A 124,384-nucleotide genomic window follows, 5' to 3' on the forward strand; every position below is an offset into this window, starting at 1 on the left:
GGACTGTTGGGATGTTGTACTTTGTGCTGCTTGTGCAGAGCAGTCTGACAGCTGGTGCATGCAGGAATATTATCTGTGATTGCCTTGATCATGAGAAATTATTGCATGGGAATTATCTGAGGAGAGGGTAATCATGTCCTGGAGACGTCTTGTCTCCTGTGTTTTCTTAGCAGGGAGAGAGGGCTTTGAAGAGATGCAGCTTTCTCAGAGGCAGCCAAAGAGTGGAAGTGTGGAGATTAGGAGAAAGGACTCCTGGTGAAGTAAAGCTCTGGGGTTTTGGTGGGAGAAGCTTTTCCTTTGATAACAGGCCAGACAGGGTCAAAAAGAGGTGGCTGGAGGAGGGAAAAACAGTCTTTGCTTTCCAAAGGAGAAGCTGTGTCTGGAGCAGGCGGGTTTGGAGTCTCTGACAAAGCTCTGTGTTCCAGCTGTGGGGTCTCCAGAAAGAGAAACTTGGGCTGTGAGACCCAACAGGGAAGGATGTCCTGGAGGGCAGCGGGAGATGCTCACATCCCAGGGCTTTCTGAGGGATGTCAGCACCTGCCCCACAGCCCAGGAGGGGCCCAGACTGGTCCTTGCCAATCCCCTTGAGGGGTCAGCAAGCCCAGGCTTGGGAAGTGTGAAAGAAACTGTGTTAGACTCTTCTCAAAATTATGTGTTCTTCTTCAAGACAGCCCTAAATCGCAGCTGCCAGAGGGTACAGAAAAGGGAAGTGTACCCAGTGGTTCAGTTCCAGCTAAGCTTATTTGACACTGGAAATGGGAGCCTTAACTCTTCCTGACACACACCCATTTGGGGCCTGCAGTGAGAGGGTGACTTCTCCAGGCAAAGCTCCCTGGTTTGCATTTGCACAGACGCTGCCCGCGACGGAGCTTGGCGCGAGATGAGAATTGCCTGCGTGCTCACAGAGCGAACGCTTCCGAGGCACATTGACCCTTTTTTCCTTAAAATAACAAACCCAGAGCAAAGTATTTGGGGTTTAGGCCTTTGGTTTTTTTCCAAATAACGAATGGCGCAGATTTGCAGTGCTAACAGTATGTGATTTAGGACTCAAAGTGATGGCATTTTAGATGTAAACATGTGCAAGATTATCTCTGTGCACTTATTTATCCCATTACTTTGCTAGAGAGTTACTTGATTGCCTGCTTTAACTAATTAACTTGTATTATCATTTAGCCTTATGCTTTCTGTGGTGATACTTTCTCTGTGGTAGTTACTCAAGAGACTCTTTAGACTCTTCTGAAATAAATACTTCATAATCCTGTAAAACATCACTTGTTTAAAGGAAGCTGTTTATGTAAACAATAGGCTAATGCATGAAACTCTTGACATGTTAGCATCGAAACCAACTGTCTCTCCTTTCCTCTTTCTCTGAGGAAAGCTGAAGCTTGACATCTGCTCTTCTGTGGGCGAGAGAGCTTTTTACAACTTATGGGGCCGCTTGTTCAAATGAAGTTAAAGAATATTTCCTACAGAGAAGGTGATAGAAAAAAAATTACCAAAATAGCTTCTTAAAGAAGCTCATGTTTTGGAGAGTCAGCATTCCCTGTCTTTGTGCCATGTGGGGAATAAGCTGGTCATTTTAATCTGTGCATTTGGTATAGAAGATCTCTCTCAAAACATGGGAATTTAGTAAAGACATGTAGTGAGAGGATATGAGGTAAAGGTTTTAAACTGAAAGAGGGTGGGTTTAGTTTCCACATGCAGAAGAGATTCTTCTCTGTGAGGGTGGGGAGGCCCTGGCACAGGGTGCCCAGAGAAGCTGTGGCTGCCCCATCCCTGGGAGCATCCATGGCCAGATCAGGGCTTGGAGCAACCTGGTCTAGTCAAAGGTGTCCCCGCCCATGGCAGGGGGTGGAACAAAATAGTCTTTAAGGTCCCTGTCAATCCAAACCATTCTGGGGTTCTGTGGTTCTATGAAAAACCACTTGTCTGGAAACTGCTGCAGAGAGGAGCCAGATGAGTGACAGTGATGTGTGAGAACAGGAGTGAGCAAAGCCACTGCTGCAGTCAAATGCATTTATTTGTGTCAGCTGTCACCACACATTGCTATTGATGCTGTCTATAGGTTTGAGACTTAAGGGATCAGAATTATATGTTTTTTGAGGTTTGAATTCTGGTTCCTGAGATTTGTTAATCATGCAATGATCTCTGATTCTTTTAGCCCTTTCTTGCCAAAGACAAATCCCTCTTTCTAAAAGGTGCAAGAAAGTACTCTGTCAAGTCCAATGGCAAGTTGTAAGCAGACCTTTTATGTCTGACTTCAGCTGCTTTTGCATGTTTTACATATATAAATAAAACTTTAAAAACTATAAAACTTTCTTTCCTGGGAGCTTTCCTTACTGCTCCCAAATAAAATCTTCTGAGACTATCAGATATTTCTGTGATGATAATATGGTCAGAGTTTTAGCTTCACCTCACTCATCCTAAGATGAGTTGCTGTCGATTTTCTTCTACTTACACTTATGAACTTACAACCCATTTTCATAGAAAAAACAGTAGCCCTTTTGATGTAGATACTCTTAAAAGCAATTTTCCTCTAACAGTCATTTAGTGACACGGATGCTTTGGCAGGCAGGTTTGGCAGGTTTTGACACAGTACTACAAAAAAATCTGCCAACCTCTTGCAGTGTGTCTCCATCTACCTTCTCTCTCCTATTAGTTCTGGCTGCACTTGTACACAAGAAGAGGCTTTGTTGGCAGCACAGATCCAGGCAGTGGCCCTGAGAGAACTGCCTGTGAAGGGAAGAAGGTGAACACACAGATCCAAACAGCTCCCAGTTGCCTTCAGTTATCTCCACTCACGCAGGGCTTTTTTTAACATTTCTGATGGGCTATTTTGGCTGTGTCCTGTATAAATAGCCTCTCTCAGTAACCACTTCCTCTGCCAGCTTTGTGAAGCAGTGGATCCTTGCATGCCTGATGTACTGTGGTGCTGCTTGTGCAGGCTGGGCTGGCTGAGCACGTGGTGCTCAGCAAGGGGGGGATTCTGGCTGCACTGTGGTTTATTTGTAGGTTTCCTGTCAGCCCTCCTGTAGCTGATAAAACGTGTGGTTCAAGCCACTGATGTCTTGTATGATAGCCTGTTCCTTTATTGACATAGTACTTAAATGATACTGAGACTTACAGAAATTGGGATAAAGTTTTGAAAAGGAGGGGGGAAAGAAGGGATAAGTGTTTCATCTTTTGTGGCAGAGTCAAATTGTCTTGATGTTGGTTTTCATTATCTCCAACTGTGACTCCCATCCCACTTGCATATGCAACTGTCATGTGGTAATTTGGCTCTTCTTTATGGTAAAACAGTGTTAGGGCTGATCTGTGTTGGTAAAAGCCTTTCAGTCCAGAAGAGCTGGTTGAAAGAACAGGGCATCTAGGAGAGTGTTGAGTACCCTGGCAGGTGAGACCCTTGTGCCTTTGTGGGGTTGGGCATCAAGAGGTTTGTATATCTTTTATATATCTTTTTTCTATCTTTTATTGTTACTACATAATCTCAAGAAAACGTCCGGGGCAGTCACCCTGGTACTTCAGCACAATCAGTCTATGTTGTTAATACTAAGGAAAGAGCAAACCAACACATGTCAGGAAAAGGTGGTGCAACATTTTCTGCATCTTGGCAGTGCAGAGACAAATCCTGAAAAATCCAAAATCAGGCTGGTGCCCTCCTACACGCAAGTGCTGCTGAGCACAGGCCAGGGCTGGGGAGCTGGGGCTGCTGTGGGGTCTGTCCATACCCAACACAGCTCTGCTAATGCTGTTGTCCCCCTCCTCACACAGACCCTGCTGTGGCTGCTGTGTTCACTGCTTTAGCTGTGCTAACAAGGTATTTTCAGCTGCTGGACCCACAGCAGCAGGGAGGAGGCTGCCACCAAACCTGCCTAAGGAGCTCATTATAATGGCAGTTCCTTAGCTCCTGCTTGGATATATTCTAAAAGGGAAAGACTTCTTTCCAGAAAATCTATTTTCCCTTCTTCATTGTGGAGTTTCTTTTGAGTTTTCTGTGAATGCCTCATGCCTATAAAGAGAAGTGAATGTCCTTAAGTATAATTGTAAAATGCATTGTTATTTTTTCTGGGGGGAATGATATGTGTAGGACAGGAGTTTTGAGTTACTTTGACAAAAGACATGAATGGCTCAAACGTACTAATTGAAAAATTTCTGTTTGCACAGGAACCAAAGCAATTTATTGGGTGCATATGTAGCATCTTGTAGAGCCAGCAGCCACCAAATGCAGGAGCTTGGCTGTGCTGTGCAGCATATGTACCCAGACTTCTGACACCTTCCTACTGTTACTGTGGAAACTATCATTTCCAACACAGCCCTGAAACAGGGGGGCTTTATCTGCAAAAGGGGACAAGGTCTGCAGTTGAGAAAGAAATACTCCTGTGCCGTGTGAAGCCAGCTGGGGCACTAACAGTGCTGGATTTGCATGGTTGTGCTTGATGTGGAATTGCATGTTCAAATGGATGCTGATGTGCTCATTGTAATTTTAATGGTAAAAATCCAGGTGGGTGTGTTGTAAATGCAGTGAGACATATGGACCTAAGGAGACCTATCCTGAGAAGTGGAAATTAGGGAATGCAAGGGAAAGAAAAAACATCCTTGGAGAGTCAGACATTTCTGAATTATCAGGTATGCAGAAGGGAGAAAGTGACAGCAGAGAGGCTCATCAGACTCCCTCCCTGCCCCCAACAGGCCCAGCCTGAATTAAAAACACATACAGCAATCTCACTCTGAATAACTTCTGCATGGCTATATAATTTCAAAGAGAAATGCTTTCAGGGTGATGATAGGTTTTGTCTACATCTGTAATGTCTCATTTGTCTTTGGATACCCAACAGCCTTCGCTTTGTTTATTCAGAGCTAAGCAAACATGAAGCTGAATGTGCTTTCCAATGATCAATGTAAATCAACGTGAAAAATGGAAATCATTATAAAACATACACACACACATATATATATTTAGTGAGGTTTGCTAGATTGATTGCTCCTAAACCTAGAGCTTGGCTGTTCTTACGTGCAGAGAATTCACAAAGAGACAGCCATAGCCCAGGGATAGTGAAGTGTGGTCACTGATGGATAAAATAAAATTCATGTCTGTTTGCATTTTAATGGATTTTAATCACATGAGAGTTTGGGGGGAAAAAAATAGATTTTTTTCTTTTCTTTTCATCATCATGTCTGATTGCTTCAGGGCTAACAAAAATGGTCCCAGGTACTGAGGTACCGTTTTCAGTTCTTGTGCTATTGTTAAAAAAGGCTTTTGCAAAGACAAGGGATGTGCACAATCATCATTAGTCACTGAGAGCAGGACAAATATACCAGACTGTCGATGTGGCAAGGAAAGCAGAGCTGGAAGTTTTTGGCAAAGTAGTGAGGGGGAAATGAGCAAGAAGCCATGGATGGTTTCTATCACCAGAGATTTACAAAAATAAGCTTGACATCCATCAAGGGTTGGGGGGTAGGGTACCATCCAGCTCTAACCATGTGGAAGCAGCACCATCTGTCTCTGGCAAACTAAAACTCTTGAAGAAAGGGAGTTGCTCCTTAGTCTTTCACTCTTTGGGGCTGCCTCTCATCTGTTTGCCATTCCTGCTCTCTGTGACATGATCTTCATACGTATTTTCAACGTTCTTGCTTTGTGCTGCTGGCAGGGACCAGCTCTGCCCAGTTCACCACTCCTTCCTGCTGGCCCTGCTGCTGCCGCCTCATTCCTGCTCTTCAGCTGCTTGTTTCCTCTGGAACTCCATCCCTCCAATTCCATATTGGGTGAGATCCATCCCTCAAGCCCCAGAAATAATTTTTTGTTCAGGAGCACCATTACTTAGGCAGCTAAGCCAGTAATGTGCTAATACTGTCAGTAAAAAAAATAAGCAAAAAAGGGAAGAAAAAAAAAGAGGAGCAGAATTTGTCAAAAATGCCAAGCTGTTTTATGAAGGACACAAAATAGAGAAGCTGAAGCTTTTTGCCCCGGATTTTCTTTTGTTATGTCACTAAGTGGGATGTTTGTGTTTGTTTATAGTCTGATTTCTTGTGTGTTTTGAAATCTCATTGTACTCAGTGGTGGAAAGTTGGCTGCTTAAGTAAAGGCATGTTAAGGACAGCTCTCTACAGTAGCTGGAAGGAAATGCTTCTCAAATGCATTGTCCAAGTTGGTTCTAGTTAATAGTCTCCTGGGTATCTGAACTTTCCTTGGCTCCTCCACCCATCTTTTGGCAGCAAACAGAATTCTTAGCATTTCAATTTAAAAATAAAATAATTAATAAAAATCTGTGCTGCCCTTCTAAATTGTTTCCCCATAGGAGTGAAATGTAATTCAGTTATAACTCATTAAATCACTTGTGTGGGTTGATTATTCCTCCTGGGGAGGGGATCCCCACAAAACAGCAACATAAAGCAAATCTCTTCAAAATATTGTAATTATTGTGTTTCTATAAAAATTCCCTTCTCCCTTTCCTCCAGTCTGGTTGGGTTTACTGTTATGAGATGCAATTGCTCAGTAGGACTGCTAATTAGATGTTACCAGGCCTGTTTCTGCAAGGTTGTGACCTATAAATTTCTCTTTAGCATTGCTGTAGGACAGATATTTTCTCTCCACTGGTTATTATTTATTCTTGTTGAGTTGGTGTTCTCCTTCTAGGATTTTGGAGAGGAGTACCTTTCAGATAAAAGGGGGCTTGGATTTGCCCTGGGAGCTTTGTGCTGTCAGTTTGCAAAACATTCAGAAGGGAGGACAGTTGGGGAGAAGTGTGTGTTTGTGCTTAGGCATTAGATGTAAACATAAATTAAAATATAATTTAAAATATAAATTTTTAGGTATAAAAATCCGTCTTGAAAATACAAATCAGCTAAAAAGCAGTGTAATGAAGAACAAAAAGTTTGGCCTTCATGAGCTTTATATTTTACAAGTTTTGAGGAACAGAGCAGGAGTAAGGAGGAAGAAAGTGAGAAGGTGAGGGCTCAAGGGTAATGAGTGTTTGGGGTGAGGATGTAGCCTTTGTTCATCACAGCCTGAGCTACTGGAAGGAGAAGGGAACATTAAGTAGAGGGAAAACCCAGCTGAAGAATACCTGAAATACTGCACCCTACCTCCAGATCCTTTTAATTAGCCAGCCCATGCTCAAAGGATACATTAATCATGCTGCTTGGGGTTTGCCAAAAGCGTGGGGAGCCTGCTCCTCCTGTTCAGGTGCTACCTCAGGAGCCTGGAGCTCAGCATGGCAAAAATGTCCCAACCAGGCTGGTCTGCAGGAAACATCCTTCCCCTGGCACAGGGTTAGCTGAGCACTTGCAGTTCTCTGCCTGGCACTGTTACTTCTTCCTGTGTTGCCTCTTACTTTCCCAGCTGGCTTCCCATAGCACAGAATCCCAAAGGGGTTTGGGTTGGATGGGATCTTAAAGATCCTCCACTTCCAACCCTCTGCCCTGGGCAAGGACATCTTCCTCTAGACTGGATTGCTCCAAGCCCTGCGCAGCCTGGTTTTTGAAACTTCCACACAGCTTCTCTGGGCAATATCATGCAGAGTAAGCAAGAAGAAAGAAATCACCCACTGTATTCTGAAATTTTGGAACAAAATGAAGCTTGGTTTGCCAATCCTGACGCTGTGTGGTAATGAGGAGAGCAAAGCACTCTGAGTCAGGATGTTCCTAAGCCCTGATGCCAGCCTACAGCTCAGTGTCCTGCTTTGACCATCTTGGTGGTGACCTCCTTATGCCGAACCAAAAGGGATTTTTCTCCCCAAGCCAGTTTCCCTCCCTAAAGCAGGTGCAGTAGCTGGGTTAAATTACACAGGGAAACCAACCTCACATAACCTCTAACTGAAGGTTAAAGGGTAGAGCTGATGAAAGAGGTACTACAGGTCATTGTCATACTGCATTAAATGTGGTGTTCAGGTTATTTGCCACAAGACATCTCTTTGCATAAATGTAAATGTGGCTCAGGATCCCCATTGCACTTTTATAAGATCCAGTCTCCTTCCTCTATAAAGTTTTGTGCCATTCTCAGTAATGATGAAAAAAGTCCCATCTTTTGAGTATTAATGTTGATTTACTGAGATACAGGAAGGCTTTTCAGATGTTAATGAGGAAAATGGAATGAGGAGCATTCTGGTGCTTTTGCTTCTAAGTAGGTCAAATCAACAAATTCGTGTGTAATAACCTGGTGGTTCCAGGTCCTTCTGAAAACATTTTGAAGATGCCAGAAGGAAGCAGAGTGGGTCTGTCTAAATAGCAAGGGGAGTACTGCAGGGCTTCTTGTACATGATATTTGAATCCCTTGAGGGGGTCCCTTAGTCATTTGTTTTAAGTGGTTAAAATACAAAAACTAACTTTAGCCTATATGCCTGAATGACCTGCAAAATATGCAAAACATGCACATTATTGCAGCAGATTTTAGTGTCCTATGAACTCCTCCTTTGACAAGGGAAATAAACTTCCTTCTATGAGACAGCAGCAGTGCTCACAGTCCTCTTTTCCCCATAATCTGTTGAGGCAAGAAAAAGCCCAAGCCCAAAAAAAGGCACCTAATAGCTTGTGTGTCTACCCAGAAACAGTCAAGAAACATTCAGACTGAAAATAGCTAAAATTGTACCTCAGCAACTGACTGTGTGCAGTGGTGGCAGTGTGAGCAAGTGCTTAAAGCATCATGTGAGACCTTCATGGGTTTTTTGTAATATGTTGTTCTTTATTTCTCCCTTATTCTTTCTTGTCATGAACACCACCACACACAGGGAGGGTTGGTTTGAGATAACATAGGGTGTGTTTCTCTAGAGGTGAGTTTCAGAGCTGAGGAGTTCAGCCATCCTGCCATTGCTCTGAGAAATGAAGTTTATAGGGTGACATCAGTGGCAATGAAAATATCTGCTTTCTGGAAATAAAGCCAAAGGTGAAAGCTTCTAAAAGAGACAGCCTGCATGGTGCAGTTCAGGCTGCAAGGAAAGACAGCCTGCTTGGTTTTCAGTTGTTCATCTGGAGCTTGTTGTGGGCACTGTCTCATCACTGCTCCCTTCCTGTGGCTCTTTCTTGTCTCTGCAGAAATGCTTCCCTACCTTTGCCCTTCCCATACCTCCCTCCTTGACAGGAAAAAGCAGAAGGGTCCTGCTCTTTTGAAAGTGGTCTGTGACAGATGAATGCCATCTGGCTGATGCCTTCTTGGCAAGGGTGGGGGGTAAAGCAGTCTGTGAACTTTGGTGGTTTTGTGATTTGGTGCTTTTGCCAGGCTCTGTGCACTGCTTTTGCCACGCATCTTTAATTGTGACCCCTGGTACACTGGTACATTTTTGTGTGTGTGCACCAAAAATGTGTGCAGGAACTGAGCAGCTTTTGCTTTTAAATTGTTTGTTGGGGTTTTTTTTTGCACAGCTGCCTTGGACCAAGGTCCTTTAAAAGTTCAGGACATTTTTTCTTTTGTCTTCTTCCTGCACTGCTGCAAAAAATAAAGAATGAAGAGGGAACAGCCCACTCTGGATGCCTGGTGCTGAAGAGGCTGTGAGATGGAGATTAGGGGTTGGTGAGAGCAAGCACTGCAGAGGACAGAGCAAGGTGAAGGGCATAGAGCTGGATAAGAAAAGGACCATGCATAAATTAGGAGGAAAAACTGCAGATTTTTTTTTCCTCCCACGAATAATTAACTTTTCTGCTATTCGCCATTTTCTGCTTTCTAAACCTCTCATGAAAGCCTCTCCTTGCTTTAGGGAGAAGTGTCACTTGAGAACCTTCTCAGAACTTGGCAGCTATGTAATAGGGGCATGTAATCTTTTATAATCCTCTCTACAGGTTTGTAATAACCATTTCTGTTTTGAGATTCCAAAGTGTTTTGTAGGCCAAGTGGGAATTTAACTGTGAGAGAAAAATGTACTTAATATTCAGGAGCAAAGATGAGTGGTCCTGGGCAGGGAATGAGACCTGAATAAGAAGGAAAGGAAAGGTCACAGCCATGGCTGCAAGCAACTGCAGGTTATTTGAAATCTTAGTTATCCTGGGAACCAAATTGGTTTTTTACAGGGACAGCAGCTTCTGTTGCGGTGATGTCATGAGATTGACGAGGCCGCACAAAGAGCCCCTTGTTCGCGGGCGCGCGGGGAGGCCGGGCCGAGCGCAGGGCGCACCTGCGTGGTTTGTAAGGTCCCCACCTTGGCTGGGCTGTCATTTCTGGTTCCACTTGTTGAGCCACCAACTGCTCACCGATTGCCTGATTGGAAGCTGCTGGCACTGATCCATCTGAGAAGGTGCTGATGTCTCCTGACAGGCACATCTTGCGCGCTGTGTCCCCTGAGCCGGGCTGGGCACAGCCCAGGAGGACAGGGACAGAGAGCAAGGCGAGGATCAGTTGCCCTCTGTAAGTTTAACACTTAGCAATCGGCTATGCAGCAAGTAAGAAGCTTAGAGGAGCTCAGTAGTGCTCAAGCTAATTGGTAGCTTTAAACTGCTATTAAGAGCTCCCACACCTTTTGCTCAAAGAAGCTGCTCGATGACAGCAAGCTGGTGCAACTTTCTGCTTTCTAGTCAGAATTACCCTGTGAGCTTTATGCCTAATTTTTGCCTCTGCCATTAGCTCCTTAGCTCTCAGTTTTTAGGACTTTGCAAGAAAGCTTGAGACTGTTGGCACACTCAGCATCTGCTCACTAAACTAGTCGTAAGATTTTAAGACTTGCGGTTTCTTTTTTGGAACAGCTCCATAATTTTTCCTTTTGAAAATAAAATCTCGGTGCAACTGCTCACACGGTTGTGGCCTAACTGAATTTGTGCTCTCGAGCTTCTGCGGAGCCCTTGGGTACCAGGGAACACTGAGGCCTTTGAGGAAACGTCAGGGTGGCAAATGTGTGAGCACAGGCCTTGGGAAAGGTTTGGGTTTGGAATTGCGTGTGTTACGGGGAGGTGAGAAGGGAAATCTTGGCTGATCTCTGCCGTAGTCTCAGCCCTGGTGTGAAATCTCCCGAGCTGGAGATAGGCACAGTGGTGACGTTGCAAGAACAGGGCAGATGTATGGACTTGGGCCCAGGGGAAGTTGGCAGAGCTGTCTGGGAGCTCAGCTGCAGCAGGGAGGCTGCTGTACCTTGCTCGCCGCCGGCCGACTCTTGCACAAACAAGTCAGATCTCTCCTAGGGAAGGAATTGAAGGGGTGGGAATGATGTCAGCCAGAGATCCCGTCCTGCTGGGAGATGCCAGGCTTGTTGAACAGTAGCATTCTGTATTTTGTCTCCTGCTGGTTGCAGAGGAGACAGCCCTTGGCTGCTAAGGCATTCGCTCATCTGATGGTTTATTCCTCCCCACTTAAAAATTGCTCCTGACATGTTTTCTTAGTGCAAAAATTTAAGAATCTGGCTGGCAGCTCTGGTAGTGGACAAAACGTTGATTCTCACTCTTTGAGTTTTAAAGGTTAATCTTTCCTCTTGGTGTCAAGGTGAGACTGCTGCATGTGAGAAATTCTGAGCAGCAAGGTGACCCTTCTTCCAGCCCATCACAGCTCTCAGCAAAGCTTCCCAGCAGCTGCTGGGGAAAAGCTATGCCTTTAGCTGAGGGCAGAAGAGACACACAGTCCTCATTCAGAGGAAGGGAAAATCTTTCAAACCTCACCTGTAAGCAGTGAACAGCAGATACCTTCAGACTTCCCATCTCTAAATTTTAAGAGATTCCTTCTCCCAGAGCTGACAAACTCATGATAGGGAAATGGAAGCACACACAACAAGCACGAAAATTGCCAGAGTCACATTTCTTTGAGGATATAGGACATGAAAATTGCACCTGACTGAACAGTTTTTACTTTAATCTCCCAGTGGCTCATGAGATTCTTCACTGGGAGAGTGGAAAACCAGTCCTAAGACTGTGTCTGATCACTGCCACTCAATAAAAGAGCAGTAGAAAGTTAATAGGTTAGATTGGCAAGATTGGCCTATGCTAGAAAAATTAAAGATCTTGTGAAGAACGTGTGTTACAGTGCCAAATACATTGGAATCTGAGAAAGCCATGGCACTGGTCATGGCTTCTGCCAGCTTCTAAAATACTGTTTTCACCTACTTAAACCTTTTATGACTTTTTTCTGTGCAGAATGGATTTTCCAGGTAGTGTTTTGGCTGTAAGCGCTTGGCGTGAGAGCTTCTGAGATCTCTGAAACTTGATGGTTTGACTAAGCCTTCTCTACCTCCTACCCAGGATATTAGATTTCCATCTAAGAATTTGGTTATCATTGCCTGCAGCTGCTGGAGGAGAGCAACTGGATTCAGCTGAATTGAGGGCTGCCCATTACATGTGGACTGAACTTTGTTGAGTGTGGCTGTGATATGTAACGGGAAGAATTCACACCAGATACTTACCTCTGTAATAACATCCTACATGAATGGCATGCCTCTCATCCCAAAGGATCTGATCACACTTTCTACACTTTAAATGCCACCTGCTGCACCAGGGATCTGTTGCTGACCACGAAAATGTAGGTACCTCTTAGCTGAAATGGAGCCGTGCCACAGAGTGATTTAGAGGGGCAAGTGAGTGCTGCTGGATCTCACAGTAGCTATGAGAGGTTTCCTAGAAAGGAAGCCCACATTGTGCTTTGAAACAAAATGGCAAAATTAGTATAATGTGTGCGGGTCATATTTCTAAGTGTGTTGTGATTCAGAGAAAAATTAATCAACCCTGAGAGCATCATGTTTCTCTGTAGCATGGCAGTCTGCATTGCTGCACCCAGTATGTGCTGAATTTTCCTAATATTTTACCATGAGCATTGTGTTTTCTGTGTTGGGGCAGTGTGGTGATTGTCTGTACAAACTTGGAGGAGGAGAGTCCCTTCCTCTTCCAGGTGAATTTGGGCATTGTGATAAGTTTCTCTTTGAGCAGTTTTTGATAGTGTTTGTCTGCACTGTTCTGGTCTTGGCTGGATCAGAAACCATTGCACATGGCTGGGAGTTGGTTTGAGAAATAAGAAATGCAAACAAGGGCTCTGTATGGCAGCATGAGAGAAAATAGGAGTTGCCTTGGTTGTGCTTTTTCTAGCAGCCCCTCAGTGGCTGACCTCTCTCCTCCTCTGCCCTGTGCAGATGTTGGGATGTTGCCCCTCTTGCAGCTGGGCCAGGATTGCTCCAATGCCTGTGCTGGTCTTCACCTTCAACAGCTGTCTGAACTGGGTGCACATACCCACCCAGCTGTGTGTCACAGAGCCACTGCTGCTGCTTCTTTTCACTCCCATTAGTGACTCCTTTTGCAGAAATCCTGCCTTGTTCCAAGATTTGAGGGAATGGAGCATGTTGAGACACTGTATTTCCTTTTCTGCCACATCTTGCACTTGAATCCCTTCATGAGCTTTGAGATGGTGGAAGTTCAGTGGAAGGACTTGTGGTTCTTACTTATCTTTGAAGCTTCCTGTCAGTAGTAAGGCTTGTTTCAACCTGCTTTATTAAGGTTGGAACTGATGGTTATTCAAACTGGACTGTGTGGTCATGCACAGCTGGGGAGGTTGGGGTTCTGACAAGCTCTCAGATGACAGCACTTACCTAAAATGCTTTTCTCTCATCCTGTCTCTATGGCAAGTACATAAAAAACATTGTGGAAACATTGACATTGGGCAAGCAGACCTGTTGTCAAAAGGTGTTAGGGCTCCTACTAATCTCTCTTCAGGGGAAAAAAATTCCTCCCAGCATACAAACTTGGCCACCACATTAGTTACTCAGCTGCTTGGCAGCTCCTTGCTGGAAATACTAGGAACAGAATATGGACCCTAATAAAGTGGAGGAAAATTTGGCAAGTACTTCAGTTAGCCCTTGATTTCACCATAGGAATAGTGCAGTTCAGAAAAAGGAGCTCTGAGGCGTGCCAGGGGTGCTCTTGTCATCACTGGGATGGAGGGTTATTTCTGTGTTTTTATTGATGGTAAGTAGAGAGTGCTTTTTGGCAGAGACTGAAGGCATGAATTTGCCTTTAATGTAGTTTTGTTGGCTTGGTTTCTGGTAATTCTGTTCTTTTCACTGCTTTTCTGGTTGTAGGAGAGCTGTTGGGGACTTAATGACACTGAAGCACCCATTATCTCTGGGAAATAATTTTCTGATTCTGCCCATTGCCTGCTTTTTGGAAAATATTCTCCGCTCATGAACACATTTGGAATTTTAAGGAAAATAATTGTTGCATGTTTGCAATGGAAGCTTTCAGAAATGTTCCCATCTGATAGGACTGCTCTGCTCCATAAATACTACTAAACTGCCATCATTTTCCTGGGATGTCTTTCCCTGTCTGTGGGGATTAGCTTGGCACTGGCTGCTGCTGCTTTCCACGTTTCCTTGCCCTGCACCACTCAACACTTCTGCTGTTGATATGTGATTATGGAATCACTGCCCCTCTATTTTTCCCCTTCTTTAAAAATAAGCCCTGTACTTCAAGAATAATAAGGTACAAGTTGTCATCTGACTGAAAGAAAGGGAGCTTTGTGGGTATTTATATCATGGCTAGTGGCATTTCAGAGCCCTGAGGAAAAACAACACAGTTTCCAGTCTTCAGCGATGTCGGATGTGGCAGGAGGCAGCGGCAGGGATGTACCAAAAAAGGGATTTTTTCCAAGCTGTTACTTAACTGATATTAGCATTTGAAGGCACATAAGGCCTGACCTTTAATCCTATGTGTAGACTTGCTGATCTGCTTACTTGAATGCCTCATTGTAGTGCTGCAGAATGAAGGGATTGCATCAGACCCAGAGAAATCTTCTGTCACCAGAACTTGCCTATTTAGGTGTGTGGCTGCATGAGCCCATCCCACACATAACATCTGCAAACTCAGAGCTTTCAGATGCACCTCCCTGATCTCTTCTCTAGCTCCTGTCTGAAGGAGTGATCATTGCATTCATCAGTGAGTGATCATTCATCTCCAAAGCTCAAGCCTTTATGTATGAGCTGACAGAGCGTTAAAAAGGACAATCCTGACCTGCAGTCTTTCCCAAAAGTTTCAGTGTTCCTCGTTACACATGGACTTCTTGCAATTCACTTCTGTAGTGATCCAAAGCATGGTGCTTAATTAGTTTTATGGGGCTTTAGTGGAAGAGGTCGGTGGGTTTTATTACATTCACGTGAAAAGCTGGAGCCAAGAACGTAAAACGAAAACTGAAGATGAAGAGCACCGGAAAGCAGAACAGGGTTTGTGAGGCGACCAAGCGTGTATGTGATACTGTGCAAAGTCCCAAAGAGTCTTCTGTCTAAACTGGTAACATACTTCAGAATAAATTTTGAAGTCACAGCTGTTGTGAGAGGCTCCAAAGATATCAGCCATGCAGGAGGGAGAGCTGAGAAATAATTTAAATAGGTGGGACTGAGGCACCAAAGCTACACTGGGGTCCTCGTTGCTGTGAGTTTTCTGGGAAATGAAGTTTATAGGGTGACATCAGTGACAATGAAAATACCTGCTTTCTGGAAATAAAGCCAAAGGTGAAAGCTTCTAAAAGAGACAGCCTGCATGATGTAGTTCAGGCTGCAAGGAAAGGCAGCCTGTTTGGTTTCAGTTGTTCATCTGGAGCTTGTTGTGGGGACTATCTCATCACCTGCTCCCTTCCTGTGGCTCTTTCTTGTCTTTGCAGAAATGCTTCCACATCCGTGGAGTTTGCAATGTGCTCACAGCATCAGACTGAAGTTATGGTGTCCCATGCTCTGGAAAAACAGCTTGCTGAAGAGAGGCTTGCAGGGGTGCTGGGCTGTGCCCCAACTTGTGTTCAAAAGGACCCCAATGCAAACACAAAACACTGTGGTGTTCCCTAGGGGTGACTGACAGCTCCAGACACAGCATGGCATGGCATGTCACTCTGCCAGCAGCCTGTGGAAAGCTGTTCTGACGTAGCCAACCCTCTTGGCAACACAGCCATGGCTGGCTCACAGTGCCTGATGACTCAGTTAAGTCCTGGAGTTGTTATTGCAGTGGAAGAAGTCGTTCTGTTCTTTAATTCCTTTTGTGCAGCCCATGGATCTGTTGGATGGTATCCTGCCAAGGCCTGTAGTTAGAAGAAATTATAACACAAAGATCTTTCGGGGCTGGGCAAGTCGTGACTGTAAATTCTGCGTTGGAGCTGATGGCCCAGGAGGGTTTTCTTTTGCCATCACAAAGTTTACCAGCAGTTCCAAATGCAGTTCCTTGGTTAGTGCTCAGTGCAGCAGCTGGCTGCACTCTCACTGCCAGCCCACCCACATCAGCAGGACAGGGCACACATGTCTTCATCCTTTTCTCCCCCTGCAGATTTATTATGTGCTTTTCTTACCCAGGAGACCAGATCCCCAAAGCTCTCATCTTCCCATTTCTGTTGCACTCTTATACCAGGAGCTCATGCCTTCATCCTTCTCCTCTACTCTCTGTCAGGTTTGTCGTGCTAGGAAGGGGTAAGGCTCATGTGCTGCTTGGGAAGCCAAGGTCAAAGCAGGAGCAGCAGTGGTTTTGTTTTACATCTGGTTTGGGTTTTGGTTGGACACCATGATAAATGTGAGTTGCAGTTATGCCAAAAATCTACCTGGAGGGCTCATGTCTGTAAAATGGACTAATACATAACTTGTGGGTGAGTCTGTTGTGCTCCAGGGGTTTGCACAAATACATTTTTGCTTCAGAGAGCTTATGGTGGTTTCTCTTCATTATCTTTATGCTTAAATAGAGTTTTGGACAATTTTGAGCCACACAGCATTTGTTGTCACTCTCACAAACTGAGTTGTATCAGAAGTAACAGTGTGTCATCTGAGTCTGCATCTCAGCTTCTTCCCTGAATGATTTTACCTGACATTAAGGGCACAAAGGTGCCGTTCTTTGTTATTCAGAGCAGCAGGAGCCATGCAGCCCTCTCCTTTTTCTTGCTTAAAGGTTGCCTGTTCCAAGCACTTTCCTGAATGATCACCAAAATCCTGATGCAATGTGAGGTTGAGCAAGGCACTGAAAGGCATCTCCCAAGTCTGACACATCCCTCGCAGTGCAGAGGCAGAGCTGCAGGAAGAGAGCATGAAGATGCTGCAGCGTTTTTGATAAAGAGGGCGCACAAGCAGGGTCTGCAAGGAGGGAAGTGAGCTGGGGGGGTTCCTGAGGCCAGGTTTAACGCTGGCCTTTGGGCTGGCTGTCCCTGGAAGGTGCTGGGTGATTGAGGATTCGCTGGCCTCTAGTGGTGACGCTGGGGAGAAGCTACGAGAAGCAGCCGTGTTCTGGCTGTGCGTGCTGCTGGGTGTGCTAAAAGGCAAGGTAGTACTGCAAAACATTTCGGGTTTGAACGCTCACTTTGCTCCTCAAACAGTTAAAGGACATCCTGGGCTCCTGTGCAGGAAGTCCCTTGATTTTTGCAGTGTCTGTTTTAGACCCTTGGGACCTGAGGGATCTACATCCATTGGGAATGGATGATTTTAAGATCATTGCAAGTAAATTGTATAGAACTAGAGTGTGAAATAAAAATGAAGCCTAATCTTATAAAGCAATCAGAACTTTATATCAAAACTTTGTAAAGAGATGAATCATAGAATCCTAGAAGGGACCTTGTTAGTAGTGACAGGCACAATGTCATATGCAGCTCAATCATAAGAAACTTACAGGAAATAGATTTTAAAATAAATTTTAATAGATCAGGACTGGGAACCAAACAAGTTGGGTTATGGTTTGGTTTGTGGTGTTTGGGGTTTTTTTCAAGAATGAGTTTTTGTCACTATAGTGTATGTGGCTAAATGAAAATGCACAATTTCATCAAGTAGTTCCTCACCAAAAGGTGCTAGTAAGCCCTTCTCGATTAAATGCTCATCCCTTTGAATTTTTTCCTTCCCTTCTTCAATCATGCCTTTCTTGATCCCTGTTTTCTTTCCTATATCTCTCTATCCTTAGTCTCAAATAATCCACTTTATTAAGATTTAGAGTACATTCAGGGCTGTACTCCTTTGAATCATGGCTTTGAGAAGGGAGTGGAAGGAAGATTAAGTTTTCATAAGAGCTCTTGGTCTTTTCAATATATTTCAGCCTTTGACAAAGACATTCATATTCATCCCTGGTATTGCTATTTTTGTAAGTCATGCTATAAGTAAATAAATATTAGTAGCACATGGGTGCCTCCCAGGATTCCCATTTCACCTTTTAAAATGCTAAAACAGGCCCCACTCAGCACAGAGTGCAGCTTTTGGTTCAGATCTCACTGCAGAGCTGTGAAAGCAAAGAAGGTGTTAATGCCACGTGCTAACAAGGTGGTGGTTTTCTGTTCCCAGATGTGAAAGGACCACCCACCCACAGACTGTCCTGTGGCCAGTCCCCCTACACCGAGATGACAACATGGGAGAGGAAATACTGCATCCTGACAGACAGCCAGCTGGTGCTGCTCAACAGGGAGAAGGAGGTGAGACAAGATCACTTTGGGGCCCTTTGGGAATAGGGGAGAAATGTATCTGCCCTCTGGGAACAGGGGGGAAATGATGCCTCTGGTTTTGGCTTTTGTATTTTTCAGATTCTGTTTAGTGTGTGGGTCTGGGCTTCATATGAGGGGATGGTGAGCTCTGCACAGAGCAGGGAGACAAAACAATTCCTTCTCTAGCTGGGCACCAAGGACAAATGATCCAAATTTCAGGCCCAAGAGCACAAACAACGTGGGCTGAAGAGAGAAAAACAAGAGGGATGAGATTTCATGGGCTGGAGCTGTAAATAGACAATTAGCTCTAATATGCAAATGGACCAGAACTTATAAAAGTTTTATAAGTTTAAATGGATGATCTGGGACCAGTTGTCCATTTTGTGGCCATTTTGGGTTGTGCTGCCCAAGGTGCATCCATTGAGGCCTCTTAATAAATCCCTACTTTATTCTTTAGCTCTGTCTAGTCTCTGCTCTAGGTCAGCCTTCAGAAGGCATCAGCCTTTATTGGTAAAAGGAGAAGGCAGCTTTCTTCTTCTCCCCTTTACTTCACTCACAAATCCTTTGAAACACATGCAATGGGGAAAAGAGAATTTAAAAAGAAATTCTTTACTGCCAGAGGGATGAGACACTGGAACAGGCTGCCCAGGGAGGTTGTGGATGCCCCATCCTTGTAGGTGTTCAAGGCCAAGTTGGATAAGGCCTTGAGCAACCTGGTTTAGTGGGAGGGTCCCTGCCCATGGCAGGGGGTTGGAACAGGTGATCTTTAAGGTCCCTTCCAGCCCCTTCCCATTCTATGAAAAGGGGAGCTAAGCTCCCCTGTGTGTGAGTGGGGTGGTACACACAGTTATAATGCAGCTGGCCCAGTTGCTGGTGGCACAGAAGAGGTGACAGCAGCCAAAGTGCAAACCCCCTCCTGGAGTTCTGCAGCCTGTGTTTGTCTGCCACTGTGTCTTCCTGTGTTACCACTTCTTTTAATGGTGGTTAAAGCCACCACAGGTGTGTAAAGCTGCCTCTGTATGGCAGTGCAGGCATAAAGGTAGAGAAAAGTGAAGGCTTTTTATCCATGACTTTTAGTCTAATTCCATAGTTTCCTATGGATGACCCCAATTTTTGTGTTTTTTCTTGATTCTTTTGAAGCTTTTTTGTATGGCTGTTACAGCCTGACAGTGAGACCTGTTTCTGGTGTGGAACAAAATATTAGTCAGCTGTGCTCAGGTTTATTTGCAATGAAATATTGCCTTGCATAGGGAGAGTGGGAGGAAATGGTTTAGAGAAGGACTTGAGTTATTAGAAGGGAACAGCATTAATGCTGATGTGTGGGAGAGGTGATCAAAAGCAGGCAAAATGGAAGGCCCATTTAATGGTATTTATTTACTATGTAATTCCTTTTCTAGTCTGACAGGACTGACACCCGAGGAATTGAAGTGTACACTGAAGAAACTTAAGGAGATGTGAGAATCATTTCTAAAACAGTGCTGTTCCAGCATGGCTGGACCAAAAGGATGCATCTCATTAAGAAATGTAATTGAAACAACACTGGTTCATATCACAAATAGCTACCTGAAAGGGATAATCATGCATTTAGGGCTCTTATTTCCCCTACCACAGACAGCTGAAAGCATTTTGCTGGGGTTAAGATGAGTCCTTTGACTAGATCCTGAGGAGTAAATGTGGGAAGTCCAATGGATCACATTATATTCTATGGTTAAATACACTGGTTTTTGTCAGAAGCTGAGGAAATTCAACAAAAGCTATAGAGGGCCTGAGGTTTAAGAGTAGCAATAAGCCCCAAAAAAGCAAGCAGTAGTGTAAATTCTTGCAGTGCTCTTTCAAAGGAATCTTCTTGCACTACCACAATGAGAAATGTCTTATTTTGGGAAATGCTGCATGCAGATGGGCCAAGCAGACATGCCTTTGGTGCAGGTGTGACTCCACATGCTGATAATGGGATTTGTTTCAGAAGCCTGTAGCTGGAGTCAGATTTGCCATTCTGATTTTCAAGTAATTTGTGGCTACTGTGAAATGAAAGGAAAAAGGGAACTCCTTGCAGAGCCATGAGTGTTCAGTAGGAAAATCAGAGGTTGGTTTAGTCTGGCTTCTGAGTCTGGACACACAGTCCCTTACAGAAACACACAACATGTAGAGCTGCCAGTCAGGAGAGAGACACGGGGCTGGTACTCTGGATTTACACTTTCTTCTAATTTTTCTGAACTAGGAGTATCCCTTTGCAGCCTTCCTGAGAAAGGGGAGGGGAGGCAATGCAGTTAAATTTTTCTTGGCAAGTCATTCAGAGTTGAAAGAGGCTCCATGAAATGTGATCTAGAAACAGGAGTGCACAAAGGCCTAAGGCAGCAGTGGGGTGAGATGCTTGTTAAGAGCATGATGATGGAAAAGTCTGTATAAGGGGAATCATAAAAGGATCCTGGGTGGGACCACTGGTGCAGGGAGCCTAAGCAAAGACCAGGTGAACAAAGAAGAGGGAGGTTACTTTAAGAAAAAAATGAGGATTATGTTCAGAGTAAAATTATTGGAAAGGTGATGCTGGAGGAAGTGTTTTGTTGACTCAAACCAGGCAATAGGGAACAGAAGCAGGAGAGATTCCTGCTCTGAACACAGTCTGCTGAGGAGAATCTTAGAAACCATGTTCAGGACAGAGGGACACCCACCAGTGGGGGAAGAAGGAAGAGATGGCAAGAGCAGAGTGCCCTTGCAGCCCAGAGGGAGTGATGCATGCCTTGAGAGGCTGCCTGGAACAGAGGCTGGGCAGTGTTATGGAATAAAATAGGTATTTATTAAAAAGGCCTTCACAGGATACCCCTTGGGCAGCACAAGTGCCTGGCTGAGGCTACACCCAAGATGGGTCATGAGTTTTCACACTTTTATAAGTTTTGGTCCATTTCCGTATTGGGGTTGATTGTCCAATTCCAGCTCCAGGTGATGCAGTCCCATCCTCCCAGATTGCTCTCCTCAATTCCTTGTTCTTTAAACTTTTTGGGCCTGAAGCTGCAATGGTGTCCTTGGTTCTGGGGCTGGAAAAGGATTGTTTTGTCTGACTAAACTGTGAAGAGAACTTGCTAAGACTTTTTATATGAAGTTCAGAGTTATATATTAATGCAGTACAGAATCTGGAAAATATGAAAGCTCAAACTTAAGGCATTAGGAGCACTTGCATCATCACAAGGCTGACATAACTTAAAAGGTGTAAGTCTGAAACCTTTCATTTTATTCTCTGTCCATCTGCCTTGTTACTTCATGGAATGAAATCCAAGAAGCTTGACCCATGTGAGTCTGGAAGGGAACAGAAATGTGTGTTTATACTGCTTTGTAAAATCCTTCCGCAGGCATGTGTGTCCAAGTCAGAAAGTGAAAAATATATACAAAATGTAAGCAGGTAAATGGAAGAATTCTCCACTGTTTCAGTTATAATGCTAAATTTGGAGTTTTTACAGTTAGTCCTGCAAAAAATACAGCAGATTTTTAAGACCAAGGGAACACTACAGAAATAGACATTGTAGTAGAGAAAACTCATTTCTCATAGTGTCCCACCACTATGGATTTATTGTCAAGGCAGTTTGAATGAAGAATATGCAAAAGAAAGTTTGTACTGTGCAAGAGTAGGTTGAAAATCAGAGGTCTTTTGAAGTGCAACTTGATCCAAAAATATCTGTAATTACTTAGACAAAAATAGTCTGGCAGTATCACCTTGTGTAGTGTAGAAAAACATTAATTACTTGACACCTTGTCAACTTTATAAAGTGAGAATAGGTGAGACTGAAGAATGAAAATTATTAATGAAAGGAAGAGTTCAATGCCTAAAAAGTAAGTAGAATGAAAATTAATCCCTCTAGGAGCGTGGGAGATGAGTTAGCAAATAAGGAGTCCTGAGTGACAGGAGGTGTGCAATTATTACACAGTGTGATAATATTTAACAGCATTTTCCAAGACAAGGAAAACAGGCCTAGATTGATGCCCATACAAATCAGGTATTTCTTCTACAAGGAAGAGTTTTCCCTGTCAGGAAGGTGTAGATGTTGTCATCTGCTCTGGGAAACCTGTTCCATCAGGTGGGAGGGTCTGTGAGGGCACAGCAGGTCTCAGGTTCTCTGCTGCTCACAGTGACCCCAAGTTGTGTTAGAAAGTCTCTTTTCCCAGTCCAGCACTCGAAGAAGGAGTCAGAGCTCTTCAGTTCTCGTTCTCAAGGTTGTTTATTGTTCCTTATCTATAAAATTTTTTCTCCTGTCCAGCCAAGTTCTGTTCAGCAAGACAGTCCAGGCACTCTGCCTGCCCCTGGGGCAGTGTTATCTTTTTATACAAAAACCACATGTACAATATTTACAATTACTTTCCAATACCTATCACCTATGTTAGACAGTGAGCTTCTACTCTAAACCAATCTGAAAGTGCCAACATCACCCAAAAGATGGAGGCCAAGAAGAAGAAGGAGAAAGACAGAACATGCCCAGATTCCTTCATCTTGTCCCCTGAACCCCCATGCTAAAAACCCCAAAAATCTATTTTTTCACCCTGTGATAAATTCACTATCATTCTACTTAAACTTTCATGGCTTGTAATTCTTCATATAAGGTTGGTAATTGTTTTTTCCAAGGGCTAAATCAAAGGCACAGAGGTCTTGGGCTCTGTGCCAAGGTCTCTGATCCCCCTGGGTAGGGGCTTGAGTCCTCCAGGGCAGCCAGGGAATTTCTTGGGTACCAACAAGTAGGCATGTCTGTAAAATCAGAGCCATTTGAAACAAGGAAAGGGAATGAGTGTTCATGAAGAGTGGTTCCAGACACACAACCCTGTGCACAGCACTTCCACTTGGAGGCATGTGACAAATGGCTGCACCTGGCTCTGGGCTGCTTTTCAGCTGGGCTTTGTCAGCAACTTGGCTGCAGTCCTGCAAAATGTTTGTCTTGTGTTCACTTGGAAATGAAGATGAACAACACTTTTCACTGTTAGACTCTCCTTTTTCCCCTCCCTGCACCCAAACCTCATCTTTCTTCTTGGATTTAGAGATGGTTTTAATCAAGGGCAAAGGATAGCAAAGACCTACATGCACTGTGACAAGATCTGCTGCTCACTGGTGCTGGTGACAGAGGCCAGCAGCAGCAGCACACCTGGGAGGTATTTTCCTACTCTTCCATCTCCTGTGACTGACACCAGTAGTGGTGTGACAGTGGTGATCCCAAGGGAGCAAACACTGCTGCATGGGGCCCATGGGGAAGCTCTTCCCAGATCTCACTGCCCTCCTCAAAGGATTTGCCAGGTTGGGGGTCTTACAGCAAACATGTTTCACCTGTAAATAAGTGTTTGTTAAGGCTGAACCCAGCCATAAGGTAAGATTTGCCTTAATTCCCAAGCAAATTTAATGATTTAATTTCCAAAAGCCCAGAGAAATGTTTGCTGTCAACATTTTTAAAGTGGATTTCCGTGTCAGAATTTTAGCTAGCTTCAAACTTTCTGAAGGAAGGTAGAAATTAAAATGCATTATTTAATGGTTTTGACATGATTCCAAACTTGCTGACTGTTAAATCAGAAGAGTCTGCAAATTCTCAAGTTTGTCTTGAACCACTCTTTCCAATCTGGAAAAATGTTACCTGCAATGAAGACATTTTTTTAATCTGCTTTTTTAAAAAGAGACTATCTTAGTTTGCCTATAAGAGGCATTAATGCTTGGAAAGCTCTTGCTCCTATTTCTTCTGAAATCTCCTCATCATCAAACTGTTAGAAATCCCCAATACAGACTTTTTATACTTAAAAAGTATGTTCAGTGGCAGGTGAGCTGGGATGGTGTTCACGGATTTAGAGTCTGAGCTCTGAACCCATCCTTGTTAAATTGTGAAATTTCCATGAAAACATGACCTGTGATGAAAATTGTTAAGGTTGCTGAAATGCTCAGCATCAGGACTGTCCCTGTGTCCCTTTTTCTCAGAGTTAACACTGCTCAGACCCCAGTCCTGAACCAGCAGCTTCAGCATGTCAGCTCAGGCTCAGAGAATTCCCAGGGTGGTGAAGTCTCGGCAGGGAAAGAAGAGGATAAAGCTGGATGGGGGAAAAAAAAAGAGCTGAAAGACTGAATCACCATTAAAGTCCTGACTCTTCAAGGCTGTGTCATTCCCTTCAATCCTTTGCTGAAGTGCCTGCTGGAATGGCAGGGGCTACAGGAGTGTTGGGAAGGTGGCAGATGTCTACCTTGGTTTTCACATGGTATTTATTTGTGCACTTCCTTGTGTCTTGGTGTCTCCCCATCCATGAATCCATTTGTCTGAGCACAGAACACTTTATAAAACTGTTTAAAAGCTCATTTTACATGTTCACAAATCTCTATTTTTTTTTTTTTTAGAGCAGGCTGGTCTCATGCTAAGCAATAAATACTGGTCCTGCAGTCTTGGAGTTGGTTCTTTTTGTCAATATAAATGGAGACTATGTTGGTTCTTTTTGTCAATATAAATGGAGGAGTTTTACTGTAAATAACAAAGCATTTTCAAGTCAGACTTAAGGGAATCTTTTTGAGTTACTTTAGTGGGGAAATAAATGCTGCAGTAGCTGTATTGGTCAAGAGCAAGCAGGTGGGTGTAGGTGCAGTGAGTTCACTGTGACAGGAGTGGGGCAGGGCTTTAAGGGCTGCTGAAGCAGGTGTGGGGTGTGACTGGTGATAGCTGATCTGGAAATCTGGCTCTCAGCATCCCACCAAAAAATTCTCTGAAGAAAATCAGGAAAATCAGGAGAGGCAGAGGATCAGGAGAATGTTTAGAAGGGAGTAAGACTAAATGGAACCTCCAGATGAGAACCAAAAATTTAATACCTGAATTTGATTGAACAAATGTGGCATAAACGAACAAAATTAGTCTCTGGTTAACTTACCAATGTGCTTTTGCACAGAGCTTATACAGCTGTAAAAATCACCAGAGGAGACAATAGTCTGATCAGAATAAGCACCAGGAGTTTGGGAAACTTGTTTTCAAAAATGGGCACTGTTTGAAGGAGACAAACAGACTGGGATAGTAATAAATAGCATTAAAAAATGACCTTAAGAGAATGTTAAGTGCTTAGAAATCAGGAAATGCCAGAAATGGTTTTGAGAGCCATTGTAGTGTCCAGCCTAAAAAATGCAGTATCTCTGAGGTCTTTTACAACCTTCAGTGCAAATGAATGATAGCTTTTTGTTTGCTATTAATACTCATTTTTCAGAATTGATGGAAGATATGAAAGGAGAAGCAGCACAGGAAATAGGACAGGGGCTTCTATTTCTTTAGGTGCCAGCTGTGTGTTATGTAGCCACATGAAAAGAAAGTGCCATGCTACATGTACTGCTGGAACCAGAGCCCTCATCAAAAGTACACTCAGATGTTTTGTGCCTCCCCACAGCCCCTGGGTGCTGAATCTCCCTCATCCCTGAGGTTCCTTCCAGCTGTGGAAGGTTCAGGGGAGAGCCCTGCCCAGCCATAGGTTCCAGGCATGGAAACAAGCACCAGAAGGTGTGGTGGCAACCAACAGAGAGAGGGTATGGTGGCCAGCACCGAGCGGTGCCGTTGCCTGCGTGCTGCAGGTGGCTGCAGGTCTCTCTGGGCTGGAGCAACCACAAATTCACCAATGGTGGTGAAGCACAAATTCACCAATTGGTGAACCAGTGGTTCTCCAATCCTGAGCTCAGTTACCACCTGAGCATGGCAGGACCTGCTGGGCCATAGCCGTGAGTTTGCTGCTCGGGGTGAGGCTCCCTGCAGCCTGGGAGTGCCTGTGCAGTGCCTGAGTGCACCAGGTAGCTGGCACAAGTTTTATTTTCTCCAAGTTTTGCCTGGAGCCATCTGAGCAGCAGCCTCTGGAAGCAGCCATGGTCTGGCACTGGGGAAGCAGTTTGGAAAGGCAGGAGGGCTTTGGTAGTTGGGGTCAGAGGATGCTGGCACCTGCTCGTGGCCATCGCTGGGCTGAGTGTGCCCTCTGCCACCACACTTTCCCAGGGAACTCTGGAATTTTGTCTTAAGGCCACAAATGCCACACTATGCCTGAGAGCTATTAGCAGATGAGGAGAAAATTAAGTCCCCTGTGGTATTTTCAGGGTTCCCAGGATGAAGGAGGAATTCAGAATTTGATTCTATATACTGTATTGAAACTATACTAAAGACTACAGAAAGGATACAGGCAGAAGGTTATAAAAGAATGATAATGAAAACTCGTGACTGCTTCAGAGTCCTGACACAGCTGGATGGTGATTGGTCATTAAGTCAAAACAATTCACATAAAACCAATCAAACAACCACCTGTTGGATAACAATCTCCAGACCACATTCCAAAGCAGCAAAACACAGGAGAAGCAATCAGATAATTATTGTTTTTATTCTTCTCTGAGGCTTCTCAGCTTCCCAGGAGAAGAAATCCTGGGCAAAGAGGATTTTTCAGAAAACTTGGCAGTGACAGTCCCCTATCAAGATGGCATATTAACAGGGTGGGCTGGTGCCGAGGTTTCAGCTGTTGGTTTTTCCGCAGGTGCCTGCAGAAGGGATCCAGGAGCCGCAGGATGCCTCCCGCGGGCGCTGCCTGCGCCGCACGGTCAGCGTCCCCTCGGAGGGCCAGTTCCCCGAGTACCCGGCAGAGGGGGCCGCCCAACTAGGTAAGAGAACCACGGGAAGGAAAGAAATAAATAAATGTATCACGGGAGCTGCGAGCTCTCAGAGGGCAGCACCTGCCAGAGCAGCCTGGCCAGGCGGGTACCACCGCGGGATGCAGAGGTCGCACAGCCCAGGCGTTGTGTGTAAAATGCCTCCAGCAAAGCGACTGCCAAGCACCAGGATTTATCCAGATATCAGGGGGATGGTTATGGGATGCTGACACATGGGCAGCTTTGTGGCTGTGTTTTTAAACTCACTAGGCAGCCCTGGGATTTAGAGGTGAGAGCTGCTGGATGCGGGTCAGTGGGAATGCAGCTCTTGTGGATGGCTCTAAGTGGTTCCTGCTGGTTTAGAACTGGTAGCTGGTTGTGTTTTACCTCACCTCTGGAATTTCCTTGGCTTCGTGTTTTCACAACAAGCACCCAATAACAGGTTTTTCTCTAGCTTACCTGTTCAGGGTGCTGTTCCTAAAAGAAGCAGCCATCTGCCTGCTGTTGGCTATAATTACACATGTTGAAATTTAAGCAAAGCATAAGAAAAGTATTAAAAATGACAGGCAAAGTTGCAGTGGCTTCCCAAGTCCAGGTCTGGCCCAGTTCCCTGTGTTTTTCACCCCACCTGTGGCTGCATAAAGAACACCATTCCAGCTCTTCCCAGAAAAGAAGGAAGAGGCAGCAACCACACTCTTGAAATGAGCTCTTCTTTCTCTTCCCAGCCTATGCAAGAAGCTTTTCCTTTGCATGGGCTGGTGAGACTTAGCAGCAGTTCTTCCCTGGTTCAGCTGTGAAAAATGTCACTCCTGGGAGACTGAGCTATGAGGAATGAACATGGATCTGTAAATAGTAAAGGAGCCTTGATAGTTGCTATCCAAGGTAAAGAGCAGATAAGGTATTTTTCATTTCACAGCCTCGGCTGTTTTGTTTTGTTTTTTTTTTTTTACTAAGTATTTTATTTTGTGAGTATATTGCACACAAGTAAGGAAAATCCCACCCTTGTAGATAGTTAATTAATACATTGAATTATATTGCTTATTTATTTGTACTTGTCAATAGCACTGTTTAACTCTTCCTCATTTGATGAAGGTAGATAAGGTTCTTTTTTTATTTCTTAGATTACGGATTGGAAGTCTGAAAATAAACAGGGCAGAGTTGGGGATTTAGGAGGAAAAACCGCAAAATTCTTTGAGATGAGTGACATGAAAAGTGCCCTGATTGGATTTGTTTGTGGAGTTTCAAATACACCTCTAAATGATCATTTTGTTTTGCCAGATGAATAAATGTTCATTCTTGTTTGGAACTAAACCTGGTATTAATCATCTTTACATAGTGTTGTAGGCAAAATACTTACTCCAGGTATATGGCTAGTGAGGGGAATAAAGAATTGTATTGCAGCCAGTCTGCACTAGGCAGTGAATATGATTTATAGCTTCACAAGCTAGAAAGACCTTTAAAAAATTAAGATTTAAATTCCTTCTTCTATACCATGTGCAAAAATGAGTGGATTTTCTAGACTTCTCTGAGTATCTCAATAGCTGGAAACCCCAGTGTTATGTTTTTATATGGAACCTTGTAACATTCTTGATTTTCCTTGAAGGCCACAGAGAATGGATGACTCTGCTATTTGGTATCTGCCTTGCTGTGTATCTTGCTTTAGTTTCAGATGCAAGTGGCATCTTGTAGTGTGTTATTTGATATATGCCTGACAAGAATATATTAAAAGTACAAGATACATGTGAGAGCTACAACTGTAGTGAATACAGATGTCACAGAGTGTGTGGGTAAAGGAACTGGGCATGCAATGGGAAGGGGAAAATTGAGCAATGCCCTTTCTGTGAGTATGGATGAGAGTGGGGGGAAGGTCATATATAATCTCAGACTGCAGTGCCCTAGGTAGTCCCTTTGTTCTCACATCCTGGTTAAAAATGTCTCTTGTCATGATTACAGAATTCCTGCTAATGAAAAAAGTGGGTTGATAGCAAGCAGTGGGAATAGCTTTATGTCAAGATGTTGAGCCAGAGGACACATTAGTGAAGGGAACCATTGCACATCTTTATACAGAGAAAGAAGCAGATGGTGGCAGCCAGGACCTATCAGAAGCAGTACAGATAACAACTGCACTAAAATAGCTTTGGAATGGACACCAAAAGCTGAAAGGCACAGCAGAGGCAGCTACAGTATCTGGTAGAGAAATTGCTATGCAGAGCTGATAAGAATATCAAGCTTGTCCCAGGGAAGCATGTGGATAACATGGTAACTGCAGGCCGTGCATCTGACAGTGATATCTGAAATTACTCCTTGCACAAGAGCTCCTTAGGATTGGCTCTAGTGCAGAGGTGAAGGCATTTGCTCTCTTGTGATTTACTAATTAATAGATTTATTTCTTAAAAATCAAAAAGGAGGGATAAGGTGATGGGGCTCTTTTTCATTGGTAGCAATAAAGTTAGAACTTGTATGAGAGTCTTTTTGTTACTGGAGCAAGTGGAACAGTGTGTGTTATTCAAGGGCTTTGCATCATCAGCTGTAGCACCCATTCTGCAGATTTCTGTGGCATTCTTTACAGAATTATGCACACATCCATGTGGCACCATTCCTAGGAAGTGTGTGGGAGACAAACTACCCATGTTACATCTGAGAAATGGAAGCAAGAAATGTGTAGCTCCCCAAAGTTCAGCACTCAGTCAAGTGTGCTTCACCCAAGGGCTGCTGAAGTCATTCTCTCAGTGTCTTTCATTTTCCCCCTTGCTGCAGGGTTGGCTCAGCTGTTTGGGAGGCAGCTGCTGCACCACTGTGGTTACAGTCCCTTGTACTAAGATAGACACCAATTTCCACATACTTCTGTACAGCAAGCTGTAATTTGTGATGGTTCAGCAGCTGCCAGAGGAGCAGCTGAGCCATCCCTTCTGAGCAGCACAAACCGCTGTGGTCACCCTCAAACGAGGGCCAGAGGGGCAGCACAGGAAAAAAAGCACAAGATATAAAGTGACTTGTTTAAACACTGAAAGCTAATAAGATCATTTAAAAACTCTAACTCCAGAGGCACTCAGCATCTGCAGCTAGCTTAGAAACTTGCCCTCTGCTTGCAGGCCAGGGCAGAGGTTGTTGCTAATGGTGAGATTTTTAATTCCTGTCTGGAAGATACACTGTAGCCTGGGTGGTGTCAGCAAGCCATCCATTAAATATATGCCCTGAAATTTCCTTGGTGCATAATCCCTGTCGTTGTAGTAATACCTCTGTGAGTGAACAGGCACACTCTAAATATGTCATTTGCTTGCTAGGATTTCATCTTGGCAGCACTTACTCAGAGGAGCCTCCATTCAAGAAAGCTAAAAATGGAGCTAAAATGTAATTTCTTCTTAACTCCAGCTTGACAGCCTCTAACCTTCTTTCAAGTGTTATTTGCAATGGGGTAATTCTGTCACAAAGTGTGATGCAGGCCCTGGAGACCAGCACCTAAATGTCACAGGAAGAGGAACTCAAGCTGGCCCATCTCTGTTTTGCCTGATTTCTGCTTCAGATCCTGCTCTTTTTCTAACAGGTGTATTTTTTCCTGTTAGGGAGATTACTTCCTTTTAGAGGATTGTTGTTTATAGCAGTGTGTTGGAATTAGCCCATTCATACAGTAAAAGCATGATTCAGATTTTCACCATTCATGCTGTTTGACAGGCTAGTAGCAGTTACCACTTCCTTTCCCAAAATAATTGTCTTCTTTCTTGCTCTGCTTCCTTCTTGCCACCTGCTCACTCTAAATGAGAGTTGTTAAGGAGACTACACAGCAAAAGTTTGGATTCTGGCAGCTTTGTGGCATTAATAAGAGATTTTTTTTTTGCCTGAATATGTGAAAATATCAGGAGGAATTGAAAGTGAGGAAAGGCTTTGGGGTCTGGTTTTGTTGCTGTTGTTTTTTTAAATTTTCAAGTATTAGGAAAGAGCATCATCAGCGAGAGTTTTTGAGATTCTCTGATGCTTGGAAAAGCTAGTAGTGATGCAAATAAATCTTTTTATATTTGGAGGTGAAATCATCCAAGAAGAAAAAAAAAGACTGTTTCACTTGTTGAAACAAGTTAACCCTGCTTTTTCTCAGTCTGAATATGCATCTCTTGAAAAAGGGTTGGTGAAAGGAGGTCAGAGATGAAGGTGCCCCTTGCAAATTTTGGTTTTGTCCTCACCCCAAGTCACTAGCATTGAGAATGAAGCTCTGATCTGTTTTGATGCCAGACCTAAATTGCATTCCTACCAGGTGACCAGTTAGCTGGGCAGAAATCCTGCCTCTCTACTCTCCTAAAAATCCAGAGGCTTTGGAATTGGAGTGAGCATCAGAAGATGAGTTAAGCAGCATCTGGTTTCACTGCTGCATGCTGTGTGCCTCTTAGAACAGCTCCTGCAAGTCTCTGCTGAGCCCTCCTGCCTGGGGAGGATTGCTCCAATACCCAGCCCATGCTCTTCCTTCAGGTAAAAACCTGGCAGGAGAGAGCAGAAAAGAGCCAAAAAGATTCCTGGGGTGATTTTAATAACTTCTTTTTCTAAGACAAAGTTGTTTACAACTAAAACTATCAAAGCTGAGCTTTGCTTTCTGTATATTCCAGCTGGAATGAGTATTTGTGATGAAAGAAAAAATATATTTACTCTGTGCTCACCACATAATTAAGATCCTTGTGCAGTAACAGCTAAGATAAATACCTGGAAAGGGTTACTAGTTTTAGAGGTGGGGAGAGGGAGACAGCTTGTATTGGAACAAAATGGATTGTTTGTGACCTGCTCAATGGAAGAATCTGCAATGCACCAGTTTTTACACTCAGGAAAGGTTTTTATGTTCAGCAAAGATTTATTTAGGAGATATGAAGGAATTTGATATAATGGAAGCCCTGTAACTTCTGAGAAAACTGTGTGCCAAGAAGAGGGCTGTCCTTCCCCTTCCACCACTCAGCTTGGCCAAAAAGAATATCTGGTAGAAAGTAGGGATGCAAAAATGTACTTCACAGCTCCCTGTATCTCATCTGTAGGGACCTATGATGTGTCTTGGTGCAGTAATTTTCCCAGTAGCCCTGTCTGCTTTTTCACCCTGCTGCCATGTGCAAAATACCCATCTACTGCCAACTGTTGTGCATGGCAGGGATACAAAACAGGGCTTGGGTTTAGCCCTCACACTGAGGGTGTGTTTGGCAGTATCTCTGGCAGGAAGATGGGTTCAGATGTGCTGACTTGACATGTTTGCAGCTCTCTGGGTTTGCCCAAGCTGGTCTTGCACGAGCCTGTTTGTGTGTACCTGCGAGAGACTCCCATCCTCCTCTCCGCAGACACAGGAGAATCAGATTCCTTATTGCCAGTTCCCTTTATCATGTCATTTAGCAAGCCTCACTGAGTGGTTGGGGATCTTCTTTTCCTTTTTGAGCTGTGCTTTGTACCACAGAGCTCAGTTGCAGTGGCCCCAGCAGCTGCAAGGTGCTGCTGGACTGAGGGGGGACAGGGAGCAGCAGGGTTCTGCACCCTGGGGATGTGACACCTCCCTGTGTTTCCACAGGCTGCAGGTGCTCCCATGCATTCTCTGCTTTCATTCTCTGCTTCCCTTCAGCCCAGACCTGCCAGAGTTGCCAGAACCCATGTGTGGGAGCCTTTAGCAAGCTGGGATCTGAAGCCTTTGGCTCATGTAATTACACAAACAAGGCTTTGCTGACAACCACAGCCTTTGCCTGCTTCACTGTCTGCTGCCTTGGGTCATGATCTCTTAGTGCTGTGACTTGGGTATGAGGAGTAGGGAGTGTAATTATGCCAAGATCAATTGAAATTCTAAAACTTTTAAGTCTTTAGATGGTATTGTTTACCCATCATGGTCTATCCCAAAATGCAAATGCATGCAAAACATGAGTTGCCTTTTAAAAAACCTCCTGTGAAATCCAGGACATCTTGGACATCTTTACAGGCTACAGAGGGAAACATCTACTGTGCAAAAAGTGCCCTGCTATCTTTTGCATCCACAAAAGAGGTTAGGAAACTTTGGGAAAAGCCCTGAAGTGATCTGAAATTTGGACAGTGTACAGTGCAATTTGCCTGCCTTGGAAGGATGGAGAGTTTAGGCAACTCTGCTTGAAATTAAAGCTGACTCCAGGGAGGCTGGATGTAACAAACAGAATGCCTGGATCTCAGTGACATTCCCCTGGGCAATTGGAGTTATTTGTATACAGAAAATTGCCAAGCTGCTATCTTTCTTCTTCTATAACACAAGCGAAGCCAAAGGATTTTGGTTTGTTCTGAATGCTGCTGAAACTTTATTCCCCTGCACATAGATCATCTGTGCTGAAAGCTGAGTTTCATCATGAAGCAAATTTTATCTGTTTAGATCTTAAACCTTTTTAGGGCAGAGATAAAGGGTAAGAACACATAATCTCAGCTTTTTAATATTGACACATAATCCATTAGGGCTTTTTTTTTCCCTTGGAAATGTATATTACATCCTTGCCCACTGCTTCCAGAGTATACACAAAAAAAATCACTTCAGTGATTTTTTAATTTTATGTTGAGAGTATAAAGAGCACCCTGTGAGGAGAGCATATTGTGCAATGTAGTAATTTCTGAGAACTGGTGGCTCTTGGGCCATCTGGGGCAGATTTGTTGCCTGTGTTCTAACCAAACCTTGGTTTGTTATGAAGGACCCTGTGATTTTTCCTTTGTTTTCTCAGGAATAGCAATAAAAAATATTTTGAAGTTCTTTAGACAAATCTACCTTAAATCATACATGAACTCACTGTGGATTGTTCAATTTTGTAGCTTCTCTTTTCTAGTTGTTTATCTTGTGGCAAAAAGTAATTACACTTCACTCATCCATGTATACTTACCTTTTTTCCATCAGTAACAACTGGCTTAACACTTAATGGACAATTAGCCACCCTTCCTACTGCCTGAATTACCTTGTCTTGTCTAGAGTTAGTTTGAACTGTTGAGGTGAACTTAAACATACTGATTCAGAGTTGGGTTTTAGTTTACAGAATAAGCTGTTGATCAGTTTATTGCTTTAGTATAAATTGATGCTCAAAAATGCAGGTATTGATGAGATTGGATTAGGTGCATTTAGTTTGAAATTCAGTGTACAAAGCTGTCTGTTCTGTGCAGGGTTGTGACATTCCTGTCTCCCTGCTCTCCCACCCTCCTTGGGGCTGCTGCTGTCGCTTGCCAGGGGAATGGATTCGGCTCCATGCAGAGAAGTCCTGCTCACATCCTTGTTGTGGTGATGGGCTGGCTTTGAGTCTGACATGGGACATGTTCCAAATCAGCCCCAGCAGCAGCCTGGAGTTCCAGGAGCTTGGGTGTAATACAGAGCTGCTCTCTGTGCTGGCTTTGATGGAGCCAGTGCTCTCACAGTAGGAGTGGAGCCACAGCCCAAGTGTGTACTGGGGATTTTATTAACCTGCCACCCTTTGTCAGTGATCCCTCTTGAATGGCACAAGGGGAGGGAAGGATTAGAACTGTGATTTTTATCTGCAAAATGGACAAAAAACGTTTGAGCAGCTCAGCAGAGAGAGATAATTTACTTAAAGGAGAAATAATAAAGCCACAGAGGAAAATTGAACTCCTCTAAGAGGAAATTGGGCTATTGAACTCCACTGGAGTTCATCAGGAACTCCTCCAGCAGGCACCTCTGTGCTGCAAGCTAATCCTGGAGTCCCAAAAGCAGCCTTGGAGCTGGAGAGGACTGTACACTCCAGCAGTGATTAGTGCCCATTAAGGTACAATTGGTGTCCAGTAAAGTGCTAATAAAAACTAATAATTCTTGATTTTGGAGGCTGCTTGATCTCGTGCATCACCCAGTGAAGGATTTTTCTGCTTTATTTTTTTGTCTCAGTTGAAACTGCAAATATTTCCTTGACCTTTCAGTAAGCTGGATGCAGTATAGGTGAGGATCTGACCACTGAGAACTCAGTCATCCCCCTTGTTCCTCCTCACCAATGGTCTTTTCCACTGCTCTGTGGCATGGACAAGCTAAAGCAGTAGCATAAAAGTCCTATTATTTGAACAGAAGTCATGTAATATTATCAGGGGTTTCTAATAATTTTTAGTCACTGTCACAGTCTTTTGGAAACAACTTTTATCCCTAGGCTTTACAAATTGCATTTTGAATTTCCGAATCTGGGTAGATTTCTAGAATAATTCCAAGTACTTGTAATAATCTGCCTTTTCCACCCCTAATATGTTTATTTATTATTGCCCCATTCACTCTTTCTACCTAAGTCTTCAGCAGAGGCCTTGCTTGAGTCAGACAGATTCTTCAGCATTTCAGATTATGCAGATTATTAGGCAGATTATGGCCGTATTGCAGAGATTAATCTGAAGTTTTAACCCTTCTGTTAGAACCTGACTTTAAAACAGAGGATTTCTAAATGATGGAAAAAGAAAAAAAGCAAAACATGGGAACAAATCCAAATCACGAATAAATAAATAAAAATAATAAAAAATTAAAAGTAAATATAATAATAATTGTGATAATAATGGTAATAAGAATGGTGGTAATGATAATGATAATTAAGATGAGGATGATAATAATAAAAACAAGAAGCCACGATTTGCCCAAAAAAGCACAAGAACCCTCTGTAGAGATGTACAGGCTAACTTTCATGTCCCAGTCCCTAACTTTTCTATTTTTTCCCTCGTGCCCTGTGGTACACATGCATTGTGTGCTGTTGCTCCACCCTCTGGAGCGATGCTTTTCTGTGGTGCTGATGCCCAGCTCTAGAATGCAGATGCTGTGTAATTACTGAGCATTCCTGGCTCTCTGCCTTGGAGAGAGGAGATCATGGGCCCTTAGGAGCTGTTGCTGTCCTTCTACAAAGTCTGGCTCCACCTGGTCCCAAGTTTTCCCTGCTGCTTCCAGTAATTTGGCATTTCCAAGCAGCAGGTCAAACCAATTTGTCCCTTGGAGGGACTGTATATTATGTTACTCTGTTATTTTTGGGGGAGAATGCCTTTTTTTTGGAGCTTCTCTTCTCTTCCAGTGCCATTCTTGATGCAGGATCCCTGGGTGTAATTTAGTGAATGGTTTTAGAGGGCAATGGAGCAGTAACATTTTTTTATTATTTATTTTGGAGTCAGTATTGTTTAAGCACACACACATTCAGTAAGTTTCTTTCCCAAGGGTTAGGCTTGCTTTTTTACACAGATTTTCCACCTGAGCCTTGGCAGGAGGCAGGGTGACCAAAGCTGTTTCTTCCAGGGGAGACACTGAGGGTGTGGGAAATTGTTACCTGAGCCAATGTGCAGGAGCTGTTTTAAGTAACCCTGCAAGAAGAAAAGGTAGTGGAAAAAAAAGGGGTGAATCAGAGGTATTGCAATCAAATGGCAAAATTAGAGAAAACTAGGAAAAAATTGAAGAAAATTAAAAATAAAGAGAACTCTTGCTCTTGACAACAACAAAAGGCAGCCCCTCAGTTCTTGGTGAGTAATTTTTGTTTAGCAACAGGCTGAGCAACTTCACATTCTTCTTGTGTGTGTATGTGTGTGTGCTCTGGTGCCCCTGGCTGGCAGGTGGGACCTGCTAGAGGGCAGACTTTAAAAATGGGCTTTTAAACATGACACTCTTTTGTCGGGGTGTCACAACGTGGTGGCAGGAGCAACCAAACTGTGTAGGGTTTGCTTCTGTGCCTTAAAGAGCTATAAATAAATGAAAATGCTATGCCTGCAAGTTCAGCTCTCGGCACTTCTAAAATTAAAAAAAAAAAAAAGAACAGAGCTCAGGAAAAGGCAATTGGTATCAGACTGCACCGTTTCACTCCCAAAGCCACAGATCTTTGAATTTAAAGACAAAAATAAAAGGCAGTGCAGAAAACAAAGAGGGGGGAGGGAAGTTTATTGTTTGCCTAAGTGACTCTTGGGGCTTTTGTGCTGCTGTGTATTTCCTAAGCTGTAGAAGCATTTGAAGTGGGGAAACATCTTCAAAGGAAGTGCAGTTTATCGAGCAGATTCAGATACGTTTCCTGGTCCAGCTCATGAGATGTTTTCATGTAAACCGGCTTCTTGCACTCTGGGCAGCGTCTGCAGTGAGCTATCACCCTCCTAAGTTTCCCTGTCGCTGATTTTAGCCTCGGAGCCAGCTGCTCGAAATCCCTGAGTTTTCTCAGCACCAGGCGCCTTTTCACAGGAGCGTCTCCTGCTGCCCACACCCCTCCCACCCCACCCCGAGTTCCTGCGCTGCCTCCTGGGGACGGGAGAATGGATCGTGTGCCCGTCCCGCCTGGGTCCTGCCGCCGCTTTTGGGGAGCAGCCGTGGGGCTGGCAGGGCAGGCGGCTCTCGGGGGGCGGCTCTCGGCCAGCCCGAGCCGGGCAGCTCCATAGGGAGCCTGGGCTGGGCTGGGCTGGGCTGGGCTGGACCCCGGCTCCGGCTGCGCTGCGTTCCTGCCCGGCCGCGGGGAGCAGAGCGCGGAGCCTCCGCTGCCCCTGCTTGGCATCCTGGCAGGACCATGGTGGAGCTGACAGCATCCCCACAGAATGCAGGGCACAGGTGAGACAGATCCCTCCGGACACGGCCGGATTCCCAGCCGCGATATTCCCAGCCGCGATATTCCCAGCCGCGATATTCCCAGCCGCGATATTCCCAGCCGCGATATCCCTGCCGCGATATCCCTGCCCTCGATGTCCCTGCCTCGATATCCCTGCCCTCGATATCCCTGCCCTCGATGTCCCTGCCTCGATATCCCTGCCCTCGATATCCCTGCCGCGATATCCCTGCCCTCGATATCCCTGCCCTCGATGTCCCTGCCTCGATATCCCTGCCTCGATATCCCTGCCGCGATATCCCTGCCTCGACATCCCTGCCCTCAATATCCCTGCCCTCGATATCCCTGCCGCGATATCCCTGCCCTCGACATCCCTACCTCGATGTCCCTGCCTCGATATCCCTGCCGCGGTTCCTACCGTGATTCCTGCCGCGATCGCAGCGGGGCGGGGTTGGCTGGAGGCACAGAGGTGTTCTGCTGGAGGTTTAAATGACTTGGCTCAAAGCGACTAGAAACTTGCCGGGGCTTTGTCCCTGTTGCATGGCTGTGCATTTTCTATTCATTTATGCATTTTCCTTTTATTCGTTGTTTCAGCTTGGTGCAAAGTTCTTTAAAGAGATCCATTCCTTTAAAGAGATGTTTACATTGGTACTTTTCTGCTCACTGGTACAGAAATTAGGTGTTAGTATTAGAACAGCGTGTAGATGCAAAGATGAAGAACAGGTTTTTGTAAACAGCTTAAAATCTAGTTTATTACCACTAAAATAATGAGGTTTATTTTTCTCCCTCTCACTGAAAGCCCTTACCTTACCTAAGTCAGTACATTTTTAAATGACATTGGGTTTCTAGATAAGGCCAGACATCATCATTCAAGGGCACCCTGTGGGAACATTTGTCAGAGTTTACTTGTGGCCGGCATTATGTGATGTTTCCAATATAGGAAGGATGTTGCCAACCTTGCTTCCTGTCCCCCAGAAAGTGATGGTAAATCAAGCAGTTCAGGGCATCCTACAGGTTGCACATAAAAAACAAGAAGATTTGGTTTCTTTTCAATATAAAGCACAATGCGTTAGCAATGCCCCTTGCTTTTCCAGCAGCTTTTGTGCTAAAATGTATTAACTGATAGCAAGCTAGAAAGCATTTAAGTTTCCTGCCTTTTGATATGGTTGAACAGTTTCCAGTAGGTACAAAACCAATAAATGTTGTCTAAGGAACCAGGGAATGGAATCTCCTGAGTCAAATGTTTTCTACCTTGGAAACCTCCTTTAATAGGTGCTGATTACAACCTCCTCCTTAGTCATTTTCCTCCTCATCCATAGACAGGGTGAATACTAATTTACTAACTTGGAGAGACTGTTTTTGTTAGCCTGAACCAATGGGCTTGTTCTGCAGCTGCTTTTGAATTACATGATCAGAAAATGAAAACCTTCTGCCTCAGCTTTTTTTTCAGACAAACATGCAATTCTTTGAAAAAGCAAACTTTTGGCAAACTGCTCAGAAAAGTTCAAGGCACCACAATGCCTATTCCTTCCAAATTTCATTTAAGTGATTTTTGGAATAGTTACCACGAGGTTGCCTTTAGAATTTCCTGTCTTTTTGGGGCTCTTTCATACGATTAACATGTTAATAGGGTAGAGAATTAAAAGTACAATACTGGGGAGCTGTGGAAGGCAGATGTGAGCAGCAACTTACATTCCTGCAAATTCTTCATGTTGTTGCCCAGCTTTATCTGATACTCTGTGAGTACTCTTTCTCTCTTTAAAATCTCCAGGGAGGGAAAAAAAGTGTAATTGCAATGAATACTTGAGGTGACTTGTGTCAGAAAGATCTGTCATGGCTCTTTACAGCTCATGGGAACAAATCAGCTTCATTTGTGCATGAGCAGGAGGAAGGGACATTCTGCTACACTGAACCTTATCTTGCCATTTTCTGATATCTGGGAGTCAGTGTAACGTGTAATATTGGAAGTCAAAGAATTTGGGGCTGCAGCAAATTACAGGGTGTGGATGGCATGTGTAAATGGCTCGTTGGCATCAAGAGACAGATTCATTCTCCAGCCTCTAGAGGTATGTACCTTGTCCAAGCTTTAATTCTCCACAAAGGGAGAGCTTCCTTTTATCTACATTTCTTGCCTAATTGGCATCAGACAGCACAAATGTTTTTTAGGAGGGCTAATAATGGTGGGATTTGAAACTGGGCCAGTGGCAGAAGGGAGACCTAATGATCCCCTTCCATTTAATTTTCTTAAGCTATGGGTGACTGCTTCTGGTAAGGGAGAGGGAAATCTGCACAGGAAGTCAGCAAGCAAATAATGCAACTACAGGCAGAACTCATGGTTTCAGCACTATCACCTCCACATGTGAAATTGTCTACAGGCTAGGAGTGTGTATTTAATGGGAAACAAATTTAATGGAAATGATGGTGAAACTGTCGTGGTGCATACACATGACTGTAAAAATTGGGTTACAGAGGAATGGCTGCTTCTCTGAGCAGGTGGTGGCAGCTAAGAATGGCTGTGGTGACTCTGTGTGGAACCACAGAATCATTAAGGTTGGGAATGATCTCCAAGATCATCAGCTCCAACCGTTAACCTGGCACCTCTGAGGTCACCACTAAACAATGTCCCTAAAGGCCACATGCACACATTTTTTAAACACTTCCAGGTGACGACTCCACTTCCCTGGGCAGCCTGTTCCAGTGCTGGACCACTGTTTCAGTGAAGAAATTGTTCCTGATGCATTCTTGCCTAGCAGAACAGTGCTGATCCTTGGGCTGTGGGTCTGCTGTGGTAAAGTGTGACATAACATTTTTCTTCTCCTGCACCTGCAGTGTGCTGAGCAGGGAATTTAGGAGGGCAATATTGTGATGTGAACACCTGCCAGAGAAATGAAACAGCTCTGCCAACATGTTTCCTTAGAGTCGAGTCTCTGGGCAACCTTCAAAAGTTGCCAACTCCCAAGCATTGAAAAATCAATGAATGGCTTAAAAAGATGGGATTGAAACTATTTTTTTCTATTTATTTATCCATTTTCCTAATTGTTTTGATTCATTTTGGAGTAGGCTTCAGTCAGATTCCCAAGCTCAGTCTCACTGAAACTGTTACAGACAGGTCCTTTCTCTAGAATAGATGTTGTAATTGTCTCCACATCTGTTTGGTTCCAGGGGTAATGGCTACAGAAAAATGCCAACTATACAAAAGAAAGCATAATTCTAATGCCAGCTTTCACAGCATTCATGCCCTTAAAGCATTCATGCCCTTAAAGCCCTGGCCCAGTATGTCCCAAGGTCACTCCAAAATGTCAGCTGTATTTTCTCCATACAGAGTGTCCAGGAGGAAGCTCTAAGATACTGCATCAGTCAGAAATTAAGGTCATGTCCACAAGATGGAGGACTTGGTATGTCCTTGTAAAAATTCCTTCAACTCTGCAGTTTCTTCCCTTGCTGTGCTTCCTTCCTTCACCACCAAATCTGGTCTCTAATTTGGGAACAGATTAAAAATCCCCTCTGTATGCTGCCTTTCTTGCACCAATCTCCAGTGTTTGCAGGGCCTTGGGCTTTGCCAGTTGCTGTATTTTGGTGCTCAGGCAGAGATTAACAAAGTCTTCCTATAAACACAGGTGGAACTGAGTGGTGAGAGGCAGGGAGACCATGATTCATGGGCAGGGGTAGGGAATCATGTTGCTGGTCACAGTCACTCCTTCTCTGGAATGCTCCTGCTTTTCTGCTGCCTGGGAAGTGCTGTTTTTTACCTGGTAAGTGCCAGCCACGTGCTTTGGGGCCACTGCACACTGAGAGCTTTTTGGTGGTGGTTTTATGTCTCCTTATGTGGTGTTAAAAATGCAGGTAACTTCTTTTTTAGTCTGTGCCAGTCATGGAGGGTTCAGCTCCCACCTGATGGTTGGCAAAGCTGTGGTTTCTTAATGCATAAAGGGAGCAAGCAGTGACCTGAGGGTGGAGTAAAGCTCCCTGCTGGCAGGGCACCCTCAACCCTGCTCTGCAGGAATTGCTGGTATTTAGGTTGTGCTGAAAGCAACAAGTTGGACTCGTTGTGGGAGTGCTCTGTGAGGCTGTTACCTGGAGCCAAACCTTGGAGGAAGAGGGTAAATAATGCTTCAGTTGATTGGGCAGTTCCTGTGTGATCTGCCCAGAAGCTTAAGTGTCATGGTCAGTAGATCACCACATTGGTTATGGTTAATGGCATCCCACAGCACTTGGAAGCCATCTGTGTGGGTGTCAGGCATTCTGATGGAATCAGAATGGTGCAGACTGAATGATAAGATACTTATTTCTCTCTCATATTTAGTTCTCTTCCATGTGAACTGGTTTTCTCAAAACTCTAGTTCTGTTATTCAATGAGGTCATAGAAGGACTCCAAACCAACCACCACCCAAACCCCAGCCCTCACTAACATGTTCTTTCACCTGTTTGCTTGTTGGAGATGTCATCCAAATGAGTCTAAATAAGAAAAATCTATCCTGGGTGTTTCCCAGCTCTGCTTGAGCCTCTATGCCCAAGGAAAAACAGTAGGTCAGGAAATAATAGTAGAGACCAACATGAATGGTGGCAGCATGCCAACAAAACTGCCTTAATCAATTATTTTCACAAAATACAGCACTTGTGAAGACAAGAATTGTGCAAACTATGTGGCCTGCAAGGTGAGCAAGAAAAATTCCTGGGAAAAATGACATCTTGTGAATGCCAGCATCAGAAATGAAGCACCCTTTACATTCTGCTCATTAAATATATATAGCTGGGTGTATTCATACTTTAATACAAGATTTCTGTTGACATGAGGCATATGGTTCACAGTCTGTAAAGGCACTCCAGAGTGGATGGCTCTGTAAATAACATCTTGGCCCTAATTTGGAATTAAATTAGCTTAATATTTTTGGAGTGGTCATTAATAGGTACTTAGAAACTTGCAGTCCTGCTAGAAGTGTAACTTAGCTGAATCCCTTGGCTATTCTGAGGATACCAAGGAAGTTGGCTTGAGTACAAAAATGTAATTAAGTTGGTGTGGAAGTGGGAAAAAATACCCCATGGTTGTTCATCAGTGAAGTTCTGAAAATCCAACAGTTGTGCCCAGCTGAATTACCTGTATTGTTATATACTACAGAAGTTCAAGGTTTGTTGTTTTTCTCACCTTCATTTTGAGCCTTTCTGTCCCTATTTATCTTTCCAGGCTGTCAGCAGGCACAGCTTTCACTGCCCCTGGATTCCTCTGTGCTCCAGAAATTGTTATTTAGGAAATTCTTTTTTTCTGCCCCCCTCCTGAGTAACCACTGGTTAAAGTCTCTGATCCCAGCTGGGCTGGGAGGGCTGGTGGTGCTCACTCTGGAAGGGAGGAGAACAATTACCCAGCTAAGTGACAATATTACATCAGTGTGCAGAGGTTGTCATCTGCAGCTGGCTAAGAGCTGTTGAGAGTAAGTGTAGAGATCAGTGACTGTGCTAAAATCACTTCATTAAGCAATCTGAAAGGATAAAACACTGGGATATAATGTGTATGTGTGGGCTGGCACTTCATCAGCAGGGTTTCGCTTTCCACAATAAATGAACTGGCTTGAAGAGAGGCTTGAGTGTCCATCCATATTTATTATTTTTTTCTGATTAAAAAGGGCTTTCTGTGTGCTTTGCCATGCTCCATTGGGGCTGCCCACATCTTGTCATGTCTGACATAAATCTGCTATTGATTTACACTGCAACAGAGTTATTCTGCTGGTAGCTCGTTCACAGGATCCTGTCACAGCACTCACTACACACTGCTTTTGCTCAGGTAGCTTAAGCCAAAAAAGTTACCCATGTTCCAAAATAACTGTGAATACTCCCATCATGATTTCCTAATACAGATTGAGTTACTCAGCCTTGTCCACTGGGATCCTGTTGAACTAGATCACAGCTTGGTTAGGAGGCTGTTATATTGCAATGCTGCTCCTCAAAGCAAAATTACTTTCATTATAGATAGGCACTTAAAATGATTTAATGAAGGAAACGGAGCCTTGTGCATATAGAATTGACATTTTTAGCTGTCTGGGAAACTTATTTTCAAGCCAGCTGCTTATTCCATGCTGTGGCACTGAGAATAGGACTGGAAAGTTAGTACTGCTTTGCATTTTTGTGGGGCAAAGTGCTCAGATAACTCCTGTTATTTCCTGATGGGCAGGTATGAAGGTGAGTAGTTTTGCCTGACACATGACATTGTTCCAGGGGTTGGAGAAACAAACACTCATTGTTTCTTATTCCCTCCTAAATTATCTGTAAGACATTTTATTAAGAATGGTTTGGGTGTACAATATCTAACATATATTGCTGTGAGGACATCATCTCCTGCCTAAAGCAATATCCATCAGTCAGTCTGTCAGCACCTGTCCCTAGTGCATGTAAGACCCATTTTTCCTCCCCTTGAAAATGCCTCATGCAGAGAACATTAATACATTATGATTTATAATCCCACACTGACTATGTGCTTACAAAGCATCTGCATCACAAGTCATCTTTGCTCTATTATTTGCATATATTATGAATTCTCATTTACTAAAAATTCCTGTAGAAAACTCTGAGACTCATGGTTCTGGGTAGTTTCACTGATCAAGAAAGCTAATTTTTAAATTCACAGGATGGCAAAGCTGCTTAGCTTCACAGGTTTCAGACTCATAACTTCAGGACAGTGACATTTGTGACAACTGCAGAGTTCAGTCAGTGGCTGTAATGCCACTGGAATTACCAGGGAGGGATGTAGAAAAGTTTTAAATTATTGGTTTTTGCAAGATGCTCCAAAGCAGAAGGGCTTGGTTTAATTTCCAGGCTTGAGAATTTATCTGCTTTTAGAACTCAGGGGTGAGGGAGATAAACCCAAACAATTTGAACAGGTTTTCTCATGTTCTCACCTGCTACTCTGTACAGCTACTGGTGCTAATTTTGGAAAGCAGTCTCTCAAATGGATATTAACTGCTTCTTGTCCCTGCTTTTTGATTAGTATTTTGTTTTGGTATTTTTTTAAATTACTACTTTGCTTCCCACCTCTCTATATTTTCATATTTTCCATACTTCTGCTCTGGTCAATAGAGCCATTTGTATCTCGATTTGCATTGGTTCAACAAACTCCCAGTGTAGGTAGGTCCCACAGCATGAAAATAAGTTAGTCATGTTTTGAATAGTCTTCTCATGCTGATTTGCATTTTATCTTACAATCTGGCTGTCCTGGAAAATTTGGACAAGACATTTTTTATGGTTTTTGGAAAGCTTTAGAGCACAAGATCTCCTTTAAGACAAATTGAAGAAGCTATTCCCAATAAAAGTTCTGCTGTGAGCAGCACCTCCTGCAGCTGTGGAGCTGTGTCTCTGGCTTTCTTGCACAGCAAAGGTTTAAAAATCAAAATCAATGCTCCAGAGGAGTCTGAAGATATATTTGAAGGGATTGTTTGAAACTAGGAATTCAAAGGATGTAAGCAGTGAGGACACTTCTGATCCCAGTGTTTGATAATGGTCTGTCAAAGCACACAAACCTCAGCCAGAGCCCATGGCTGGGAGATGAGGCTTGATAAATTCAGTCTTGGAACTAAGGAGCAATTTGCTAAGCAGAGTGGAGTTAACCATTGGAACAGCTTACAGGGGATCAGACAGGCTCTTTGTGTCTTTGTGAGGGTGCTGACAACTGGGGGTCCTTTTTTCTGGAACCAGGTCTTTGTTCAGAGATAATTCAGTGAATGGATGAGGTCACTGGGGGAGGTTCTAAAGGTGTTTCAAGTCAGGTTAGATGGATCTGGTGTCTCTTCTACATCTTTTCTATCACTTCAATTTCCCAGGACTTCTAGGGGGACTGTGTTCATGACTTACTCTCTTACAAGGACTTTTTAATTCTTGCTTTTGTTCTGATGTCTGTCTCCACCTCCTGACAGTCCCTTGCAGGCAGGTGACTGTTGCATTGCACTGCATGTTACTGTGATAAATAATAGGGATGTATTTATGTAGGGTTTCCCCAGGAATGTTAATTCCCAGGAAAATCTGCTTATCAAAAACTTCACTGTCCTTTCAGTTCCTAGTTGCATCCTCCTGGCTGAAGTCTTTGCCAGTTCTAGCTACATTTTTAACAAAGTTCTTTTTATCTTCCCATATTTTAAAATACTCCAATAAGCCAGTTTCTTATTTGATATGCAATATATTTTCCCTGCTATCATGAACATTTTAAAATATTGGAAGGGATTAATAAAGCTAAATTATTACTCAAGATGAGGCAGCTAGGGAGGAAAACAGGATCTGTATGTGATTTGTACTCTTAGAAAGGATACAAAATTGGTGAGTGTTCATGGGAAATCAATACTCATAACTCTGTTTTCTCTAGAACCTTTTATTTATAGAGATGGTAGTTAATATTGCAAGTTTTTAATGGGAAGACACCCAGGTGATTGTGAGTACAGTATTCGATTAGGGAACTAAAAGAAAGGAGTTGAAATTTTCATTTCATATGACCAACAAGATAGGCCAAAATAACTATCTAATCCTTTCTCTAAAAGTTATTTAATTCCATTCTCATTGCAAGTAGATTTACATCATCAGTTTGCACAGTCTTAAAGAAAAGGTTTTACTTGTGGAAGGTGGACAAAATGTGATCCTCCCACACACAGAGGGAAATTTGTTGGAACAGTTAATTTAAAAAATAATAAATCAGCTCATTTAGCATGGGTGGAAAATCTATCTATCTATCTATCACAGGATTTTATATGATGTAGGGAATGTTTCTGGGTTTCCATCCCAGCCATGGGATACAGATGCACTTGTTCAGCAGGAACAGGAGGACAGCTCTGCTCAGTCTGGCATGCTGCTGGGGTACCTGGCTCCTGAGCTGCCTGTCCCATGTTCCCTCATTAACTGGGAATTCTGTAGAGCATCTGCCCTGCTTGGCAGGTGTTTTATGAAAATATCTGTCCTGCACAAACAATACTTGCTACAGTTTGTCTTAGTAATTGGAATTTTCCTCCCTGCTGGGACTTGATAGCTCTCTTTTTTTTTTTTTCAATTCATTTGTTGGTTGGTATCTCATTTTTTGCTTTGCTGATCTAATGGCTTTTTGGTGTAGCTTGGGTTTTAGTCAGTGGTCAGCAAATATCCTTATTTGTAATAGGGACTGGCAAGTGTATGAATTATTTAAAATAAAGACAGGTTCAGAAACTGGTGAGCAAAAGGCAGCTGTCTCTTTAAAGAGTGCAGTTTGATCAGAGCATCAGCCCCATCCCCTGAGGACAAAGGCAATTTTGATTTGTGGGGCCCAGGAGTCCCTCACTTACCAGGATTCGTCACTGCTCGTGCATGTGTAAACCTGCAAAACGCTCTTTTGTGTGGAATAAATCTTACACTGTAAATCCTGCACGATTAAATGTGACCCTTCATAAAGCCACAGCAACGAGGCTTCACTGCAGAGCAAGCTCGTTGTCCGTGCAGGGCAGAGTTATTTCCCATTTAGCTTGTTTTGTTTGGTTGGGTTTTTTTTAGATAAATAACCACCCATTGGTGCTGCTGGCTTGGTTTTAATTTTTTTTAGATAAATAACCACCTATCAGTGCTGATGGCTTGGTTTTAATTTTTTTAGATAAATAACACCCATCAGTGCTGCTGGCTTCTTTGAGCCCCCAAGATTGCTGCTGTGTCCTTACCTGTGTCTGTGGCAGTGGGGGCTGAATCCAGCAGGGCTGTGGCTGTGCTCGGTGCTGAGGAAGAGGAGGGATTCCCCCTGTCCTGGTGCTGAGGAAGAGGAGCAGTTCCCTGTCCGTGCTGCTGTTGGCAGCCAGCAGCAGATTCCATTATTGCCGATCAATGCCGCCGCCATGCAGGAGGAGGGGAGAGGGAGGGGTGGGAGCTTCCTATTCACACATTGATCAACCTGCCATTGCATGAACAAATTCATTGCAAGGAAGGCTGGGATGCTGGGATAATAGCTGGAGCAGGAAGGGGCTTGTAAACAGGGGAATGCAGGCTCGTTAGTAGAGGGGAGGGGATTTAAATTGCCTCTGAGCTTGCTGGGTTGTGGTTTTTTTTTTTCTTCCTAGCATAAAGCACAATACCTGAGCCTTCAAACAAAGCCAACACTGTGAGGAGTGGTAGGGCTACATTGCACTTAGCTGATGAGCTATTGTGCTGACTTATTTGAGCTTCTTCAGCACTGATGTGTTTCTACTTTTTACTTAAGTTGATTCTGTCATAACCTGCTGCCTCTTCTGGATTTTGAGACCTCGGTGTCCCCTGCTTCCCTCTTTTGCCTTCTCTCTGTTCCTGCTTGGACTGAAACCTGACACAAAGGGACAAGTCCAAGTCCCAGTTGCTGCTCCCACCCATGCCTGCCGTGGCAGAGGTAGGGTTGAGAGAACAGGGCAGGATCACACTCCCATGTTTGCCAGTGTAGGCTCTAACTGGAGTGCTGGAATCCCAAGACCATCAGCTTCTCCCCATCCTTCCTACCCTGCTTCGTTCCCTTACTGTGTTCTGTATGGAAAAGTTTTCTGGCTGGAGAATAAGTCTGCTTTCCCCTGGGCATGTGGCTGAATGGCTGGATAGCAGCACGGAAGATGAGAAAAGCCTTCTCTCATTCCTTGGTACGGTAGGGTACAAAATGCATTTTTGGGGTTTTAACACTTTACTGGGAAACTTTACCACTTTTGTGCTTAATTTCTTGGGTCTTTCAGTTACCTGACCTTATTTCTTTTTAAGAGCTTTTAAGTGGTGTGCAGTTTTAATTAAACTTGGTTACAGCCTGTTTGAAATAGTTACAAACACACTGGGCAAGGGGTACCTTGTAAATAAATGGGCATGTGCCCTGCAGCCAATGAACTAAACTGGACTAAACAATGTTATTTACTGCTCTGGTTTTCTTTGTGCCGTTTGACAAGCTGATCACTGGGCTCAGTCCACTTCCTCTCATTTCTGTCAGCTTGCCTGACTTCTGAACTGTGTGATGGTAGCAAGATAAATCAGGGGAGACTGCTCAAAGTTTTTCTTCTTAGGAGAAATGTGCAGATGCATTTAGAATAAAAATTCCCAAGTGGTGTCTTAACTCTGGGACCACGTTTAGAGTTCAGTGGCACCTCTTGGATGTCTGCAGTACATTGTGTCTTTTCCTGTGTCGTAACAATAATTCCTACTGCTCAGAGACAAAATCCTGCCACAGAGCAAGAAGTGCTGAGGCTTGGAGCAGCTTTCTGGGCCATGGAGAGGAGCAGGCAGGAGCTGTTGAGCTTTGGTGTGTTCAGGAGCCAGTGAGGCTGTCCCAAAGGATTGCTTTTTAGAGAATGCCTCTATTCACAGCCCTGTTACAGACAGTAAAAAGATTGGTTTGGAAAGCTGTGGCTCAAGGCTGTTGTTTAATAATGAGGACAATAAATATTGATATCATACTAATGTGTGTTTAAGTCATAAGCCTCTAAACAAATTAGGCTGCAGGAACAAGTTACCATTCCTCAGCTGATCCGTGTTAATTGTCTGTGTGCAATCTCTGCAGCAAACACAAGGTAATTTGAATTAGCAGGGGCAGTCCAAGACCATTAGCAACTAACGAGGACATCAGCATCTCCAGGTCATGGGCAGCAGCTCCTTGTCTCTGCTTTTGTGTTGGCGCTGTTGTCCAGGCAATTTGTTTGGCTGTGTGTGGAGTCAACCATTAAGGGAGGTTTTAGAGGCTGCTTCATGGGGAGGTCAAAAAGGAGCAACTATCCCAAATTTTGTACAGCCAGGCAGAGGATGTGTTGAGCAGTTTAGGGATGTGCATCTGCTTCATTTCTGACTTGCAGAGCTGGAGGATTTGTTCTGCTTTAAAGTGAATGCATCAGTGTAAGCACAGCTGATGTTGCACTCACTCAATGCCATGTACAGTTTCCTCCAAACTTTCAGGGAAAAGAAATTGTGGGAGTTTATACTTGAAACCCCTAAATTATTCTCTCCTGTGATATCTGTGCCCTTTCTTCCAGCCTCCTCTAGGATTCCTCTGCTTCACATGTTAGGTCTTGTCTTTCAGACTGTAAAGTCGTTTAGGAATCAATGACTTAAGAATCTTTTAAGTTACTTTTTGTATAATTTAGGTTGCTTTCTATGCACCTTCCATACTGGGCACTAATTCAATTACACCTTTTTTATATGCCAGCACAATGCAACTGTCTAACACCAACAGAATTGCCTGTCTGTAAATTGAAAATCTTTTATGGTTACCTGGATCATCTTCCAAGATTTATCTGATTGATTCAATTCCTAGTAAAGCACAGTAACTTCTTTTCAAACCCCTGCTGATGGACTGGGAGAGTTTTTGATCATAGTTTGTATCTAGCAGTTGTTTGATGCTGGAGTTCTACAGCCAGTGAGCTTTGCAGGGTTCCCTTTGTGTTTCCTTTTCCAGGCTTGGCAGCTTTTGTGCATTTCAGTGTCCTGAAACTTGGTTGCATTCACTCTGATGTATCTTCTTGTGATTATTTTCCCCATCTGGTTACCTTGATAAATGTGGAAAAGCTATCTCTATAAATTTCCATTTTTTCCTTTAAGTTATATCTTGGAGAATTTGCATAATGTATTTTAGTCAGAATACAAACTTGGACTTCAGGACTTAAAACAGATTAGGGGGCTTTGAGTTTGCTTTTACCTTAGGTTTCTTGTACAGGCATTTAATGAAATTTTTATGATAATCTGTGGAGTGGGCCCAAGTCTGAATTCTCCCCAAGTGAGCAAAATGAGATAGAATGCTTATTGCAAGATGAAACATTAACATTTTTATTTACTTTTATATGAAGCTTCATATTTCACTAGGTAATCCCCATCAGAAAAATGTTGTTGAGACACTTCTTCCTCTTCTTGTTCTTCCTTCTATATCTGCAAATAATTCCTACCTGGTGTGGCTGTCCCACAAAGCTGGGAGGTTTGTTTAGCGTCTGCTTCTCCCACCTGGAGAAAAAGCTCTTCACAGGGAAAATACAAATTTCCACCACAGCAAATGTTTCAAGTGGCCACAGCACCCAGCAGTAGGACATTTAGGTGAGCCCCCAGAGCTCTGTTGTGACCAGAGGGCACTGAGGGTACACCACTGCGGCAGAGAGGGTTCCCTTCAAAGGAGGGCAACCCTCACCACTGCTCCATGTAGTAAGTGGCACCTGGCTTACACAAACCTTCCTCCTGGCCTACAGAACAAGCTTTGGTGTTGCTGTGGGTAGAGAGTGGCTCAACAGGATGGGAGAAGAGACCTACCTGCATTGTATCCTTGGGCAGTTCCCTCCTCAGAGGCATCTGCCACTGCAGAGTAATTGGCTCAACTAATTAGGAACTGACTGTTGCTATGTGGTGTGTAAATAGTTATTTGGATAAATACTTACTTCCATAAGTATTACTGGTATCACCAAGATACCAGGTGATAAAAGTGACCCATTGGGATGTTTACAACTCATTTGTTTGATGGTATAGTGGAAAGTGTCCCTGCCTGGATGATCTTTAGGGCCTGTTCAATCCCAAACCATTGTAAGATTCTACAATTTTTTGTTGAAGGTTGAAATGGGGAGGAGCTGTCAGGTGGGTTTTCTTCCCTTTTGCCTTTTTTTTTTCCCTTTTCTTCCCAGAAACAGACCGGTTAAAAATGCTTTCAGGTTGTTTTGATGGATAAACAATGTGATCTATCTGTAGCCTTGGTCCCTGAGAGTGAGCAACGCAGAAAGCACTTGTAATTTAATACTAAGCTGATGAGAGGTGCATTGATTTTTGCAGCAGGTGAAGATTATGCAAGAGTACCCTCAAGCATTACTAGTGGAGCAGGGGAGGGAACTGTCTCAATTTTTTGCCTGGTGGTGACAGTATAGATTTCTTTCTCAAGACTCAGCAAAAATGCTGTTCTACAGGTGTCATAGCAAGTTGCTTCAGCTTTTGATTTCCAGTTAATATATCCCGACAATTTTGCCGTATGTGAGTCCTAGGGACTAAGTGTGTCTATTTGTTCTTGTTATTTAGAAGGAGAAGAGAGGGAAAGGTAGTTTTTATTTTTAGTTCACTGCAGGCACCTAGTGAATATTTCATTTTCCCTTCTTCATTTGGTACACTTCTGTGATGGTGTGAGAAAAGAAGAAATTCATTTTCCTGATGAAATGCCAACATTTTATTTGCAGAAAAGTTGGATTGCTGCTGGGGGGATGTTGGGGAGGAGAGGGAAGGTGGGGGAGCCAGGCACATTCCTTGTGGCAGCTTTTCAACTCCATTCAGTTTAAAGTTAAGCTCTTCCCCAAACTGCCCCTCCTGCAGAACGTGTTGTGGAAAATAGTGGGGAATTAGTGCTGGTGTTTCCATTTATGACTCAGCAAAGTTAACAGAGTGTTTTAAATTACCGGGGCAGCTTTGATGTGATTTCCTGCTCGTGAGGAGCGGAGGAAGCCAAACCTCTTACGTTACTGCTTCCTAGGCAGAGTGAGATCAAAGGTGCTCACTCTAGCCCTGTTCCAATGGAGTAACACATCAATCCCGTTTGCCTTTGTTACATGGACATGGGAATGGCAGAGACAATTCTTTGTGTCCTACCTAGCACAGCTCTGGGCAGAGCAGTACTTACAGGTGCTGCAGAAAATAAAGTTTCCCTTCACCTAGGCCAGGGAGGCAGCTGGTGATAGGAAAGTGCACTGTCAGGTAAAACTGCCAGCACTGCAAAGGCTCCTGAGCTGCTGGGACTGACGGACTCAAAAACCTTGGGCTGGACTGGCCCTGCTCCAAGTGCTTTGTTCTCCAAGGATGCCCTGATGGGGACTCACCCTGCAGCTCTGGAGCAGGTGATGCTGTAGCAGAGCCGGTGCTGCTCCGGAGGAGGAGGAGGAGGAGGAGGAGGAGGGCTCTCCCCACAGGGCATCTGTCCCTTGCTGCTCCCGCTGGCTCTGGCGGGCCGGGATGGGCTCGGTGGGTGCGGGCAGGGCTCAGGCATCGCCCCCTCAGCCGGCTGTGCCTCGGTGGAGCACCACACCTGTGTGTGCTGGGCTCTGCCCGGTCCCCAGGCTGCTCCCCCTCTTGTCACTCCTTTCCCCAACACCGAGGGGCTCCGTGTCAGCAGTTTGCTTTTGTTAAAAGATAAATATCTGCCGAGTGAGACACTAATACTGCAGGGTCCGGATTCCTTCGCCTCTCCTCCTCTGTGCTCCATTTTGTCAGTCTCCGAGCATCCATGGGAGAGACGTATCATAACTCTGCTGAAATCAAAATCCGGCGTGCAAAGGCATCACAAGTAATGCTATCCCTGAAGAAGGCTTCTCTCCTTTATTTCCCCCGGCTCTTTGGAGGAAAACGCCGCTCTCGTGGCACCAGCTGGCTGTCTCTCCCCATAAACCTTGCTTTTCGCTGCCGCGGATCAGGATGCTCAGGGAAAATTTCGGCAGCGGAGGGAAGCCGGCAGTTGGGCGTCTGTTAATAGCCTGAAAGTAACTAATGAGGATGTGCAGCCGGAGCGATTGATTGAGGAGCTGCAGCCAGTCCTGGGCGCTGCTGCTGCTGCTCCGCTCGCTGCTCCCCGCCAGGGAGGGAGGCAGGGAGGGCGATCGGAGGCACCCGCGATCCCTCCGGGGCGAGTCACGGATCCCCGGGGCCGGCAATGGAACTTGAAGCAGCATCTGGCTCTTCTTGAGAGGAGAACGGCAGGAGTCACAATGTCCCTGCCCGGAGTCACGGCTTGCTCCTGCTCTTTAAGGTTCAGAAGATAACAATGGACTTTCTGCTAGGAAGTGATTTTTTCCCTCCCCGAGTCGGGGGGTGTTTTGTGAAGCTGGATTTCTTAAAGTCTGGCAATTGAGCTGGAGATGGGCAGCACTTGTGATAAAGGTATCTGTATGCATACATATGCATATCTAGCTCTATATAAAAATGCATAGATGTGTGTTTGTGCAGAGGTTTTTAATGCTGTGTGTACTTTGTTATGCTGTTATTCCAGTATTTGTACTAGTCAAAGACTAGTGCAGCTTTTATGAATATTTGTGCTCATCAGATCGGTCTGCATGGATTTAAGATGCCAAAGTCGTGTCTTAGTAAGGTCATACTGCCAGAACAAGGAGAAGTTGACCTATTTTTTTTTTATCTGCAGAGATATATATGTCATATTACCAGGCACTTATAAGTCTTCTGCTGGTTGCATGCTTTGAGCAAGTAGTGGGATCATACGCGACCGAACTTTGACCTTTGCTGAATTGCATTCAGCTGGGACTAAAACTGAGCTTCCCTGGGTCTTGGTTGGAGTTTTCTCTTAATTACTGCACTGCTTACATAAAAAAATTCCATCTAAAACAAAATAGATTTAAGTTCTCTGAATACTGTCTCTCAAACAGTAACGGAATATTAAGTATGTCCAGGTATTGATCTTTACCAGCACTTTTTATTTTAATCTTCTATGGTCAAATCAGATTCACAACCTTGAATCTGCCAGTGAAAATGCCATTGTAGGTTACTAAGTAAGTGAGATACAGGTAAATAGGGGTGAGTTCATTCAGCAGTTCAGTAATGCACTCAAAACTTTCCTGAGGCTCCTGTCCTAGAGAGCACAAAGCCTGACTATTCCCCACCCCCGGGCACCCATTCACCACCTTCTCCTTCTCTTCCTCAGAGGTCCCAGCAGAGAGATCTCCTCGCAGACGGAGCATCTCGGGGACCAGCACCTCTGAGAAAACCAACTCCATGGATGTCCCGAACACTTCTCCTTTCAGAGTACCAGTAAGTGTGCCTTCCCTGCTCAGGGGCATTTGTCTCATTGGATGGGAGGAGGACATTCAAATATCAAGGGTACAGCCAGGCTGGGGGAGCCTGGGGGCAGAGGAATATTTGGTTAATATTGCCAGTTGACCAAGAGGTTTTGCTATCAAGTGTCATGTATTATCAGTAAGATTCCTGATGTATCCCGAACTTGCTCCTTTTCATTGCCTTGATGTAAAGTTGCAGATAGAGAAACATCAGTGTTAATGTAGGCAGCGACCTATATAAATACTTTTGAAGTCGCCTCCAGGGATTGCATTCCATATTCAATCCTGACTAGGAAACAAGTTCCTTTAGGTTGGTTATTTTTCCCTCTTGCCAGTGAAGTACATAGAAAATTGAAATGCTTTATAGTTTATTCAGAAGCCGATGAAATTTCTGCAGGTGTGTTAATTCCTCTTTAGCTCTTTGGGGTTTGTCCTGAGTTTGGTTGGCTGTGAGTCTGCATGAGAGTTGTTCAGCTACAGCCTGGGTTTTGCTTGGGCAGTCTATGGTCAGTGTGTCCAGGAGCACAAAGGCATTTCTATTATTAGACTCAGGACAAATCATCAAGTTAAAATGAGGTGCCCAGTAATTTTCAACAATATTTGTTCATGTTTTAAAATATCTAACTTGAATATTGTGAATGTTTTCATGCTCTCCTTTACTTTTGGCAAGCAATCTTCGTACTTCAGAATAAATCCTGCATCATGTCATTTTAAAAATAAAATTCAAAAAACAGACAAAAGATTTAATGAGAGTTATTTAAATATTTCAAGTATTAAGGTTGGTCAGAGTGTATAGAATACATGGTGTTTAAAGCAACCTGTGAATTCATGATATATTGGAATGCAGAAAGGGACCAAGGAAGCAGTGAATGCAGTGGGTATACTTACTTGGGCTTTTTTCAGAGTTATAGAATAATACAGATTGGAAGGGACTAGACAATCTCCAGAGGTGCTTTCCCACCTGAGCTATTCTGTGTTCTGTGAATGATTCTCTGTCACTTCAGAGATCTGTTTTCTAGATGGTACTTGGGGAAAAAAGGGCCTTGATCTAGTTGTATGTGAAGTTGATACCAGAATATTCTGTTATGTCAAGTTCTGAGATTTTGATAGAGTCCATGATTCACAGAGTTCCAGGAAGATTTCTGAACTCTGAGAACCTTAAAAAGTCTTGTCCATGTCTTCATTTATCAGAAATTCTGTTTTCTTTGCCTTCATCTATAAGTAATAGCTCAATCCTTTAGATGTATATGTGCTTTGTAGTAGCCTTTGTCTAACAAGTGTCAGAAGTGTTTGATGACTATGTGTATTGTTTATTTTACACGCCTCCTTTTTTCCTCATTTTTGTACCATTCCTTTTAATGATGATCTTATCTCTTAAGTAATGTTTTAATGGCTCCCTAATTCTTCTCTAATAGTTCTCTGATATTTCTTAGCTCCTGTTCCCTTTCAAAACAAGAACCCTGCAGAATGTTTCTCATTTCCCCTGGTGGTGTGTTGTGCTTTTAGGACTCTGGCAAATAGGCTCAGGAAGCAGTACCTGGCTGCTTTTCTTGGGCACAAACCAGCAGAGAGCTAGAAGCTATTTGTGCCACGTGGAGCTGGATTCTGCTGCTTTGTCTGCCTGACCACCTGTACACCCAGGAGCATAATGCACCCTCCTGTCCTCCTCATGGGGACAAGGCTTCTGGCTTTGGAGGTTTTGTTCTGAGTAACCCATTTATAGCCTGTTACTCCTAAATGGGGGCTGAGATCACCCTGTTTTAAAGCATGGCACCTTGTGAGCTGTTTAAAAGAGCAAGCTGCAGTTAGAAGTCAGCTTTCTTAACAATACAGATGAGCTCAAGCCAAAACTGCTGAAACCAAACCCACTGTTAACTTGGTAGATTGGCACACACCTAATAGGTGGCTGAGAAGATGGGGAGGAATCATGTTCCTGCCTTTGACTGATAATAAGAATTTCCCAGCTCTCAGAAGGAGGAAAGGTGACTTGTGCACCTCATGAAAGTCTCAGTCTTGGATCACTGATCTGAGAAGAGCTGCAAGTGAAGGATGCAAAAGATGGCTTCAAATTTGTGTCTGTGAGGTTGTCCCTAGTTGACAGGGATTTATTCTGCATATAAAGGAGATTAATAGTAAAAGAACTTGCTTTTTTGTTTTTCCAGGCTTTGGAGGGCTACAGGCAGCTGCAGCATAGTGCTGTCTCAGTGATTCTTCCCCTGGCCCTGACCCTGTGCCATACCTTGTCTACTCACTGCTTGGATTTCTAACAGAAAGCAGCTTAAGGCAGGGGACAGCTTAACCTTCTTCCATCCTGATGGAAAATTATGCTGAGACTTTCATAATAAGTTGCTTTTACAGCTTTTTAAGTTTGTCTCTCAGAGCAGCTATTTAAAAGCTGTCTTCTCAATAGGACAGTGGCTTCCAGCATGTTCTGTGCAGGTTTTTTCCTTTCAAGCACAGGCAGTGGTACTCACTCAGAACAAGGCATCTGTTTTTTTAATACTGCTAATTGGCATTGCTTTAGCATCTGGAATTTTGATTCATAACAGCATAATTGCCTTTAAGCAAACATTTCCTTGACAATGCATTTTTAAGTCGTCTCTTCAGCGGTGGTGGTCAGTGAGGGATTTGTTTTTAAGGGCTGATGTGTAAAGTTTGGGAAATTTGCCTTTTTACTTCCTGCATGGCCACTGGAGGAAAAGATGTATATTTCAGTTTACTAAAAAATGCAGAATTTCAGTAGTTATGCTCTTTCATAGGATGAACCACTCCATGGACCAGCATGTCCTATGTGTTTGTGAGGGTGGTGAGGCCCTGGCACAGGGTGCCCAGAAAAGCTGTGGGTGCCCCATCCCTGGCAGTGTTTAAGGCCAGGCTGAAGGGGGCTTGGAGCAATCTAGGGTAGTGGAAGGTGTCCCTGCCCATGGCAGGGGGTTGGAATGAGATGATCTTTAAGGTCTCTCCCAAGCCAAACCATTCTCTGATTCCATGGTTTGTTCCGGTTATCTCCCACCAAGGGGAGTAAAGAGTATTCTGCAAATGCTGACACTGCACAACACATACAGAGAGAAGAGCTCTTGGTGCTTGTCCTTTCTTTTTCTTCCCCATTGCCCCAAATTTTCTTGTCTGCACTTGAAGCATTAGTCTCCATCTAAGTTCAGCTGTGTACATTGATGTTTGACAATTTCCAGGTGTGTCAGAAGAGAAGGGAAGGGCACAAAAGGTAGCAAAACAGAGATGAAGAAATGTCTCTACTCACATACAGACAGATGTGTGCTGTTTATAAATACACCTATAGAAGAAGTCATATTTTTAATAATGGATCTTACTTGACTGAACAAACAGGGAGGCAGAGGGAGCTGGCTCCCAGTGGGATCTGTGACGCATGGGTGGGCGAGAGAGCAGCTTTTCCCTTCCCACACACACCATGTCCTGGCACTGCCTCCATCTCCCTGCATCCCCTTCCCTGCTGGGGCACTGTGCAGCCCCAGCAGCACTGCTGCAGCCTGGCACATTCCCTCACTGCTCTGCAGTTGGAATTGGGTAAATATGGGGCTGTCCACGTCCTCAGAGCTCCTGCAGGATGGAGAGGAATCTCTAAACTCACCCTTCAGACTCTTGCTGAGCTCTCCAGTTTTGGCTCAGAGTTATTACAAATAATATGATTCATCCCTGTCTGCTGTCTAATGGGGAGAGAAAGATGAGAAAGAGGCAAAGGAACAAGTGTGAATGAGACAGGAAAGCCAGAGCACAATCCTTGAAGTAAATACAATGATTTTATAGGAACCCTGATGTAGGATACTTGCAGATTGCCTTCCTTGGTTTGTTTCTGGCTGAGGGTATAATTGGATCTATAGAAGTGCTGTCTGCCTCTTTGCTCTTTAAGAGTACTGCTAAATGGAACAGAAGACAATGCAGCCAGCCCCAGTGAAGGTCAAAGCTTGATGAGATCTCGTGGCTGCCCAGCCTCATCTTTTATGCAGTCAGCAAGATTGTTGCTTCTTCAGAGCACTGCTCTGCTCCTGCTGTGCTGCCAGGGTAGGACAAGGCTGAGCTGTGCTGCCTGTGTGACCCTGTGGCATACAAATACACATTTTTAATTCTGCATCAGCACCAATGCAGAGATGGAATTGTTGATTTGCATCAATGTGAGGCACCACAGCATCCCCCATGAAAAATACTGTGCTCAAATCTGTCCCCTCCATTGAAATTTACATTTTTCCTTCCACTTTCTACTCTTTACTTCTTGTAACATGGTTGTTTGTATCTCCTTTAGTTTTTATCACTTGCCTGTGCTGTGATGCCTTAGATGCGCTGGCTATTCCACGAATTCTGTGTCAGAAAGCATAAATAGGTGACTGACTATCTCCAGGGTGCTCACCACACTTTCATCCATATATTTATTCTGGGGTAGTGCTGCTCATAGGCTCTGTAACCTTCACAGTGTCTTGCTGCCACAGCAGATTTGTTCATTACATCAAACTCCAGTGTTGCATCAATGATGGGGATATCCAGGCTCTGACACTGTCTGGTGGACCTCAACAGCATGAGCATTATTCTCATGCTTGGTGTAAACCTGACTTTATCCAATTCCTTTTATTCCTTACTTACTGTAGGGGAGCTATGAATGTACATAGCTTTAAACACTGCTCACATCCCAGTTGTCCTTGGCTTAGTAGTATTTAAATATGCACCAACTCATTTTGTTCTTCGCCTCCAAATCATGACTTAGTCAAGTTATGCAAAGTTTAATTAATTCATCCTCTGCAAATTAGTCCTTCTGGCCCTTTTATCACTTTTCTTGCTCTTGTGTTTTTAATTCCCTTCAATTGATTCTCCAAGTTCTGGTACTGAAGTTCACAGGAATGTGTGTTACCAGTTCCTAATTCCTCCTAACCCTTTGTGTTATTTCTCTGTCCTCCCTGGCCCTCGCTTCACCTCCTAATTTAATATAGCTCAGTGTAATTAATGTGCTGTTTAACTTTGCTTCCAGATGATTAACAAGGATGTTAAGCAGAAGCAGTCAGGCCACTATCCCACCACATCCCATTGGACCCTTCCTTCTGCCTTGATACCTTATCACTTGTTGTAATTACTCTTTTTAGATATTCCTGCAGCCATTCCTCAGGTTCATGTTACGAGCTTTACCAAAGCTCATTTTTAATAACTTTTTTGTAATTAGCATGTGTGCTGTGTTATCAAAAGGTGTTCTGAAGTGTTGGGCTGCATGCCAGGGAAAGAGCCAGGGCCAGGAAATCATTGCCTGCCCTTCCTGACAGGCTCAGGTGACCTGTTTCTTATCATGTTAATTTTTTATCACTGTTGTTTAGTTGTTCTCCAGACAGACTTTTTACCTTTATTCCTTAATTCCTGGATAGGGGCTTTTTAGGATGCTCCTTCCATCTGCTGTCCCTGCTGTGGGCAGCCAGGTGCTGCTCCCAGTTGTGTCTGTGCTAAACACTTTGCTGAACTGGGATCTGAAAAGCTGATGTGGCCCTCTTGGCTATCAGGTAGCTCTTGCTTCTTCATGCATTTTTCAGTACAATTCCCAGGGACTTGGAAATTGGATTCCTGCAGGACTTTTGGCTGCACATCATGCAGAGTGCACACAATGCTAGGATGCATTTTATTAACAGGTGTATTATCAATGTACCCTTGTTACAGTATCCTCTGCATTTCCCTGGGTTTCTTATTACTGTTCCTAAACTTGTTCCTCCTATTCTGCATCCCTCCTGTGGCTGCAGACCATCTTTCATTGGAAAGTTGAAATTGTTATCTGGCCAAATCTGCAGTGCTGTCCCATCAGGGGAAAAATATCTTTCCTGATCCTTGCTGTTGATCAGCTTGTGTCCTGAAGCATGATTATTGCTCACTCTTGTTATTTTTAAACCTGACTAATGCAGCTACATATGTTATTCTTCCTTATATAAACACATAATCCTTTTTTAATCTTGCTGAAAAAAAATGTGTGTATAATATCTTGTGCTGGTGAATTGGATGGGCTCATTTATAGATAGCATTAGGAAAAGTCTCCTGACAATCTGAAACGTGCTGCCTCTCATGTTAAATTGCCCTTTGGTTTTCTTATGTAACAGGGTGCATGAGGAGCTTAGATAATTTCCATTCTATTTGTTTTATACATCTATAATCCTGTCTTGCCTTTGTTCCTAAAATAAATAGTTGGTCTCTAAAATATATCATTTGTAAATCCCCCTCTTGTCTGCCTTTAATCAGTTTATACTTCTGGAGTTCTGTTTTGTTCTAGCTTTCTTGCTGAGATGAGAAAATCGGAAGAGTGATGCATTAGTGTGAAAGCTACAGCAGCTTTACATAACACCACTCTGCTTTTATTGGGCTTTATCCTCTGTTTGGACATTCAAACATGCTTTTTATTGTTTTGTGCCTGTGCACAAACCTCCTCTTCAGTGACATAGAGCCAGGTTTTTGGATGGTGGAACGTGGCTGTTGTAAGTCCCTGTCTTGTTCTGGATATCACCTCCAAAGTGTATCCAGGCTTGTTTTCATCTGCTTTGCTACTGTGTGAGTGCTCCAGAGGCTTTCCAAAGGGAGTCACTGCTGATATTTTAATGCTGAGTGTTACTGGGCTCATAAGCAGACTTCACTTTCCTTGCTGGTTAAATTGGCCTTCTGCTGCTGTTCTGCAAGGAATAGCAAACTTCAGCATTTTGCTGCTCATTCCTGGAATATCCTTCTAGTTTGATCTTTCCATTTTACCACCTGGCCATCTTCCCCAGCTTCTTTGCCTTCCCATATCTGTACAACATTACTGGCACAGGACACTGTTTTCACTTGGCTATGACATTGTTTTTTTCCTTGATAGCTGCTTGTGAACAGCTTAAGGAATAAAACACTTCATGTCCTCACCAGGCACGTTCATGGGGAGGCAGTTCTGCTGTCATCCTCAGCCACTTGAGGGTTATCTTTGTACCCATCCAGCCCTTCCCCTCAGAGAAGATGAGTCTCATAGCTCTGTAAATGAAGTTACCCACCTGGTGTTATTAATAATGCATTGGTGCTCCTCATCAACAATTACAGATGTTCAAGAAGCATTGCAAGGCTCAGATGCAGTGTGTTTGTCCCCAGAAAGAACTAATGGAGGTAACAGCTCTGTGTGTAAGATGGACCTTTTTTGTTGCCCATTTTACCCTACTTTTAGTGCTTTGAAACTTCCACTGATACCATTGCCTTTTATAGATGGCTGATCTGTGTTATGGTTATACACAGTTTCATTTGTTCATGGCTGAATTCACCTTTCCCTTTAAAACAGCCAGGACAAGCATTATTTATTATGCATGGCCTGCTCTCCCTGGAGTGGAGAATCACCATGTCCATAGGGAGCAGCAGTCCAGGAGCTGAGTAGCTCATACTTGGGCTGGCTTTGAATTTGTCAGACAGTTCTGTGCTGCCCTGCTCAGGTTAAGGACAAACAGCCACTTGGCATCTTTGGACAATGTCATCTTTTCCTAAAGCCTAAACTGCCCTCAACAGCCACCACCCTGGGGTTGGAAATACTTGGGGGTGAGAGTTTCTGTGCTTTCCCTGTGCAGCTATGAGGGGAAGGTTCCAACAGCCTGCTGAATTATCCCTTCTCCTGTGGAGATTGTTTCTTGGCAGAGGGGCAGAGTCGAGTGGCTTCACTTCCAAATGAGATGAATAGAATTCTCAGTGGGATTGAATTATTTTTAGAGGTTGTTATCATTGGGTTTTCTTAGGCCAGTGTTTGATGCTTTTGGATGAGGTGACAAACCAGCCCTGTCCTATTCCTGATTGTGTGTGTGTGGTTGTGCACCATTGCTCTCTCCTCATGTCTCTTTTCTATCCCTGTTCCCCTAAACCTGTGATTCTGAGAGCAGTTAAGTATGAACCTCAAATCTATCTCTTTTCAAATTTCATCCTACCTAGTTAGTCCTACCAAATATTTTGTACTTTTTTGATTAAGAACATAGTCTCATCAATTTAGGCAGTTTGAATAATAATTTACATCTTTTTGTCTGAGGGTGTTTGTTTAAGCAATAAAATTCTCGCTGTTTTAAAGAGGCTCCATGATTATTCTTAAAGCTCAGACACTCCATTACATTTAGGTATAAGAACCAGAAACTCCTGGAACCCCAACAGTTTTGTGTTGAAATAAGTATTTAGGAGAAATACCTGCACAATAAGAAAAGCAGTAGAGGTGTTTTTGTCCTTTTAATGGTTCGAGCTGCTTTATAAACATTGGCAGGGATTTCTTGTCTATAGGAGTAAAAGGAAATAAAACTTTCAGTTAGGTGGTGTTGTTGCAGATAGAAGTTTATTTTTCATCACTATATTTTTTTTTCCTATCTGCATTTGATACTTAAAAGCATTTCCTTTGGCAAATGGGAGTCAAAAAATTCTGCTCAGTTCTGGCACGTGTGAATTTTTCATGCTGCTCCCAGGTTGTCCATCTGTAAGCACTGGCCCTGCATGAACTGCCAGCACAGAACAAATATTGAAAATGTTTTCAACTCTTTTGAGGATGACCAATAAGCACACCCTTCGTTTGAATAAATTTTTGTCTTTAAATATGTTCTTACCCTGTTTGGTTTTTGGTTTTGTTTTATTTTGGTTTTTTGTATAGTCAACTCTGGCTAGCCTTATTCAACCCCAGATAGAACATTTGTTTCATTGGGGTATAGATTATGTTCAATTAAACCAAGAGCATGTTCCATGTTAAAACAGTACCAATTTAAAACTGTACATGCACACAAAAATGAATATTCACCATCCTTCTCTGGGTGGGATTTGGAATTATTCAGTACAAATACTTCTGGACCCCTGCTGAATTGGGTCAGCTTTGTCTTATTTGCCCTTAAGGGGAAAAAGCCTTGTTATTTGATGTTTGCAGCTGGAGTAGACTGGGAGGTACTGGGCTGAAGCCAGAGTCCACCAGATCTGAGTCCCTGTGGCTGGGTTTGTTACCTTTTATGCTGAGAGGTCAGAATATACAAAAGTGCCTTTGAAAGGGCTGTACATCCTCTACTTGAATTCCAGCAACTGCCCCAAGAGAAGCCCAGGAGCATCTATTGATTACAGGCTTTTTTCAAAGGCACTTTTTCAATACCAGGACCAAGAGAAGTGCAGCATCATGGGCAGAGTGTGAGTGGCACACACAGCTGAAAACACTTCTCTTTTGACAGGACCTTTCCCCCCAACACATTGTATACCTTTGTGGGTTTTGTTGTTTGGGGATGGTTTTGGAGGTTTGGGTTTTTTGGTTTTTTTTTTTTTAATTTTTTTTCATATTTAGATATCAGGCCTTTTCCACTTTTATCAGGAGAATGTAGCAGCTTTCACCCCTGAGGAGCCTCTGGCTCAGAAACTAAAACTGAAGGGCAGTCTTAAATGTAGCAGTGCCTTCAGATGCAGAAAGCAGATTCCTCTTCCTTTGTTCCCTCTGTCTCCAGAGGTTTTCAGTACTTGGCTAGACCAACTCAGAATTAGACTGACCTAGTGTAGGCAGCACACTCCCATTGAGCAGGAGATGATCCCAGAGGCTCCCTCCAACTAACATGGCTTTGGGCTGTGACTGTTGGGTGAAAAATTGTAGTTTGAAGACAGATTCTTTGAAGATTTATTTTATTTTTAGATCCTAAGCAGATTTTTGAATTGAACTTTGCTTCTTACCAATATTATAACTGATCTCTGAAGCCACTGGTGTGGGAAATGCTTTGAAATTTTCTGTTCTGGCTAGCCAGATTATTGAAATTATGAATTATTTAAAGATTTAATGTGCTATATCCCAATTAAAAAGGCAAACCTGGCTGCAACTGTGGGCTCAATAGAAGCTCATAATGTAAGAACCTCTGTACTTTGAAGCTCACCAAGAATTAAAAACATGGCATAGAGAGGGGAAGTAGGAACAAATACTGATATTGAAGATTGCTCCTTTATAAATGATAATTGGGGGTTTGGGTCTCTTGTATAATAGTTGGAATCCACTGAAGTGCCCCAGTAATGTGAGTAGTGCTAATTATTGCAATTGAGGCTCTCCCCTCCTGGAACTGTCACTGCCGAGCCAGCCCTGCCTTTCCCCCTGCTCAGAGCAATCCCAGAGCCCATCCTGTGAGCGCCACCAAACCTCTGTGTTTGGGCTCAGTGGCAGAGCCCTGAGTGATTCATGACTGGCATCAATTTCCCTGTTTCACTCCTGCACCTTCTCATTGCAGGGCTTCTTCAGCAAGCGCCTGAAAGGATCCATCAAGAGGACAAAGAGCCAATCCAAGCTGGACAGGAATATCAGCTTCCGTCTGCCCTCTCCCAACAATTCTGAGGACAGGTGAGGTGCAGAGCTGACACCCAGCATGTGGGTGCACTCAGGGGAGGAGAGCAGGAAGGGGATTTATTGTCCAGCTGGCACGAGGGGGGTTTGTGGGGCTGCCTCTGTACCTTTAAGCTTAGTGTGCAGTGTGCTGCTGATACAGGATGGGAAACTGCTGATCTTCACATCTGTCCAAAAGCTCAGGTCAAGCAGATGGACTCCAGTACCTTCTCCTGCATCTGTTTCAAATAAGCTGCAGACTTCCAATTTTATGATACAAAACCATGGGATTGATCAGCTGGAGAGAAATTTGCCTTGCTGCATGCAGGGCTTGCCTGCAGGCCAGTGAGAGGAGGAGTTGTGTTGGTGTGAGCAGGGTGGTTCCACCAGTGCTGGCACAGCCCAGAGATGTGCATTGCAATTCAGGCACTCTGAGGACCCTTGCAGTGTTGGTGTTTTGGTTATTGCAGTGTTACCACAAGGAACAGATGATCTGTTTTTTCAGAAAACTGGAAAACTCAGTAGTTTCTGACCATCTTAGTGCTCCATTTGGTTTATCTTTGCTTTTGGCTGGAGAACCAGGCTGGGAATGGATTGTATACAAGGCAAGCAAAGGCTCTTACACACAGTGTTTCCTAACTGTTTGCAAAGTCCCTTGATTGTTTTTATTAAACATATTCTGTGTTACATTCCACAGTAGCCCAGCAGGAGAAGTAGATAGAGTGAAAAATCAGCTGGCCTGTACTCGAGGCCACGGCAGGCTCCTGTGATTTGACATTGTTCAGTGCATTTTCCCTTCTCCTTGAGCTGAGCTGCATTCATTAGTTGTATCTGTCATGCTGTGCTGCTTCAATCAATGGTGCTGCCTTCTCCATCTGAAAGGCAGACCATAAAATCACAGAGATAGCAAGGCTGTGGATGTTGGAGGTCTGTTAACATCAGGAGTTACAGAAAAGCCTGCAGCTTACCAGATGTGACTAACCATCTAGATAGCCTTGCTCCTGTAGTCCACCCAGGCTGCTTTGATGCAAGTTTTCCTATAAATCTCTACTTTCAGAGTGTTGCAATGTGGCTATAATAGCAACTCAGTGAGCATAAGCATCTTCAATCATGCCACCAGGCAATCAAGTACCTGTTATTTTTGCCATTGTTTGAAAGCAGCTTTGCTTAAATTTTTGTAATGTGAAGATTTCTTTGCCATAAATAATCTGGTTGTATTTCCTGAGCTTGGCACTCATGCTGGATTGCTTTTGTAGTGTCAGGGAAGCACTGTTGTTCTGGGAAAGCTAATAAATATAGCTATAATTAATTCCTACATCTTTGGTTTAAGACATGATGTAACACTCAGCAAAGCTGCCTTCTCTTAAAAAGCAGATCCCCTTCTACCTCCCTGCCAGTGTGGGCACAAATTTTCAACTAGACTGAAATGAAATGTGAATTTTCTTTGATGAAAATTCAAAAACTTTCAATAAATTCATGAAAGCACAAAAGCATAAAATCCAGGTACTTGTTCACACGGTGGCAATTGTTGAACATAGAGAGCTGACTCTAAATTCATGAGGAGCAATTGCCACTCTCTCACCTTCTGTTCCCCCCCGTTCTGTTTGAGCCTCTCAGTCTGTGGCAGTGAGAACTTTCCTGTCCTGCCCTGGTGAGTCAGCCCTTTCCCATTTCAAGCAGGTGATTCTAGGTGATGTCATGGTGTTGCACAGGTTTTCAGGAGAACTGATAGCATCTCCCTTTTCTTGCTCTGACAAACACAAGAGCCCTGCCTTCAAAGAAATTATTATACAGCTTTATAAATTAAAACCCTGCATGGATTAGAAGGAAATAGAGGCTGCTGTCACACTGCCTTTTCATGCTTTTGGGGTGTTTGGGACCTGTCAAGAAAGTGGAGATTTTACAGATAAATACCTCTAAAATTCTGGACTAAGGAAGATTGGTTATCCTGGTGCACATCAAGATTTGGGATACTGTAACATTGCATGCCATGCTGCATGATGACAGAGGATGGATGCTTTCTGTTCAGAGTTGATTTAAAACAGAAGGGAGTTAGGAATGCTGTAGGGAGCTGGGATGGAGATGAGTTGCAGATTTTTTTGTAATCAGATTTTCTGTTTCAGCAGAAAGCAATTGGCCAATGTACCTTTTCTGGTTTTTAACTTTATTTCAGTGTGTCTGGGTTAGTGGGTAGGGAGAGGAGAGAGTTCTGGTGCCCCTCTAGAAACACTGATCAGCATCCAGGTGTCCTGTAGGAATAAATCCATAACCTCTCAGTCTGTAATTCACATCCCTCCTGTTTCTCAGGCTCAGGTTGTTTGCTGGTGGTTTTTTGTACTTGAATATGTTGTCTTTACAAGCCACTGCTGTGGCAGGACTTAGACTGTGCTCCTTTGTGAGCCAGGGCAGGTGGGAGTGAGGCTCTTTAATGTGTGGCCAGTGCAGCATCTCACCAGGTTGCCAACAACTCTCACCATGAGGGAACCTGGCACCGTGTCACTGTGGCATCTTTCACAGCTTTTCCAGCCTGTTTCCTCCTGCTTCCTTTGGGCTTTTCAACTCACACATTCATCTGTAATGTTTTCTCAGTGTCCATAATATATAAAACATGTTTAAAAAGCATGAAAAAAGACTTAAGGAAAATTTTGTTTGAAAGGAGAGACCAAATGAATATTTCCAGTTTGTGGCCAGGAATTTGAGGGTATCTGCAAGAGGACCAGCAGTTTTGTTTACAGAGAGGGAGCAAAGATGATTGTGACTGGCTGCATATGGTGTCAGTGACTGCAGCAAAGCTCTGCAGACAGCTGGGAGGGCTTTGCCCTGTTGGGATTTACTGCCACGTGGGAATCCTCCTGCTTTGCTAAAAGTCATTTTATGGCATTATGAGCCAGTGGCAGCGGGGCTGGGAATGGGCTCTGGCAGGGCACAGGGAAGCAGGTAGCCATGGCTCTGGGCTTCATGGTCAAAAGGTACCACTCCTCCAGCCACAGCTTCTTCTACTTTGGGTGAGTTCCAGTTCCTCCCTCCTTGCCTCTTTGCAGTGAGAAAACAGCAGGGCTCGTGTAAATCATAGAAGCAAAACCCGCCGTGTTTTTCAGGTTCGCTCTAATTTAATGCCGGTTTTTGAAAAAAAGGGTGGGGGATTTTCACCCTGATTTAGCTGTCAGGATGGAAATTTGTGTTACACAATGCCTTATTAAGGCTTGACTCACTCCCAGCTTGCATTCATTCAGCATATCTGTAGCTATCAGCACTCTGGAGTGTGGGGAAAGGGGAGGGAGGAGTGGTTTGTTTCTGGAGGGATGCCTCACTCCTGCTTTGGTGAACGTATTTCTTTCAGCAGTTGTTTGGTTTTTCACTGAGAACTGAACAGGACCCCAGCATTTGTCACAGACCTTCCCCTTAGTGCTGGGCTGCTCTCTCCCACCTGCAAGCTCACTTGACCCCTTTATAAATAGATATTTCCTAATGGCTGATGCTTCTCTGCAAAGGCTCCTCCATGAAGCATTCACCTTGAGATTAGTAGGGAAATGAAACTGCATCAATTAAGCATTTCTGGTCCATCAAGACAAACCAATTGGAAACGTTAATAGCAGAGACCAGAGGAGAGAGGAGAACTCTCCTGCTGTGAAATTCAGCAGTCTGCTTGGCTGAGCCCTGAGAGGTGTCTGCTAGACAAGCTGTGATCTGCAGGGAGAGCAGGCAGGCAGGGAAGGGCTTTGCAAATCCAGGATTCAAACAATGAGGCTTTGGGTAGGACTTTGCCAGAAAAGACCAGAATCTCAGTGGAAGACTAGAACAATATACTCAGAAAAACCCAGTGTTTAATCACACCTGAGAGTAACCTTGCAGATAAATAAGTTACCTTAAGTTTCTGATTAAAAAAAAAAATTAATAATAAAACTGGTTAGACTTGTAGAATTGTTGACCAAGTAATAGGATGTTCAGATAATTGGCAGTTGGAAAATGAAGAGGGGTGTGGTGCCTACAAAATGAGCATTTGGACAGGGAAAATCCTGGTGCTGCAGCACGGGCAGAGCCGGGTGAATTGCAGGTGATGCTGGAGACGGTAGGGTCCCGTTCCACGGGGCTGGGAGCTGGGAGAACAGCAGAAAATTCTCTACATTACAGTCCAGGCTCTCCCCTGTGACTTTGCAGAGTGGCTGCGTATTGAATTCGACTTTCTGCTCTCGGGGAGTGCCTCCCTGCACATGGGGATTGCTGGAATGATTTGAAGCATGCAGACGAGCAGCTTGGTGTAAGGCAATTTGGAGACTTGGCTGTAGCTGGGTGCTCGGGCTGAGTTCTTTCCTTTCACACCAATTTGGTAAAGGAAAGTTCATTTTTAAACTTTTTTTTTTCAAATCTTCTGGATTATTGATGTCCACAGGCTTGTTTTACAAGTAATATAGAGCTCTCCCTGGTAAGCTCGGTAATTGGAAGTCTTTTGTGCCTTGTAGGTTGGCTTTTAAATAGGTCAAAATCAGCAGGAGAGCTTCATAACCAGAGCAATTAGGATTTTAACCCTTTATTCTATGTGCCTTATAGACAGTAGAATATAATAGAACTTTGCTAATAGGCTGCTGTGTGCCATGGGCAGCCACTGAAAGCCAGAGGTTTCCAGTTCCCAGCTTACAACTGAGATTTTCCTGTCATGGAAAATTACTGAATTATGGTGTGCAAGGAGAAAGGGTCAGCTTGGGGCTGGGCCAGCAAGATGGAGTGGTTGGAGAGCTCTTTTCCAGTGGCAGTTGCATGCTGCTGCCAGGTCAGTGGTTTAGGGCATTGTCTGGGCTCTGATTTACAAGGAAGTGATGCAGCTCTGAAGACCAGTACTCCAAAACATGTGAAAAGAGGTGAGAAGTTTAAAATGCTCCCTGACATGCTCCTCCTCTGTTTCTCCTGTGGGAAAGAAATTATGGAGAATATATAAGAATTATTTGGTGCCTTGATAACTGTTTGAACTCCCATGTAGTTCCTTTGCAATCGCTGTTGTTTACAGACATAGACAGAAAAAGCAACAGGATGAAAAGTTGATCATGGGAGGTTAGTTGTAATTTAAAACAGGATTTGTGTTGGTAATGGAGCTGTTTAACAGAAACAGATTTGTACAAACAACCCTTCCCCCACTTTTTGCATGTGTGATCTTCCTGTTTACAGTAATCTGCTTCCCTGGGATTACCTCTCTGCTGACAGAGTCTGAGCAATGCTCATTTTCCCAGTAGCTTCCTACCTAATACAGGAAGGACCCTGTTAATCCAGCCCCTTTGCTGGACACTGGGACATGAATTAGTGGCATCTATGGCAAAGGAAGCCAGCAAGCAATTTTCTTTCCTTTTTGCAGATTCAGCATATCAGATGAGGCTTTAAAGCAGCAGAGAAGTATTATTTCTGTATAATTATTGCCTGTATTGATTGGGATGCTGCTGATACAGGCACAAGGCAAAGATTTGCTTTGCAGATCTATCAATAGATGAAATCTATACCGTGGTGCTCACAAATGCATGTACTTGTGTTTGTAAATGCATGTGGTTGCATCTAACCAACAGCTTTAGGATGTTCTGATGTTTGTGGAAGATAAAGTGCCAGTTCTAAGCCACTTCATCAGTTTATTGAGCTGTTTTAAATATGGTAACTTCAAAGGACTGCTGGAACAGACTGACATTTGTCTGCCACAGGACCTTGAGTCAACAAAACTACCAGTGCTCCAGCTGCTCTGCAGCAAACCCAAATGCTCACAGCCCACTAGTCAGAAGAGCAGTGGAGCAGCAGAGATGCTCCTAAAAGGTGTGACTTGCAAGATGGGATGTGCAGGCTTGGAGTACATCTGCTGTGTGTACCTGCCTTTGCCCCTGCCCTGTTCCCAGAGGCTGTTTGGAGGCTTTCCTGGAAGATTCCTTGCTCTCTCACATTGCCTTTAATGTCTGGATCTCATCAAAGCTCTTGGAAAGGACAAGGAGGAACTTCTCTGTCTGGGAAGGTCACCTTAGCCATGCCTGCAGAGCTGCCTCCCTAATCTCCTTAGGGGATGCTGTGCCTTGGCAACCCAGGAGCAGGCAGGAGCCTCTCCTGGCCCTGTGGGGTGGGAGCACAGCTGGCAAGGAGGGAGCTTTCCTCACCAAGGAGGGAGCTTTCCTCGCCAAGGAGGGAGCTTTCCTCACCAAGGAGGGAGCTTTCCTCGCCAAGGAGGGAGCTTTCCTCACCAAGGAGGGAGCTTTCCTCACCAAGGAGGGAGCTTTCCTCACCAAGGAGGGAGCTTTCCTCACCAAGGAGGGAGCTTTCCTCACCAAGGAGGGAGCTTTCCTCACCGTAGCTGTGGCTGCTCTCCTGGCCCCAGCCTATCTGCCTGGCACGGTGTTCCTCTGAAATCTGTAACCTGAGGCTTGAGGAAGAGCTCCTGCTGGATTTGTTTGTGCCTTTCTTCCTCTCTGGGCAGGATTTGTTGTGTGAGATGTAGCAGGGAGCAGGAGGTTTGGAGGGAAGGGCTGTGGCATGAGGCACCGCTATGATCTGGAGATGCTCTGCTAAGTGGCTCTACAGTTGTTTTGTGTAGGTCTGCTCACCTTGTCTTGCTCCAAGTGCAGCCTCTGCCTAACTGCAAATTGCTACATATCTTTTTTTTTTCTTTTTTTCATCCTTTCTTTGGTAATTATTTCTCTTTCTCTCCTCTTCCCCCTCTCTGTGCTCACTCCATGCTTTCCTCCACTGAGTGAGTGCTGGCTGCAGGCTCCCAGTACTTTGTAAGGACAGGAATTGCTCAGTTTGAGGCAGGGACAGAAGCCAAGTGACCTCAGCAGTGCTTTCTTGAGAGGAGAAATTAGAGAGGGTTTTGCAGAGATGACATTAGAGTGGTGTATTGTGGTGTGTTTATTTTAGACTTGCCCTACCTTAACTGCAGCAAGTGCTCAATTATACATGGCTGAGGTTTGGGTTTGCCTTGGTTCAGCTGCTGCTGGAACCTGTTAGAACAAAGCACAGCACAGCCAAGGCTCCTACCAGGGCTGCTGCTTTGCATCTGAAATCTGTCTTTGGAATATTCCTCCCATCAAAGGGTTCTGCTGCCTGCACTCAGGTCATTCAGTATATTAAATGGGAACAAAGTTCTCCCTCGCTGCTTAATAAATCTTATCGTGTGTGAATCTGCTCCAATACCTGCAGCATTTCATTCCATACAAAAGAGCAGCTGGGTGAGCTCTGCTTGTTGCATTGCCTGGATCCTTTGTGGTACCCAAGGTTTTGTTAAGCAGCCTTCATTCAGGTGCCTTTTCCAAATGTTTGGGGTTTTTTGCCTCCGAGTTCCCCTATAGAATTGCTCACAGGTAGGAGGAGTTTGGTTTTGCTAAGGATAAAGAATGTGAGGAACTTTTGGTTTTTTGTATATGTGAGAGAAGTGTAGAGAAATGAATTACTTTTCAAAATTAGGGAAGCTGTTAGAGGTAGCTGTGCTTTTCTTTCCTCTATAAATAACATTTTTTAACAATTTCCATTTGATACTGGGGACTGAATCAAAGAGGAAACGCTGTGAGGATGAACACAGGAGCACTGTGTTTCTCTGAGTGGTGTGCAGAGAGCTGATGCCTCTCTGCTTCCACATCTGTTCCTTGTGCCCAGTCACACTTGCTGGATGGGCAGCCACATTTATGGACTTGCCTCAGGGATCACTGAGCACAGGGACTTCAGTATCTTAACAAAAGCTAGACCTGCCAGGCCAACAGCTCCTTCTCTGCTAAGCTGGGACTCTGTGCTCTTCCTCCTTGCTGGTCAGCTGTGAAGGACTTGACTGAATTCCTGCCACAGGAAAAATAAGATGTGTCTGCATGTGATGTGTACCTTGAGATGGAAGCTGTGCCTCAGGTGTTATGTGACTGTTGCAGAAGCCTCTAGGGCAGGTTTGGAGGCAGAAGGAGAAGCCACATCACTTCTAAACTGGGGACATTTTGCAGTTCTGTTTGACAGCAGAGCTCCCCACCATGCACAAATGTTGCATTAAATCATATTGGGAGATTACAGAAAGGGTTAAAACACATTTGATAATGTCACTGTTGATTGCCAAGCTGTGGCATAGTGGAGGGAGGGAAGTGTCTTTGAGAAGTGTTCAAGAACTGGTGGGGACAAAGAGAAAACTGCCTTGATAAAAAGATGCTGTGAATGTGGGAGATTTCAGCTCTGGTGGAGCTCAGGGATTTACAGGACAATGAGCTGGAAAGGAGAAGCAGTATGTGTTAGTGAGAAGTTAAAAGAGAAAGAAAGTATCCAAAAAAATTGGAAATTCAAGTTGGAAGAAGCAGCTGAAAAGGAAAATGCAAAATGACTGGTTTGAGCAATGGTGAAGTGGGATGGAATTTGTGTGTTTTGTGTATTTGTATATTTAGTATAAAGGCTTTGAATGTTAAAAATCAAGTATATTGTGAAGGGTCATCTGCTCTAATGAATAATCCTCATTCTGCATTGGTTACAGATTTAGGGATCCATGTGCTCTTTGCTGCTAATACACAACATCTGTCTACTAATCTAGCTAGTAACAAGTATTTCCAGTATTACACCCAAAGCTACCTGTATGGGCTTTTAAAAAATTTCAGCAGTTAAGTTCTGAATTTTTTGCTGCTGTTCTTTCACTGACAGCTTGGCAGCTATAATTTCTAGGTCAGTGGGAATGGACTTCCTAGGCTGGATATTGCCTTGGGAGTCTGGGGTTGCTGGCCTAATGTTATTTTCATAAGGTTTGCAGACTAATTGTGGAAGTTGCTCTGAATAAGCACCGAGACAAGCTGCAGCTTTGTCTGGCATCTTGCCAGCTCTTTTTGGTAATTGTGAGAAAAACCAAGACATTTCCTTTCCTCCTTGTCCTCCAGACCACGTGAGCTGCCCAAGCTGAAGGAGTCCCGTTCCCATGAGTCTTTACTGAACCAAGCCAGCACCATAGAGACTCTGGACTTTGCAGCAGAAGAAGCAGTCTTTGTCAAACCACTTCACAACAGTATCCTTGGACGAGACTTCTGCTTTGAGGTAGGGACAGGCTCCAACACAGGCAGCTGCCATCCCCCCGAACCCTTGGGAATGCTGCTCCAGGACTGGGACTGGAAAACAGAGCAGCAGCCACTGCCTGGCTGAGGTTTGGGTGGGGGCTGTTGAGCCACCATGTGACTTTTGAAGTCCTTGAGGCTAATGGCATCAGCCACTGAACAGAGAGAAATCTTTTTCTAATTGAAAAATCTCTTCAGTTTGATAAGCATTTGTAGTGTGCATGCAAATGTATGGTTGATACATACAGCACAATAGATATGCAATAGTATGTACATTAGCTGTGTGTTACCCCTCCAAATTCACCTGAAATTGAATTTAGAAAAGTGACTGTAACCAAGAAATGAGCTTTCCAGTCAGAGCCCCATTCCATTAGCTCAGTGCTTTCAAGTTGCTGAAGGAGAAGCCTCAGTGGCTGAGGACGTGTCCATGGCTCCGTGAAGCAGGATCCAAAGCTCCCTTTGCTGTTTCAGCAGAGGCTGCAGGCTGTGGCTCTGAGCTCTGCTCCAGACACAGGCACAGACTCTGTGTGAGCTCAGTCCTGCCATCACAGCTCCAGCAGTGCAGCCCTGTGTGTCTGCATGCAGCTGAGGCCACGTCACCTGTCGTGGCAGGGGCAGGTCACTCTGTCCTCAGCAGGATTAGTCAGATGTGTCTGAACTTCTGGAACAAAGATCTGTTTACAACCTGGAAAATTCTGGCAGTAAACCAGCATATCAGGCTCTGGTCCCTCATGATGCATCCAGAAACTGTTCCTGTTTGCTTCAGCCTCATTCATCTGGATGGAAACTCTTTGCAGCTTGCTTGGTCTTGGGGAGTTGGGTGGAAAACATTGGCAACAGCTTAGCTCTGAGGCTGTTGCCTCAAACTGCTTTGTAATTGTGAGCACAAATGAATGGAAAGAGTAAATGAGGCTTGTCAGGCCACGTAAGAGGGGAAGGAACTGAGGCAGTTCCCTGGTGTGGGAAAGCAGAGCTGTCAGGGCTGGAGCAGAGCACAACACCCTCAGTTTGTTTAGGCTGTTGCTGTCTTTATGGACCCCTGGAAATATTTTGTTTTTACTGAAGTCATTATGGCCAGTGTGTTTTGCCTTATGCTAATGCATTGTCACTTCTGTCTTTACACTGTTGGTAACCAAATCCTGTGTCCCTGGGCCTTCACAGGGAAATCAGCAAGCTTTAATAGCCACAAATCAATTAACAACTCTTTAAAAAAAGAAAGATTAACTGGATGATTAAAGCTTTGTTTAAAAGTCTTTAAGAGAAGCTTCTGGTGCTTTTAATTTTATATAAATTCTTTAGTTTCTCTAGTTTTATAGAACCTCAAACTTCTTTTGCTCTCTGCATTTTGTGGGCCTTTTATCCTCTCTGCCTTCTAGGCCGCTGTATTTTTGCCTCCCTTTTTCAGATTTACTTTGTTACTCAAGCACTGTTTATCTTCCTCCTTGCTTTTTGCAGCCTCTTCCATGTCTCCTAGGCCTGCCTGAGCTCAGTCTGTCATTTATTCATTCCAGGTAACCTACTCCAAGGGCAGTAAATGCTTCAGTTGTTCCTCTGCAGCAGAGAGGGACTGGTGGATGGAAAACATACGCAGACTATCGCAGCCGATGAAGGTAAGGGGAACTGCAAAAATGAGATTAGTGGGGGAATGGAGGTGGCATGATTGGATTTTAGTCCAGTGTACCAGGCCTTCCCACAGATGCATCCTCAATTAATTTAGTCTGGGGAGCCGTCCGCTCATCCGTGTGCCTAAAGCTGCCCTGTGCTATTCCAGGAGTGCAGCAGGGCAGAGCTTTAATGAGTAAACACACACCAGCCTGCTTCCTGATCCCTGCCCAGTGCCAGCCTGGGATGCAGGCTGGATTCCTGAGGCCATGCACCTGGGAAAGATGGGGCATGCCTTCATTAGGATCATGTTTTAATCTAGGAACCCAAAAAACCAACATTAAACCAATTGGAGCTGGAGTGAGACAAGGAATCAAGTTATAGATCAGCTGGAAATGTCTGATAAGTCACTCCACAGCTGCAATCCTACCTTCCAGGGGGAGGATAACAGTGCTCTGGGGTTCCTCGCCAGTCTGGCAGCTTTGGACAGGCCCTTGTGTGGAGTGTTTGTTTTCTAAAGCATTTCAGATACATCTTTTGAAGAAGAAAAATATTCCAACACTCTTGACATACAAAAGACAGCCCTTTGCCTCTGTTTTAGAAAATGTCAATTTTTCTAGAGATTCCAATTCTCTCTGGATCAGACTGTCTGATTCTGAATTCTGACTCTGTCCTTGCCTCAGACAGAAAAGGCAGCACCTTTGCTGCTGCTTCAGAAGATGAAATATTCAACTTTTAGGGGTTTTGAGTCAGAACTGATCTCTTTCTCCTGCACAGGACAATTGCCGTCGAGCTGAAAACGTGCTTCGCCTCTGGATCATAGAGGCCAAGGACCTGACCCCTAAGAAGAAATACTTCTGTGAGCTGTGCCTTGATGACACCCTCTTTGCCCGCACCACCAGCAAAGCAAAAGCAGATAACATTTTCTGGGGGGAGCACTTTGAGTTCTACAGCCTCCCACACATTCAGAGCATCACGGTTCACATCTACAAGGACGTGGAGAAGAAGAAGAAAAAGGACAAGAACAATTACGTAGGGCTGGTCAACATCCCCACGGCCAGCGTGACCGGCCGCCAGTTTGTGGAGAAATGGTACCCAGTGAGCACCCCCACAGCCAACAAAGGCAAGGCAGGGGGCCCCTCCATTCGCATCAAATCCCGCTACCAGACCATCACCATCTTGCCCATGGAGCAGTACAAAGAATTTGGGGAGTATGTTACCAGCAATTACGCCCTGCTGTGCTCCGTGCTGGAACCCGTGATCAGTGTCAAGAACAAGGAAGAGATGGCTTCTGCCTTGGTGCACATCCTTCAGAGCACTGGGAGAGCCAAGGTAAGCACAGCTGGCTCCTGCTGGAGTGACTCTGGCCACTGATAAGGGATTCCTGGTGGAAACTGGGGGGCCCACGACAGTAAGCAGCAGCAGATGTTTGTTACCACATTCCTCTTCACAGAGAAAAGCAAGGCACAATTCTTCCCAAGGATTTCTAAGGTTCACATTCTCTGAACCTCAGAGAAAGGGAAAACACAATTCTTATGACCTGCTGTGCCTGTTGTGCCAAAGTAGAATGCAATACGGAGATTGTTTATCCAAAGTGATGGTGTTTTGTTTCCTTGGCCTATCAGGGCCAAGTGTGTGTGGGGACGGTGGCTGACAGTCAAGAGATTCTGTGCAGTGTGAGCAGGTGTGTGCAGAATGAGTGCTTGGCAGACTCAGTTTAGATGAAATGTTTATAGTATAGTATAATAAAGTAATTAATTAGCCTTCTGATATCCATGGAGTCCTCCTCATAATTCTTTCTCCTTGATCAGAGTCGCCTCTGATTTACAATAGATGTTGTGTACAAAGTGTAAGCAGGAGGACTCTGTAACTTCGTGTTATTCTGAAATCAGCACCTACCTTTGAGTGTCCTTTGCATTTCTAAAATCAGGATGTAGGTTAAGAGAGGAGTGAACAGGAGGTTGGTAAACTTCTATAAATAAATACCCACTGTACTACACTGAGCAGTGGGTGCTGGTGCTGAGTCAGCACTGAGTCAGCAGATCAATGCAGCATCGATCTGGTCAGTGTTTGAACAGCCATTTGGGGGATCTGTACCGACTTAATGGTGATCCCCCCTGCCCCAAGGATGCTCTTAGGGCTTCTGGGTGCACACTGGTTCCTTCAGATGGGTTGTGGGAGAGTGTCCTGCAGGTCATGGGAAGTTCTGGAAGCATTAGCCTGCATTGATCTCTCTGGCTGCTGCTGCTGCTGGGTGAGTAGTGCCAGTGAATCCAGCTAGAGCAAGTAAAGCACAAATCAGAGGGATAGAGATGTGGAAGGATGGCTGCAGACAACACCCAAGGGACAGCCTCACCTAACTATTCCAGCAAAGGCCCTTTTCTGCTTGCTCCTTGGAAACATCTCTGTGACAGTGTGTATGACAGGAACACGTTCCTTAAGTGATCTGATGAGAGAAGCTGGTAGCTAAGATTATGTTGAAACCCTGCTGGAAAACAGGCTCTGGATTGCTGCAATGCCTGCTGCAACAAGTTGATAAATTAGTGTTATAACTTGGCATTCCTGGTGTGTGAAGTTTTGAACCTCTATTTGTGGGAGGCACAGGTGGCTCAGGCTGCCATAAAGCTCCTAAGAGGGTACTTCCAGCTCGTACTTCTGCTGATGGGGATACAGCTGGATGTTCCCACTTTGTGCCAGGTGAAAAGAATTCTTGTGGATTTTGTTGAAAAGGAACAGCAATAATGGACTGAAATCCAAGAGTACTAAATGTTGTTTACTCACATAAAGTTACCACTTGAGGAAATAAGTATTACTGTAGAATTAGACCCTATATCAAGAGATTATTCTCTGTATCAAGGCTTGCTGACAGTTCCTGCCTGGACAATCTAATACATTCAAGTTAAGCCATGTAGATAACCAGCAAGTTGAATGTTAACTTCTTTTTTTCCAAATCCTAAAGCAGTCTTGGTTTGTGAATTTAATTTGTTAAGCCATTCTTCTTATTCAAATATCATCAGGCTCTAATAACTTGTGTGTCACTTCCAATTTGGATTTTTAAATCCATGTTTCTATGGAATATTGCTTATAAAGATAAGGATAAATATGATAGCACAGTTTCTTTCAGCAGACAAAGCCTCTGATAAACAAGCTGCTGAGAGGTTCTGTTCTGGAGCTAAACTGAAACACAAGCTTGGCTATAAAGGGTTTTTTTTTAGAGACTTTTGCTTCACCCTTTATAATTTGTGATTTATATCATTCTACAAATATAATAAACCCAAGAGGAGACCTGGCTATTTCCTCGGTCATTACTTCATGTAACAGCTGCACCCCTTGTCTCAGGCTGAGAAATTATTTATTATCCTGAAATATCCTTCCTTCTTGGCTTCTGCAGTTAGCCTGGCACAACTGAGCTGGTTCAAATCACCTTTGCCATTTGACCTTTTTCCCTCAGGACTTCTTGACAGATTTGGTGATGGCTGAGGTAGATCGTTGTGCAGAACATGATGTCTTGATCTTCAGGGAGAACACACTTGCTACCAAAGCTATTGAGGAATACCTCAAGCTGGTAGGACAGAAGTACCTCCAGGATGCACTGGGTAAGAAACTCCATCTGCCACCTGTTTGCACAGCAAGGGCTGACCCTGAGCTGAGGCTGCAGCTGGGAATGTGGGATGGGAAGGAGCTGCACTCAGCCTGATGTCTCATTGCCAGATAGCACACTGTCCTGCTCTCCATGCCCTTCCTCCACGTGGAGGAGGGTGCTCTTTGCTGCCTGCAGGAGTAGCACCCAAGGCAAGGCAAGATTTGATGTAGCTCAGTCCCTCTTCAAGTTTGTATTACCATGTTCTGTTTTTCTGGGTAACTTTCTTTTGTGTCTCTAGTGTGCTAAAGAGGTTTAACACTGCAATTTCTTTGTGAGCAATGGTGCTTGTTCCATCTGATATACAAACAGCTTGAAAAAGGGCTTTTGACACATAGTCCTTGAAGAGACAAGGCCAGGGAGTGAGGCTGCAAGGCTGCTGAGCATCCCAGGACAGGAGGTCAAGATGCATCCTGTCTGGGAAGCCTCTTCCCTGTGTTTATCCCTGCTCTTTATTCACTGACTCATTAAAACTCTCTGGCCATCCTGAGATCTCCTACTCCTTTCTCCCCACAGGGTCTTCATGCCCACTGTTACATGCCAGGGTGGACTCTGAAAATTTTGTTATTGTCCCCCCTCCACCAAAAGGTTCTGCTCTAGTCATAACCCAGTGCCTGGGGAATTCCTGGCCACACAAAGTCAGCAGCAAAGGGCACCAAACCCAGGCTGGCTGCCTCACACAGCCTCACCACAGTCGGGTTTCAGCCACTCCACACAAATCTTCCTTCTCCACAGTTGCACAATGAGCCACCCACCCCCTGTTGTTTCTGGGATGAAGAAAGCTTTGGAAATTGATACAAGAGAAACAAGATCAGGCCAAAGCCAAGTCCCACACCACATCCTTTCACAAAAAGGGGAAAAAAAGCCAAGCTGCTTGCTTTCCCAGCAGTCTCGCTTGTCCTCAGCAATCCCAGACACTGGCAAGGCATCAAGGAGATAGCTGGCTAAATTAGTGCTCCAAGGGTCACTGCAGTCAGCTCTGGGATTACATCCAGTTTGGCCATTTCTGGAGTGTAATGAGCCTGTGCTGGTAGTCTTATTCTCCTGGGTGGGACCACTGAGTGTAAGTCACAGTTGTAGGCTCTCACCTGGTACAGAGAAACGAGCAGCCTGGTGCTTTGTGCTGTGCTTCCCAGCAGGCTGAACATCAGCTGTGGGACCACTCCATTACAGCTGACTGTAAGCTCCTTAATGTGCAGTAATTGCATAAAATATTCTAACATTAATGACTTCTAATATATCATTTAGCACTGAGTGATAAGATGGTAAATCACAGGCAGGAGAGATGGAAAATGCCCCTAAGGCTGTCCAGCCTTGTCTTCAGCTCGGGGCAACTTCACTCATGACAATATCCCCATCTAATTCTTTGTCAGGTTTTAAATGTCATTTTACTCAGCTGCCCTGTTCTTTGAAAGGATTAATGACACTGTGGTTGGTGTCAGCAATGTAACATGTCTGGAAGGGAATCTTATATCTGATTATAGCAGGGTCTTTTGGGCCACAAAGAGTAAGTTTCAAATATGTTTAAGGATAAAAAAATATTATCCAGTAAACAAGAGTTAAAACAGAATTGGCTCAACAAAAGTGACGCCAGCAGTTTTGCAAGCAAAAATTAAGAAAATGTGCCGGCTTTGCTTGCAACAACACCAAGCTGAGATTTGGGAAGGGGCTGAGAGGTGTTTAAGGGGTTTTAGGAAAGCAAAGGCTAAAAACAAACCCGTTTTCCACAAATAAACCTTGTGTTAGCTCAGAGCCAGTGAGATCATCTGAGGAGATGAACTTGAAAGACATTGAATCATTAAACCAGTGAATAAAGGGTTTTTCCTAGTGAACACCCAACAGCTTAAAAATCACTTGGAATGCCTGCATATAGAGGAGGGAAACCACTGAGTAGCTCATTCCAGTCTGTCAGACAAAACCAGCTTCACGTGGTTTGTATGTGAGCAGTTTCTGTTGTGATGCTGAAAGGGAAGGGTGACAGAAATGCCAAGGAGCTTGAAGATGCAAGCCATAAAAACGCTGTAAGGTGTTGATATAAGAGGTTGAGAAAGTCAGCAGCATCTAGCTAGGGCTTGGGTATTACTCCTATTCAAGAGCAAGGTGACACTTTTTAAAATTAAAAAAAAAGGGCAGATTTAGCAATAATATAAATAAATATCATTGCCAGAGCATTTTCTGGGGAAATTATGAAGACAAATAACACACAGCTTCATTCCTAGGACTGTGGATAATTTCATAGTTGATAACACTGTTTGAATACCAAGTCAAATCCTCCTCTCTAGGCCATAAGGGAAGTGCCTGTAGGGTTGCTAAGCAGAGCCATCCTGTTTTTGCATCTGTGCTTGGGGACACAAGGGCACAGGAGGCTGCAGCATCAGAGCCCAGGCTGTGCTCTGTTGGGAAGGGGCTGGGAGGAGTGTCCCCAACAGCTGGTGTCTGGAGGCTGAGCTGCAGACACCCAGAGCAGGACAGGCAGTTGCCAGGGAAAGACATAAGCAGGATTTAAAGGTGTGTCAAGTAGGCTTTTCTTGTAACTACCCTGGTTCCTTCCTCTTCCCTTTTTCCAGGGGAGTTTATCAAGGCTGTGTATGAGTCAGATGAAAACTGTGAAGCAGATCCCAGCAGGTGCTCACAGAGTGAATTAGCAGATCATCAGTGCAACCTGAAAATGTGTTGTGAGCTGGTCTTCTGCAAGATTATCAATTCTTACTGGTAAGGCACCTTCCTTCCCTCCCTTTGTCCCTGTTTGCTCAGGGGTGCCTGTTCCTCCTCTGAGGGTGAGGGAGCAGCAGTGGGACAGGGAAAGAGCACAGCCCCTTCCATCCTCCCAGGCTGCCTTTGTGCCCTCTCCTCACTGCCTCCAGATTGCAGGTGGAACCTGTGCCCAGACTGAGGGGTCCCAGCCCACAAACCACACCTCCCCAAATCCCCTGCCAAGGGAGCACATACTGAGAGTGACTGGATAAGGAGGGAATAAAGTCAGAAGATAATAGTTTAGCTTGGACTTGGCTTAAAAAGCTGCAAGTTTTGATGTGTACAGAAGAGTTTTAGACCCTTCAGATATGTGGAATTGAACAGGAAATCACAGGGAGGAAGCACTGGCAGGGAGATTTCTATTCATCTCTGTTTCTGAGTAGCAGTGGAAGAAGAGGGGCCTTTCTGCTTTGGCATGAAGCAAAGGCATAATATTGAGAGCTTAACAAGCAAGGTAAAACTGTCAGATATGGAGATGAGCTCAGTTTGGCTCGTTTGTTTTCAGTATTCTAATAGCCTGTTTGCTCCAGGGTAGCAATGGATAAGTAGTTCTAGCTTGCAAATCAGCCTGTCTGGAAATGGCTTCACTTAACACAGATGAACAAGGGGTGCTTTAAAGACTACTTAAGTGCCACCAGATTAAATGGGGATCTATGAATAGAGGCTTAATGACATTACCTAGCCTAGAGAGAAAGAGGAAAAAAGGGGAGGTAAAAAAAGATGTTTTCTCACAGATAAGTGTTTTGGGTGACTGATCACCAGTTCAACTTTTTGCATGTCGTTGCCACTGCAATTTTATTTCCCTGTTTTTTTGTTTTCTTTTGCTTTTCAGCGTGTTCCCTCGCGAGCTGAAGGAGGTGTTTGCATCCTGGAAGCAGCAGTGCCTGAACAGGGGCAAGCAGGACATCAGTGAGCGCCTGATCAGTGCCTCGCTGTTCCTGCGTTTCCTGTGCCCTGCCATCATGTCCCCCAGCCTCTTCAACCTGATGCAGGAGTACCCTGATGACCAGACCTCCCGCACGCTCACCCTCATCGCCAAGGTCATCCAGAACCTCGCCAACTTTGCCAAGTAGGTGCTGCCAGGGGAACCAAAACCTGCAGCGTGCCCCATTCCTGGCTGTGCTCACAGGCAGCTGCTTCTGTGGCAGACTGAAAACAGATTTAGCACAGGGGGAATCTTCTCACTTGGGTGTGAACACTTGAGACACGTCAGATAAATTCTCCTTACGTGCAGACTGGAGTGTGCTGAATTCTGTGGAGGGGACACAGCATAAAACCATGCACTACCATGATAGTGTCTATGCTGTTTCAAAGGGAAAGAAGATCCTTACTGTTTCAAGGATCATGATTTTCATGTTTTCTCCCTCCAGAGTTCTCACTGAATGATACAAAGGGCATAGCACATCTCCTACATGGGAGGAGAGAAAGAGTATCTGTGGGAGGGAGCAGGGAGAGCTGTGATTTGTAATATAAACTGTGAGGTAGTAGTATTTAAGTAAGTACAACAAAGCAGTGTATGTCTTAAATTGTCCATGTGGTTTTTTCCCTCCAAGGCTTCAAAATCTTCAGATTTTGATTTTTTTTTTTTTTTTGGAAGATACTCCAAATCTTCAGGAAGGCAGGTCTAAAGTAAAGAGTTTAAGTCATTGTCTGTAAGCACTTGTACTCTGTATATTGTGTGGAGGTTATTGACTGGGTTTCCCCCCACCTCCCTTCCCTGCAGGTTTGGTATTAAGGAAGAGTACATGGCCTTCATGAATGAGTTTTTGGAACACGAGTGGGGAGGAATGCAGCGTTTTCTGAGGGAGCTCTCTAACCCAGATACCATCTCCAACATGCCTGGATACGACGGCTACATCGACCTGGGCAAGGAGCTCTCGGTGCTGCATTCCCTCCTCTGGGAGGTTGTGTCCCAGCTTGATAAGGTAAAGCTGTTGGGAGGCCCTGGAAGGAGAATACAGGGATGGTTCCATGGCAACAGCAAACACTGGGGAGTACCAGGGGAAGGCAGGAGCTTTGGAGGGGAATGTGTGATGGTGCTGTTTCACAGCTGCTCCTTCTGGGATTTTGGATCAGGGCCTGCAGCAGGGTGTGTGAGGTGGTTGGGCTTCAGCAGCCCTGCAGACCCTTTGCAGAGCCTTTAGGAAGGTCAGGTGCTGAGGGATTGCTTGGAAGTGGACCTGAAATCCCTGGGCAGCCGGTCCTGTCTCATAAGTGAGGCATTTGGACAGGAAAAGGCCACATTTGCTGTGCCTTGTGGTGCTTTGCTGCACAGCAGGCCCTCCCCTGGTTCTGATGGAGGAATGAGTTGGCCCTGTGGAGCTGTTCTCATCAAGAGCCCGATCCAAAGCCTGCTGAGATGCTCTCATTTCCGTAGTCTTTGGTTTTGGCACGCAAGGAATGCCGTGTAAGAGGCTGGATCTGCTCCGAGTGCCATCCTGCAGCAGAGCAAGATGCTTTCTGCTGTGCCCTGGGCTGGGCTCGTGTGCAGTGTCCAGGTTCTGTTCTTCTGATCCCAGCAGACACCACCAGCAATGAGCACTGCTTCCTTTTAGCTATAGAAGCAGGAAAGGCAGAGCTTTGATCTTCCTTGGCTATGTGGGTTTGCAGGAACCAAAATCATTAAAATCTTGATAGCAAAGGTAGTTGATAAGGCCCAGAAAAGCTGAACTGAGTATTTTTATTTTTTTAAGTGCTTGGAACTGTTCCATACTTCAATTTTTAGAGGTGCATTATTTTGTCCATGTTCCATGCATATTATTCTTTCTTTTGAAACTGGAGAAGTAAGGTGAATAGCAATGCACTCAATTTTTATTGCATTAGGGTTTGCCAAAGTAGTTACTGGTTGTGTATCTATTTTTTCACTGTACATTACTTAAAAGAAAAAAACAAAAATCTGAGCTTGTTGTGTCAGAGTAAATTGAAGTGCCCTTGACTCAAAAAGACAGTCTGTGTATTAATCTTAGTTTGATAATAAGTTATGATGTTGTTTTTCAATTTACCTCATCCATGTAGACAGTGTAGATTCCAAATGTATGGATCTGCATGGCCCTTTCTGTAGGTTAGATGTATGGATCTATCCTAGCAGGCCCTTGGGAGCTGGTACAGTGGTTTCCTAAAAAGAGAATTAAGGGGTAAAGTTACATGCATTATGGCTTTACTGTAGGGAATGGCTGGGAAATAAGGAGAGGAGCCACCTTGGAGATTTTAATAGCCACAGTGCTGTATGAAAGTGTCTTTAAAGAGACCTTTCTCTGGAGCCAAACTGGCTGAATACTTGCTTATGGGGAAAACAAGGGTATCTTTGAGAAGAACATTGATTTTGTAGCAGAATTTTAATTTTTTAATAAATCTGCAGCTCCTTCACCTTCTTCCTGCAGTCCCAGGAGCCTGGAGATGCCCTGTAGCTGATCTCCCAGCAGTGGCCCAAAGGGGTGAGCAGCCAGGGCCTGGAGGAGCAGCCTTCCTTGCTGAAGGCCAGCTGCTCTTACCCTCAGCCTGGCCAGCACTGTGCTAACCTGTAATTGGAGCCACACATTTCATCCCATGCTGATGGGGTGATACTGGGATGAGGATCACTGATGCTCTCATGCAGTTCTTTTTCAAGTTTGGGTAGGGAAGAATGGCTTAATTAATTGTTGGTAACGGTGCAAAAGGAGATGGCATCCATGCAGGATACCAAAACTGAAAGGCTTATGAAATGAAAACCTTCCCTTTCCCCATCACCCTCAATCCTCTCATGATCCCCTCATCTGTTGGCATGCATTTCCTTTACCACATGACCCCCTTTGCCTGGAAAGTCCCCCCCACCAGCTGAATCTGTAGCCTTTGAATGCCCTTCAATGAGCAGATGCCGTAGTTTTCACTTTGACTTCACCCACCCGGGACACAGTGTGCTTTGCATGATAGTTTTGCATTGGAATGGCAGTAGTTTTGTTTTATTGAGCATGATTTTTATTTTTTGGGGGTCAATCCTAATTTCTTTTCTATTTCCTTTTCTTTCCTCAATGTCTGCTGCACCCCGTTTCGTCTCCTCCATCCATCTGGTCGCCGTCGTTGCGCTGCTCCATAACACTGCATTCCGATCCTGGCACACCCGCACACAACCACCCACCCTCCTTCCTTCCACTCCATCCCTCCGCCTCTGTGCATCGGTACCACAAAAATCACAAACCCGCCGGATGTCGTGGTGCTTGTATCCAATTAGGGTGAAAATTCCTTCCTACAGGCAACCGTGGCAAAACTGGGACCTCTCCCCCGTATTCTTGCGGATATCACAAAATCCATGACCAGCCCCACACCCACGCAGCAGCAGCTGAAGCGTTTCACGGAGCACAGCTCCAGCCCAAACGTCGCTGGAAGTCTCTCCTCGGGACTTCAGAAGATAACTGAGGACCCCAGCGATGGGTACGTCCCAGCTGTGGGGTTGTAAAGCTGTGAGGAGTTGGAAGGAGATGATCTTTGAGGTCTCCTTCCAGCAAAATCCTTCTGTGGTTCTGAGGGCTGGGGGCTTCATCACCTGAGCTGTGGAAGGGGGCCTCTCTCACAGGGAATAGACCATCCCAGTAAGAGGTGCACGAGGTGGCACTGGGCACCTGGAGCTTTGGACTTACCCAGGACTCAACCACATCTCTGGGAGTCAGTGACTTGAGCTGATAAAAAAAACAGTTCTGTGATTTACTGCCAGCCTGAGTGCACAGTCAGCCATGGTGTTTCCTTCTGGCCATCAGGCTGCTAATGGAAAAACTGAGCTGTAGGTGAATGTATTGCCTGTGGAACAGCAGAAGTAGTCCCTCCTGTGTTTTATTCAGCATTTCTCACACCGTAACAGCTGTTAATCTGGAGCTGTGACATGGCAGAGCTGCCAAAGGGCTCAGCTTCTGCAGTACCTGTGCTGTCAGGTACAAGGGCCAGTTTGGCACGTTCCCCCTGAGCTTACATCCAGCTCTGAAGGAGCCTTCACACAGCTCCTGCTGAATTTTAAGACCTCCATAATACACAGAGTCACAGAATCATTCAAGTTGGAAAAGCCCTCTAAGAGTCTCAAGTGCAGCCATTAGCCCTGCACTGCCAAGGCCACCGCTAAACCATGTCCTCATGTGCCACATCTCAACACCTTCCAAGGATGGTGACTCCAGCACTGCCTGGGCAGCCTGAGCCAGTGTTGACGATCCTTTGGGTGAAGAAATGTTTCCTGGTATCCAATTTAAAAACCATCCCTGGCACTACTTGAGGCGATTTCCTTTTGTCCCATCTCTTGTAATGGCAAAGGGTTAAATGGCATCTGAAGTGTTGCTAGAGACAGAAGTGACTAAGGGGGGAGAATTTAGTGGGAATGGTTTAGATTTCACCTGTAAAAAAAAATAAAGATGAAGGACGTCTTGAATCAAACACCATTCTCCAAGATAAGAGATAATTAAGGAAGAGTGTGTTCTGACTTGCACACAAAGAGCTCTTAAAAGGAAGTCTGGCTCCTTGAAGCTTTCAGTGGGGGGAGGTTAAGTGAGGTAGAAGACTTCTCTGGGACAGATCTCTCAGGGTCTTGGCTGCTCAAAAATTTAACCAAATTCCTTTCCACTCCACAGTGACATAAACAAGATGAAGTCTCCAACCCAGGAAAATGTAGATGGACACTTTAGGGGCAAGACCTTACTGCTGGTTCAGCAGGCATCCACCCAGAGCATGACTTGCTCAGAGAAGGATGAGAAGGTAAGTGTCTTGCCCAACGGCCGTAGCATCTCCCTCATGGACCTGCAGGACCCCCACGCAGCTCACGGCGACGCCGCCTCCATGATGCACGACGTGCCTTTGCGCCTGGCGGGCAGCCAGCTCTCTGTCACCCAGGTGGCCAACATCAAACAGCTGTGGGACGCCCAGAGCACGCCCCAGAGCGCTCCCCAGGTCCGGAGGCCGCTGCACCCGGCGTGGAACCAACAGGGCAGCCTCCGGCCCCTCTCCTTCCAAAACCCGGTTTACCAGCTCAACAACCCGAGCCCCCCCACGGCCAAGGCCTCTGTGGACTCCAGCCCGGAGAACCTGAGCACGGCCAGCTCCCGGAGCCGCAGCAACAGCGAGGACTTCAAGCCCAGCGGGCGCAGCAACAGCAGCCTGGAGGAGTCGGCCAAGCGCAGCTCGCAGAGCGAGGACTCGGCGCGGCGCCCCGACAGGCACGTGCCCGTGGTGCTGCCGCGGCAGAACAGCAGCAGCCAGGCGCAGATCCGCAAGATGGAGCAGGCCGTGCTGGGCACCAGGGCCAAGACGCTGCACACGCTGACGCACAGCCCCTCCCTGCGCAGCACGGGCAGCGTCTCCGGCGCCTCGGCGGCCCTGGGCACGGAGCCCGTGCAGAACGGGAACCGCTCCCGGCACCAGTCCTCGTCCTCCCGGGAAAGCCCCGTGCCCAAGGTGCGGGCCATTCAGCGGCAGCAAACACAGCAGGTAAGGCAGTCCTGCCTCCAGGCCTCTGCTTTGGTGCTCAGCCCTCGGCCTCCAAAGCTTTCTTGACCTCTAAGCTGAATCAATAACAGCAGCACTTACACCAGTGGCCAGTAGCAAGTGTAAGGAATAATCGTGCTTGTCGCTCTCACAAGCTCGGCAAGCCACCTTATCTGTGCCACTGGGATGCTTTTGTACTAAATCTGAAGAAAAAAACAACTGTTTTCCATTTAACTAAGGTAGCAGCAAACCTGCTGAAAGAAACAAAACTGGAAAATTTCCCTGAACACAAAGGAAAAAAAAAACAGGAGCAGCTTTGTAGTGGTAGTTCAGATCGCCACATGAGACTGCGTTTGCCCTGTGGTGCTAATTTAAAAGTAGAGCTGCCTCAAAACAGGGAAATGAACAAAGATAAAACATCACAGGATAACTGCTGCCAAAATAACAAATAAGCACAGTTGTCTAAAGTGTGGAGAAATCCATATTTCACCGTGATGAAGCAATCTCTTGCTGTTCCTCAGAAAAATGCTGTTTTTTCATTAATCATCCCAAACTATGAATAATGCAAATTTTTTTGTGGAAAGGAGTGCTTATATCTACCAACTCCTAATGCACATTATCAGTTGCTCATAGGCAACTATAAATCAAGATTTTCCTGTCAAAACGCCAACATTCCTTTATCTTTAAAAAAAAAAATCCTGTTGTGATTTGCTGTGTATGAAAATACTTTCCTACATTAGTTTAATTTTACAGAAGAAGTGAGTATTTCAATGCTACAGTGAAGGTGGAAAACATGATCTGCAGATCAAAGCTCTTGGAGAGGGAAGGCTTTGGGCTGTGAGGTGAAGGTGGCAGAACAATCTCTGCTGTGCCCAAACTTTTCTTGGTGTTCCCTGCCAGTGGAGCTTTCTTGGGAAACTCCTGAATGTTACATCCCTGGGTGATGCCTGGGAACCCAGGAGCAATCAGGGCTTCAAAACTACTTTGATACCTCAAATTCGTTGAAGTATGAGACCAGAAACACTGAATCACAAGCCAAAGCTTAGTATGCCAAGTTAGTAATACCCAAGGAAGTAATTGTTTGTTATTTGAAGTGTGTGTGTGTTTGTACTCCCTGCAGTGTGTGTGTTACAGTGGGGCATAGGGGCATGGCTAGGTGAAGGGTTTTTTGAGGAATACAACCAGACCTTGTGTGGTTCTGATAGCACATTTTAGGCCAGTAACAAGGATAAATGTGCAGGGGATGTGCATCCGCTTGTTTTCCCACTGTACTTTCTGTACTAATTGTTTCCACTGGATTCATTAGAGTTCTTGCTCCTGCTTTATTCAGAGAAATCAATTTGTTCTCTCCTTCCCCACACCCATCAACAATGTCTTGAATGGTGCCAAATAGAGTGGCCAACATTTTTTTCAAGGCAAATTCCATTGGGTTCTTTTAATTGCAAATCTTGTTGTGGAATTCTGTTCTTGTTTAAAAAAGAGAAAGGGAAAAGAGAAGTTGGGCATGTTCTTTCTGGGCATGTTCTTTCTAGGCATGTTTTGTGGGCGTTATAATTATTAGACTCTGTTCTCTACAAGTCCCATTTGTTTCTGAATATAGAGCTGGGCCCTTTGTTTGCTGGGAGAGGTCACTTTTTGCCTTCCATTTCCATTTAGGAGGTAGGTGGGAACAGAAATGTCAGTGTGTTCCTCTGGAAGAGAGGCAAAGAGGGGAATTAATACACAATCCTAGCAGGCTAATTCTTTTTTTGCCCTTTATTAGAGAATAACTTGTAACCCATTAGCATGTGTGACTTGCCATCCCCTTGGTCTTGACGGCTTCTACAATTTGGCTGCTGGAAATATTCTGTGCTACACTTGGAAGCTTGTTTGGCCAGGTTTGCTGCTGCTCGGCAGTCTGGTGCAGGGCTGGGGATGTCACCTTTCTGCTCTCTGAGTCCCCTGCAGCTCCAGTGGCTGGTGACAGTGTTCATCCCTCCTGTTCCTGATTTCTCCAGCCATTCACAGCCACACATGGGCCATGGTCTCCCTTGCTCTGGCTGCCTGACAGCAAATGCCATCAAAAAAATCTGAATTCATGAGCTTTGCCAGGCTGCCACACCACACCTAAGGGGCTGTTAACTTGTTGTGAAAACTTCCTTCTATGCAAAAGGCATTTGCCTAAATCCAAGAATTTTAGCCTAATTCCTATGCCTTTTCTTTGCCTTTACACTTCTGCTGAGGCTTCTTCCCTTGCTGGAGCGTCTATGGCTGCTCAGGACAGCTGAGCTGTGGGAGCAGATCCAGCACCAGCCCTGTCTTCCTGAACAGGAGAAACACAGCAAGAGGGTGGCATGATCCCTGGCTCCTAAAGAAGCTCTTCCTCCCCCATGGAGAGCTCAGGGAGCACAGTGCACTTGGGTGCACCACTGGGCCAGGCAGGGAGCTGAAGAGCTGCCTGGGCACAAAAAGAAGCTGCAGTTGGGGAGAAGTTGATCTTTTGCATTTCTCAAAAACATAAGACAATGTTGCTCTTTCAGAAGTAATTATGCTAATTCCTGCGCTTATAAACTTGTATTTGTCTGTGAAAATTGCTTGGAATTTGTAGCAAGCCATGTTTTCCCCAGCCAGGCAGAGAGTTTCTTGTCTCTTTTCTTGGCTCTCATTTTGGATTCCCTTGAAGAAGGGAGAGAGAGCCTCCAGAGAGGTTGGACATTTCTCCCAGTCAGCACAGCTGGTCCTGGCAGGGCAGCTACGCTGCAATGGACCATCCAAACCTGGCAGGCACTGCTGGGATCATGTCACACCTCCCTGTCACATCGAGTCCTGCCAGGCTGTGCAGTCCCATGCCCCACTGCAGTCTGTCCCAGCCTGGCTGAGGAAGCTGCTCCTGGAACTCCTCAGCACTCAGGGAAACCAGCCTGTCTCACCTGAAGATGCTGTGAGCAGAGCTCTGTCACTGTGTGTTCTCTGTGCAAGAGGTGGCAGGGTGAGAAAGCCTTGCTGGCAGTGTGGTAAAGGGTAGAGGTGGATGTGAATGGGATTGGGAAACAAGAACTTTTTCAGAGAGTAACTCACTTGGAGAAGAAGAAAAATTTCTAAAGTGCATTGGTTTTAGAGGGATTCAGGTAGGTGCTGTAGGTCCAAAGTCAAGGCAGGATGGAGTATCCCTGCAGGAGATCTTCTGGGGCTCCTTTGAGGCTGCCAGACCCATGGGTATCTTTCTCCTCTAGCTGAGCTGGATGTCAGAGCTGGTAGGTGTGCAGTTTCTGTGGTGGATGCCAACACCAGGTGTCTCTGCCCCAGGTGCAGTCACCAGTGGACTCGGCCACGCTGTCCCCGGTGGAAAGGACGGCGGCGTGGGTGTTCAACAACGGCCAGTACGAGGACACCAAAAAGGACACGACTCAGAGCCTGGATGAAGTCAAGCATGCTGAGAAGGTAGATTTGATTCTGAGTGCTCTGCACCCCACAGTGAGAGTTCAGAGGGACTTTCAGGCCCTGCCGTCACAGCATCACACATTCTCACTCAGGTTATATTAGTTACAGTGATCACTAACTCTGTAAATAAAGTAAATTAGGATTGTTAACCCCACTGAGCATAGCTTAGGACATGCACAGGGACTATGCAGGGCTGCAGCTCAGCTTTTATCAGTAGCAGCAATCAGATTTTGTCTTGGGCTTCTCCTGAGGCAATTGCCTGCCACCCAGCTACTGCAAGGTTTCTGAGCTGCACAGAAATCTGCATGGTCTGTTTTTGAAAGTGTGTGTTTTTTCAGGAGTAGATCCCATTTTTCCAAATACAGTCACAGCCATGTGTTGCTGTGAGGATGGAGTTGTTGTGTAAGAGGTCTGGTATTTTGAGAAGGCAGAGAGTGAGAAGAACATTTAGTGGACAAAGAAGCAGAAACATAGGATTGTTAGGAAAGGGGAATGAACCCAAAACAAAGCAATATATTGAGATTCATGGCACTATTGCAGAAATTATTGCCCAGAGAGACAAGAAGAACAAAAGCTCAGCCAAGTAAGGCTCTGGTTTGCAGTGACTGGTTTGCTCTGACCTGCCCTGATTGATTAGGTCCTAAAGTGTGAGTTATTTGGGTTCTGCATAAGTCTGGGTCTTTAAATTTGGGCAGGCCAGGCCAGCAATTGAGCACTGTTAGCAACATCTGCCTGAGAACTGCTGGAGTCTGGAGTAAGGCAGGATGTGACCAGCCAGGGCTGAGGAGCCATGTCAGAGCCCTCTGACTGCTGGAATTGTGCTGCAGGGTGATAACCCCACAGCGTGGGAGCAGCTGGATGCTCCTTCTCTGTGGTCGCCCCTATGTTTGCTTCTCACTTCCTTTACTTCCGTCAGCTTATTTTTCCCTAAAAAAAAAAACAAACAACAACACTCCCCTAAAGAGCAGCAGAGCATTATAAGGATCTGACCTCTTCTTTTTTCTGCTTTGCCCCTGGTTCCCTGGTGCCTCCCTGGCCCTCAGTACGAGCAGGAGATCGCCAAGCTGAAGGAGCGCCTGCGCGTGTCCAGCCGCCGGCTGGAGGAGTACGAGCGGCGGCTCCTGGTGCAGGAGCAGCAGATGCAGAAGCTGCTCACAGACTACAAATCTCGACTGGAAGACAGTGAGGACAGGCTGCGCAGGCAGCAGGAGGAGAAGGACAGCCAGATGAAAAGTATCATCAGCAGGTGAGGCTTTGGGAAGCTCAGGACTGGGCTTTCCAAACGAGACAAGCGGCTCCCCTGTGCAGCTCCATCCTCAGAGCTGAAGAAATGGGGATGCAGGTGTGGAAACTTGCCTGAGATTGTCAGGAAGGTAAAAGAAAATATTTAGGAATTTTTACTTTAGGTCTCTGGGTCCAGGTCTTTATTTTTGTTGTTGTTTAGAATCTGTACGTGAAATTAGTTTTTCAGAGCAGTGGCGTTTTTGGCAATGTCCATTCTGAAAATAGCAAGGTTGGGCAACTGGGAGTGTCATATGGAGAGATAAGCTTTCCTGAGAGCAGCAAAATTCTTCTCTTGGAGAGCCAAGAGAAGCAGAGAAGTCAAACCAACAGGCCAGAGTACCTGAAACACTTGGGAATGATATTAAACTGTCCTAATTCATCCCTCTCTTTGCTCATCAGACTCATGGCTGTTGAAGAGGAGCTGAAAAAGGATCATGCTGAGATGCAAGCAGTCATTGATGCAAAGCAGAAAATCATTGATGCGCAGGTAGGTAAAGAGCTTGGGATCTCCCAGAACCTGTGTGTAGAACCTGTTCTTGGCCCCTCTCTCCTGCCCCAGCACTGTTCTCTACCTTCCAAGCCATATCAGCCCTCAGTGTGACACAGGTCACTTATTGCCTCTGGGAGACAACTTTGGACTTTATTTTATACTGTCTGTCCTGGGCTTTGAGGCAGCCAGGCAGCCTGGCAACAAATCCCAGGACTGATCATGTCTCCAAAACCTTTGCTGCTTTGTGAGATCCCAAGGGAGTAAAGGATTAGCAGTGCATTGTGTAGATGCTGTTCCAAGTGTGGGCCTGGCACCTGTGGGAAAGCTGTGCCTCACCCCAGCATAGTTTAGCTGCCATGTGCATGCATCTCAGCTGTGCCAGCAACAGCATGGCTTTGGACAGTGGAGTCCAGGAAAGAGAATGCTGCACCAGAGCATTGTCCTGGGAATGTCACGTGTGGCATTTCACCCCCTGGCCATCCCCAGCAGTCCTGGGGAAATGCCCATTTCCCACAAACCTGCAGCTCGCACCTTGGTCACCCTGGGCAGCTGTGGGGAGGGAACCCAGTGGGAAGTGCATGTGGGTGTATCCTGTGGGGTCATTCCAGCTTTTCCTCTGTGTCTGTGCTGATCCCACAACAGAACCTGGGACTGGTTTGTATCTGCCTGCCATGTTTACATATGTGGTATTTGCATTTGGAGGGTCTCTTTCCTGCTTCTGGCTTTTCAGTAGTTCCATATGGAAAGTTTCTTTAACCATTTTTTCAGGAATAACCTAAGTTATTCCTACACAAAGAGTGGTGGTGGGAGTCTCATCTGAACATGGTTAAAATGGCACTGGGGTATTAGAAATACTTGAACTCCTGTGGAACTGTAGGGAAAATATAAAGCAGCAAAGATCTGTGTTTTTTGGAGATAGGCACAGTTAGGGCATCTTGCTGTTACAGGCATGGAATGGCAGCTCATCCAGGCAGCAGCCTGGATTCTAAAATTGGTGGATGCATTTTTCATCTACCTCAAGACAGTGGAAGGGCACTGGGCAAACATGCAAAGTGATTTTTGGAGGGGAGAGATTGTGACTGAGTAAGAAACTTGCCTGTTACCTGTGCGTGCCAGGAGGCTCTCAGCCTTGGTGTTGGTTATGGGCTAGCAAGGTGGAGCATGGACCATTGTGATCCCAGTGTCACCAGCTGGCAGAGGGGACCTCTACTGACCTGTGAGACCTTCAGACCCTCAGGGCTGGAAGGGTGTAGTCCTTGGTCACACTTCATCAAGTGATGCAGCGTTTATCACCTGTGGTGGAAACCGGTGAAAAAACAGTGAAAAAACAGGAGCAAAACAGCAGCATTAATGATTTCTCTTTTTCTTGGTCAAGCAAGGTCACTGGCAAACCTCAACTGCTTCACTGTCAGGCAGTGCATGGGGGAAGTGCAGTTGTCACTGTCCTTCCTTGAGTACCTGAGCAGAGGAGGAAACGGGTGAAAGACTCAGAACAGACTCACCAGGGGAGCCCAGGGGTCTGCTGGGTTCTGTAGCAATCCCTTGAAGTCGTGCTTGGAAGATTTTATTTAGTCTGATTCCTTCAGTGGCTAGAAAAGGAAAGGTGGTTTTTTGTGTGAGATTTCATCGTGTGGGGCTGGACCCCGGCTCGTCGCACCCAGCTGAAGAGTTAAAGGCTGCCAGGAGCAGCAGTGACCTGGGATCTGTGCCTAGGGACACCAGCCTGGGATGCTCTGAGGGGTGCAGTGCAGCTCCCAGCACTGCCCCCATGCACACAGACACGAGCTGTTCTCCTGGCTCTGGAGCTGAGCAGGGATAGGTCTGGCCAGAGTCTCTCCTTGGAGCGGCGCAGCTGCAAAGAGAACTGGCCCGGTTGCTATTGCAAGTGACATCTCCGCTGTGTTAAATTACAGGTCATAAATGGGGATGAGATAATTCCAACAGGCAAGTAAACCCAATCAGTTCTCTAGCTGAGCAGTACCCAGTCCTGGCCCAGCACACTGACCTCCTACCCATTCCAGCTCCTCCTGCTCCCTGTGCCCTGAGCATGTTACAGAGACGTGCCTGGTAGATCCAATTTTCCTTTCAGTGAGAAGATGCCTCAACTCACCAGCCTTGTGCTTTTCAGATTGATTTTTCCAAGTGTGGATCTCCAGCTGTTTTGCAGACTGGCTCAGTGAGTGCTCAGCAGTGTCTGAAAACACCCACCCCTTCATTCTCAACTCTTTGGAAAGAATTTTTAGAAATTTTTCAGGAAAAGTTTCAGAAGGAAAACTTTCATTTTAAATTGTATGTTCCAGGTGAAATACAGTTGGAGGAATTGGAGCTTTGCCTGGCTGAGGAGCACATTCCTTCTGAGGCAGTTGCTGCAGGGCTCATTTCAGCCTGGGAGGAGAGGCCTGTAACTCCTTGGCTCCGTGTTCTCCCTGCTCCCATCAGCTGCATTGGGATGAGGGCTAAGGCAGGCCCTGTGCCTTGTGCCTCTTCCTCCTCTATTGGCTTTACACAGAACTCAGCATCTTGAGGGCTGTAACAGAAGCAGGACTTAAATTCTGTTTTGTTTTTGCACCCAAGCACTCAGCCCTGTGGGGGAGCCCACTGAGAAAAGCAGGCATTGCTGATTAGTGCTGTAGCACGCACTGATGTGCTGGGATCTGAATCCCGAGGGGCTGTGGTAGCACGTGAGTCTCCTGAGCAGTGTGTCTGAACTTTCCTTAATGTTTATGCCTTCTGTGCATCGTTCTTCCCTCCATTTTGTTTCTCAATGGGCTGGACTGGGAAGAGTTCCTATCTGCAACTTGTTTTGGTTGAGCAAATTAGACATTTTCCCTTCTCAAAGAACAAAAGCCAATCAGCTGGTGGCATGGAGAGCACAGTTACCTTCCCGCTGTCTCCAGCACTGCTTTCTGCAGCTGCATTATTATTATTTTCTTGGGGAAAAGATGGAAATTGTCATCTCTGATTATGTCAACAACTCCTTGGCTTGCCCCTCCGTGCTGTATCCCACTGTTAGCAGGCTGGGTCTGGTGATGGGTTATGTCAATTTAGCTGCACACATCCCTGAGCTGTCTGCTCCAAGTGGAGGCTGGCACGTTCTGTGCAAGGACAATCAACCAGGCACGTGCATTTGAGGAGCCCAGGAGCCCCCCAAGCTGGAATGGGTTTAGGAGCAGCGTGTTCCATGTTTGTTCTTTGTGTTCTGTCGATGGCATCTTCCCTCCACCCACAGCGCCCTCTCCCCCTCACCTCCAGTAACCCTCAGCGTTAGCTTTGGCTGCTGCTTCTCTGTGTTGCTGTTGCACCGTCACCGCAGGCTGCCATTATCTGCTTTTTTTTATTATTGTTTATTTATTTATTTATTTCAAGCATCCCATGAGTTTACTCTGAGCACACTCCATCCAAAGCACAGAGACAATGGTCGGCAGATACCACTTGCACTTTTCTCTGCCAGATGAAACCTCCCCACCACTTTTATTTTCTGCTGCCTGTTTCTGTTTTTCTAATATACTTCTAAAATGCAATATGGAAATTGGCTACCATTGTTATTAACACCAACCCCCTCCCACTCCCTGTGGCGAAACCCTGCCTGGCTGGGTGGAGCCTCCATGCCCGGATCAATTCCCTGCTGTAACTCGGATTCGTCGCACAAAAAGCCCCGGAGGGCCGGAGCGGCCGCAGAGGAGCCCGTGGCACCCCGAAAACAGAAAGAGGCAGACAGCCCATCTGGGCAGGGAGCGCTGGCCCAGCTGCCTCTGCCAGAGCCCAGGCTGCTCCCAGCCAGGGCGGGCAGCAGCTCTGACACTGTGGGGTGTCTTTGCAGGAGAAGCGGATCGTGTTCCTGGACTCGGCCAACACGCGCCTGATGAGTGCCCTGACGCAGGTAAAGGAGCGCTACACCATGCACGTCCGGAATGGCAACCCTCCCAAGCTTTCCATCACGGAGAATGGTGAATTTAAGAACAGCAGTTTCTAATTCTGCAGGTGCTGCCAACCACCTCCGTGGAAGAGCAAGACGGAGCAGAGCCAAGACCCCTCACCGTCACTGATTGTTGCACATAGTTCTTCTGTAAAAGGAAAATTGTATTGTTTGAAGATTGTATTGTTTGAAGATTGTTCGAAAATTGTTTTAGAGTTGTATTTTAAAATTGTATTTTAAATTGTTTTAAGATAGTATTGTACATTCAATAAAATTGAAAAGCAACTCTGAAGGGTGGGCTTTAATTCCCCACTCAGGGCCAGGAGAACCAGGCTCCCCAGAATAAGTCCTTGTGGATCACTGTGTAAATAGAGGGAGCTCTTGGGTTGTGTACAGAAAATGCCAATGTAATATACCAAAAGGAAGTGAATACTGTAGATTTTTTAATTATTGCTATTTTTATTATTATTATTATTATGTTGTTGTTGTTATTGTTGATGTTGTTGTTTTTCTCTTGTTGAAAGCACTGCAGTCCTGGGAGGAGGAAGAGGGGGGTGTGTGTGCGTGTGTGTTGTGGGTGAGACGTGAGCAGCGGGTGACCCGAGGCAGCAACTGGCTGATCAAAGGACATGAATGGAGTGAAATGAATTCCATAGGAAAACTCACCAGCTGGGTTTATTCCCCTCTTCCCCAGCTGGTCTTTAGCTGAATGCAAACTTGATAGCAAATGTTTTAGCACGAGAACTGGCTCTTGCTGTGTCCTGTACCTACTTCTGATAGGGCTCTGTCATAAAACAGCCTTTCTGGAGAAGGTACAAAGTGGGAGCAGCAAGCTGGATTCCTGGAATTTGCACAGTCAGGCTTCCTGTCAGACAGAGGGAATCTGCAGGATTTTGTGGTAGGATTCTTTCTTTTGTAGCCCAGTTCTGATGCAGTTTTATATTTTCTTCTGTTTGGAGGATTTACAGACCTGTAAATACTTTTTTAACGATTTCTAGCCAATCCCTACTGTACACCCCCTGCAGAGGCACCCTGAATTCCCTCTCTGCTCTCCATCAGGAACAGACAGGTTAATCCTCTCGGGAAAGGGCTAACCAAAGGGTGCCCATGCCCAGCACAGGAAATTCCATATGCAAAAGTCCCTTTTTCTAGAGGATTTCTGTATTTTAATGCTCACTAATTTTCACTATTTCAGCCACTTGCTTAGCCAGTGTAGTTCCAATGAAAGGTACTTTCTGCACCTTTGTTGAAAGATCTTCCATTTCTGCTGAAATTTTCCTTTCTCTGGATAATTTAAAGGGATTTTTTGAGTTCTGTAAACTGCAGTTCTTTTTAGGAGTTTTGACTAAGTTTTTGTCTCCAGTTTCTTTCAGTTGTGTTTCATAGAAGCATGATTCCAGACTGTGTGTGAATGGGATATTGCTCCAAAGTGACCTTCTCCTGGGAGACAGTGACATTCACAACCTGTAACAGATGAACACTAAATGGCTTGGTATTGTCAATTCTCATGATTCATCAAGTGCCACGATATTTTATCTGAGAGAGGGTTGGTTTTTTTTTAATCTCAGATTCTGAAGTCAAGTGTGAATTTTTACTTTCAGCTTTTGCTGTGCATTTCTAGCCCTCAAACCCTCACAGTAAATGCAAGTATTGCAGCACTGATTGAAATTGTTAATTACAGAAACATACTGATAACAGCAAGTGTGATTAACCATTCTCATGTGCTGTGGAAATTGGAAAAGTTTACTTCAGTTTGAGACAAAACCTTGAGAGGTGCCTCAGTGTGGGATTGTCTCATGAAAAATGCAGGAGTGTCTAAGCCAGTTCCCTGCACATGAGTTATTGGCAATACCAAGACCCAAACCTGGTGTCTGTTGCTAAGTTTGCCTGGTTTTTGGAAATGAGTTCATCCCAGCCCTCTGGCTGATGCAGGAGGTGGCAGAGCAGTGTGTGTGCTCTGGTGTCACGATGCTCAAGCCACCATCACCACCCCCGTGTGTTCTGTGCATCAGTGCAGAGCCCCTGTGCTGTAGGATGTGTGTGCATCAATCCTAGCCAGGCCTTCTGGAGCACAGCAGTGAGCTGGGGTGTGGGGTTAATGCTCAGCTCTTTGGGATCAGAGCTGCTCTGGCTGCTCGGCCGGGACTCGGTGCTGGTGGCACTGACACTCCTGGGGTTGTGCTCTGCATTGGCTCAGCAGTGGTTACTTTTCCATACTTTCCAAACCGTCTTCCAGCTCTAGATCCTTGCTGACCTCTGATATTTTATTCCTCAAACTGTGCCTTTGAGTTTCTCCTTTCTCCCTTCAGGCATCGCAGCCGTAGCAACTTCTCCAGTTTGTGTTGAGCTGTCATGTGAGGGCCTCATTTACACAAACCCTTTTTGTGGGCTCTTTCTGTGGGATCTGCATGTCCCTGGAGCCATGTACTGTAATTGTACAGCTGTAGCATGGGGGAACGTGTTCCCATCCCTTTTGGGATGGGCATGTGAACCTGCCCCCCTTGTGGCACGGTGCAGGTGATGTGGGTGTGCTGTGAGCGAGGTGTGAGCGAGTGCCCGTGGGGCTGCACTGACAGAACAAGGCAGAAGCAGATGCGTTGGTCTAGGAGAGTTATTCCAGCATTATTTTGGGAAACACCTTTCCCCAGAGCTCCCCAGTGCTCTGGTAATGTCAGGGGTCACTGGCTGACTTGTGTGGTTTGATGCTGAGGTGTCCACTTTGGTTTCTGCAATAGGGGCAGCATTTCAGCCTGGATTTTTAGAGGGGAAATAAAAATCCCTGCCTCAGTATTGGTGAGGTGTTTGGTAGTGCATCATTCCAGTACTGTACGTTCTCCTGTGTGTTTCTCAAGCTTGTAGAATGCTTGTAGGAAGAAGCAGTGGCTGTCTCAGAGCCTAACCCCTCGCTGTGGTCTCAGAGCTCGTTTCTAGGTTGGTTGTTTCTCTGCTTTTCCACTTTCTCCCCTCAGGTGCCAGGCATGCTCCTCCAGCTCTGCCACCGAGGGGTGAAGGTTGCAGAGTCAGTGCTGCTAGACTGGAATTGATCTGCTGCAGCACAAAACACTGCTCCTGAGTCCTGCAGGCAGCTGTCTCTCCTAGTTTGTTACCAAGCAGCCTTCCAGAAAACTTTCAGCCGCCTCAAGCTGACAATATGTGAAAATGCCAGTTTCCATTTTGTCCAGACTGATAAAATCCATGCTCTGTTCAGGAGCAGGAGCCCTGCCTGGGCCTGATCACGTTTGGGTTTAGACTCATGGCCAGTGGGCTCTGAGGGAGTGAATGGTGCAATGTGTGATGGGGAGCTGGCTTTGTGTTCACACTCTGAGCAAAGGCTGATGGCTGTCTCTAATCTGTGCAAGGAGCTGCTGCTCTCACTGGGGAACAGATGATGTAGTGCAGGAAAAATTGGATAGCCTGGAGGAGGAATACTCATGTTCCTCAGACTGAACAGGAAAGTCACCCCATCTTGGTGTCTCAGTCCATGCTGGCCACGTTGGTACCATTCTAGGAGGGTTCTCTCCAAACCCCAAAGCCACCTGGGCTTCCTGAGTGCTCAGGAAAAGCTTGAGGCCAGCACAGCAGGGCAGGGAGATGGAGCAGCCTCCTGTGTGTGGCCTCTTGGCAGGTTGTGTGTGGTGTCTGCAGGGTGTGAGGTGAGCAGGGACGGGCTCTGAGAGGACAGAGGGAGCATGGCCTAGGCAGCATCCTGTAAATCCCTGTTCTTTGCAACTGTAGGAATTCAGGCCTTTTTTTTTTTTCTAGGGGAAATAGATTTCACATCTAGGAATTACCAACTGTTACTTCCCTGGTGTATCCAAAATGGGTAGCTTTTTACAAAAGCACAGATCCATACAGCTACACATTTTGCCACATTCTTCTTCAGTGGCATAACTCAGGCAGGGAATCTACAGGAGCGTGGAAAGGGATGTGTGTATTTTCTAGTTAGAGAATATGAGGTGTATCCACTAATAAATTATTCATCCATCTAAAATCATCAAAGAAATGGGGTTTATTTTGCATTCATGTAATTGCTTTGGTTTGCCTGTGAGATTTTCCCCCATGATATATTCATTTCATGTTCTGATGCTTGCATAAACCCACCAGCTTTTAACTTAGAAGTCCATGAATTTTACAGCCATGTCCATGGAATGTGTCAGCAATACTTACTTGTGTGGATGAATTCTGCTTGTGTTCTGCAAAAATGTCTGTGTTGTTCCTGGAGAACAATTCCTGTCCCAGTTGAACCATGACGTGCATTTCCATCAGTGGTGGGCATGGTCTGCCAGAGGAAAAAGGGTTAAATTTAGGGTGATGTTTTTAAATGTTTTCCTTCTCCACAGTAAGTTAACCCCCAGGAGAGTGAGCATGTCCTTACAGATCATGCCTGCCAGGAATCCTACCTGCAAAAATAGATTTTTCTGTCTCAAGGGCCTTAATAAGAGTGTTACTACACAGAACTGTTCTACAGTGATAGCTCTAAATAATTTATTTTTTATTTCAACAAAGTACACCTTTAAAAAGGAATAAACTTGTTTTTCAAGCCGTATTTTTATGCTTGTAGCACTGGACTGTTTGGTCTCTGAGATCCATTTCTGCATTTCATTGCCTGGGTTTGTTCTAAAGAAGATTTATTTTTGTTCTGTGAATAATTTTTGAAGGTTCTTGTAATATGTACAGATATAGATACATTTGAGGACTTTTATTGATATTCCTACAAAGAATACAAATAAACTTTAACTTTAAACAGTTTGGACTCTGTAAACTTACACTGATTTTAAGTCCCCCTCTTTTCTGTGCTCAGGTTGTGTTCGTGTAAATGCAGGGGGTGCAGGGGAAGGAATTCCCACTGGGACAAAATGTTTGGGACAGAGCAGCTCCCACCTGGAGCAGCCTGAGCAAACCAAGGGCTGAGGGGAACAGGATCAATTCCTGCCTCCTGAGGCTGGGAAATCTCTGGCATTGTGGAGTGAGAGAGCGACAAGCTGTGGAGACACTGAGAACTGCTCTCTGCTTCCTTTAGCCGTTTTAGGGTTTTTCACTGAGTGCTGAAAAGAGAGTTCTGTGTATTAATTACTGTGGTTATTCCCCTCACACCAAACCAATGAATGTGATCAGCCTAGTTTTCCTGTTCAGTCCATTCCTAAATTACACATTCTCACACAGCAGCCCAAAGCTGCAGAGTTGGAGGCGTGAACATGCAGAGGGATATTATTTACAGGTTCACATCAAATGCTGGATTCTAAGATATTTACATTTATTCTTCATATATGTATGAAATAGTGAATGGGAAAACCTTCCACAGTGAACTTACTGAGTGTAAAATCCATACTCAAGGGAGGGTTTTGGCAAAGTTTCTCTATTTGAATTTCACAGAGTTCTTCTTTCTCCATAGTTTCAAAGCCTGCAGGATGCCCACAGCAGACCCACAGTGCCCTGGGGCTGGCCCTACCCCATGTGCTCTGCTCCAGCCTCTGCATGGCACTGGGATAATACAGCAGTAAAACTGGGGCAACTCTGGGCTTTTCTGTCCCAAACCCAGGTGTTCTATCTGGCAGAGGGCTTTGGATTCCACTTTACTCCACTGTGTATGTGAATGTGCAAATTCTCCCATTTCCAGCCACTCTGGACAGAGCACACAGGGCTCTGGAGCCTGTCTTGCCACTCTTCCCAAGTTCCCTTGGGAAATCTCTTGGGAGAAGCTCCCCTCCAAGAGTCCTCCTGCCCAAAGGATGCAAGTGTGCAACCTTGACTGATTTCCAAGGATGTGTGCTGCTGCTTTACATTGAACAGCAGCTGCTGCTTAGATCCATTAGCAGATGGAATAGCAATTTGCTTACTCTGAGATATGAGTTTCAGAAGAGAGTGCTTGGTCTTGCTAGGACCCATCTCACATTGCTGCCCTTCACCTTTCTCCTGGTCCCACAGATTAAATATCCTCATGTCTCCAGAAGATGTGTTAAATTCCTGCTTTTTGCTGTAGGGGTAGATCAAATATCCTGGTTGTAGGCTTGAGACTTGGCTACCTGTCTGTTCTTCCTGCAGCCAGCATGAATTCCTTGTCCTTACTCAGCTCCATCCTGCTAATGTGATTGGAAATGTGAGTTCTGTTAGAGCTGAGCCCACTTTTCAAGACCCTCCTTAGCCCAGCTCAGTAGCTAAGCAGCCTGGGCTGAAATGGAAGGAATTATTACTAATATTGCAGATGTCATGGTGGCTGCCAGGAGCAGGGCATTTGGGATTGATGGTCCCAGCACCCTCCAAGTTTTCCAGCTTTCACACTATAATGGGACCCAAAGGGCTGTTGTGTCACAAGTGGAGGGGGATCACAAGGGACCCAGTGCTGACCCCAGTGAAGAATGACACAGTGATGACAGAATCTACCTGAGAGTGAAAAGTGACCTGCACAGAGACGAGTGACATTTCTCACCACCTTTTCTCTGCTGTCCAGCAGATGCAGACAGTGGGAGCAGTTCCTGCTCTGCATGGCAAGGTGCAAGTTCTGCCTGCAGTGAGGGAGGAGTTAGAGCTGAGCTGCAGGATGCAGTTACTGCAGGATGCAGGTACTCAGCCCTTCCCTGCCTTCACGAGGGTCTGACATGGACCATCCATGCTGGACCCTACCTGAACTCCACTATGGATTGTTACTGGTGTTGCAGGGGCCGTTGTGAGGATTTGCCCTTCCTCCCTCAGAGAGCAGGGCTGTTACTCCTGAGCACTCCAGAGCTGTGCAAAACATCCTGCTGCAGAGCCAACAGCGTCTCTGAAAGGAGGAACTGCCCTCACCAGGGACACAAATTAGGAATGTCCAGTAAAAAACAGCTCTCTGAAGGCTTTGAAAAGATGCTTGGTGGATTTCAGTTCTTACCAGTGAGAGTGTGGCCTCCCAGTTAGCTGCAGTCCCTGGGAGCACACATCCCTTTGGGCATGGGGTTGTACCTAGAACAAGTCCCTTTTCCCTGGACTGCAGGTGTGGATCATAGGTGTGTCTCACAGTTCAAAGCTCTGGTGCTAAGTGACACCTCTGTGTGCACTGGTTCCCTCAGCACTTTCAAAGGATTTTTTCCAGGACTCAGGACTTCCCTGGTGGGAAGGATTGGTGGAGGATTGACTTCCCTTTTCCTCAGAAAAGGTACTGCAAATATTTAGTTTATATTGTTGGATGTTATTTAGGATCAGGAAGGCCAGAAGAACTTGGACGTGATAGAGACTGTCATAACTGGGATTAAGTAGAGCCTTTCAGATTTTTCTCATTCTTTAGGAAACTGATTGGCAGCTCCCTGTCATGCCAGAATCTGTGCTCTACTGGGAAGCATTTAGAAAGTCATTGCTGCAGCAAAAAGTAGATAAAATACTTGCCATCTCCTCTGGGGTTGACTGAAGGGTGGAAAGATTGTTGCTCCCTCAGTTACAAATTCTTTGTCATGGGTTTTTGTTGGGGTTTTTTGTTGGATTTTTTGGTTGTTGTTTTTGGGGGTTTTGGTGGGTTTTGTTGTTTTTGGGCTTTTGTTTTGTGTTGGGGTTTTTTGCTTTTGTTTTGGGTGTTTTTTTTGAAAACTCTCCCCGTGGGCAGAGTCCAGACAGGCTTTGGGAAAACAGGGATCTTAAAATGGAAAGTCCATCTGCCCCAACTGCTGACTTGACAAGTGTGCTGCTGAAATCAGCCACTGGAATCAGCTGCTGGAATCAGCCACTGGAATCAGTGCCTAAGGGGGAAGAGGGAAAGGCTGAAGGAAGCCATGTCCCCAGTCCCACTCACAGCTCACCACAGCAATGCTCTGCTCCCTCGTGGCTCCCAGCTGTTGTGAGAGCTCTGCCCGTGTGCTGCTGTCTGGGGGGTTTTCCTGAGGGTGTTTGCTGTGGTGATGTGCCCTGGAGAGCTGGCATCATGTCCCCAGTTGCTGCTCCCACTTGGCTGCAGGGTTTCTCCTGTCCTGGCCAGGGACAGAGGCTCAGGGTTATCAGGGGCACCTGGGGAGTTCACAGCAAGCAGCAGTGGTTATCCCAGAGATCAGAAATCCTGAGGGAAAAGAACAATTTATTGTCAATAGTGGCTTTTCAGCTGCCTTTCCAAACGACTAAAATGACCTCATCAGCTGGTGGCAGCCACTCCACTCCCAGAGGAGCTGGGTGGGTCCCAGCCAGGGTTGGTGTCCTGTCAGCAGCTCTGGTGGGAGCACAGCTGCTGCCCTGCCCTCAGCCCAGGGCAGGAATGGCTGCAATGCTGTGGGGCAGGAATCAGCTCCTTTGGCAGATTTGTCCTTGGGGAGCAGCTCAGATGGTCCTTGGGCCAAAAATACACAGGCATCTGATTTCAGGATGATTTTAGGATCCAAGTATTTGGCTGGTTCTGGATGTGAAGATTTGGGCAGGTGTTTCCCTGGTGATTTGGCTCTGTGCAGCTTTCCTGGATTCACAGCTTTCCTGCAGTTTGCCCAGGTGTAGGACTGTGCTGGTACTGATTCATTCTCTCACTGGGGCAGGCCTGGTCTCATGCTGATGCTCCCCAACAATAGATGCCCTTCCAGATTGGGGCAATAAATACTAACCTGGCCTGGCCCTAAACAGTAAAAGCAATTTTTGCTCCAGATACGTTCACTGCGCACCTTGGCACAAGGTAAAAGGTGGGGTTGTTGTCTTACAGTCTTTGGAGCATCAGCACCAGTACTTTGGCTGCTGGCTCACCCCCCAGACACAAAGCAGGGTGCAATCAAATAGTTTGAAAGTTTTAAAGTGACAGTGAAGCTTTTACACCTTCCAATGCAACATTTGCAGTTGACTTTGATCAGGGATTTGAAGGTGCATCATCATAGAGAGACCATCCTGGTGGGCTCATCAGAGTGGTAATGCTTTTATCGGCTGATGGAAAACCTGGAGGAGCCCAGCGACCTGGAATCTGTTTAACTTGGATCTGGCCCAGTCCAGTTTGTGGCAGGCTGGCTGCTTTCCCCATGGGAAAGGAGAAAATGCAGTCAATCAAAAGTTTTGGCATCGCTATTTCAACCTGCCTGTAGTTCTTCCATGTGGGGATTGGCATTTTCATTGCCAGGGCTCCACAGGGAACCTGCAAGTGTTTAATTTCATTTTAGTCTCTCTAATAGCTCTGTGAGTGGTGGGTGGGTACATACCACACTCAAGCCCAGTTTTTCCTCATTTCTCACGTTCCTGCTACACTTTTTGTCTCCTAAGGGTCACAGCTATCAGAGGGGCCTCTACTGGAGTGAGTCTGGAATGAATTTGATAAATGATTCCTACGCAGGCATGACATGAACACACTCATTGCTACAAGTGTTTCCTTAACCACTGCTCCCTTATCAGCATGAAAAACAAGTATGTGGAGTATCTTGGGCAAATACACTTGTGCAGATGCTGGGAGAGCTACAAGCCTTATCAGCAAACAGGTTCAGTAACATTTGCAATTCAATCCACTTGGAATGGCTGTCAGTAGAATGCTCATCTTTCCTGAAAGCCTTAGGCCATCCCTGCTAACTCCAGACCTCTCTGAGATCACATCAAAATCTGTTGCTGTGACACTGTCCATGGAGACTTCCCACTCATGCTGCCCTCTAATTTGTGTCCCACTGAAGAACTAGGAACATAAAAAGCAGGACAAAGCAGATGCTGCCCAGCTAAACAAATCTCTCCTTCCTACCCACAGCACTGGGCTGCAATATTTCCCTTACAGAACTGATTATTAGGAAAAGTGAGCTAATGATCAATGGTTGTGCAATAACACACTAATGTAAATAAAGAGCCTGGCATGAGAAGTGGACAGAGAGCAATAATGACAGGCTTTGCTTGTATCCATGGGGATGAGCTGGGAACCCATGTCTGTGCTCACAGAGAGCAGGACAGCCCATCTCAGCAGCAGGGCCCCGTGTGGGGAAGTTGGCTGCTGGGAACTGTGGTGAAGGATCTCTCTTGGGCTGTCAGGCAGCTGCCACAGAACGCTGTGGTTCACTCTGAACCTGGGCTCTCAAGGAATCACATCTGGATTCTGGAAGAGGTGACAATATAGGTGTCTGTAGCCTTCATGTTTGTATTTCTGAAGGCTCTTCACCATGGAACCTACTCCCCCTTGGCAAATTCTCACCCCAGCAAAAAAGGTCAAGTGTTGAGACTGTGAGTAAAGGGCTTCATGTTTCTGTGACTGAAGAGTGGTAATGGGGAGTTGGGGGCATTCCCTATGAGGGATATGCAGCAGATTTTGCTACTTCAGCTTTGGACAGATCCTGGATAAGACATGGAAAGCTGTTGCTTTAAGTGGAGGTCAGAAGATTACAACCAGACTGGAAGGTAAGAATCTCTCTGGAAAGGAGGGCAGTAAATTGTCATAAAATGCACTTCCAAGACCTTGATTTGTAGGGACACAGTTTGTGGTGATTGGGAGTGGGTTACAGCTGTGAGCAGCAGGTGAGCAGCACTGGCAGCAATGAGCCATGGAGTGCCCAGGGGCACTGAGCAACCACCAAAGGGAGCAGAGGGCACACAGGTGCAGTGTGTGAACATGAGGGTACAAAAGGTTGGGCTAAAGAACAAGAAGGGAGGTGCTTGCAGCCTTCTGAGGTGGTCTGGTGTTACTCTGTGTGGGCAAATGCTTAAAACCTTCTGAAGTTGTATGGTGAGTCTCAACTGTGACACTGATTGGCATTTATTGATTTTGACCTCTGGATAAACAGCATGGATATGCTAACAAGACTTGGAGGATGCAAATTTGGGAGCTATCCTCAAACATGTGAGGACTAGAGCATCTTGGAAAACTAACTGAAAGGGCTGGAATAAAAAGATGGTTCAGGTGTGGGAAAAGGAAGGAAAGTACTGAAAGTACAGACAGTTAGACAAGTTATACAGCTACAAATTGTAATAACACTGTGACTGGGTTTGGATGTAGTAATTAGTGATTCACTGTGCAGAAATGTGTGAGGGAATCCCACCTGGCCTATCAGCCAGCCAGACAGCAGGAACAGAAAGGCTGTTCCACATGTAGCCATGCAAACCAGGGCAGAGCCATGGCAGCACCACCCAGTTTGCATCTCCTTTGCAGGGATGGAAGTTTGTTACACATAGCAGGGATTTTAATTTCTCCCCTGTGCCAACAGAAATCCTGAGGAGAATGAACTGTTGTTACATGGGCTGGGTGCTTTGTTGCAAACAGGGCTAAAAAGAGGCTCAGCTTTTGTGCCATCTCAGGCAACATTTTGGAGGATGCTAACTGCACATTTCAGTGTGTTATTCCAAGAGGGCAGGATCCTCTGAGGATTGGCCTTTGCAGCTCCATCCAAAGTGTGTGCTAGGCAAGCAGGACAGATCCAGCCCTGAATGCAGGGAGTTTATCTCCATGTGAGGATTTTAATGCCATGTTCCCAGCAGAGGCTTTGTGGGGCTTACCTTGGCTTCACACTGAGCTAGAACACCCCGACTGATGACTTCCACCATGGAATTTGGTGTATTCTCTCCCTCTTCAGGCACCCAGTTTGCCAGGAACAGAAAACCAACAGAGAAGCAAAACTCAGGATTGTCTGGATTGTATGCTGTGCATTGTGGAGGCACGAACTTAGGTAAGACATGTTCCTTCCCTGTGTTTCCTGCTGGTGCCTCTCTCCCTGTTGTGGAGGCAGACAAGCCCCCTGTGGAGCTGGAGGCAGACAGGAATAGTGCTGTAAAATCCCTGGAGCTCAGCTCTGACTGAAGCATTAGTGGTTTAAAGCACAAATTTATCACAGCCATCAGAGCATGCAGATTTGTGAGATGATGTAAGCAAATCCCAAGGGATACTGTGCTATCCCTGCACTATCCTGGGACACACAGCTGTGGCTGTTGAGAGCAAAGCCCTTAATGTTTGGTTCAGTGGACTGTTGGAGAAGCTGTTTTGGTAATGTTCTCTCTGAGACACTAAGCACTAAAGCCAACCCATTGCTTCTGCTTTACAGTGGCAGAAACCCAGTCTAGGGTGCAATGCAAGTGGTGTGAGCCAGGGCCTTTCATCCCTGGCACACCTCCTAAAACTCATCCCAGGGAGAAAAAACTGGAAGGCCAAGAAGAACTTGGAATTTGCTGCCTTTCAAAACTGGCTGTGTGTCTTTTCTCTTGTGCCTGCTAACACTGGGATCTTCCACATCAATTGCTTCTGCAAATCACACCCCAAACAGGCCTGGCCCCCTTCCATGCTGCTCTTATTTGCATGCCCTGAAACACGAGCTCCAACAATTACATCTTTTATATTTGCATACAACTTCTGAATGCTTTTGAGCTGATTGTAAAGGTCAGGCTGAGTGGGGAAGTGCAGGGAGTTTGAATAGATCAGTCTACCTCAGATGTCTGAAGAAGAAGAAATCACTCTGGGCTAGAGACTGTCCTGATACACATCTAAGTGTACTGGCACTGACTAGTGCTGTGGTCTAGAAATTTTAAAAAGCTGATTTTCAGTCTTGTCTTGTCCCTCCCCTCACTGTAATTTCAGAAGGCACAGCACACAGTCTCAGTCACTGCATTTTGCAGACACCAGGTAATGCAGGCAGGAGATAAGGATCATGTAGCCATACCAGACTTTGGATGCTTATGCCTCTTCCTTAACTCCTGGATCTGCAAAATAGGGATGGAAAACTTGCAAAGACTGAAATACCTGCTCCTTTTATCTCTGATCTCAAGGTACAATGTAGATGTAGAACTGTTCAGAGTGAACCTAGCTCAGTTCTTTTTTTCTGCCACTAAAATGGTTTCAGCATTACAAGATTTTAGCAGGGATAGCATTGGTTTCATGCTCTCCAGCTCAGCTTTATGCTTCAGTGTCTGTTTTCAAAGATTACTGTTCATGCAATGTCAACCAAGTCACCATCACCTCTGCTGGCATGTGGAAAGTGTCAGTGGCAGCACTTCCATCCCCTGAAGCCATGCTCTTCCTGCTGCCCTGTATCCCATTATCTCTGTGCAGACATTCCTTGTGTTTACCTGCCACGTTCCTGCCCTGCAGGCCACTTCTGCAGCAATTCTCCCCAGCAGTGCAGCCTTCAGGTGCAACCTCAGTGCCTGTGGTAATTATGTTTGAAGGTTAATGTTTCATAAAAGTATCATCAAAGCATTTCTGCCCCTCAGCCCATGATTTTGGTAGAAGACAGATTTTTTTCCTCATTTGTTGTGGTTTAACAGTTAAATGCTTGGCAGCTGGATGCTTGTTTCTACCTGATAGAGCTTTATTAAAATATGAACTGTGGGTGATCTTTTGGAAGGTGAGGGGCTCTGAAATGGCTTTTTCTCCCTGAAAATTCCCCTGAGTGCTAAAGCAGTATTTAGAGCACCAAATACATCAGGCTGTATTTGGCTAAAGATTTAATGAAAGACCAGAAATGAGGTGCTTGTGCTAGTGACTAAATGGCAAACCCCAAAATATTTATCTTCTGGCTTTGCTATATGACATGGAAAAGGGAAGACTGAAATAACAACTGTTCTAGCTGTAAAGTGAACCCTTTTTCTTAGAAATTTGCTGGTCATGTCTCTTGCAGATTTTGTTTTACCTACACACAGCTTGGGGGAACAACCCCTACCTTCCATAAAAACAAACTTTGTGCACTATAGAAATACTTTCAGTTGACAAGAATCTCCTGAACCACCAACAGCACTACCCAAAAGGTGGGGAGATGGGCACAGATGGAGCCCATTATTTCAAATCAGAGGGTTCCCAAACTCCCTTGGCATTGCATTTGTGCTAACAAGGGGTCAGATTTTGAGGGGTTTGGTGATAAAATGCCTGCTGAATTTATATGGGACAGAAGCATCCACCTTTTCTTCACCTTCCTCCCTCTTCCCACACTGGCAGTGGTAGGTGTGTGCTAGAGCCTCCATGCATTGGCTACTTCCCTTCGTCCTGCAAGTGAAACCATTGCAGTGCTGTACTCAATGCATTGTCCAAGTTGTTGCTGCATATAAAACTTAGTTTGATCTGGGAGGAACTGAAAAATTAAATAGCTGCTATAAAATGCCGTGAAATTCTGGTTTTACAAGTTAGATTTTGCGTGGGAGAAGGAAAGATGGCTGCATTTTTTTTCATGTTGTTTGTGTATCATTTCCAAGCCTTAATTGATGAATGTGATATAGTTTGAAAGATAAACATATCAAACCAGTTTTGTGGTGAAAATATTATTAAAATGAAAATAAATATGGGCCTCTCTAAGTAGGTGAGAGGGAGTGCACAAGGGAATGCTTGAAGTGAATAGGTTTGGAAGCTTTTCAGACTGGAAAAAATCCACAGCTTTGCTTACATGCAACACACATTGGTTAAAATGTATTTCAACTTTTGCATATGTTTTTGAGTATTTAGCTAAAAATGAGGCACTGCATCTAATTAGACTCTCAAAACTCACAGACAAATGCTACAGGCTCAACCCTTTGAAATGTAAATAACGCCACAGTAAAGATACTGATATGGGAGTATCAGTATGATATGGGGGTAATAAAGAGGTAAAAATGACACACCTTCTGAAAAGCTGAGGAAGAGCACCTGGGGCAGGTAGGACCAGAGCAGTGATGAGAGCTAGAATAAAGGGCTCTAACATTTTACACAGGACTTGAGTCTGTCTAACCCAGAACCTGCTCCCCAGAGTCACAAAGAGGCATTTCGGTGCCACCCCAAAGTATTCTGCATGACAGGGATACTGAGGGGGTTTTGTGCTGGGTGAAGAGACAGTATTTTCCTGAGCCTCACTCATCACAAATTTGTGCCTTAGAGCCTGAAAGTTGCTGATGTGTATTTGAGTATTAATTAGGTCAGACATGAACTATTTAGTTTTTGGCCAACCAACAGAGCTGAAGCTGGCTTTGAATTTCTCAAGGTTCCTGTCATTGAAATTGCAAGTTCATTTAGAGAACCATTCCCTTCTTTAAAACTTGGGCAAGATAAACATTCCTTAAAAGCATCCCCAATTCTAAAAGTTATTTGTAAGAGTTATATGCAAGCAGTGTCTCATCAGAGAAATATGAAAAGTGGTTAAAGGCAGGAACATGAGTTAGAAAAGCGAAGTTTTACATCCTAATCGCTCCCAAAATCACTGCAGGGAGAGACAAGGTTGTGGTGCTAAGCCCAGCCAGCTGGTTGTTTGTAAGATGGTGAGTGAAATGTTCAAAATTCACAAATCCCAAAGAGGAGGGTGATGGCTGGTGGATATAACCAGAGTAACGATTAACCCCCGTTTATGAAGGCACAGACCACGGTGTTCCACTGTGGCCTGGAACACCTCAAGCTGTAAAACGGCAGTGCCCATGCAGAGGCGTCCAGCGCTTCAGTTTAAAAATCCCGTGTGCCGTCCCTCCCTGGTCCCGGAGCAGAGCAATGGTTTGGGAAGCTGCTCACGACCACAGGGTGGAGCTGAAGCCCTTTTAGTTCGTGCCGTTCCTTGTGTAACTTGGCGTTCCCGGAGAAAAGCCGGTTTGGGCTGTTGGCAGCCCCCTCTGGAGCGCTCATTATGGCGGTGACCTCATTCCGCTCTAGGGGAGGTCACGGAACGCATTCGGGGGCTGAGGGTGCTCCAACAGGGTGCTCTTGTTTGGATCTCCACACAAACAGGACTTGTGATGCATTCGTAGCACAGTCAGTCATGTGAAATCATCGTTGTCTCTGAGTGCCTGTAATAAAGGCTCTGACCTGAATAAGTGAAGGGAAAACACAGCCGAGAGGAACTTATCGGGGTGAAGAATGTGTATGTTAAACAGTACGTTTTCTTTGTTTCTCAATTCAGCTTTTCTGCTCGAAATGATTTTGAGTGACAGCACCGGATCCATGAAGGACAGGATGGGAGCTTGGATGGGGCAGGAGTAGGGAAAATAGGACTTGTTTTGAAAACAAATTCCAAGCAGATGGGCCGAGCAGCGGGAGGGCGAACGCGGTTGTTCAGATCACTTGGTGCTCGTTATTTGTTCTTTGTCCCGTCCTGCTTACTCGGGCTCCAGTTCCCTGCTTTCCACCTGCAACCAGACTCCCCTTATCTCACCGATTCCTCCCCTCACTGCCCTTTTCCCACAGCTGGCTCGCAGCAGAGCCTGATCTCCTGACGGCTGGCCACGTGTTGGGGACTATTTAAGAGCCTTCTTCCCGGTCCTGGAGGGTGCCCGGTGCCAGCCGAGGTGGCACTGTGGCTGTTTCTTGCCTCTCCTTGAGGAGCAGCTTCCCGAAGCGTGTGTCCTGCTGGTCAGGAGCTCCATTTCATTATCCCTGTTGAGTTTAGCTACGGTGGCTGAATGTCTCCATGCCTACAGCTTTGAGAGCAAAACCAGCTCCAGAATCCAGCTGGGCCTGTGGCTCCAAGTCCTGTGAGGGTCAGCTGTGCCAGGAGAAGGTGTAGGTGTGAATCTACCACTGGTGAGCAGCTGTGCTTTTGTTACGTGGATTTTGTTCAGGCCATGAAAAGACACACTGACAGCAGCTGTGACTATGGAAGACCTTATTCTCCTCTTGTACCTGTTAGGGCTCTGCTGGAGGCTGCAGTCACCTTTATGTGCCAGCAGCAGAGACTGTGCCCTGCCCCACCCCAGGTGAGATTTCAAGTGCTGATCAAAGGGGTTACAGCTCACTCATCCAGCCTTTTCCAAAGTGTGAGAGGGCTCACAGGTTTCTGTGGGTAGCTCCCAGCTGGCAGGTGCTGATGGGCACCCGTGAAGCAGAACATCTTGAGCCAGCTCAGCCAGAAGTGCTGAGAAGAAGTCTGTCATTGGCCTTGGGAGAATGGACAGCTAATCCAGCAGAAAAGCTCTCCCTGTTGGCCACATCCTAATAGGAGCTGACACAGCTCTGCAGGTAAGGGTACAGCTGTGGAAATATCCCTGCTTTTCACTTCTGAAATACTTCTGGACATTTTCAAGACATCTGAAATTTTCCTGTAAGTCAGTAGCTCCCTGTCAGACCCCATCACCAGTCCCATCTCTCCTCTCCTCCTCACTTCTGTGTAAACCCGTGTCAGAATCAGCACACCCAGTGCTCTCCCACTCCTGGTGGCTTCTGGCTCCAGCTAGCACCACTCTTGAACACACCAAATTAGTGAGACATCCGTGGTTTTGGTCCCTATTTCCCCTGTATATAACATAATGTATCATCAGGCCATGGTATCAAATGCAAGCTTATGGATTGAAACTGGCAGAGAGATCTTCCAATACCATAAAAATGCTCTGATGTGAGGGTGCTGATGTGATTGTAATCTTTGCATCTCTTCCCTGACCCAGGTGATGATGCAAAGGCATCATTATTACACTCATTAATAATTTAAGAAGCTAAGCAACAGCACCTGGAAATTAGGTGTCAATTTTGCAGGATTTCCACCAAATGAATAAGGATGAAAAATAGGTCAGGTGCAGTTATACTTGTGTCATTTTGAAGAGGGGAAGGAAATATTTTTAGCAAGAAGAAAATGCTTTCTCTCCTGCTCTGCAGCACAAGTAGGTGCCTGTAACTGATGAGGTTTCTCACACAGGATTGCTCCAGGCCTGACAGGTTGCTGATGATCTCCCCAAGCACTCACAGGAGTTGGTCTGTGTGTTCCTGTGCTGGCAGTCTCTCTGTGAGGATTTCAAGAGCCATCTTCATTTTCACATTTTGGCTCAGAGGGTTTGTAGTTCCACAAGGCTGTCTGCCATGGATTGGTGTCGTTTCTGAGTCATTTTCCCAAGCCAGCATCTTAAAACACTATTTCTTATCATTTATTTCTCTGAAAAGAAAATATGTGAGCAATGCTCACGTACTCCTCTCTGTGAGACAAGGGTGTAGTAGTGCCAGGGAGAGTTTGGGCTGATACACAGTTGTAAGGGCTGGGAGAGATACAGCTCTGAAAAGGGTTGGAGTGCTGTGCTCCATGCTGTCCATTCTGCTGCAGCCTTTATTAGCTCTGAAATAGTTCTCTCTTTTGGTTTTTAATTGCCCTTCAGGCTGGCAGTGTGAATCATGGGTATTCAAAGTTGCTTTCAACAGAGCATTTATATTGTTTATATTTAAGAGTACTATTTAAAATGCAAAACTGAGTTGTGACCTTGGCTGTGCACGTTCAGCATCTCTCAAGAGTGATCATGTTAAAAAGGAAAACTTCCATTTGTAAAAATATATTACAATTCTAGTGAAGGAAAGACCACTTTTCAAATTAAATGTTTAAATCACACCACTCAATTATTTCCCAGTATACAGCAGTACAATATGGATATAGCAGCCAATTAATTGCTCTGCCTTATGTGCTATTTTTTTTTTTCCTGGATAGCTTGAGGACCTCTGCAACTGTTCCTTTAGTGCTTTGTGCCAGTGGGGCTGTTGTGGTCAAACCATGTATTACCAAACCACTTATTACCAAAACTTCCTCACTGTGCATTCATCTCTGCACGAGCAGCACGTCCATCTCTGGAGAAGTAGTTGGGAGCACCTCACAGGACACAGCAGACTCATCTTCTGCTCAGTTGGATTTGTTTTCATGCACCTCAGGTATTGACAAGTCATTTTTCTTTCCTCAATCCCACAACACCTCAGCAGTGTGAAGCTTGTATGCATTTAAGTGCTTGTGGGGTGAATATTTCTCCAGACATAGCTGGTGTTGGGAGGAGTATTGATGTAGTAAGTTTTCACTCTTTAAGTAAAAAAGGTGGCACAGTGACTGTAACTAGAGAGCTCAAATGCAAATAAGTGTGGAGACAGAGCAGGCTTAGAAGGTAGGCCAAGTCCTATCATCTTTCCTTTCTAGGCCAGGGGACAGTTTTCCTGGGGTAGAAGAGCACATCACAGAGGATTTTGCCCTGTATCCCATCACCTAAAGCAGTACAATCCATACCTGCACCAGGAGGAGCTTGCAAGCACTGATAAGCTTGGGTCACTTTATATGTCACATTTGAGCTCATGGTATCACCTTGTGTTTCAGAAAGATATATTCTAAGTCGTATTTCTAAAACCCCCCATTTTTTCCTACAGCTTTGGGTTCTTAATGGGGGATTATAAGGTGTTAGAAGCTGCTATATTTCCACAGCTGGTACATTCTTTTCCAGCCTCAGTTCTGAGCAGCAGGAAGTGTTCTACATTATAGAAACCTCAGTTTTACATAAAGCTGGTGGGCAGGATTCCTGCTGGATGGGTCCCAGCACATGAGTGTTTACAATGATAGAAATCTTAGGGTTGCTTTCTTTTTTTAAAACCATACTCTTATTTCGGTGCTTTTGTATAAAATTTATGATTCTGAGATGCCTTTTTTAAGCTTCTAGAAAGTGAGTTGTGAGTGCAATTTTACAGCTTCTCTGTTGAGAAGGATGTACTGGAATTACCCAGAAATATCAGTATTCCCAGCTGGCCCTGTGAAATAACACCAAGTATTGGCTGGTTTTATTGCAGTGAAACTAGGAACATTATTTATATGTGTTATTATAGGAAGTAAATCATTAATTCATCTGGGCAATAGTGATATTTTCTTAATAAAGTCTCATTTTAGGATTTGGTCAGCCTCACTCCTTAGGTTAACTTTCAGTGCCAGCAGTGTTTACATAACACATAAATGCACTTGTACCTGTAATAATGTTGTGTTTTACTTCCTGAATTCATTATAGGCTCTTAAGCACTTAATCAAATTCCTTTGGATTATCTTGTGCATCCTCTTCTGCAGGCAGGTTTGTGTACCAATTTGATCATCTTTATCTGGGGGGTGCTTTTAACCTGAGCACATGTGGGACTGTTTGTTCTGCTCTTACAAATCCTGGGGAGTTACATTTGCTCTTGGGAACGTGGCTTGCCACATGCTTACATTTCAGACTATTAGGGTTTCTTTTGTTTTAAAGTAGACCCCCCAGTGAAATTTTATACTCTTGATACAATTACTCTGCATTGCATTGCAGTAACTGCATTTCAGATTTCAGTTCATTCCTGTTTATTTCTTTACATAGTTATAAAATTTCTTTTTTTTTTTTACTCTTTTAATTTGTAAACACTTCAGGAAAAATGCTTTTTATTATAAATAGAAATAATTCTGAATGTATTTGTTTTGGTCTTAAATTCCTTTCCAATTTGTAGTGAGTGCAGTGCATTATTACACATTGCTGGCTGTTGGCAGGCTTGACACTGAACCCCTGGTACTGCTCCTTTTCCATGTGTGACCAAATTTTTATGACTTCCACTGCAAAGAAGATCTTTTCCCTCTGTTTAGCTTCCCTTACATTCTGCCTGCATGCACTGGTATGTGTTTTTAGCCAGGTACACTGTCTTTCTCTTGGTTCTCATTAGATATTTTTCATTGTCCAGCTTGCCACCCCAGCAGCAGTTTCTCTTGAAGTCTGTGGCAGGATCAGAGCCAACAGGAAAATGTGACATTGTACATGGTACTTTGAACATTCCTGGAGACTTTAACCTGCTCACTGAGAAAGCTGTAAGATAGGAATGTGTAAGGAACATGAATATATGTGTTTAAATTTGCACAATATATAAATGAGAAAAATGGATGAGAAAATTATCCATTTTAAAGTCTCATTACTTTCAGATAACCCATTTTATCAAATTCTCTGTCCTGTGATATTTTTGAGGTGTCAGACTTCTCTCTGTCACACAAAGGGCACGCAGCTGGCACTTTACACAACTTGTATTGAGGCGATGACTGCTGGCAGTACCTCAGGTTAGATAAACAAACATGCTCTGTTTATGTGTTTTAAAATGTAAAAAATCCAGCAAACAATTAAGACAAATTGTTGACTTCACATTAGTAAGCTGATAATTTCTTTGTAGAAACAGAGACTTTTTTGGGTTATGAAGCTTTTATCTGTAATTATTTTTATCTCCTGTAAGCAAGGGGTCCAGATTAGAGTTCATGGCAAATACAGAACTAGCTGAGCAAATATCCTTTTCTGCAACTCAGAATTCCCATTTTTTTTCCTTGAGCATCAGCACATCCTCTAAGGCTATTTGTAATTGCAGCTGCATAGCAGATGTAGAAAAGGGCTAATACCATACAGCTGGGTCAAAGCCTTTGTATTACCATGCAGGTTTAAGGTCATCTGAAGGCCTAATCTTAACTGTGTTGTGATACCGTGTTCTGGTTCTTTTTTGTTCCTGTTTTTCATCTATCTTTTGTTTAAAACATATTTTATTTTTTAAAAAGAGCGTGCAATTAAGAAATCCTTGTGTTTCTAAGAGAGATTGTTGCTGTCAGAAGACCCAATACCTATCATGATTTTGGGTCAAGCTGTCATGGGCAGAACTCCAGAGAACACCACTTTTGGATCAGGTTTAGAGGTGCTTTGATGTTTTTCTGTTTTTATAGATTCCAGGTATGTGAATCAGAACTTTGTGAAGCTTTTATTTGGATTTAAAAATGCAGGAGAAATGAGATAAAGAAACTTCTTCCCATTATTCATGATTGTACTTTTCTCTATATAATAAGCATTAAAATCTGGATTAAACCAAACTGGAAAACTCACAGGAGTCATCCACATAATATAAAATCTACTCTGCCCTCCCTTCTAAGTTCAACATGGCGTCGTCTCAGTTGTATGGATTCTTCAAGAACTGAGTGGATCCTTGGAAATCCTTAGGAGTCAGGTGTCTGTGAAACCTGAGCCAGAAGAAGCATAGTAACCCACATGAGGGCTCAGGGTCTGGAAGAGAAAACCAGCAGCAAATTCCTTCCAAATTTGAACTGTTGGCTGTGTTAGCAGTCGGAGTAGGCAAGGGCAAAAGACAGTGGTTGTGAGCTTCTGTGGCAAAACTGCAAGGAGTGCCAGTCTTTACTGTTGTATGACTTGAGAATATTTATATTCCTCTTTCCTGACCATTTTGTGAAAATGTTGGAAAATTTTATAACTTCACCAACCAAAAATCTGCAAAAGCCATGTGCTGTCTCGTTTCTTTCTGGTAACACTAGAATAAGAAGGCAGGAGTTGCCAGGTGTTTTTGCAGAGTTCTGGCAGTGTAATGGCCACATCCCTGCTGCAGCAGGGTGTGTGCTCAGCCCAGGACAGGTCTGGGCCTGCCCGGGAGCCCAGCTGCGCCTCCAGAGCTGGGTGTTGACTCCTTGGGAATGAAGCTGTGCTGGAGCTCTGGCACAGCAGCAGAGCATTGCAGTGCAGGCCTGCACTGGGTGTTGACTCCTTGGGAATGAAGCTGTGCTGGAGCTCTGGCACAGCAGCAGAGCATTGCAGTGCAGGCCTGGGCTGGGTGTTGACTCCTTGGGAATGAAGCTGTGCTGGAGCTCTGGCACAGCAGCAGAGCATTGCAGTGCAGGCCCGCACTGGGTGTTGACTCCTTGGGAATGAAGCTGTGCTGGAGCTCTGGCACAGCAGCAGAGCACTGCAGTGCAGGCCTGCACTGGCTGTTGACTCCTTGGGAATGAAGCTGTGCTGGAGCTCTGGCACAGCAGCAGAGCACTGCAGTGCAGGCCTGCACTGGCTGTTGACTCCTTGGGAATGAAGCTGTGCTGGAGCTCTGGCACAGCAGCAGAGCACTGCAGTGCAGGCCTGCACTGGCTGTTGACTCCTTGGGAATGAAGCTGTGCTGGAGCTCTGGCAGAGCATTGCAGTGCAGGCCTGCACTGGGTGTTAACTCCTTGGGAATGAAGCTGTGCTGGAGCTCTGGCACAGCAGCAGAGCACTGCAGTGCAGGCCTGGGCTGTTCCTTGGGCAGCTGCTGCCCAGACCATGGCAGACATCCCAGCTCCAGTTCCTTTCCAGTGGGGGTGTTTTCACTTCCACTGCAGAGGTGCCAGGTGGGAAGTGGTGTTTGGCAGCAGTGATCCCGCCCAAGACCCTTGAATAGCACAGGAGAAAGCCAAGCAGTTGTCAGTAGTTGTTCTTTTTGGCTGCAGAAGGATTTCCCAGGTGTCAGGGGAGCTCTGGAAAGGGTACAGCTGTGTAGACAGCTGGGAATTACCCTCATTTCTCTGACACAGGAAAGGGCATGGCTGGAGCACTGCTGCATTCTGCAGATGCCCTGCAGACACTGCAGCTAAAACAATTTTAATTTGTTCCTTGGGTCCCATCTGCTGTCTGAGACATGAGGAATGAAATAATCATTGAGAGAGGCCTGTCTGTTGTGTGGGGATAGATGGGACAATGTGGCAGGGCTGGGTCATGAATGTCTAGACAAGCACACTGAGCTGCACTTGGTATGCTCAGATTTTGCTCAGCAGGGAGGCTCTGCAGTGTCAAGGGGTTCAGAGGTGGAAAATTCATCCTTGATGTCCAGCCTGCTCCTCTGAGCAGAGAGCAGAGTGACACTGAAGGGACAGCTCGATGGGTTGCCCAGTGAAATGCAGTTGCATCACCTTGGAGACACTCTAAATCTGATGGTCTCTTTAACAAGCTGAAAAACTATCAACATTTATGGAATTGGGAAATTATTGGTTTAACACAATGATGCATGATCCGTGAGACAGTTTTCTTGTTTGGAGTCCAAGTACTATTTGCATTTTTTTCTGGCAAACATTATACATTGCCATGGATAATTCTTCCATTTGAGTGTTTCAAGTGTGCCTTCCTCTCTTATTTGTACCACAAAATCCCTAGTTTTGAAAATGAAAATTATTGAAAATAATAGTGGTGGCTTAGAGAGTGACCTGCAAATGGAGCTGAGTATGCCCACTTGTATTCCAGGAGTGCCACAATATAGATCATCAACTGCTACTTATGTGAAGGTACATATAATGTATAACCAGCCAAGGGCCTTATTCCAAACCTAAATGAAATTGATTAGATTAAAACCACCTTCACTGACTATCTTATTTTACTGTATTGAATAATACAAAAGTTACAATTATCACTAGCAGTTTTCTTATGGGAAATCCTGTTGTGTAAGGGGTATTCATCAGAAAAATTGTATTAAAGACAACTGACTGAGAAAATTATTTGGGTAATTTCCAAAAGAGTTAATGGGAAGGAAGATATCTTTGAATTAAGATTCCATAGATTTTGACTTCCTAAGAATGATGTTATTTTCCCTGTCCCATCTGGAGGAACTTATTTCAGACATCTGTTCAGAATCTGTTCTAAGGTGCAGATTTTGTCTCTTGGTTAGAGATGCTTCATGTCCTGATCACTCCTGATACTGTTCTCAATGAATGTTTGAAAAGTTCTGTATTTTTCTTTCCCATAGTGTTATATAGAAATGAGTAGTCAATTAAAAATGTACATGCACTGAGTTGTATGTATGCATAAAATCCACAAGCTTAGAGTATATTTATTTTATGTTCAGTGAAAGAGGCAGTCACACACCTCTGTTTGGCTTAGAATGCTTTTTACTGAAGTCATTTCTCTCTTCAGTATCATATTAAAGCCTGTATTTCCAAACTCTTGACCTAAGTAAAAAAGCATTAGCTGTTTGCCACAGTTACCAATCTCACTGAAATGCTTGAGATCTGGGAATAAAAGGCCTGAACACAGCTGTGTTGAAAACAGCAGAGTGGCTTTTTCAAAGGGCTTCACCTGCAAAATTGGTGCTCTCATGACCTCTGAGATCTGGCTGCTATTTGCTGAGTTCAATTCAAGGTTTCTTATGTGTTCTTGAAGGGTTTGAGTAATACAGGGTTCTGATCCTCAGTTCTGTTCTCCTTTTGCACTGTATAACAAGAGAGGCTCTGAAGAACAGGATGCCCTGGGAGGGGGAGGCTGTGACCTGCAAGATGACAGTCAATGGCACCTGACAGCCAGTTGAGGCCCTGGTTGCTGTCATTGCTAAGGCTCCAGCCTCAGATTTCCTACCCAGGACCTCTCGAGTCAAAATGTTGCTCACCTCATTTAATCCCCAAATCCCACTGCCATGCTGCTGATGTGGGTAAAGCAAAAGGAGTTTATTTATGTGCTTGGAGGGTTGTTTTTTCCTAGTTTGAAGACTGTGGCTTTCTTTCCCAGGAATCACTAAAGGGTTTTTTGAGAAATAAGTTTCAAAATGCCTGTTGACATTTTGAGGATGTATATGCTGAGTTTCTGCTTAACATAAAACTGTGTGTTAATACCGTGTGACTTGTGTAGTGAGGTAAATCTGCCACCTGGAGAAACCATGCTGATGCTGTTCCTGTTGGTGTCATTAGGTGAGCTCAGCGGGGCGGGTGACACCGAGTGGCGCTCGCTCGGTGTTTCCCAAGTGAGAGCCTGATGGAGCACGCTCTCGGGCAGGAGGCGGCGTCAGGGCGAGCATTAGGCAATGAGATGTGACAGTGGCTGTAATGCCAGGATATCCCTGTGCAGGCACGGGGAGCTGCTGGGCACTGGGCTGACAGCCCGACCGGACAAATGGTCTGTTTCCTGACAGCCTTTCTATGCATACGCAAAAAAAGCTTCAATGTGAATAGGCAAGAGCAGAGCTTTTTCAAAAACTCTCACAAATTTTGATGTCAGTGATTTACTTCTTTTCAATCTTCTCTCACTCTTCAGTAAGTTCCAGGGTTGATTTTTCTTTTGATCAATCAGAAGAGACAAGGGAGCAAAATTAATAATTAAAAAACCTGTGGAAAGTACCTTGACATTGTAAGTGGATGGGAAAGATGATTGCAAGCTATCTCCCAATTCTAAGACTCCCCCTAAAAAAATAAAGAATCTTTATTTGCAAATTCAGGATACTTGGAAGCTCTGCAGATGTTGCAAAGAATGGTGAAGAAAACAGCAGTACTGTTCAGCAGGAATCTTTTGCACCTTTTAATTGCCTGGCTAGCAGACACTGCTGCTCAGGAAGCATCTCTTGCACATCCATAGTTTCCTCCCTGTTTGCCTGGCTGTGTGTGGGAGGGGGGATTAGTGCATGGCCATATGGGAGGGAGCTCATGCAGAACAGTTCCTAACTGAGCCCTGCTGCAGGAGCCCTGGAGAGCAAAGGGAGCAGGAAATGATGGAGGAGGGAACAGGGCTCCAATGGCACTTAATGGAAGGGATGCAGAAATCCCCTGAGGAGATGAGGGGCTGAGGACATGGAGGCTCTGATCCTTCCATATGCCTCACAGACCCCAACTGGAGAGGCAGCCTAAGTAATTTATCAATGTGGACTCCTTTTTTTCTACTTCATGGGGTTTTCCACTGGACATCAAGGAGAAGGATGTGTATTACTTAATAGGAAACTGAAATGAAGGTTGGTGGTTGATAGTTCCTGTGTAAATCAGTAGGCTGGATCAAGCTTTATGTTCATAATATATTAAAGTGGGGAATCAGCTACTTTTAACAACATCCATCCTCCTTCCTGGGTACCAAGAACCTGGAAACTCCAAATATGAAGGGTTGGGGAGGGGGTGGGTTGTGTGGGAGCAAGCCACAGCAGGACTTTATACTCTCCTTGTTTCATTTATCCAGGATCAAATCCTCTTCCACTTTTCTGAGGCAGCTGCAGACTTACTGACCTTGCATTCAATCAGTGACCCATCAGTAGTGCTTGCTTTAAGAGAGCTGCCCTTAAATCAGCATTCATCCTTCTAGCCAAAACCTCCTCATGGGAAAACCCCAATGCTCAAATGAGCCCCAGCTTTTCATCTATAGAAGGAAATCTCAGAGAATTCCTCAGATTGTCTCAGAACAACAAGAGAGAGAGGTCCTGCTGGACTCTGACATATCCTCTGGGATCTGTGGGAGTCAAGGACAGTTTTCCCCAGGCAGGCAGCTTTTCCAGCCAGCTCCCTAGCTGCATGGTCTTTCTCTGAGACACTACATGGGAACTGTCCAGAAGAGATAATATGGTCCTCTGCCAATTAATTTTTCCTGGCATGTTTCCATGGGCCTGAAGAGCAGAAAACATATAAAGAAGTAGGAGGGAAGATCTGGCCCTGTGTATTTTCCTGAAAAGCTAGCTCTGTTCCACACAGCTGCTAGTGGTTCTCTCCCTTTATATTTTTCCTAATACAAAGAGAAGCATAAAATTACTAAATTATTTTCCTAAGGATGTTTTCTGAGCTATTATGCATATTCTGTTATTGCTTTGCAAGTCTTGCCTGTTTTATCACCCAGTGACATTTTTATTCCCTTTATTCTCAAGGGTCAGTAGACCAGCTAGGAAGTCAAGTTGCCCTCATTCTGTTCTGCTCACAAAGATAAGAGCTGGGAACTGGGTAATATCTTCAGTGTACTTCTGTAAGCATCCATCCAACCTGCTGCCTTTCCTCATGGCTCATTGTGCAGCAATTGCTTTAAGTACCTGTCTCCAGTTACTTAATAGAAAGAAACCAGCAGAAGAGATTTATTGAATTGAAAGGGAAAAGTCTTGAAAGATGTTTCCTACCTGAGGGATCCAAATAAGCAGTTAACTCAAATGGGATTAGAGGATTCAGTGGAGAAACAGATGACCTTTTTTCTAAGATCCTATCTTAATGTTCTTTTTCCAAATATGCAGTGACATAAATTTCACATATGCACATGCTTATTCCCTCTGCCTCCAAGCAAAATTGATGCAGTCTGACTTTTTAATAATCTATTATAAATAACTGGTGATAAAAACTCCAAGTAGTAGAACCAA

The 124,384-nt window shown here is 44.9% G+C and overlaps 1 protein-coding gene across 1 annotated transcript; it reads left to right on the top strand.

Moving 5' to 3' along the window:
• Window positions 1–54,011: 54,011 nt before the first annotated feature.
• Window positions 54,012–101,721, top strand: LOC136560125 (ras GTPase-activating protein nGAP-like). The gene is made up of 17 exons (XM_066555792.1): window positions 54,012–54,085; window positions 64,320–64,429; window positions 73,264–73,417; window positions 74,946–75,044; window positions 75,814–76,368; window positions 78,488–78,632; window positions 81,244–81,388; window positions 82,263–82,499; window positions 83,154–83,355; window positions 85,659–85,837; window positions 87,016–87,868; window positions 91,151–91,285; window positions 92,329–92,531; window positions 92,969–93,056; window positions 94,973–95,003; window positions 96,880–96,939; window positions 97,026–101,721. Exons 1-17 carry the CDS (start codon window positions 54,050–54,052, stop codon window positions 97,103–97,105), a joined length of 3,312 nt encoding a protein of 1,103 aa, XP_066411889.1. The 5' UTR covers window positions 54,012–54,049; the 3' UTR covers window positions 97,106–101,721.
• Window positions 101,722–124,384: the final 22,663 nt, after the last annotated feature.

The sequence above is a fragment of the Molothrus aeneus genome, chromosome 9 (genome assembly GCF_037042795.1).
Source record: "Molothrus aeneus isolate 106 chromosome 9, BPBGC_Maene_1.0, whole genome shotgun sequence".
Taxonomy (NCBI): domain Eukaryota; kingdom Metazoa; phylum Chordata; class Aves; order Passeriformes; family Icteridae; genus Molothrus; species Molothrus aeneus.

What these genes read in the sequence shown, in the direction of transcription:
- LOC136560125 (XM_066555792.1), top strand. Translation starts at nt 54,050, where the DNA reads ATGGATGTCCCGAACACTTCTCCTTTCAGAGTACCA. An exon ending in AACCTCGCCAACTTTGCCAA is followed by an intron (nt 82,500 to 83,153) that starts GTAGGTGCTGCC and finishes CCTTCCCTGCAG; the next exon opens with GTTTGGTATTAAGGAAGAGT. An exon ending in AGCGGCAGCAAACACAGCAG is followed by an intron (nt 87,869 to 91,150) that starts GTAAGGCAGTCC and finishes TCTCTGCCCCAG; the next exon opens with GTGCAGTCACCAGTGGACTC.